Source organism: Camelus bactrianus, chromosome 26 (assembly GCF_048773025.1).
Source record: "Camelus bactrianus isolate YW-2024 breed Bactrian camel chromosome 26, ASM4877302v1, whole genome shotgun sequence".
Classification (NCBI taxonomy): Eukaryota; Metazoa; Chordata; class Mammalia; order Artiodactyla; family Camelidae; genus Camelus; species Camelus bactrianus.
Window position 1 is genome coordinate 30,124,401 of NC_133564.1, and position 110,085 is coordinate 30,234,485.

At 46.8% G+C, this 110,085-nt stretch overlaps 1 protein-coding gene and 1 long non-coding RNA gene across 10 annotated transcripts; one reads left to right on the top strand and one right to left on the bottom strand.

Moving 5' to 3' along the window:
* Nucleotides 1-14,641: 14,641 nt before the first annotated feature.
* Nucleotides 14,642-109,419, top strand: TACC1 (transforming acidic coiled-coil containing protein 1). 9 transcript variants are annotated; one of them, XM_010958089.3, is made up of 14 exons: nt 14,801-14,940; nt 57,443-57,629; nt 58,647-58,762; nt 79,234-80,311; nt 83,967-84,027; nt 84,971-85,178; nt 87,682-87,734; nt 94,590-94,715; nt 96,468-96,544; nt 97,906-97,949; nt 99,602-99,762; nt 100,562-100,668; nt 103,447-103,567; nt 104,637-109,419. In XM_010958089.3, the coding sequence occupies exons 2-14, from the start codon at nt 57,469-57,471 to the stop codon at nt 104,703-104,705; spliced, it is 2,382 nt and encodes a 793-aa protein (XP_010956391.2). In that variant the 5' UTR covers nt 14,801-14,940; nt 57,443-57,468; the 3' UTR covers nt 104,706-109,419. The 9 variants fall into 9 exon arrangements, with proteins under 9 accessions (XP_045374858.2, XP_010956391.2, XP_074209509.1 ...); XM_074353410.1 differs by lacking the exon at nt 14,801-14,940 and adding an exon at nt 33,371-33,565 and having other exon boundaries at nt 84,971-85,091; XM_074353407.1 differs by lacking the exon at nt 14,801-14,940 and adding an exon at nt 33,432-33,565.
* On the bottom strand, nt 24,055-33,319 carry LOC141575093 (uncharacterized). The gene is made up of 4 exons (XR_012502417.1): nt 33,187-33,319; nt 32,382-32,474; nt 26,620-26,734; nt 24,055-24,793 (listed from the first exon to the last, which is right to left on the bottom strand). It is a non-coding gene; the product is annotated as an uncharacterized LOC141575093 (long non-coding RNA).
* Nucleotides 109,420-110,085: the final 666 nt, after the last annotated feature.

Genomic DNA, 110,085 nt, shown 5'->3' on the forward strand with positions numbered 1-110,085 from the left:
AAACTGCGCTGCTTTCCCAGGCCTCCCACTTCTGACCTCCTCTCCACCCCACTGCTCTGCCTGGTTCAGACCCTTCCCACCTCAACCCTCCCCCTCCCATTGGCCTATATAATTCATCTCGGAGTCGCTACCTCTCCATGCCTCCGTGTTTTTCTAAAACATTTCATTTGAAAGCAATTTTTGTTCATCAGCACCTTTTAAATCATCTTTGATCTGGAGATTCTATGCATAGAAATCCAAAGTAAACAGAGATAAGTGAGAACAAAGATTGATAAACAAGAATATTCGGTGATTACCAGTTAAACGGACAAGAGTGGGAAGGTGGGTAATAAATGCATTACAGTGAGTCCACTACAAGGGAACATGGTGCAGCTATTAAAAACCATGCTTCAAAAGGATTTTTGATGATATGGACAAATGTTAATTCTATATTGTTAAACGAAAAACACAGGCTACAACCCAGAACTTACACCGTGACCCAGGTCTGCTGCTCGAAACATCCCAGCAACGTTCCTCTTTCAGTTCTGTTAAGCTCTTTCCTTCCCCAGGGCATTTGCACATGTCAAGAAAAACTGGGAAACACTCCGAGCTAGTTTACAAGTCTCTAAGTGGTAGATAACTGAGAATAATGCAAATGATTATTTTCCATGTGCCAGTGAGTTCTGTCCAGGGGAGGGACGACTAATTTTCTTGCAGTTTGGCATCTGTTTATATTTCATTTCAGTACACCTGATTGATAGGTGTGGTACTTTGAATTCTCCTTCAAACCAGTTGTAACATCTTACTGGTGCCCCCATTACTTTATGAGTTAAATGAAATCTTTGGCACAGGTTCATTTTATACTTCTGTAGAGTCATGATTTACCTTTAAAAAATATATACCGTTTAACCCACACCTGCCTGTTCCTCCCTCTCTTCACTGGTCTAAAACCCTGCTCACCCCAAGTCTCAGCTTAAATGTCACATCCTCAGAGATCAGGATTTATTTATTCTCTTACTTGTCTGTCCCTTCATAGCATTTGTTACAGTGTATAATTATATATTGTGTGTGCTTACGAATGTCTGGGAGTCAAATTACCCGTGATTTGCATTTTCTTTATTTTTTTAAATTTTACAAATTTTCTATAATGAATATGTTACACTTTTATATATTTCTTAATGTTATCTTTAATCACTACTTTCCAAAGGAAAAAAGAGAACCACAATCTGTCAGTTGCCTCCTGCATCTCCAGTGAAATCTCCCTCCTCCAACTACTCCAGCCCACCCAGATTGCCCCCTTTCCACAAACTCCCATTGCAATTATACTCTGTTCCACACAATTATACTTACTGGAGCATTCAGGAAGAGCATAATGAGCACCTAATGTGAGTGTGTGAGTGTGTGTATGTGTGTGACTGTGTGTGTGTGTGTGTGTTTGAGAGAGAGATGTGACCCCAAGAAGAGTAAGTTGTACTTCCTACTCTGAAAGAGTTTATAACCTAATGCGTGCTCTAGGACAGCTTAAATATTACCTAAGGAAGTGCCAAAGCTCTACACCAGGTTCAAGCTTGTGCTGACTGAGAGCCCAAACGATCACGTGGCCTTAGGTGATCTCAGCCCATTTGGGAGTTCCGTGAGTGGAACTAGGATGCAAAGTCTCAGAAGCCCAGACCGTGTTCTGGCTTCTTTAATATGACCCACAGTAGCAAACACGGCCCAGAGACACAGCAGAAGCTTTTGCTCACTGATTGCTTCATCCATGGTCCATGATGACTGGGTCAAGTCTTAGCATGTAGCTTATCTGGGAAATGGGAGTTTTACTGAGAGGCCCTCCCCACTCCGGCAGAGTCCATACCTGGGTTTATCATATCAGCATCCCAGTTATTGCAAAGTTAGATAATCGTGATTGCCCATCTCCTGCTGGGACTACTGAAAGAGATGGCAGAAGATCATGCAGAGGCTGATAAAACAAGGTCTGAGTCTGGGTGGGAGGTTTTGTGACCACCTCCTTGGGGTCTCTCCATAAGCAGTTGCAGGGGGTGGGGCGCACAGCAATGGCTGTTTCCAGCAAGTGGTCCTGTTCCAGCCGCCCAGGACCCAGACCGCCAGGGTGTTTCCCGGAAGGTGGGCCTTTGCTTAAGCAGAAGCTGGAGGCCAAGCACCTTCCCACTCGCTCCACTTCGGTCTAGTCACAAGGGTGTCAACTCTTGTACAACAACTTGCTTAAGACTTTAGTTCAGGAGCCCTGAGGTCAGACTTTGCCATCATCCTGTGGTTTTACATCCTGCATATGACAGGTCTTCTCTGGAGCCTCCTTGAAAATATCCCCACTGTCCACTTTGAACCTTCCATGAGGAAACACAACCCCAGCCACCTCGTGTTTGGATCTGCAGAGTAATCTGGGACAAGATACATGGATCAAAGGAATTCTGATTAGGGAGGAACTTATTTTGGAGTCACAGTCTATCCATTGCCTCCTCCAGGTAGCCTTAGAAACTTGCCTAAGAGTAGAGTTCATACCCTTCTAACCTCCAACCAGTTTGCTGCCTCCCACTTCCTTTTTTTAAAACTCCCTGTTGGCACAGTCTGACCTTCCTTGTGAAATGAGACACCAAGAGCCTGGTATCTCTCTGTCTCTCTTTATCCCTCTTGCTTTTGCGAGGCATCCCTTCCCTTGAAGACTGACAGCAAAGAGCTCACTCCATCATCCTCCAAATTCTGGGATGCTGTTTTCAGGGACGAGCCCCCGGGGGCTGGATGGAGCAGGGTCTAAACCTGTGTGGCAGTGTTTCCCGTTCTGCAGTGGCACCGTGGGGGTCAGGCACCGTGGGGGTCAGGCCCCGGGCATGAGAGATGTAGATGCTGGGGGCGTCTTGGCCGGGACGGGCCGCCAGGGTCCCAGGAAGCGGACTCCGCGGCCCAGTTGGAAACTCAGCGCCCACCTATCTCGAGATCGTTGTGCCTGGTGTCTTTCTGAATGTGAAATTCTAGCTGCCAGATGTGGGGCGGGAATGCCAGGGTGACTGGACTCTCCAGTCCCAGGGCGGCCTTTCATCCGAGTCCAGGGAAGGGTGAAAAAATCGTCATGTAAGTTCTGCAGCCTGGCCGTGATGATTTCCACACAGCCATGTGGGCCACATTGCTCTGCCTCTCCTGGAAGATCTTTGGCTCTCAGACCCCTGGCTGGCTCCCAGCAGGCCTCCCTGCAGCTCTGCTCCGGGGCCTGGCTGCCTCCGCCTGATTAATGCAGCCCAGCTTTCCCCAAAGATGCCTGGTGAGGGGGATGCAGGCGGGGCAGGATTTAAGTCTTTCTAACAGCCTAATTGACTGATCACTTTTATTTCTCCTTTGCTGTTGACTTCCTGTTTATCGTTCCTTCCCGCTTCTCCGAAGCCATTTGCAGCCACACGAGGTTTTAAGACGCTCTTCATTCAGGGAGAGCCAAGAGACAAAACTGCAGTCTGCCTACCGGAGAAAACAAAAGAAGCAAGGGCTCCGAGGAACGATTCCTCCTTTGCGGGGGTGGCTGCCTGCCGCTTTGCCCCGCGATGTGATGATTGCAGTCATTAAGCCCGTCTGGTTGGGGGGGGGGGGGGGGAGGCCAAGGGAGGAACCAAAAACAATAAAAGAGAGAAAAATGAGTCCCAGGGACTGAGAACTGTGCAGACAGAAGGGAAAAGAAAAGAGAAAAAAATCCCCTGCACTCTTTTTACAGTTCATAGCCAGGAGGATAAACACCACTTAATTTGCAAATGATTGCCATTTGGAGATGATTAAAACAAATGAAATGTCGCTGGAAGAAACTGCTTACACGGAAATCGCGAGAACGCGTGCTGAGAACGCGGGTGAATTTCTTCTCCGCTGTCTGTTCATAGCTCTGCTCCGGGACGTCTGTTCCTAGGGCAGCTTGGTGTTTGGTTGTTTACAGCAAGGAGGTGGCGGTTCAGACCTGAGTGATAGGCTGATTTCACCCCTCCCTTCCTCTAATCATTGGGCCCTGTCTGTAGACATTTTTGATGGTCACAACTGTGTGTGCGTGTGAAACAGAGACTGGGTTGTGAGCACAGCAGGTGTGTAGGGACCAGGGACACTGTTGAAAATCCTACAGTGCACTGAACAGCCCCTCCACAGCACAAAATGTACCAGCCCAAAATGTCAGTGGTGCTCTGATTGAGAAATAAGGTGTCCACCCAAAAGCAGAATGGAACAAAGATGCATCGGTTTTAAATTCTACTTGACGAAGTTGGGGTAAAGGCAAGGAGCCCATCTAGAAAGTTCCCGACTTTCTGGAAACACACAGAGCTAATAGGATTTATGGAACTGGTATTATTACAGTCCTGGCATGATCAGAATTGAGGGTCTCCTAAAATCCAGGTGGAGACATGAGCACCCGTCACTACCCCCTAGTGGACCCAATCGGTCAGCTGTCCATGTGTGAGCAGCCACCGCCCTCTAGGGGAAGAAATGCAGGCGGCTGCCTGCCCCCGAACCCCGCGTGCATGTCTTAAGGCAACAGGATGAACCTCGGAGGCCCCTTCTCCACTTCAGCGGTATATGGGAAACAACCCCAATTTTGTGGTTAAAAGGCTGCTTTCAAGTCCCAGCTCTGCCATTGCTCACAGTGACAAACCTCTTCACCTCTCTTAGCCCCCATCACTCCCTTTGTACTTGACGGGTTCTGGGCATCTCAGCGGAGCTTGGATGAGGACTGTGGAGGCGGGAAAGCATCATATAAATAGATGGAGGTGGGTCTGGTACATCTAGGATTACAAGGTTGGAGATGCTCAAGGTTAACACATCGTTACTGAGAGCCTGTCCCCTGCCACCCTCTCTTGTAAGGGCTGAAAATATAAGGTAGACATGACAAGCTCGTGGTTGAGGGAGAAAGATGATAAGGTGTCAGCCAGTCAGATAGAGTGTATGATCAGGAAGCGTTCACAGCTATGAAGAAGAGCGTCTAGGATGATGGGATAGAGTAAGACTGGGACGGGGAGGTGAGTACCACTTTAGTTAGTCCTGATGGTCAAGGGAGGTCTTTCCATGTCTGGGACATGGAAGGAAGTGAACTTGCAGATGGAACTACCTTTGGACCAAGGCACTAGACACCTGGGCCCTGCGTGAAGAGGAACCCGAGCATCCTCACTGCTGAACACTGGACTTCAGCGAAATGCTTCTCCACTCTGTCTCCCAATGCAAACTAACATGGAGAGGACTAGCATGGCAGAGGGAGGCGCCTGGGAAAGAGAAAGGATAATTAAGGAATTCGTATGTTAAACTCCTCAGATTGCATCACTGCATCAGATTATTGCATAAGGAATTGTTTCCCAGAGTTCCTAACTTTTTTTTTTTTTTTTTTGGTTCTTTGTGTTCTGGAGACGCCCATGGATTAGAGTATTTGCCACATTTGCACATGCTGTGTGAGGGACATTTTGCAACATTAAATAATTCATGCTTCTTTTAAAGTTGCATATATGTTTTAAAGTTGCATATATGTTGGTCTCGATGTAAGATGCTCGGAGCTTACCATTTCTTTACCTTGACAACCACATGGACATTCAACACTCATTGAGAATCATTTTTTAACAAGAATATTTATAATATATAACTTTAATTATATACGAATATAATATATAATATAATTATAAGTACATCTAATAATATAATTTGGATAGTTTCTTCCAAAGCTCTTCAGCTTTATTGAAATAATTCTAAGTTAAAATTTTCATACCTGCTAATTATACTATGCACCTACAAAATTTCGAATAATTTTGAATATTTGAGAAAAGTGACTCTTTGAAAGCATATGTGAAGACATCTTATTTTTTAATTTTTTTAATTTTGGGAGGGTAATTAAATTTATTTATTTATTTTTAATTTAGGTTTGTTTTTTTTTTTAATGGAGGTACTGGGGATTGAACCCAGGACTTCGTGCATGCTAAGCTAAGCACGTGCTCTACCACTGAGCTACACCCTGCTCCCCAGTTTTTTATTTTTATATTTACTTTTGGTTACATTTTTAATGATAATATACTCAAATTTTGTACATCTGAGGACAAAAAAGTTTTTCAAAATCTTTTGTGTCGTTCATCTCAATAGAACATGAGTTATTAAAAATGATTTTACTAGTGATTTTGCTTAAATGACAACAAAAAATGAATTTTTGTGAAATAAACATAGGTTATGAATAATGTATGTCTCTATTTTATTACTCACTCAGATGTCACCAGCCAACCAGGAGAACCCTCAAAAATGCACAATAATAATTAAATTCAGCCGTCTTTTGTCTTCTACTAACAGATGGTCATGAAAACCATACGCTGACACATATTTTTCAGTTTCGCCATTATGAAGACATTCGTCATGGTGGCAGGGTAGAACGTAGCTTATGTGACAGGTTTTCATGGTATGTGGGCCTCCATCTGTACCCTTGTCCTGGGCCCCTCTAATGCCAGGGGTGGGCCTGTGTGTGATGATCTGTGGGAAGGGGCAGTAACACCTTCAAAGGCCCTGAAACAGCAAAATGTTGGGTGTGTTGGAGGGGCAGGAAGGCCAGTGTGGCGGCGGCCGGGTGGGTGATGTGGGAGGGGTGGGCGAGGCCTCACGACATGGTGAGGAGCTTGGGTCTTCCCATCCTGGCTGTGGGAAGCCAGGGGAGGGTTTTAAACTGGAGAAGATGGTTCTGGGTGCTGTTTAGAGAGTGATGTCTGGGGGAACAAGAGTAGACGAAGGGGCCCCACTGGGAGTGTTGGCCGTGCAGGTGGTAAGAGTGGTCAGATCGGGGATGTATTTGAAGGAAGAAGTGAGAGGACTCGCTGGTGGATTGAGTGTTGGGGAGGTGGGGGGTGGGGAATGATTCCCAGGTCTTTGGTTTGAGAAACTGGTGTGTGGTGGAGGGAAGCCTAGAGAACCTTGTATTTGGAACAGAAGCCCTGCTTTTGTAGAAGCCCTTATGCTCCTGCAAACGGCTACGGGAGAAACTAGAAAGGTAGGGGAAATTTACCATCGTACCTTCTCACATTCCTGTCAACGCCTTGCAGCTCTCACTGCGGCTTGTTGCCCAGGTGCCAGCCTGTCCCATCAACTGTCCCTGCAAGGTTTTGATGGGGTAATTGAGCTATTATCCACTAAATTCTTTCTAGCCTCAAAATTCTATGATTTTTAAGGTGACGAGGTAGGACTCAGCAGTATTTGAATTCTGAAAGATTTCTCGCAGACAGAAGAGGAATCCATCCGTAAAGGTAGAAGTGTTTGCGTGGCAGACTTCCAACCAGCCCCCAGGCACACCGCCAGCATCCTTATCCAAGAATCCTTGTCTCTGTACACCAAGGGTACACATCCACATAGACGTGCAATTTTTACGGAGCAGATTTGGTTAGATGTCCTCATGTGTTTTATGAATCCACAGCTCTGTGCACTCAAAATAAGGGCACAGGATGTGAGGACAAGAAGGAGCTCTAGGGAGCAGCTGTTCTGATGCTCAGTTGCCCAGGGACATGAAGTGGAGGATAAGCTGCTGTGAGACGGTCATTGATATGATCACATAGCTGGCTGGGGGATTGAGCCCAGGCGCTGGGACTTCCAGCCCAGTGTGCTTCCCACATGGGGAGTCTCTGGGATGAAACAAGGGGTCGTACAAGGCAAGGACCTGACATCAGAATAGGTCTCAGAGCTCTCCTTGCAGTGACTGTAGACTTATGCCATTTTCTGCTCTGGAGAGCCTCATCAACCTCCCAGGAAGTCAGAGCTCTTTCATAAACACAGTAGCACCGATCTCCACTGCCCTTCATTCAACTGGCCAGTATTTGAGTGTCGAACCCAGCACTACTAAGGATACAAAGAATAGGGCTGCCCTAAAGGCGCTGCCAGCGTCTGTGTGCATTGGATGGGGTGGGGGTGTGGGGTCAGGGAGACACTGACATTGACGACTCCAATGCAGTGTGTTCGGTTCGGAGTCGAGATGGCAGTGGTCACAGGGTACCCTGGGATGGCCCAACACTGACTGCAAACAATGGTTGGTGTGGTGTCCGCAGCCATCGAGCCCTGGGCTGCACTGAGGTGTTAAACAGGAGCCAAAGGAAGAGTGCCCAAGGCTGTTTCAGGAAAAGGGAACAGTGTGTGCAAAGGCAAAGAAGGACAGCAGAATTTGTCAAGTATGAAAAATTGCCAGTACTTGATATCTGGAACATGGGTGGAGGGGAGGAGAGGTGAGGGATGGAGAAGTGGGCAGGGGCAGGGCCAGTGACGGTTACTCCCTGATACGGGTGCTGGAATCTGCAGCAGACGTGCAATGGGCCGCAGAGTGAGATTCCCAGACCTTCGGGCTAGTTATTCCAGAGTCAAGAAATGCCTTCTCGGATAGACTTTAGAGTTTGGGACTAACAGACACACATTACTATATATAAAATAGACAAACAACAAGCACCTACTGTATAGCACAGGGAACTCTATTCAATTTCTTGTAATGAGCTGTAATGGAAAAGTATCTGAAAAAAAATATGTTTGTATGTATAGGTATAACTGAATCGCTTTGCTGTACACCAGAAACTAACACTATAAATTGACTGCACTTCTGTAAAAAAAAAAAAAAAGAATTTAAAAAAAGGAGAAAAAAGCAGTTTGTACAAGAATCCAGAAAGAGAATGAGAGAAAGAAAGAAAGAAAGAAAGAAAGAAAGAAAGAAAGAAAGAAAGAAAGAAAGAAAGACAAGACAAGACAAGACAAGACAGAACTCCTTCTCCAAGGCGGAAGTTTAACCAGGTGAAATCTTCGGAGTGAACATAAGGGATAGTGTTAAAAGTTTAGAACTATCAAGCCACGAAAAGACATGGAGGACACTTAAATGCATATGACTAAGTGAAAAAAGCCAATATGAAAAGCCTGCAGACTGTATGATTCCAAGGATACGACTTTCTGGAAAAGGCAAAACTATGAAGACAATGAAAAGATCAGGGATTTCCAGGGATGAGTAACAGCACAGAGGACTTTCCAGTCAGCAGCGAAGATACTCTGTGTGGTACTATAAAGGCGGATGCATGTCATTAAATATTCTCCAAACCCATAAAGTGTACACAACCAAGAGTGACTCTTAATGTAGACTTTGGGTGATAATGACGTATCAATGTAGGTTCATCAGCTGTAACAAATGCACCAGCTCTGGTGGGGGATGTTGGTAATAGGGAAGTCTGTGCGTATATTGAGGTAGGGGGTATGTGGGAAATCTCTGTATGTTTCACTCAATTTTTCTGGGAACCTAAAACTACTCAAAAAAAAATAGTCTATTAAAATTTCTTTTTAAAAATGTTTAGGGACGGGTGGAAGAGACAGCCACAGAGCGGGCTGAGTTTCTCCCTCTTCTCTTCTGGGAACACCTGGTGCAGCCTGCTCTTCAGAATCTTACTTTGTCTCACCTGGTGACTCCCTCCCACCAGTCTGTCATGCGTGGAGCCCCAAGACTATCAGACTTTACCCCTGCGCATGGCACAGGCTCTGCCTGTTAATAACGCATAAGCCTACTAATCACAAAGTACCTGGCACGTAGTAGGTGCACATGAATGAATGATGTGAATGAGTCAATAGGGATTCTTTGCTTTGTTCCCCACACCGCCCCCCAACAACGCCATCGCCGCCCCTCCTCCAGGCGCCCCCCCCCCACGTGCCAGACCTCGAATCTGATTGGCTGGGGTTGGCAGAGACGAGCCCTAGGGGTTTGTGTACCAGATGCTTCAAACAAGTCACACCAACTTCTATCCCCACCACACCCTTGCGGTCAGTATTGCAAATCCACAATCTCTTACCCCAAAGCCAGTTGTGCTTCAGGGTTCTGAATTTTTTTTTTTCTTTCTTTTTTTTAGATTTTGGAAAGGTAATAATGCATAATATACTTTTGATGATAGCAAATCCCCAGTGGGTGGGGGCGGGGTGGGGGGAGCACCTTATAATCAAACACAAAAACCCATTCTGCCCTGAAATGTAAAAATATTCATGCTAAGTAGGAAAACAAAAACTCAGGTCAGTTTAGGTCAGGTCTTGCTGCGGAGTGAGTTACGAAACGCTTCTGGTTTTCAGCGTGTGGGAGTTTGGAAATGTGGACAGGAGCTGGTGGGCCTGTGCAAGCCTCACTTTTTGGAAGAGGCAACTGAGGTTCAGAGTCACGTTACTGGGGGGCGGGGTTGGGGGGAGTCTGGATTAGGACACGATTTCGCCCAACGTCAAAGCTCATGATCTTTCTACGGTGTATTTTGGGCTCCTTGGCTTGTCTGCTGCCCAGTGCAAGGAGTAAATCTCAAGTCATATGTGAGCCTCAGCTGACGGAGCAGTACTGAGAACAGGCTTGGAAAGTTTGGTGTTTTTTTTTTCTGGAACAGCAATGCCGCCATCTACTGTACACACTTGAGAACGACATCTGTCCCGCAGCAAGAAATGATGTTTATTGTCCTGGTGATGACCTCTGTACAGGGCAGCCGACTTGTCTCTCCCTCTGTAACGAAGTTGTATGCAAGACATATTTCAGGGATCAGAAAGTTGCTGCTAAATTACCTCTACATAATTCATTCTTGAAAACAAAACAACAGCAACAGTAATAATCATGAAACCTCTTTTACCCAATTGCCAGAGATTCTGGAGTAGCTCTCAGAACAGCTCTTCTAAAACATGACACCCTCTTTCTTCAAACTTTTCAGTGAATCCTATTCGTTACAGAAGCGACTCCATTGGCCTCCTTTCTTACCACCTGCCTCTCCAGCCGTTCCCCCCAACATACACTCCCTGCTCTCACCCGGTCTTTATCTCACCTGTATTTTCTATTACAGCACCTGAAACTGCCTTTTCTTTGCTTTGTTTCGTCTGCCAGACTCTTAGTTCTTGTGCCTTTCAGGCTACTTGGAATACAGTAGGAGTTTAATCATTTCTGAGAGATGAAAAATTAGAGTGAATTTATTTCATTGGCTTAAAATGTAATAGGGAAGAACAAATCTGACTCCATATTAGACCTGTTCCCTTGGCTCTAACCCTGTGCTCTGTTTCCTGGGCTTAGTCATGCTGGTTCTGCACCTTTTGTAAAATAATGTCGCCTACAGCCTGAAATATGTAAGAGAACCCACTCTCAAGGCTCTGACCTTTTAAGGGTATAACACCTTCCCATTCATATAGAGATAAAAAGTTGCAGAACACAGAGTCACATTTGTCCTGTTGGAGGTTTACAGGAACATCGTGACCTAACCTACGTGGACAGCTGCAAGAACAAAGGATTCCAACACCAAGAAGTCTGCACCAACCAACCACACCCCCTCCCTTTTTTAGTATAAAAGGAACCTGAATTCTGACTTGGGGAAGATGTTTCTCCAGGACATAAATCTGCCATCTTCTTGATCTGTGGTCTTTCCAAATAAAGTCATTATTCCTTGCCCCCAACACCTCGTCTGCCAATTTACTGGCCTGTCGTGTGGTGAGCAGAACGTATTTGGACTCGGTAACAAAAACACCCAAAAATGTGTTCATCAGTTAAATGCACATACAGTAATTGTCAGGCTTCTAAATCTCAGTGTAATTCTACTTTCAAAATCCTTACTTGACTATGAATTTGGGAAGAGGGTAGGATGAAGAGAGCTTGAGGATATTTGTTTCCCTAAAGAAGGAAAAGTATCAGAATCACACTATGCAGAATAATGTTCCTCTAAGACTGGATTCTTTCCTTGAATCTCCCATGTCATCTTTTCTTCTCTCAAAGTAAAACCTCAAAATGAGTTAGCCAAGGAAACAAGAACCCATACATAGAATACAACACTTTAGAAGTTGGGATAGGTCACAAAATAAACAGATAGAGTTATTACTTTTTCAGGTATGTGTATTGTTTTTGCAATAGCTTTATTGAGATGTAATTTACATACCATAAAGTCACCTATTTAAAGTGTACAATTCAGTGAGGTTTAGTATATTTACAAAGTTGTGCAATCATTGCCATAATCAATTTTAGAACATTTTTGTCATTCCCAAAGAAACCCTGTACTCTTTAACTATCAATCCCCCCAACCTCCCTGCTCCACCACAACCCCAGCTCTTCGCAAATACTAACTTCCTCTCTCTATGGATTTGCCCATTCTGGTCATTTCATATAAATGAAATTGTATGATTTGTGGTGTTCAGTGACTGGCATGATGTATTCAAGGCTCATCCACATTGTAGCATGTTTCGGAACATCTCTTCTTTTCATGGCTGAGTAATATTCTGTTGTATGACTTTATCATATTTTGTTTATCCACTCATCACTTGATGGACACGTGGTTTCTTTGACCAGTGGCTATAATGCCTAATGCTGCTACAAACATTTGTGTACAGGTTTTGGTGTGGGCATAGTTTTCAGTTCTCTTGGGTCTGTACTTAAGAATGGAAGTTGAATCAAATGATGCAGATATGTTTATTTCCACCCACTACGAGATTAGAAACAGCCCCAGGGCAGAGTTTGAGGCGTTCATCTCCTGACCCAGTACTGTGTACGTAGATGTTCAGCAAATGTTTGTTGACTGGAATGAATGAATGGGTGATATTTGCAATCCTAACACAGAACGTGGTAGGCAGTAGGGGGACTAGACAGGCAGCGTAAATAAAATGAATCTGGAAAAAAAGCAACCCATCTTGATCCCACCAAGTAAAACTGCAAAATACACTTCTCAGAAGCCCAGCCGCCCTTCTGTGAAGTGGGGGTAACAATACCTTGCAGAGTTGTGGTGTCAGATTGCTTTCTCTCTGAGGAGGCCTGGGACAGACCTGGGACACCCTTGAGGCATTAACCAATGCTATACATACAGCTCCTTAAATTCAGGATGGTCCCTCTCCCACACACCAATCCCATCTTTGGCCTTCTGTGAAATATTTAGATTTAACCTTGAAAGGACTGAGCTTTCGTCCCACTCTGTCTTTTGCGGCCTGATCATTACACCTGTGTCTACATTCATGCTACCAAAGCTGCTAGTTTAAAAAGTGAAAGGAGGTGACTGATCCAGTGGATTTTGCTCTCAAGATGAGAATTAGAAGTGCCATCTCCTCAATCTGTCCTGGAATCATCATTACTTCCCTGGGGCAAGGTGTGCCACCCAGCTACACACTCTCCAAGTCTGCAGAATTAGACTTTCTGCTTTGTTTATTATTTGGATGTCAAATAGACTCAATCTGTCAACCTCTGAAAAAGAATATATATATATATACTGAATCACTTTGCTGTACACCTGAAACATTGTAAATCAACTGTAATTTTTAAAAAGGAAAATAAAAAACAAATAAAAAAACAGAGTATGATTCTTGAGATTGAGGACAAAAACCAAGAGAGGGGGTTCTGTGTTTATTACACGGTTATGTTAAGTATGTTTAAACATAAGTAAGCATACAATTAAATATTTTTAATGATGGGATGAATTTTGTTGATTAGGATTATCTCCACAGTAAAGTGTGTTTGAAATGACAGAATCTCTAAATTTCAGAATGTAATTGCATGTCAATGACTTCCCAGTTCAGGTACCAAACTCAAGCTAGAAGAGAAAAATATCACCTAAGTCAGTTTGGCTTCACTAACTAGATAAAAATGATATGTAATCTGCACATCAACTCAACAATCTAAAAATTGTTAGTCTCAGCCTAGTATGTACACCATATAATTTTTGTAAATGAAAGACACTTCTAAAACAGATGAAACCTTCTATCCTCATGAACTGGCACAAAATTTTTTCTTATAATTTTGCTTGCACTATTAATTTGCTTATAACCCACCTTCTTTTAATAAATAGAGGAGAAGTTCTCATTTCCTGTTTGTGGACAAATCCCCCAATTAGCACTGTGAGAACCACGGTGTTTTATTGCAGGGGTCAACGAGGACCCCCAAAGGTTCCCAATTTATGGTGGCATTTGACAGTTCACAGACATGCCCCCCCTCCAGGCGATGGCCAACAACTGAATCTTAGGATGTCTGCTCACCTCATGCACCCCCACCCCAGCTCTTACCGCCTCATCCCTAGGGTGGGGGTGGGGCGCCGAGGAGGCAGAGTTTGCAGCTAGAACTGGACCCCATTTGGGAAGGAGACCAATTTCTGTGATTCCATCATAGAAAGACCTAGAACTAAAAGAGGGCCTTAAAGACAATCGTCACTCCTGCTTACAAAACAGCACAGACGCTCTACTGTGGGCGGAGGTGTGCGCACGTGGAGGGCGACCCCCCGCGGGACCCTGTGAACCCACAACCCCAGGACATTTTCACTGACATCTTCCGTCAGTGATTAGTGCTGTAATTTTTTTAACTAGAAGGGGAGGGGGGGAAAACAGTCAAGAGTGATGTGGGTGTGTATATTTCTTGGAATTCAGAGGTTCGGGGAACGCGGAAGTGGGGAACCCACCAAAAATATCCCTAGTACAGAAGTTGGCAAAACAAACAGCTCTTACTTTTTTTTTTAAAGCTGAAATGTGTAACAGGAGAAATTCTCTCACAAGGGGAAAGTGTTCCTAAGCCAAGTTCAGGCGGAGGAAAAATTTTCCAGCATGTCAGGAACGAAGCTGACGTTCCATTAAGTAACCAAAAAAAAAAGTTCTGGAGGAAAGAGGAAGGAAGAAAAGGCACCAAAATTAAGACGGCGCTTTCCATTCCAGACGGCGCAGCTGAGCGCGCTTGGGAAGTTGCCTGGGAAGGGAGGGAGCAGCCGACTTCTCCCCGGAGGTCCCGGCCCCAGCGGATGTTTCCTGTCCTGCCCCAGGACCTTCAAGCCGAAGCTTACAAAACATCCTTTCCCCTGGAACCGAGCGCTCGGTGCGGAGACCCTCCCCTCCCCGCCTCGGCGACCTCGGAGCCCGCCCTCCGCTTCCTCCCGCGCAGCCCCTCCCTCCCGGAGCCGCGGCGCCCGGCCCGGCGCGCGGAGAGGAAGGGTCCGCGGTAGCAGGTGGCGCCACCGGGAGAGAGGAGCCCCGGGGACCGCCGCCCGCGAGGTAGGAACCGGGGCTGCACGTCCTTGGGTCATCTGACATCTATTGAGCAAAGCGGGGCGGGGGAGGGGGGACCTTGACCTTCCAGCCTCGGGCTGCGGGCATTTTCTTGCTGATGGGTGTGCGTGGTGGGTGAGTGGGCTCCGAGAAGGTCACGCATTTCTTTTCCCTCTCTTTCCAAATGTAACTTTGGCTCTTGGGCGCCTGAAAGCACACGTTTTGTTGGCGTTCTGGTGTGGAAAGTGTTAGGGCTGAATTCTGGGGATTCCGAGATTTTTTTTTCTTTTTGGGGGGAAGGGGTGTGGGGAGGGAATCCGGAATGTCAAGGGGAATTCGTAAATACCTTCAGCACTGAAGGGATTCAGGAAGAAGGGAGCGCTATGGAAGCTTGAGGAAAAGGCATTTTCGCCTGGATGAGCTGGGGTCTAGTTATGTCCCCAGGACCTGGGTCGCGTGTCCTTCTGCCCCCCTCCCCCGGCAAAATGCTCCCTGCTTCCCTCTCTCCCGCCCGCCGTCCTGGGAACACACCCCTGGAGCTGCTCCTCCCGCGTGGGGCTGTGGCACGAGTCCCAGTGCTGTGCGCTTAAGGGCAGAGCCCAGATGCCTGGAGACTTGGATGTCTGTCCGTCTAGGGTAGAGCGAACCGGTCCACCCGGAAGGTTGCATGTGACCCTGGTCTCCGTTAGGGACATGCCCCAGCAGCTGGTTGCTGATAGTCTAGCCTTGGCAGCCTGTGCTGAGATTGGACTGACCCAGAGAACTCAGCATGGCTTCTGCACAAATGTTCAAAATTTTATGAAGCATTTCAAATGCCCTTTCTCTGAACTCCAATGGCCTTTACTTCTCTGCAGTGCACATTTTGCTCCTTATCAGCACACTGCCTTGCACTGTTCTCTGACAAGCGAAATAAACAGGAGAGTGAACTGGCCAGCCCAGTCAGGACCTATCAGTTGATCCCAAGACAAGACAGTAAGGAACTCTTTTTGAGCCCTGGCTGTGCCAGGCACCACTCTAAAGGAGGTGAATGTTAACATCCTCAGCCCGGTTTTGTGGTTGGGTGACTTTGGACGAGTTCTGTGTCCTCAGCCTCAGTTTTCTCATCTGTAAAATGAGACAGTAATGACTCCAACCTCACAGAGGTGTGGCAAGAGGTATGTTCATTTCAAAAGGTTATTTTATTAAAGCAGGTGAACAATACAGGCTGGTCTCCCTGTCCTCAGAGTGTGCAGTGTAGATGGGGGGGGGGGATCTCTTGCCACTGAAAAGCGGCTGGGTTCTGTAGGAGGTACCAAGAGTGCCTTGTTAGGATTTGTACCTTAATGAGGACATTGGATTTCACTTGCCAGCCAGTGCAAGCCCATAGGTGTCAGCTCACTAGGCTCTAAGCTCCCTAAGGGCAGGGTTCGTATTGTATACAGGTTCAGTGTGCGTGGATTCAGCCAACCTGAAGGAAGGAAGGAAGGAAGGAAGGAAGGAAGGAAGGAAGGAAGGAAGGAAGAAATTACAGAAAATTCCAAAAAGCAAAACTTGGGTTTGCACTGAAACTATTTACATAACATTTACATTGCATTTCCAACTGTTTACATGGCACTTACATTGAAGTACAGCTGATTTACAGTGTGTTTGGTTTTATAAGTCATCTAGAGATGACTTAAAGTATAAGGGAGGATGCAGTGCAGGATGTGCATAGGTTGTATGTAATTACTATGTCATTTTATATAAGGGACTTGAGCATCAGTGGACTGTGGTATCTGCAAGCATCCTGGAACCAAACCCCACCCCAGCCCCGGGGAAACCCAGGGATGACTATGTATTTTTTTCCCTTAAAAAAAAGTTTCTCAAACTGTGGTCTAAGGACCTCATCACTCTTGAGAAGGGATGCAGGGTCCCCTCTGGGGAAGAATTCAGCAGGGAGCCTGTGGGTGCCCAGGAGGCTCCTCTTCCCACTCCCAGCAAAGCAGCTCTATCTCTACCCGACTTACATGTTGGGGCAACCAGCTGAAAGATTTGAAAACAATTTGCAGAACTGCTCACCTGAAACAGGTGATGTTGTATGCAGGCAGAACAGAACTGCTCATGGAACGGCGTTGATTTACAGACTGATCTCCAGCTTGGCCCTGTCTAGGCTCTCACTTGGCCCTCCCCATCGCCTCCCACGTCATGACCATCTCCTGCCGCAGGAATCCCCCAGGAGTGGTCGGCACCGACCAGGCTCAGCAGATGAGTTCTGCCGTCTCAGGCAGCTGGTCCTCAGGTTCAGGGACAGACAAGGGCCAGGACCCCAGAGCGCTCATGTTCCAACCTGGCCTCTCTTTGAATCTTTTCTGACAGTCTTAAGTCACTGTGAGCTCGATTCTGCTCGCGGTGACAGGTTGCGTGACCAATGATCACAGTAGCTGTTACTGATCTGCCTTTATGATGACAGCTTACTTACTGAGCCAGGCAGTGTGCTGAGCACGTTACGCAGAGTAGCTCATGTCATCCCCACAAAAGCCCTATTCCCCGCTCTGCTGACGGGCAGTCCAAAGGTGGAGGTGTTACGTGACTTGACCAAGGGCATCCAGCCAGTTGGTGCTGAAGGTGGGATGGGAGCCCCATCCCCCAAGTCTGAGCCACGCTGCCTTGAATATTTTTGCAGCCCCACTGGACAGAGGTAAGAGGGATATTGTTCTGAGTGCATTTCTTTCATATTTTTGGCAAAGAATGTCCCCCGAGAATAGGCTGGGAGGACAGAGTGGCAGGGCCAGGACAGAACGTTCCGTGGAGGAAGTGTGCTGCTGTGAAAAAAGTATTCAGGGACTGGGGAGAAGGGTATATAGCTCAGTAGTCAGAGCACATGCTTAGCACTCACAAGGTCATGGGTTCGATCCCCGGTACTTCCATTAAAGTAACTAAATAAATAAGCCTAATTACCTCTCCCTCCAAAAAACAAAAACAAAAACCCACAAGCAAAATAAATAAAATGTCTTTTTTTAAAAAAGTAGTCAGGATTCCTGTCCAAGCTGTGCCTCAGGGAAACTTCACCCCTCCTGAGAGGTGGGGAGGTTTAGTGGGAAAGGACCAGCTCTGTTGCCAGACTCCCTGGGTTCAAATCCTAGCTTTGCCGCAAATTAGCTCAGTCATCTTAGTCAAATTATCAAGATAACGACATTTCGTGTAGAGGGTTGGTAATGACAGTACTTTATCGTAAAGATGGTATTATGATGGCTTAGTCCATCTAAAGCATGTAGAGCTGTGCCTGGCACATAGTAAGCACTCAATAAATATGTAATTATGTGTAAAAGGGTTGGGTTCACCTTAGGGAAGGTAGTTGGGGGGCAGGCTGGAAATAAGAAGTAACTGGTGTTTGAGACTGTAAAATGGGAGCCAACAATTTAACTGTGAGCTGGGGAGAGGAGGGCTGTGCCTGGACCCCAGCCAGGAAGGACCGCGGGTCCCTGAGAAGAGACAGCGTAGAACCTACGAGAAAGAGCTCAGGTGTTCTCTCCGAAGTTTAAAAAAAACAGAAACAACTAGTCTTTAAGATGGGCTTTGCCAAATTGGACCCAGTGATTCAATAAAGTATAACTTATTTATCTTTGCAGTTATGGAAATGAGTCCCACCTCTGACCTATTGTCATTTCGGAAAAAAAAAAACAACAAAATACCTTACTTGTAAATGCCACTGGCTGAACCGCTTGTATTTTTGGAAGGATGACTTGAAGATTTCAAGCTGAGATATAAAATTTAAGAGCTAAATATAGCTGATGAAAAAAACATGACTTACAAAAGAATTCTGTGGTTTTTTTCAAAGAACAGCTCTGTGAGCGCTGCCTAAGTCTAGGTTAAATTTGCAATGATTTTTAAAGTAGTGTGCACCAGTTTGCCAACCTTCACTGGAAGTAAAAGTTGGCAAGAAATAATTACTGTCTGACATTTACTGAGCACTTCTTATGAGTTAGGTGTTGTGCTCAGTGCTTCACATGTAATTTCTCACTTCTTTAACCCTCATGTCCATCTATCAGGTGAATACAGTTGAACCTTAAACTGCATGGGTCCACGTATACAAGGATTTTCAATAAATACTTGCAGTCCTATAGGATCTGGGGTTGGTTGAATGCACGGATGTGGAATCTCGGATACGGAGGGCTGGCTGTAAAGTTACACTTGGATTTTCGACTGTGGGGAGAGTTGTGGACCCTAACGCCCTCGTGTCATTCAAGGGTCAACCGTACTACTGTTATCCCTAGTTTACAAATAAGGATAACAAAGCTTAGAGAAGGAAATGATACGCACAGAACCACACGGCTGTGAAGTGATAGGGTGGGGATTCTGACTCAGGACTGTCTGGTTGGGTCTTGGTTCTTAAATCTTACATTTTGGGTGCAGCCTTTATGGAGACAGTATGGAGGTTCCTTAAACAACTAAAAATAGATTTATCATATGATCCAGCAATCCCACACCTGGGCATATATCTGGAAAAGACAAAAACTCTAATTTGAAAAGATATATGCGCCCCTAATGTCATAGCAGCACTATTTACAACAGCCAAGATGTGGAAGCTACCTAAATGTCCATGGACAGGTGATTGGATAAAGAAAATGTGGTATATATACACAATGGAATAGTACTCAGCCATAAAAAAGGATGAAATAATGCCATTTGCAGCAACATGGATGGACCTAGAGATTATCATACCAAGTGAAGTAAATGAGAAGGAGAAAGAAAAATACCATATGATACCACTTATATGTAGAAGCTAAAAAGAAGATACAATGAACTTATTTACAAAACTGAAACAGACTTATAGAAAACAAATTTATGGTTACAGGGGGAAAGGAGTAGGGAGGGATAAATTGGGAGTATGGGATTTGCAGATACTAACTACTATATATAAAATGGATAAATAACAGAATCCTAGTATATAGCACAGGGAAATATATTCAATATCTTGTAATAATCTATAATGAAATAGATTTGGAAAAATCTAATCCTCCCTGATTTAAGCCTTTTCTACGTGTTTGAGGAGGGCTGTATCTGGAAGGGGACGGAGGGAGCATTAACTCACAAGCCTCTTAGGCATTTGGAGAGGAGGGGGTCAGAAGATGCAAAGGTACCAGACAGGAGAGGCTCCTTGCAGCCGCACCGAGGTCAGCAGACTGTGTCTGGGGACCAGGCGTGGGGAAGCTCATGAAGCGAGTTGTACTTCACCCTTCTCCCTGTGCTCCCAGAGGCCCGCTGTCTCCAGGGATCTGTCCCTCCTTTTCTGCAGGGATCTCGGTTGCTCGCTGGCAAGACAAAGGGGGCCCCAGCTGCAGCCTCCCATGGAGCTGCTCTTAGCACTGAACCCCCTTCGTGTCCCTTATCTAAAATGAATTCCCTTAGTTGCTGTCCCTCCGGCCCTCCTTGGCCCGTGCTTGACTGTCAGCAAACCACTGGAAAGTGATGAACAGATGAGCACAGGTGCATCTCTAGTGGGAGACGGATTTCACTGTGGCAGCAAATAGGGAGCATTCTGGAGGCGGGAGGCTCCCCAGACACCCCCTACCCAGCCCCCCAGTTGTTACCTGCTCCATTCTGGAAAGACAAGCTCCTTTCTGAGGGTCTGGGGTTACTTGATGGAGGAGCTGTGCATGTGAATTCTCCAGACCTTTATAGCATTGACTCAACCCAGACAGCTCCCGGCAGCAGCATGAAGTGGGTGACGTCTTTCCTCGGTGCTCAGAGTTCTTTGTCTGTCTGTCTGTCTGTCTGTCTGTTCTTTTCTCTTGCCTAGCGTCCCCTTTTCCACCCACTTTCTCAGCGTCTCATATGCAGACTCCCCCTTCTTTCCCCATCGCTAGTAACGCCTTCAGGCCCTTCGTTCACTGAACAACCGTAAAGCACACATTATCCACATGTGTGCGTGTTTATAAGAATCAATTTTTTTCCTTTCTTTCTTTTTTTCTTTCTTTCTCTTTCTTTCTTTCTTCCTTTCTCTCTTCCTTCCTTCCTTTCTTTCTTTTCCTTCTCTCCTTCTTTCTTTCTCTGGAGACAAGATGACCATGGAATTTATGAATCCATGAGCAGTGTGGGGAAGGGTATAAGGATTTGGAATATAGGTCCTTCCTACACGATAAACCAGGACTCACGTGGGTCATTAGTGATTGTAGAGGCCTTAGCTTAGTGACCAGGGGCGGGGTCAGGGGAAGGAAGGAGATCTGTGGTATCTCCCAGGCCTCCCAAGACAGACAGGAAAGTACACACCCTCTGTGCTTTCAACCCTGGAGGGCTCCCTTAGCCTCACCCTCTGTTTACAAAAAGAGGTTCCCAAGAGACAGAAGCAGACGGGAGGATTTGGAAAAGCAGACCCAATACTGAACAAAATGTTCCAAGGCAACAGAGAAGGGCTTGGTGTATGTTCACTGGTCTACGCGGGGCTCTTCTGGACCCTTGGAACTTTCCATAGCTTAACTCGCTGGCTAATTATTACCAGCTGTGTGGTTGCTGACAGCCACCTCTGTGCCAGGCCTGCCAGCCGAGTTCCGGGCCAGCCTGAGGGCTGCACCAGCCGCCGTCGGGGGCTGAGGTCCCTGGAGTGTTCTTCAGGAACAAGCAGGGGGCCCCGGGCTGCCCACCTGCCTGCAGCTTGAGTGACTGGCCTTTCTGCTGCCTCCTGGCCTCTGGCTGCTTGTTGTCCAGAGCCCCGTCTGGTTTTTGGGGATGTCTGAGCCGTCTGCATACCCCGCATGAGTGCGGTCAGCTCCCCCCCTGGGTGGCTCAGTGGCCCACGTGTGCAGCCCCTCTGTGCACAGATGCCAAGGGCGTCTCCGGAAAAGAGAGGCTCGCACAGGCTTTAGTAAATACACAGCTGTCAGGGCTCCAGGCACGTAGCAGCCGTAGCCTGGTGAGGCATTTGATCTGCTTCTAAAACCATGAGCCTCAGGACTGAAATGGATCTTGGAGACTTTCCAGACTAAACTCTTCATGTTACAGGTGAGGAGACCGACTCCTAGCTAAAGAGCAATTTGGCCAAGGTCATGGAGCTTGGGTCCACAAAACCAGCCTGCTGCCTGGGTGGTCTGGGGGGTGGGGTTACAGTTTCAGGGGTGCTGGGTGTTTCCATTTGCCCCTAAAGCCCCTCCCCAGCCTTCTCCTCTCCCCTCTATGTCCCGGGGGCTGACCTGAATGGCACCCTTGCATTTGGCTTCAAGTTTAAGTTCAGCCAGTGGAGGCCACGGGCAGGAGATCAGAGGCGTGGATATTTATTCCCTTTGCTCCTTTCCTGCTCCATTGCCTGGGCTGGTTGTGTCCTCTGACTGAAGGCCACACTCCTGTCACACAGCCCTGTCCCTCTGGCCCCTTAGACCCTAACCCTAACCCTAACTCCAGGGCAGCAGCAGTGCCTGCCCCACCGGGTAGCCCTGGAAAATGGCACTCTCTCATCTCCAGACTCTACTCAGCCCTCTGTCAAGGGTCCCTTTATGAAACTCTCAAACTGGACAGTGTTACCTGCCAGGGTCCTGACAGATCCATGTGGCTTTGTTGACCAGATAAAGAAAAGTCTGTATGAAAAGAGGTGAAATTTAGCAGGAGGGTGTATTTGTTTCCCAAGGCTGCTGTTAAAAATGACCATGAACTTGGCCACTTAAAACAGCAGACACTTCTCTCACAGCTCTGGAGGTCAGAAAGCCAACATCAGTATCTCTGGGCAGAAATCCAGGTGTCCACCAGGCTCCCTCCAGCGCCTCTAAGGGAGGAAGGCTGGAGTTGAGAATCTCCCTTCCCCAGCAGGTTAGGCTCTGATTAACTATTTCCCCTGAGGCCTTGTTAAGAAGAACGGAATGCTGGCGGGTGTCAAATGGTTTCCTTCCGCAACCCCAGCCAGAAGCCCAAGGGGATTTTCCTCTGATATTTACTGCGGGAATCTGGTCGAGCCCCTGGAGGCAAATCTCACAGTGATGTAGGGGTCCCCCGTGACTGGGTCCCCCTGGAGTTTTAAACTCTCAGAGTTGTTGACACTGAGCCCTCAGCAATTCATCAATTACAGTCCCCCCCCCGGCACCAGTGGTTTCCACAGTGGTCCTCATCGTCAGTCTCTGCTCCCCTAAGGTGTGACTTCCTGCATTCACGTTTGATCGCTTCTTTACCTCCTGGCCCTGTAAGATGTTCTGGGCTCATCTTGTATATTTCCTGCCCCTAGTCTTGGAATCAGCCATTTCTTCAAGTAGCCCTGGTTCCTTTTATTGGAGAATGGGGTTGAGAACCAAGGTCTGGGTGCTAGTTATGCTTGTTGCCTCTGAGGTGCTGTTGTTTCCAGGCCTTCTCAACTTACAGAGCAAGAAGATACATGTGTGTATACTAACCTGCATATACACACACATTTAAACATATCTGTAGGTAACCATCTGAATCTATATTAAGCAGAACATGAATTCACATTGCTGTGTCCAACTCTAATCCACGACCTCATGGATCTTTCTAGACCTCCCCTTGCTTGTCTATAACTTCCCACGCCGACAACGAGAAATCTGGCTCCAGCCACCTTCCGTCCATTTACTTCATTGTTCAATTGCAACATGCACGGATAGCGGTTTTAGAACAGTTAACACGTACTCCCACGGGAAATGACAGCTTTATCAGCTAGAGAACAGTGCTGGTATACAATTTCTTTGGCCCACGGTCTTATAGATGCCACTCATTTCCAATGTTAGTTAGGTCAGCGTCTTTTCCCCCACAGTCCCTCCAGTGAAGTTCTTTCAGACAGTTGTGATCCAGTTAGACTGGTCACGGTCTGCATCCCATCCTGGCAGTCCCCGCTCTCCTCAATGATTTTTCCTTAATTTATACCCAGGAAGGTTCACTCTTTGTGCCGTAAAGTTCTATGGGTTTTGGCAAATGTGTAGTGTCCTGTCCCCAGCATTACAGTATCCTATACAATAGTTTTACACCCTAAAAAAATCCTCTGTGCTTCACGTATTCAGGCTGATTGAGAGTAACACTTGGGAAAGGAAAAAGAGGAAAAGCAAGATTGGGCAGGAGAGCCTTCAGACTGTAATGCAAGCCTCTGCTGGGCCAATGCGCAGCTCCCAAGCAAAGGTTAGAGGAGTCCTGTGCTCAGCCGTTGGCTGGGGGCTGCCGGGGAAGACTGATCTCAGCTCAGAAGCAGAGGCAGACTCTTGAGTCTTCAGAGGCACTAACAGCTGGAGGTTATCAGCCAGCCACATTCCTCGAAGCTGGGTTGCTAAATCCGTTCACTTCCTTTTTTTTTTTAATTGAAGTGTAGTCAATTTACAATGTGTTAATTTCTGGCATACAGCATAGTGATTCATTTATACATATATGTATATATATACATATATTCCTTTTCATGTTCTTTTTCATTATAGGGCCATTACAAGGTATTGAATATAGTTCCCTGTGCTATACAGTAGGACCTTGTTTACCTATTTTATATATAGTACTTCTACAAATCCTGAACTCCCAGTTTATCCCTCCCCACCCTCTTTCCATTAAATCCATTCTTGACAGGGATCTGAGTGTGGTAACTCTGTGTCCTCCGGAAATATCTTTGAAATTTCCAAGCAGAGGTTGGCTGACTGTTGGTGAGGAATCTTGAGCAGAGGGATCCCTGTATCAGGTGTGATTTGGAATCAGGTGACCCCAGTGGCCTCTTCCAGCTCTGGGGCCATGACAGTCCTTCAGCCTGCTCCAATGCAGACAGCCCAGGTATTCCGTTTCTCACATGCATTCCATCTCGCGCAAGCCCTTCTCCTCTTAAGCTGACCAGCTTACGCCCTGCTCTGCCCTAGAGGAAGGATCAGGGACCAAGGATAATTCACGGAGATGCCGAGGAGCCAGAGATGCTATGGTTCCCACTTCTGATGCGCACGCCTTTCTAGATCCCAGATGCACAAGAAAATGGTTACAGTATCAATAGCAATGTGGACCACAGACTGGGGCGTAGATAAAAAGCTTGTGAGTACAGGCAAGAAGGTCGAAAAATTCAAAGCTAAGACTGCACTAACCAAATCCGGTTTGGATTTGTCCCCTCCCCGGAACATGGAAAAAGCCAAACAGCACTCCCTACTGACCCTTAGAGCCCCGCACACTGAGCCAGGTACAACGTTCTTATTTCCTTCCATCCCCACTCCTAGGGGTGCTCCTGGGCTTTTATCTGCAGGTGCAGAGCCATTCCAGAGCAGTCCTGACCTTTCTCCGCAGGAAGGTGGAAAACTTCCAGACTTCCGGAAGGAAAAGTGGCTCTGATATTTTGTTCTACCTGGCCTTACTCTGCCTTTTGTTTAACCTGCTTAACTTTAAAAGCCTGTTTTATTTTTGTAACTTGGCAGCGCTGCCTGGCTCACAGATGTCCTAAGGCAAACAGGCAAGGTCTGTATATAACCTCTTAGGACAGTCTTAGCTCCCAAGCCAAAAGGACTTTTAATATTTACTTTGTCTCTCTTTAGAGATTTACTTTGAACGCTTGCTTCTGCTTTGAAGCATTTTCAGGCTTCAAAGACCCCGTTTGTTGTGCCCAGCCAGAGAACAGTAGCATTTTTTTCCTTATATTGACACTGCTATTTTTATACAATGAATCACGCATACCAATTTTAATTCCAAAGGCTCACAATTAAAGCGCTTCCTTGAACCCAGGACACTGGCCAGCCTTCTCACCTTCCTGTCCACCCTGTCACTTCTTGGTGGAACAACTAAAGCCAGAATCTGCTGGGTCAGAGAGTGGAAATAAAGTACTGGAGGATAAAATTTCCTGACCCTTCCATCCCCAGGATCAGACAATCGGGTTAGAATCCATATTTAAATACTCAATGGTTGCTCCAGGTCTCTACTCCAAAGTTACATGAGACCCACAAACGTACTAAGAGTTAATATTCTGAGAAGACATTTGCGGTTAGTGAGTCCAGGATGTTTGAATTATAGGCAGATTCTGTCTCTGAAAACAATGCCGGAACACAAAAAAATAGCCTGCTTAAAAAAAAATAAATCAATAAAAAGCACACAAAGCACATACTGTCCTTGAGCCATTCTGTAGGAATAGAGATGACAAGTAAATGAAATTTTAAAAAAAGCAAAAGAAGTGTTTTATTTTAATTATAGTATGGTCAGCTTACAATGTTGTGTCAATTTCTGGTGTACAGCATCGTGTCTCAGTCATATATGTACATACATATATTCCTTGTCATATTCTTTTTCATTATAGGTTACTGCAAGGTACTGAATATAGTTCCCTGTGCTATCCAGTTGAAACTTGTGGTTTATCGATTTTATATATAGTTGTTAGTATCTGCAAATTTCGAACTCCCAATTTATCCCTTCCCACCCCTTTTCCCCCCTAGTAACCATAAGTTTGTTTTCTATGTCTGTTGAGTCTGTTAGAAGTTTTTTTCTTAAGTGCTTTCATTCCTCTCCTGGAGAATACAGAGTGACATTGTGAACTTGGCCGCCGTTTCCACAGAAGGAGAGCAGGGTCACAGGTCTGAGGCACCAGCTCTCCTCTGGAAACTGCCAGCTCATTATAGGTGACAGTTGCATCACCTTGAATTAGGGGAACAAAGACTTTTTTGTCCCCCAGATTTCAGCTTTGCTAGCACAAAGTGTTAGAGAACGGTCACATACAGAGTGGCTGTTGGAATTCTGGAGGAATTTCTAAGAATTAGCCTCAGGCAAAGGGCATTTGGCTGGAAACTTGCTCTGAAAACTTACCTTGTAAGTAAGCATGTGACTTCCACCTGACTTAATTTTCCTCAGTCCCAAGGGTTCCAGGGCCAGGGAAAAGGTCCCAGTCTGGGTTGCTGGCGTGGTCACTCTTCAGAGTAAACTGGGAATAAAATCAAAGACAAATCACCAAAAGTAATGTCTCTCTTTGACACTGAGTATGACTGGGAGGATTTTAAAGTAAAATTTTTAAAAATTTCCTAATTCAAAAGACAGATATGGATCTTTGTATTTGAACTAAGTCTGAATGAAGGAGAAAAAGATAGAGGGGAGAACAAAGGACCGAGTAGGAGTGGGGAAATCAGAGTCCTGGTTCTAGCTTTGGCTCTGTCTCTTAACCTTGGGCAAATCTACAGCGTATCAGGGCCTTTGTTTACTTATTTTTTTTTTAATTTAAAAATTTTGTTTGGTTTACTTACATTAAAATTAGAAGGTGGAACTAGATGGCCTGTAAAAGCCTTTCCAGCTCTGTTCTAGCAATTCGTCTCTTAGTTGTTTTGGGGTGTTTTTTTTGGTTAAGTTTAAGCCAAAACAATGATGCAAAGTGGAATATGGGTATAGACTTGCAAGAGGGTCATCTCGAGGCTGGTAGCTGGCCTCAGGCGACTCTCACCTCATGCAGTTTGCGAAGATGAGCTGACATTAAGATGGGCGTCATGACAGGCGTTTGTATATATCTGTTGAATGAATGAGTGAATCAATCCATCAGTCAGTCAGGACAGCACTGAGACAGGAGAGGATGGAGACCTTGTTTATGTGGCACAGATTTGCTTTTCAGTGATGCCTGGGGAGAGGTTTTAGGGGCAGATTCAGCCGGAGCTGAACTTCCAAGGTGAGGGCTAATTTACACAGCACTCTTCGTCTGTGGAGCAGGACGGAGACGCTGCTGGCAGGATGCTGAGGACTGTGGTTCTTCCAGGTACAGGTGGCTTGACTATGAAGAAATGGGACTCTTTTTTCTCCCCAGTTTAATGACCAGAATATTGATTAGTATTTGCTTTGGCTGAGTCTTACAGAAGCCCAAAACAACAGTGGCTTAGCAACATGTAAGTAAATTTTTCTCTCACATAAAAGAAATCTGTAGGTAGGCGATTCATGGTAGGCGTGGAGGCTCCACGTGTCATGGATGAGGGTCTATCAAACTCAGATTTGAGTATGGCTGCGTGAACTCAGCGATCGCATCAGCATTCCAGTCAGCGGGGAAAAGAAAGAACCAAAAAAGGGCTCACCTCCTGTCTTCCTGTCTTAGTCTGTTCTGGCCCCTGTAGCAAAATACCACAGACTGGGCCGCTTGTAAACAACAGGAATTTATTCCTCGTCATTTTGGAGGCTGGACGTCTGAGATCAGGACACCAGCCTGGTTGTATTCCAGTGAGGCGCTCTTCCTGGTTCACTGCGGGTGCCTTCTAGCGGTGTCCTCACCCGCTGGAAGGGGCAACGGGTCTGTCTGGAGCCTCTTTTATAAGGACACTGATGGATTTAAGCATCTCCCAAAGGCTCCATCTCCTAATACCATCACCTTGAGGGGTTAAGATTTTAACCTGTGAAATTTGGGGGTGCAAAAACATTCGGACCATCGTACCTCCCTGTGCCCCACCCACCCATGATACTTCCTGGGAGTTGAACTTGACATTTCTGTTTTTCTCCCATCGCCCAAAACTTGGTCACATGGCCACACCTAAGCGCAATGGAGACTGGGAAACAGCTTTTATTCATAATACCTAAAAATCAGGGGTTTTTTTTTCTTTTACTAAGAGAGAAGGGGAGAACTGATGTTAGGGAATATTCGTCTTGAGGATTCTCAGACTTCCAGTTATGCAGTGATACTCCCATGGCTCCACTCCTTTGATCCCTTAAAATCATCTTCAGGGCCCAGAGCAAATTATTTTCAACATTCCAAGGGAATTTTCATCCTGTGGAGGCAAATCTGATTTCCAGAAGCAGGCCGGGGTCACTCAGGACAACCGTGATGGTGATAAAGCTGAGAATTGCCATTTCATAAGAATGAAATATGCACTTCTACTGCTGGATAGTATAGGCTGTCCTGGGTATTGTGACCATGCCTACAGAAAATGACTCTAAAACCTGGACGTAATACATAAAGCAATTATTTGAAAAGGAAACAGAAGTAGGTAGATTCTGGTGGGTAGGGTATAGCTCAGTGGTAGAGTGCGTGCTTAGTGTGTGTGAGGTCCTGGATTCAATCCCTAGTACCTCCATTAAAAAAAAAAAAAAAGAAGTAGTTAGATTCTGGTGTTGCAGGTCAGCTTGGAGAAGAGGAGATGAGGACTTATACAAGGGGCTTGAGTAGTAGAGAGACATACACGAGAAACTCCAGACTCTTTCTGTTCCGGGGAATGAGAAAAGTGAAGCCAGGAAACCATGAATGCTGAAAAAGTAGGGGAACCCAGGAAGGGAAGAGCCCAAGAGGGGATCCCCAAGCCAAATCTCTGATCAACCCCTGGACCACTTCTGCATAGAAAACACTGAAAGCTGCTCGGCTAGACAGAAGATCAGCACTCAGACTAGATCTGCACCCAAGAAACAGGGTTTGCATTTCAAGCCCAGTAAGAAAATTACACCCTGGAAAAAAGGAAAAACAGCTCTCATCAGAGGAAAATAATGGGACCTGAAATCTCCACAACTTAGTATTCACGATGTCCAGGATGCAGTCCAAAATTATCTAACGTATCAAGAACTGTAAAGACGAAACACATTCTTTAAAGTCAATCAGATCTAACCTGGAGATGAACGTTATGTTAGAATTTAAAAGGCAAGTGTTCTTAAGTGTTTCTATACTTTTAAAAGATTTCATAGCTATCCTCAGTGAAGTAAAAATAATAACAATGCGGGGGGAAGCGCTTATTTTCAATTAAGCAAAATCTCAGCGGAGGAAAGGGAGGTTTCAACAGAGAAATTGAAATCATAAAAAAGAACCAAATGGAAATCCCTTTTTCAGTTGATCTCTTTCTACTTGAAAGATTTAGAACATTTTGACCAAGGTGTGCCTTGGCATGGACTTTGTTATGTTTATTTTCTTGGTGTTTGTTTAGCACATTTCTGATTTTTACTACATTTGGGAATGTTTGGCTATCATTTCTTCACATATTTTTCTACTCCATTCTCTTCTCAGCTTCTGGATTTCCAATTGTATGTAAATTTGACGTTTGATTTCATCTGAAACGTCTCTGAGATTTTGTCCATTTTATTCCTGTGTTTTTCCTCTCTATTACTCATCCTGAATAATTTTGATTGATCCATCTTAAACTTTACTTATTCTTTCATTTGACATGTCCATTTGGCTATTAAGTGCATCTGGTGAATTTTTTTTTTCAGAAGTTGCACTTTTCAGCTCTAGAATACACATGAAGAAGTACATTATTCATGTACTAAATGGGCTATGAAAAGTTAAGGATGTATTTGGTAACTTAAAAGTCAACCGCTAAAAACAAAATGCTAACACTATAGTTAAAAAGCCATCAATAAAACTAGAATGGAATAATTGTTAAAAAAAAACCTCAAGTAATCAAAAAAGTAGGAAATGGGAAATGGAGAAACAAATGTCAGAAGAGAAAAAAAAAATAAAATGATCGACCCATTCCCAATCATAGAGATAATTACAATAAATGTTAATGACCTAAACATTTCAATTAAAAAAAGATCGGCAATTGTTTTTATATGGATTTTAAAAAGCCAAATATAACACCTCATTGAAGAAGATATACAGACGGCAAACAAATACGAAATGCTTATATGAAAAGATAACTCCACATCAGATGTCATTAAGAGACTGCAAATTAAAGCAACGTGATACCATTACACACCAGTAAGAATGGCAAAAATCCAGAACACTGATGACACCAAATGCTGGTGAGGATGAGGAGCAACAGGAAATTTCATTCATTGCTGGTGGGAGTGCAAAATGGTCCAGCCACTCTGAAAGATGGTTTGGTGGTTACTTACAAAACTAAACCTACTCTTAGAATAGGATGCAGCAATTGCATTTCTTACTATTCACCCAAATTAGCTGACAACTTATGTCAAAGCAAAACTCTGCCCACAATAATAATAGCAGCTTTATTCATGAAGTGCCAAAACTTGGAAGTAACCAAGATGTCCTTCAGTGGGTAACTGCATAAATAAACAGTGATACATCCAGACCAGGAATATTATTCAGGGTTTAAAAAAAAAGAGAGAGCTATCAAGCCACAAAAAGACACGGAGGAATCCTAAATGCATTTATTATTAAGTGAAAGAAGTCAATCCATAAAGGCTACATACCACTGGATTCTAACTATATGACATCTGGAAAAGGCAAAACTATGGAGACACTAAAAATATCAGGGGATTGGGGAGGGGAAGGATGAATAGGCAGAGCAGAGAGGGCTTTTAGGGCAGTGAAACTGTATGACACTACAGTGGTGGAGACTTGTTGTTATGTATTTGCCAAAATAAGTGGAATGAACACCACCAAGAGTGAATCCTGATGTAAACCAGATCTTGGCTCTGCTTCCAAGAGAAGTACAAACCATTACATGTTGGTGGGAAGAGAGGTGTTTGGGGCTCTCGGGTCTACGCGGGGCCCTCGTCAGTTTACTTCCCAAAGACAAGACTTCCTTTGACTGTCTTCCTCTGGGTCTGGAGCCCCAGCCACCTCTGTCTCTGTGCCAGCCAGGCTGGCAAAACCAGTGAACACAAGCATGTCTGCAGAGATGTTCTTTGGGCCCCTATAGTCCCCCTTTCGCATTCTTGTGCAGACTCCTTTTCCCCCTCATTGTCTCAGTTTCTCTGCACCACAACAGGACATGGGCTTCACTTTTCCCCTTTTCTCTTAAACCATTTTAGTAATGCCATCCCGTGCCTTTCTGCAAACGTAGTAATACAGCTCCTCCCATCAGCCCATCTTGTCTAGCCGGCAGAAAGAAATCTCTCCCATCCTCACCGTCCTCTCCCACCGCCTCTCCTCCCATTTTCCCCTTGGAATAACCCACTGGGAATAAAGCCCTTCCTCCCTAGGAGGGGCTGAGTGTTCCTCCGGAGGGGACACCAGCTCTGACAAGGTCATGTTTGCATTTTCAATGACACTTCCATCACAGTGTCCAAGTATTCCAGACTGACTGCAGGCAGAATTTGAACTTTTAAAAAATTACCTGCCAAGAGTCAACTTTGATTCAGCTATTTGAAATCCTTCCCACAAAACCTCAATACCCAGTCTCAATGCCCTTTTACTAATTAATGTTTATTTTCCTACCCCCAGGTAGTCTGCTTGTCTGCGTCTACGTAGGCTCAGACAGCGTCCTAAACCCCGGGGAACTCTCTGGATTTAGTAGAGTGAAGAGAAGGTATAAACAGGAAGCCAAAACTTGACATAAAAAAGAGAGATCTGTTGTAAACATGTCTCTATTAGGGGTTTCCCATCCTTTCTGGAAACAATAAAATGTAGCCACATCTTTTTTGTCCATAGCTTCCAGTCGAGGAGGAAGTTAATGTCCAACACGATTCTGTGTGCATAACCGCAGGCTAATATTTATATGTAAGCCAGGATACAGGCGCTGTGCCAGCACTAAAGCTTGGATACAGAGATAAGGAAGCGTTCTTGCCATTAAAGAACTCATATTCTAGAAGGCAGACAGACAAGTGAAGAGATCATCACAAAATGAGGTTGGTAAAGTGCTATGTTAGAGAAATTAACAAGTGCTGGGAGAGCAGCGGGAAGGAAGGAGATAACGTGTGTAAGATGATGCACTTACCAACAATGATGAGTTTCTACGATGTGTGTGCCAAGCAGTGTTGGGGGAACAGTGAAAACGAAATCAATCCCCTGTCTTCACGGAGTTTACATTCTAGTGCAGGAAACAGGCAATAAGAAAAAAAGATGTAAGATCAGGGAACAGGGTGGTGTTACACAAGGCAGTTTGAGTTGGGTCAGGAAGGATAAATAGATGTTAGCAGCAAAGGGCGTTCCACTCTGTCAACACACAAAACTAAACGCTGGGATGGCCAAGAGGTGGCTGGAGGAGAGGGAAGCAGGGGACGGGAACGGATGAGAAAGAGCATGAAATATTCTGAAAAGGGAGTTATGAGCTGCAGAAGTAGTAGATCGCAGGTGTCACGGGAGGGCCAGGGTGCATTTTTTTTCTCCTGAGTTTGGAAGAGAATTCATTCATCGGTTGTCAGAACCGGAAGGGACATTAAGAGGTAGACAGAGATCATGCTTCCTTATTTTACAGACGAAGAAAGCAAGACTCGGAGACGGAGAAGTAACTTGTCCCAAGTCACCCGGCTAGTCGAGGGCAGAACCAGGATTCCTCCAGTTTTCTGCACAGCTCGGCGCGGGCTTCTGTGCGGGAGAAGCGGCTGGGGGAGGCCCGCGGCTCGAAGGCAGCCCGGGTCGGGGATGCCGGCACACACCGCCCCCTCCCGGGGCTGCTCTGCAGGGCCTCCTTCCAGCCGCTCCCCTTACAGCCTCCCGCTGGGGCTCCCCGGGCGCTGGCGGCAGAGGCTTGAGGAGCAGGCAGGGAAAGCGACGACTCCCGGCCCCCCCGCCCACTCCACCTGTTGCCCTCGGCCGCCGAGGGGCTCAGCATCGCCCGGAGGAGAATGGGGGCCGGGGGTCGGGGGCTGCCGTGCGGGCCGAGCCCTGCGATTGGCGGAGAAGTCGCAGCGTCTCCGGCAACGCCCTTTCGCCGGCTCTCCCGGAGGCCGGGACCCTGAGGCCGGGCTCCCGGGCACCCCCGCCCACCCGCAGCCCCACCCTTCCTCCTCCGCCTGCCGCCTCCTCCTCCCGCTGGGGTCCGGGTCGGGCCGGCGAGCCGCGGAGCACGGGCGGGCGCAGCCGGGGCGCCGCGCTCCGAGCCATGGGAGGCGCCCACTCTCAGACCCCGAGGGGCCGGGAGCCGGCCGCGGAGAGGCCCCCGAGAGCTGGAGAGACCGCGTGAGTCCCAGAGCCCCCCCTCCCCGGCGCCCCCCACCCCCCACCCCGGGGCCACTGTTCGGGGTTTCGCGTGCCAGCACGGGACGGGAGCGCACGGCGTCCGTCCCACCGGGGCTGGGGAGGTGGGGCTCCCGCTCGCGCCCGCGGGGCGCAGGGGCGCAGGGGCGCGGGGGTGGGCCTGGTAGGACATCCCGCCCCGGGGACGCACAGCACCGACCCCACCGCGACAGAATCGCGCCGAGGCGAGGCTGAGGTCCCGCGCCTTGTTCACGTTGCGCGGTTGGGACAAGGGGACCCCGAGGTTTTCCGGACTCGTCCCGGCAGGAACACTTCACGTGTCCTAAAGGGCTCAGAAACACTCCCGAGACAGAGCTATTTGCAGGGGGGGAGTAGATACGAGAAAAGGACTGAGTCTCAGAGATAACTCCGCTCGTGTCGGCCTTCAGAGTCCAGGAACTTGATGCAGTGCGGGCTGTTCACAAGAACTCCCTCTCTTGTTGGCTCCGAGGGCTTCACAATGATCTCAGAGAAAGGGCCGTATTGTAGCAGCAGCAATTAGGCTTTTGTTCTGGGACAGCTACAGTTGGGGACACCAAGTACTGAAATGCAAGCTCCGAAGGGACGTTTGTAGAGAACGTGATTTAGAGCAAGTTGCACAGTTTGAAAGACGGCCTTGAATCTTACCACGGCGAGGACGCATTGATAAGTATTAATTTGAGAACCCACTCTTTAAGCGTTTGATTTAAAACGTTTGAAGTGTCTGTGTGTCTTGGAGGTGAGGTAATGTCAAGGAATCCATACTCTATTTCAATGCCGCCAATGCCAAGGTTATTTAGTTTGCGAAAGATACACTTGGCCGTCATATAGGCAGCCTGGGCCATGGGAAGGCTTTTTTTGATTATCTTTTATGATTATCTTTTCCAGACAAATTAAACTCCGGATATCCAACGTGTTAGTTGTTCCTCCTGATGTTTACATGTGATCACTAATCTAAATTTAGTTCCAGGGGAGGGTATCGCTCAGTAGTACAGCACATGCCTAGCAGGCATGAGGTCCTGGGTTCAATCCCCAGTACCTCCATTAAAATAAGTAGATAAACATAATTACCTACCCCTCAAGAAAAACAGAACTTATTTCTAGCATCTTAGCTGAGAATTATTGAGCGTGGGAAATGTGCCAAACACTGTTCTCAAAACTCTGTGTTGTTTAATCCCCAAGAACACTGAGTTAGTTTCTGTTATTGCCCTCATTTGATTGGTGAGGAAACTAAAGTACAGAGACGAGAAGTGACTTGTCCAAGGTCACACAGCTAGAAAGTGGAGGACCCAGGCTGTCTGACTCCAGAGATCCTGGTGCAGCTCCTCCCCACAGGAGAGTTGTGACCGTCTTAGGAAACAAACATCGCAGTTGGCAACAACACACTCCATGTTTTCTTTAATTCTTCCCGAATAAGGGGAAAATCAGAATTAACAATGCTTATACCTAATAAGAGAAAATGGCCAAAGTGGATTTAACTTTTTAAAAAGCAAACATAAGAGGCAGTTAGAAGACTGAGATGAAGTTAAGAGTTTTGGAGACAGGATAGCCCTGGGTTTAATTCTAGGCTCTGCTCCTTAACAGCTGGAGATCTTTTATCTGTTCCTTAACCTCTCTGTTTCCTTGTGTGTAAAGTGGGAATGAAGACAGTGTCCACTTCGTAGGCTTTTCTGAGGATAGGATCATGAATATATGAATACCAAGTTAGTTTTCTCTCTGAGCAGTAAGTTGTTTGAGCAAGGATGACAGTTGACTATTTAATCTTTGCGAGCATGTGGCTGGTTTTATGGTGTAGCTCCAAAGTAAATATTGGAATCATTCCCTGATAGGAAGCTGAAGAAATGAACTCAGAGCTTTCTGGGTAGGATGAGGAATTAATTCTCAGTTGTTAAATTATCCCATGCTTTGACAACAGACAGAGGATCTCTCTCGCCAGTGAGGGTCTACATGTGCCTTATATATTTAGCAAAGCTTGCCTAAAAATAATCAACATAAAATCCTATCCTTGGTCTAAACCTGGGAATACAGCCCAGGGATGCCCTTCCCTACTCAGGTGACTACATTAAGAAGCACATAAGGGGGGAGGGTATAGCTCAATGGTTAGAGTGTGTGCTTAGCATGCACGAGGTCCTGGGTTCAATCCCCAGTACTGCCATTAAAACAAATAAACAAACCTAATCACCTCTCCCCCCTTAAAAAAGAAAAGCACATAAGCCCATGGAGGTAGTGTTGGGATTTGGGGCTTCATCAGAGTGTGCAGGTTCTGCTTAATGAGTCAACGCTACAAGCCACGTGGCACAGAATAGGGGAAAATGCTAGAGGAGCTTCGATGCCTGTGATATATCTGAAAAGCAAAAAGCATGCTTTTTACCCAAGTCCTGTCTCCTTCAGATGTACAGTCACGAGGGTCTCCATGGTCATTTATCATTATTATTATTGAAGTACAGTCAATTACAATGTGGCAATTTCTTGTGTACAGCGCAGTGTCCCAATTATGCATATACATGCATTTATTTGTTTTCTTTTTTTTCATTGAAGGTTATTACAATATTACAAGATATTGAACATAGTTCCCTATGCTATACAGAAGAAACTTTTTTAAAAAATCTATTTTCATATATAGTGGCTAACATTTGTAAATCTCAAACTCCAAAATTTACCCCTTCCCACCCGCTCCATGGTCATTGTTAATGTCATGCAGCTTCAGATTTCCTGCCAGACACGTGGTTGCCTTGGATAACACTGACCTCGAGGAAGTTCTTCTGCTCAGGCCACTGCATTTTCAAAATCTATTGTTCCTTTAAAAAAAAACACATGAAGATCTCACCAGTAATGCATTAAGACTGGCATTTGTCTCTTGAGGGAGAAAGTATGTTTCAGAATGTTCACAATTTATATTTCGGAATAATTTAATCAACTGTGAGAACTGACCAGGTAAATCTGTCTCACAAACACTCTGTTTTGAAATATTAACATGTCTGGATGTGCATGGAGAGAAAGTTCTGATATTAAGAGAAAACTCATTATTAGGGAAAATTGTAGGTGTCTCCCTTCCCCAGAGCAAACAAATGAGCGGGTTTTAGTAAAAAACAAAATTAGGGAGATTTTCACTTCATTTATTCAGGGAGGCTGCCCAATATGGTGATAAGAGCAGAAGCTGCAGAGTCAGGCAGACCTGGGCTGGAATTCCAGCAACGTCGCTTGCCAGCTTGGTTTCAAGAAGCTTTGGAAAATAATCGTTTAACTCTTCAGTTTAACATGACAGTAATAATCATATCTACTTAATGACTTGGTGTATATTATTGGTCCAGAGCGTGGTACTTCAGGGCTTCCTATCTGAGTTATTATTAATGCATTCACTTGGGTATGTACTGAGAAACTGGATGCTGTGTTGGGTTCAGTGGATGCATATTTTTGAGTGAGGCAGGGTCTCTTCTAAAGGCAGGGTTGACTTGTGTGCTGATTCCGCAAGACCTCTGGGAGAAGCAAGACAAGGACTCTTTCGAGTTAACTTTTTCCTCAGTTCATTTCCATTTCCCAGAAAGATGCGCTATCCAGCGGGTAGACCTGTGTGTGGGGATGTTGTAGTTTGGGGAACTCTTTGAAAACATTGACCCCTGAGTGGATTATTTTCGGCAGTGTGGCCAAGGTGGGTTTTCTAAGAGCAGTATATAATTTCGGAGAGGTTTGGAGACTGACATAAAGCAGAACCTATTTCTCAATAGGGAATATGGCAAGTAACCAGTCCATCTAGTGTTTGGAAAGCGGGACTCAAAAGCAAGAAACTTTCTGAAACCCATTTCTTTCAAATTTATGATATTGTTCACCACCTCCTCACCACACAATTTTTATTGTCATTAAAATCATTTAAGTCCCCAGTTGCTATAGAAATTTTTTCAGACATCAGTGTCAAATGTTTTAGCGTACAGTTAAGAGAGAGTTTTAGAGAACGTTTGTGGGGAAAAAAAAAAACCAGAAAAACCAGCTATATGAAGTAAAGTTAAACGAAATATAATGTTTAAGTTGGAGGAGGGACTTGAGAGATATAGAAAGATATAATTAGTTGGACATGTTGGCTGCCTTCATCTCTGGCGATGCCAACCCAACAGGAAGTGGTTTGAATCGCAGGATAGTGGAATTATTTGTGTCTATATGTTGAGTTTAGATATCACAACTTCTAGACCGTGTGGGTAGTTGATAGGAAAAAGGATTGGTAGTAAAGAGAGTTAATACTTGAAGAAAAAGCCCTTTCTGCCAATCATTAAAAGGTAAGAGAGAGGGGAGGGTAGCTCAGTGGTAAAGTGTGTGCTTAGCATGCAAGAGGTCCTGGGTTCAATCCCCAGTCCCTCCATTAAAATAAATAAGTGAATAAATAAACCTAATTACCTCCCCCCAAAACAAAAAATAAATGAATAAATAAATAATTTTTTAAATGATAAGAGAGAGACTCTAGGTGGGGTTTCGAGTTTGGTTTTGCTCCACGATTTCTTCTTTTAGCTTTGGTGGCTGAATGCGCCCCAGCCTCACCTCCGCCCTACAGCTTCTCCCAGCTGGTGTGTGTTTTGGTGTTAAAAGTCAAGAAGAAAATGGGGGAGGGAGAGGGGCAGAGCTGCTGGTGTCCTGAGCTAGCGAAGTGGATTATTTGATGTTTGAGTTGGGTGGTAGCCAGAGTGGGCGGCAGGGTGCATGAATTTGTTAACCCAAGGTCAGGATATGTACTTGGTAGCGTCCAAGTACATCAGGGTGGCATCCCCAATGGCCGTGGAACCTAGAGGAACATCTGAGAAAGTTCACTCTGGCTGTTCTAGGGTGCTTTTCTTTGCAGGTTGTGTGTGTGTGTGTGTGTGTGTGTGTGTGTGTGTGTGTGTGGTAAAATACACGTAAGATAAAATTCACCATCTTAATCATTTTTAAGTGTACAGTTCATTGGCATTATGTCCATTCACAACGTTGTTCAACCATCATGATTATCCACATACTGTTCAACTTTTTGAGGACCCGGCAAACTGTTTTCCACAGGACTTCACCATTTTACATTCCCACCAGCAATGCATGAGGATTCCAGTTTCTCCACCTCCTTGCTCACATTATATTTTGTTTGTTGTTGTTTTGCTTTGGGGATTTTTTTTTTTTTTTTGGTTCATAGCTATCTTCACGGGTATTAAGTGGCATCTCGCTGGTTTTGATTTGCATTTCCCTAATGATTAGTGATGTTGATTGTCTTTTCATGTGTTTATTGGCCATCTGTATGTCTTCTTTGGGGAAATGTCTATTCAAATCTTTTGCCCAGTTTTGAATTAGGTTGTTTGTTTTGTTGTTGTCAAGTTATAGGCATTCTTTATATATTCTGGATATTAATCCCTCATCAGGTATGTGATTTGCAAACATTTTCTCCCATTCTGGAGGTGGCCTTTTTATTGTGTCAGTAATGCCCTTTGATGCAAAAAAGTTTTTAACTTTGATGAAGTCCAGCTTATCTATTTTTTTCTTCTGTTGCCTGTGCTTTTGTTGTTATATCCAAGAAGTCATTGCCAAATCCAATACCATGAAGATATTCCCCTACATCTTATTCTAAGAGTTTCATAGTTTTAGCTCCTAAGTTTAGGTCTTTGATCCCTTCGAAGGTGAACTTTGCATATGGTGTGAGGTAAGGGTTCCTTCAGTCTTTTGCATGTGGATCCAGTTTTCCCAGCACCATTTTTTTTTCAAGCATCCTTTCCCAATGAACGATGTTTGCATGCTTGTCGAAATCAATTGACAATATATGTGAGGGTTTATTTGGCAGCTCTGCTCTATCCTGTTGACATATATCTTTGCCTTTATGCCAGCACCACACTTGGATTACTGTAGCTTTGTAGTAGGTTTTGAAATCAAGAAGTTTTAATCCTTCAACTTTGTTCCTTTTCAAGATTGTTTTAGCTGTTTGGGGTTTCTTGAGGTTTGTTTTTGTTTTTGTAATTTAATCTCTCCATCTGTCTTTGTCTCTGTCTCTGTCTTTTTCTTCTTGGCTGGTGGCAGTCAGCAACCTTGCATGGGAGAATGCTGGACTGCCTTCAGGTGGGGGGTGTGCTATCCCAGAAATTCTCTTTCCCTGCCCTCCCTTCTACCTCGCCTCCAGCCAGACTTTTCACCTCAAGACACGAACCTGCTATGAGCCAGACACTCAGGCACTGAGTGTCCAAAGAGGATCCAGATGTGGTGGGGAGCCCAGTAGGGGAGGGCAGGAGTCACTGTATGGTCAGAGGTCCCAAGAGACAAGCATTAGGGAGCACCTGTTCCCAGAGGAGAAACTGATCCTTGAAGGTGTCTTCAGGGATGAGTGAGCAGCCGGGGGGAGAGCAGGCCAGGATCTGTCATGTCCGGGCAGTGGGGAGGAGTTGGGGGTCAGGTGGGGATGGTATGGATCTGGGGATTGGGAAGCAGCGAGTCTGGAGGGGTGGAGAAGGGCTGTGTGCCAAGGTCTTTGTGGCAGTGTGGGAGTTTGGACTTAATTCCAGGAGCCATAGATGGGGGCTTTCAGCTGACGGTTGGACAAGCCCTGGGGGGAGCTGGGGGGAAGTATTCTCCCCGAGGGGCTCAACGTCTTGGTGGGAGTCCCTGTGATTCTCCCCAGCACCTCATCCATCTCCGAGCCAGGCATCACATCCAGGATGCTAGATTTCCCTTTTTCAGCTTCTTTGTCCTCATTTTTTAAAATATTATTTATTTATTTATGTTTGTATTTGGGGGAGGAGGTAATTAGGTTTGTTTATTTATTTATTTATTTATTTATTTATTTATTTATTTATTTAATGGCGGCACTGGGGATTGAACCCAGGACCTTGGGCATGCTAAGCATGCGCTCTACCACTGAGCTACACCCTCCCCTCCTCTTCATTTTTGCATATTAGCAATTCAATAACATGTATAAACATTTTCTTCTTTTCACTTTTCTAGTTTTCCAAATTTTCTATCACAAATACTTTCCTTTGATAATCATAACATACATTTTTTTTTAAATCTGAAAATTTAGAAAACTCAGAAAACTACAAAGAAGATAAACCACTCATAATCTCATCACCCAAAGATGACTGTTAATATGTTGGTACATTTTATGACAGTCTCCCTTTTTTTGCAGTTAATATAATTTTCAAAAGTGGGGTTATATTACATATGTTTTACATCCTAATTTTTTCACTTAACATTAGAAACATTGTATCCTTATACTGAAATATTTTATTTCTTGCTTAATGGTACACTCTGCATGTACTATAATTAATTTAATTTTTTTCCAAATGGCTGGTATTCAGGGTGATTGCTATTTTGATTATATAAGTAACACAGTTAATAAATAAATTCTTTGTGCATCTCTGATTAATAACTCAAGATACCTAGACATTTAATTATAGGGTCAAAGAATGAACGTTCTAAAGGTTATACTTCCTTTTGTATTACTATATATTTCTATTATTAAATTATTCCCCCCAAAGTAGTACAAATTACCCCCCCGCCCCCGGAGTATAGCATCCTTTCCATTACTGACCACTGTCATTTTCAATCTTTGCCAGTTTGGTGAAAGAAAAAATATATATAATCTTGTTTTGATTTTTTAATTCTTATCAGTGAGAGTGAACTTTTTATGTTTATTAGCCATTTGTAATGTTTTAATTTATTTATTTCTCTTTGCCAATTTTGTATCAAGATACTACTTTTTCTATATTTATTTGTGAGAATTCTTTGTATGGTGAAGCCAGTTATCATTTATCAAGCACTTACTATGTGCTAGGAAAATGTTAGTCTCTCATGTGCATTAAGTGGTATGATGCTCAAAAGAACCCAGTGAGGTAGGCGCAGTTTTAAATTTCCATTTTACACATGAGGAAACAGGCAGAGATTCAATAACTTGTCCAGGATGTCACAGCTGGAGTGACAAAATTGAGATTTCTAGATGGCCTGAATTCAGAGACCTATGTGCCTGGCCCTTGTCTTATATAAATCTGTTCACCCTTGCCCACCATTTTTGTTTTGTATCTTCTGAAGGAGAGGTATTTTTTTTCATTAACTTTTTATTTGAGAACCGTTCCAGATTTACAGAAAATTTCAGCAGATATACCGAGAGGTCCCCATAGACGCCAGAAGCAGCTTCTCTTATTATTAATGTCTTATATGAATATGGCACTTTAGTTACAGTTAATGAAAATGAAACCATCATTGATATATTATTATTAACTAAAGTCCATACTTTATTTAGATTTCCTTAGTTTCTACCTGATATCCTTTTTATGCTCCAGAACATACTACATTTAGTTACTTTTTAATACAAATCAGCCTATCCTGTTCTCCTTTGAGGTTTCCTCTCTGTCTTTGTGCTTAGTAAGCTCTTCCCTGTCCCAGAATGAGATCACTGTTCTTCTTCTAGTTGTCGCATCACGTCCTTTTCTTTATAAGAAACCATTCATGGTGGGGAAGGTGGCTCAGTGGTAGAGTGCATGCCTAGCATACGTGAGATCTTAGGTTCAGTCCCCAGTACCTCCATTAAAATTAAAAAAAATTTTTTAATTAAAAAAGAAAAAAAGAAATCATTCACTCGATCTGAAGTTTGTAGACTGTCTAGAAAGAAAGCTCTAACATCTTATTTTTTTTTCAAAATAGCCAACCAGTTACTCCAGTACTAGTGTTAAATAGTAAATAATCCTTTCTCTTCCCACAGATTTGTAATACCATTTTTAAAAATTCAATATTATATCAAGATATTCAGTATCTTTCCTTCTGTTTAACCCTTGATGGTTTTTCTCTTTCCATTCTCACTCACTCAGCAAATATGAGTTGGCTGCCTTCTTACATTCAGGCACTGTGAATATTATTTTTTATTTATGTGGGAATTCACAGGGGCACAGGAAAGCATTTCTCAGTGTATAAAATCTGAACTTTAGCCTCCAGTATTGGGGGCAGGACATTTGCCAGAGAGTCAGACAAGGGAGGCGACCTTGGGAAAGGAGCTTGGCAAAAATAAGAACCTTCACCACTGAGATTTTCTTGTAGGTTTTACGCCGACCTAGGTCACCCTGCTGTCCACCTGAAGGTTTCACTTTAAGCAGTTTCACTTCCTGTGCAGAAACAGCGGTGCCTTCAGATTCTTGCAGGTCCTCGGTGTGCTTTGTCCGGCTTAGTTTTTCATGAACAGTCTAGACTTTATTCTTCACAGTAACGTGGTATAAAGTCCAGATTTATATAAGGAATGACGAATGGTGCACTGCTTCTCTCTACTCTTCCTTTATCTTCCACCTCATCTACCGGTGGGGACTTGGGAGCCTTGGAGAGTAAGTGAATCCCTCTTTGGACATTTCTTCAGTCTCAGTGTTCTTACTGCTAAGGGCACTGGATGTCTTTTTTGTTTTTTGTTTTTTGTTTTGGCCTGTACATGGTACAGTTTTACCTTACTCTTATGGTATGTCTGCTGTGAATGTTTTTAATAACAATTGTAAACGAAAGAAATGCTCTGTGGCTTACTTAAAGGCAGGGGTGTGACGTAGAAACTTGAGCATCGTATCTGTTTTCTGGAAGCAGGGTAGTTCTGTTTCTAATTAAACCCATACGTCTGTCTCACACCGCATGTCCCCATCACAGCCTGACAGTGTGGAAGGTGGCTGGTTTGGATGAGAGCTCCGAGGAATCTTCGGAAGATGCTTTTGCTGTAGAGCAACAACTCTGAAAACTTGCTTGGGTCACAGATCCCTTGATAACATAAAACTTTTCTAGACTTTTTCCAAGTGAAAAGTACACATATACACAGGACCTGAAAGTTAAGAGAAGGGTGGAGGGTATATCTCAGTGGTAGAGCAGCTGCTTGGCATGCATGAGGTCCTGGGTTCAGTCCCCAGTCCCTCCACTAAGGGGGAAAAGATTTAGGAGGGTCAAGAGATCCTGAGGCTGAGGCATTATCTTACTTTAATCCGCTCACAGACCCTATGATGTAGATGTAATCATCTCCATTTTACAGATGAATAAACTGAGGCCTGGGACAGTTGAGGAACCAACGCTGCAGAGTGAATGGTGGAGCAGGGATTCAGGCCAGCCTGGCTGAGAGGAAACAGTCACCCCATCATTTCCAGAGAGGGTTCTGCCACGGGGCAGCTTATTCACTAGTGGAGGCTTCAGTTTATCTGCTAGAAAATACGTTTTTATGGCTCTTTCCCTACTGATAACACAGTTCCAAGAACGTAAATGTTTGCAAAAACCTTGTCCAGCCCATTCGGTAGGCAAATAGCCACATACTGTATTGCATTTACTCAGAGCAGAGGGAAAGCCCCTCCCGGGTTTCTTTGCTGAATTATTTTTGTCTGTGAGCTGGGTGTTCCTAACAACTGCAAAATGTTATGTTTCCATAGCTACCTCAGAATTGTCCTTAAATAGGGGTTTGAGAAAACAAAACTAAGAAGGCTTGGGCAAGGCACAGCGGTGGGAAGACAACAGACTTCTACCTGCCACATGTCACCTTCCAAGCACTTCTCTGCGTCCAGTGGAGCCTCGTCTCTGTCCCTTTCCCATTTGCCCCCTCTGCCTTTTCAAACTTGCTTATCCGCTGGTTTCACCTGTGTGAAGCCATGGTTCCCATCCTGGCGTGATGACATTCGGGAACACAAGTCAAGTTCTGAATAACAGGGGCCACCTTTACAGTTGGTCCCCAAAGTGAAAGTTGGAAGGTTCTGTTGAAGACCAGATTGGAGCCAAGAGATACGGCCAAGTTTCAAGAGTAGCGGACGACAGCGGGGAGGAAGAGACCGAGGTCCGCCCTGCTTCTGGCCAGGTGGAAGGTGCTGTTCTCCAGTCTTCCCACCAGAGGGCGCCAGCCATCACCGGCCGAGTTTCTGGCCCTGTTGGCCCGAGGTGAACAGGACTTCAGGCCCCGCCTTTGCTGGGTGGGATAAAATGAGAAAGGCACCTGATACTAACTTACAGTACATGTAGGAGAGAAAAAAAAAGATTAGGGAACAAGGGAGAGTGAAACTGAGGTTTTTGATATTTCCAGTTTCTTCTGCTGGCCGGGCTTCTCGTCTCCCTGGTGTGTTGTTTCTCTTCACGCCTCCGAATGGCAGGGTTCAGGGCGTAATTTTTGTGGCTTCTGAGAAGCCTGGAGTCTTGCCTGTCCTTGGTGAGAGTTCCCTGGTGTTCACGGTGCAGTGTCAACACCCAGGGTTGGATGCAAAAGGGGTCCTTGTGACTTTTTGATTAATAGAAATACAAATCTTGAAGAGATTCTCTTCAAAAAATGTGCTGATTGACTGTGTGACAGAAGTTTCTGGTGCCTCCCCCCCACCAGGCTGCAGTGGAGTGAGCTTTCGCTCCCGAGGGGAAGGGGGAGCCCTGCCTCCCCGCCCCGCGGGCTCCGGTTCCCCTTCGGCGGCCCTGCTGTCCCAGCCCCTCGGGAATGTCCCTCAGAATCCCAGAGCCAACACCTCTAATCCGGGACTGGCTCTTCCAGCATCTCTTTTTCTCAGTTTTTGTTGCCTGAGGCCTACACTTTTCAATTTCCTTTATGTTTCTCATTCAGCAGTCTTTTCCCAGTTTACGGCCTCTATCTTTTAAGTAAAAATTTGTTTTATACCCCTGATAATTGTCTTGTCTGACTGATTCCTTACCCCTGTGTGAACGGCCAATGGGGCTGGGGAGGGTCTTGTGTTTGGGGCTGAAATGCCAGTGAGGGGGTGGGTGTGTGTGTCTGTGACTTTGTGTGGGAGGTGTGTGTATGTATATGTGTGTGTGTGTGACCGTGTGTGTGACTGTGGGAGGTGTGTGTATATATGTGTGTGTGTGACTGTGTAGGGGAGGTGCGTGTATGTGACTGTGCGTGTGTGACTGCGTGTGGGGTGTGTATGTGTGGGAGGTGTATGTGTGGGTGTGTGTGTGACTGTGACTGTGATTGTGGGGTGTGTGTGTGACTGTGTGTGGGAGGTGCGTGTATGTATATGTGGGGGGGGGGTGTCCGTGCATGCGTGTGAGCAGTTCTCCCAGGGCAGTGACCCTTGGGCACAGAGCCGGCAGGAGACTCAGGCTCCCGCTGAGCTGAAGCGTCCTCGGGGCTGTGGCGGGTCCGTGCACAGCCCCAGTGACCGGTCGCATCCCAGACTCCCCACCTGCCTTGCAAAGCAGAGAGGGGTTGATGCCATGGTGTTCATCAGCAGGCAGATCTCTCCCCGGGACTGGCCTTGCTTCTGCGTCACTGGCGGGGAGCGTGGCCCGGGGTCTCCTTTCTCCTTTGCATCAGTGTCGTCACCTCCCTCAGGCCCCCCGCCCCTGCCCTCTCCCCGCACATCTTCCTTCCCTCGGGTTGGAAAACCCTCTATGGAAGCTGAATCCTGTCTTCTCCTTTTTTGGTCATCCTGGAGCTTTCCTCCACTCCCGACACTGGATGTGTGAGACAAATCCGTCATGCGTCTGTTTTGTGTGCTTTGAGTTCAGACAGAACAAGTGGGTCCCTGGGCATGGGGTGCCCTCGCTGAGCCGCTCGGTAGATGCTCTTGAAGGAGTGAATTTAATTAAAGTGCGGATGCTGAAAACAAAACCATTATGAGTATCTGATTTAGGAAAAAAAAAACACCTCAGCGTCTAAAGGGAGAGAAAAAAAGGAAGCTTCCAGCACAGGGACGCGTCCGTCTCTCTGAGTTGGGGAATGTCTGGCCCGTTGGCCCCTGCTGGGGTTGGGAGGGAGCGTGAGTTCTGGGAACATCTGAGGCCACGTCTTCCCCGACAGCCGCACCCCGAGCCCCGCGATGAGGCTGAGGAATGTTGCCACACAGTCTGCACGTCTCCATCCCAGCCCCCGCCCGCCTGGGAAATGTGTCTGCCAGCTGTCCCTGCTGGAGGCTTGCAGAGTGTCAGAGATAAAGAGATGATTGAACCAGGAGGCTGGTGACTAATGGAAATGCCCATCCTGGTGGCCGACTCCCGCATGGAGTCCCAGCTCTGCGTGTCCTGCCCACGGCTGTCCTTGAACCGGGCTCAGCCGGTCCGCGGGGATGCCTGCAGGCCGGTCCTCCTGGGGAAAGTGTTTCGTGTCCCTCCATCCCTTGGGAATCCTACCAGAGGGCCCCAGGTTTGTTACAGGGAGTAGGAGGGGTCATGGTGGAAAAGCTGAGACCTTGTCAGGGGACATCCATCCTACGGGCTTGAGTCCTGTGTCCTTGGCTGGGTCCTGCTGGTGGGGGTGTGGGGGGTGGGGCTGAAAGGGGTTCTGAGTCAGGCCTGAGTCTCTCCCGCCCCTGCACCCAGAGCATCCAGACCACAGGCCCTGCCAGTGGAAGGGTCACGGGAGCTGTGGATTGTGGCTCCAGGAAGGGGAGTGATGCTGGGCGGACAAGGATGGGGAGTCCCTGGTGCAGCCGTGATGCGGCTGCTGTGGGTGGGGGAGTCTTGCTGAGGTAGGTCAGAATGTCTTCAACGAAAGGAAACAGTCAATGATGTTCAGTCCATAAACACCGTATTGAGGAGGAAATCTTGAACTTGCTACTGATTAAAAAGCTGGTCTCCGGTTTAGAGGTTAGAGGCATGCTTCCTGTGCAGAGAGTGAGGGGCTCGGGGGTGATGGACTCCCCAGGGATTCAGGGCGCTTGAGCCAGCAGCACGCCCGGACATCCCCCCGAGGGCCCAGGCCCAGCGTGTCTGATTCGCTGGGTCCAGGTAGGGAAATTGCATTTCTAATTCGCAGGGGATGCTGACATTGCTGGGCCGGGGGCCACAGATTTAAGGCAAAGGACCTAGAGGCTCCATCTACCAAAAAAAGAAAGCAAGAGGGGAAGAAGCTGGGAGGGGCGGGGTGCGGAAAGGAAGCAGTCAGCCAGGGTTTCAGTAAATCCGTTACAGGAGACCCAGACTTCATTAATAATCAAATGTGTTCAAATAAAACCAACAGTGGCGTAGCATTTCCACCCATTTGCCAAAGATTTGGAAGATCAACTGATTCAGTGTGGGTTCGGATTTGGGGAAAGGCTGTCTCCTACCCTGCTGTTTAAAACCGTAAATTAGTTGCAGCCCTTCTGGAGGGCAGTTTGGCTGTGTGTCTCCAAATATATAACGTGTTCTAGAGTTTTAACTCTAAGACAGAATCCTGGAGGCGTGAGAAGATGCGTTGTTCATCTGGGTTCCACTTAAAATGAGGAAAAATACACCTCCTAAATATTCCTCCATGGGGAGAAAATTATGTCATTTAGATAGGCACACAAAGGCTGCAGCCAAGAGGAGATCAGAATGCGGGCTCCACGGGGGTCTGGAAGGGTCTTGGCGGCTCGGTCTGGTTCCCTCTTCCTCCCCTGGATCAGGGCGTACGATGGAAACTGGAGAAGCTGGGAACAAGCCCTCACCTCTAGCAAAGGGCAATATGTATATTTAAATCTCATTTGTTTAAAAGTATCTGTCTGTCTATTTGTCCGTCTGTGTATCCATGCTCATAAGTACATACGTGTGTGTATGTAACAGGGTGATTTGGGAAGGTTCTGTCTACTCATTTAGTGGCCAAATGTTATGGAGCAGACAGAACAAGGCGGACAAGGTGCTTTGTGTCCCTGGGGCGTCCTTCTAGTTGGGAAAGATGGATACTAAGTGGAAAAAATAGAAGTAATTTGATTCCAGGTATAAAAAGTGCCTTGGAAAAAGGAGAGAGAGGTCGTAAGGCGTTAGACAGTCAGCCATCACCCCAGGCTGTTTTTCTTGCTGACAAATTTCATGCAGAGATAACGTGAACTTATTTGACCAATAAACCCAAGTAGGATAACGCTGTATGTCTAAGTTATTGTAGTGCTGGCATTTCTGAAGACATAGCTATTTGAATATCCAACCGCTAGCTTTTGTTTACTGAAGATTATCTCAGAATACATGAACTTGAAAAGCATTTGGGTTCGTTTCTATTATATGTCTGAGAGTTTCAGGAATCCTTTATACGTGTAAGTGCTCAGTTCTCTTCAAATCAATTAAATAGCGCTCTTTTACAAGTTAATTTTAGTAATACCATCCAAAGCTGGAAAATACCATACATTTTTCACGCAGATACATAGACACATACAGACAGATGCAAATACCTATAGCTTCTGTTTTAAAACTTAGCCGTGAATCAGGTAAATTATAAGAGGCTGGATCCAAATTCTGTGTCTCGTGGATGGCACAATTTAAGGTTGCCTGCTCGGATGGCTAAGGCTTTTTATTTGTAATGTGGTGAAGACACTGAAGCTTTCTCAACGCTTTTTCCTCTTCATGTGGCGCCAAATCTGCGATCTTTATTTTGTGTGTGACTTTGTTAATTACGCCGAAGTTTGGACAGTCATCATTCCGACGGAGCTTTGACAGATTCTGTTGCTTCTAGAGTGTTTTCTCCCCATGGTTTGATTTGTGATATTTAGCCGTCTCATCCATCTGGAGTTTATCTTACGCTCCAAGGTAAGGGTTTGATTTCATCTTTTCCCATTGCCAACCAATTACTCTTCAACCATTTATTATATAATCTTCCCTTCCCCACTGGCTTGTAACTTCTCTACCACCTAATAAATTTCTCCATCTTACAGGTACGTTTTCTGGGCTTTCTGTTCTGTTTCACAGAACACGAATATGCCTCTCTTTGCATAAATGTGTCTTAATATCTTGCAGAACTAATCCCTTTCTTGCCTCTTCTTTCCCCAAAGAACCTAAAGTATGCTTACCAGTTTAGTTACCCTCCCCACTTTCCAGATAAACTTTTGAAAAATGTTGACAAATCCTCAGAAAAATCCCATAAGAATTCTGGTGGTAATCGCATTAGACCTGTAAATTAATTGGGTAGGATCGCCATCTTTACAAAATTTAGTTTTACCAACTTGGAACATCATTCTGTGTTTGCTTTTATTCAGCTAATCACTTAGCTTACATTTATCCGTGAAGAAAATGAGCAAGGTTACTATCGGGCACTTTTACAAAAGTTCACACCCACAGAAAGGACAGCTTCCCCCTGTCCCGCCGGTACTGTAACAGGGAAGTAAAGACATACATTTTTCTTCAATTTTCACCCACATGCAGTTTCAGAAGCAAATTATGGCAGTGAAACTCTTCCTGTAGAAAGTAATAGGCTGGAAGTAATAGGCTGCATACCACGTGGTGGGGTTCTGAGTTCCCCATCTTTTTCTCCCAGGAAGGTTATGCATCAAAAACACAAGCTACCGTAACGAAGATCCCCACGTCCCCAGAGCAAGGTTTCCGTGGAGTGGGTGTCCCAGTTACTTTGGAAAACTTTTTGTGGTTTTATTCTCTCTTCTGAGCAGATCCTTCTCCCCACATCCTCCCAGCAGTGAATCTCTGCTGCCCTTTCCCAGTGGCCCCCCCCCCACGCACACAGTCTGCACCTTCTAACTTCCCAGGGACAATGTTTCGTAAATGAAAAGGGGGACACGTATTTATGGGGATAGCAGGTAGAACATTTGATATCAGGATGATCTCAGAAAGTCGGAGCCATCTGACCAATGTTCCTCTGGTCTAACAAATGGGGAGGTTTATTGGGGGAATATTTATTTTATTTTGAAGGGGAGGAAATGAAATGGCCACAGGAGAAGGAATATTATTCTATTTCAATGTCCGTAATTCCCCCGCCTTAGCTCCCACCCTTCCCTGTAACCCTGGTTAATGAAGTAAAGGAGATCTCTCAAAGTCAGGGTAACGTGCGTTATTAGAAACTTAAACTCGTAAATAATTTAGAAAGGGTTTCAGATGGTTTTCGTGTCTCAGGCTCTGTGTATAAAGCTCTCTGATTGGAGGGCCCACTCTTCCTGGTGCCTCATCTGCTAACAAGGAATGTAAGTTGCGCTGAAAAATAAACAAAATGTGCTACATCAGTCATTTTACAAGATGATATACCCGTTTAACAGGCTTTGTGATCTTAGTAATGTGGTTTAGTAGGAAAAACCAACCTGTATCTGCCGGAAGAGACGTTTCTAAGCTTAAAGGTGGTTCACTGCTCTGAGAGGATCTTCTGTGTTTATTGTCCCTTTGCTTGTTTTCAAGTTCAGATTTGTGGTAGTTGGTGGCAAGCATGAGGGACAACGTTGGGGTCATCTTCCTCACGTAGAATGGACCGACTGACTGAATTCTGTTTCTATCTTCTGTGTTCAACAACGGTTTCTCTAACACTCTTACATCCCAGGGGACAGCGCAAAAGTGAACTTGCTTATAAAGTCAGTAAACATGAAGTCATGGCATCTGCTGCGGATGAGGGAGAACCTTGTACACCTGGCTCTTCTGTGACACTGGTTTTGTGTCAACGTCAGAACATATGTGTATTTCTTTTCTGGCTTCTCCAAAAGCTGACCCCGTGTAACTCTGCTCTGGGGCGGTTCTGCTGGAAGGTCTGGTTGTGACCTAAGTTGAATAACATACCTTCTGGGGAAGTCAAACTTTGGTTTTATGATGCAGAACAAAATAGATGAGAGGGTGGATCTGATGAGGTGCCCCCAGAGCAAAGACCAAGGCAAGGATCTCTGAGCAGGCTCTAGGTGGGGAGCTTGGCCAAGTCTTTAACGAATGCAATCTGGATTCCTTCTAATTTTCCTGGAACTCTGAAAAAGTATTAACTATGGACATAAATCCAGCTTTTCTCTTTAAAAAAACAAAAACGAGAAAGGAGGTTCTCTGTACAATGTAAGTTTCAGTGTCAATGCACAATACAGATTCCCTGATCGGGGTGTGTGGGTAGTGGAGGGAAGATCTCAAATCTCCGGGTGATGACAACCCCCAGGTGAAGGACAACATTGGATCCTGTAAGGTTAAGACCATGATGTTAACTTATTTGCATATCATCAGTGCCGTTGTTGGCAATGGCAGTCTCTCACCGGGGGAGTGATGTGTACCGAGTTGTGACTCTGCAGCCCGCGCCCCGTAAGCAGGAAGCCAAGACTGCTGTGGCGGCCCCACATGGCGAGGACTGATGGAGCCACCAGCCCAGAGTGGCTGCGAGGGCATTTTTTTTTTTTTTATTCCAGTTTGATGCAGAACGAAGGAAGGAAACTGAAACTTAGAGACGAGGGTTCCAGATTCCGTTCTGGTGCCAGATAGCGGGGGCACCATTCCAGACAGGTGGTTGCTCTTTCTGCTTCAGTCCACTGTAGTCATCAGCAAACTGAGAAGACCTGTCGCACTCCCTGAGAGGATGGTTGGGCGATTGTGGGGTTGTTAGCAGATAGAGAGACCCCTAAATTAGGAGGCCCACCGAAGTGTGAGTCCTTATCTGCTGGCTGGCAAGAATGCACAGCTGAGGCAGAGGGATGAGTCAAAGCTGCCCTATTTCTCCAAAGAGGAAAAGGAAGGAAAGCCCTTGGCAGGAGAAGGAAAGAAAAGCAGGGAAAGGAAGCGCCTGAGTCGGGGGCTGTCAGCCTAGATGGCCGGTAGGGACAGCTCCTGCCCAGGTCGGGCCGCGTGGGCTTTATGGGAGGCTTCTGCCATCATGACGTCCTCCTTCCAGGTGTGATGGAGCCAATCAGCCCTTGTACAGGCTTTTTCCGGTTGTCATGGCAACCGTCAACCGTCATGGCTCTGGTGGGCGTGTCACTTAGCATGCTAATGCGTTACAATGAGTGTATAGTGAGGCTCGAGGTCCACTGGAAGTCAAATTCTCCACCATCTTGGGCTCCATTGGTTCTAACCAGCTCTTGAGTCTTCTCTGCAGCTGCCTCCTGAGACTTAGATGAGGGTAATTGGTTTCTGTTTGAGGGACAGGCAGGGGTAGGAGCCTGGGGGCAACAGTCTTGGTAACAAAAAGGAAAGTTGCTTTTAATCAGAATGCCTGCAATCTGGTGGACACAGCACTCCCCCCACCCCCCTAAAAAAAAGCTCCAAAGATTCTGTTCAGCCGTGAAAGTTTTAAAGGGAAATGAAGGCACAATCTCAGTTAATGGTTGAGATAGGTGGTCAGGGTTGCCACCCCCCAGTGCTGCAGGCTTGTCCTGATCAATAACTTGAGCTGCTCCTCTGTGACTCAGGGAGGCCTGGGCGACGTCAGCTTTTCTATAAACAAGAGGCAAGAGTTGTAGAGGGGAGTCCCACAGGGTCCTGCTCAGTGTTAGGGTCGGATGAAACTCGACTGATGTAAGGTACAGTTATCATTACATCTTAGAGTCCTTCTGCGCTTAAATATTCAAGAAGAAACAAGTTAAGGGTTGAGGGTGTTTAGCTTGGTGGGCGAGGAGAGAACGTTCAGTGATCAGGTTGACGGTGAAAGCACATGCCAGGAACGCCCTACCACGTCTTCAAAGCTCATCCAGGCGACAGGTGACTCTCAAAACGCAGGATGGGGAGGTTCTGATGAGGCACCTAAATCTAGCTGCCATTTGCTGTTTCAATTCACGTGGGCCAGTGCTTTTTCTCAGCCCTTCAGAGCTGCCCGGCCACTTTGGTTACATCATCAATCTGGCATTTAATCCTAATTGAATTAGGTGTATGTTCTGCTCATCAAATTCTTAAATTGTTAGAAAATACAGATAAGTTGATGGGTTTGCCTGCCTGCCCACCCTTTCTGCTTTCTCGGTGGTGACTTTATCTCTGATTCCCTTCATGCCATCCCGGTCCCAGCCTCCTTCCCAGCCTCTTCCTCTCCCTCAAGGTCGCCTCTCACACACAGGCCTTCTCTTTTCACCGGCTGTCGGAAATGCTTATCTTCTTTCTTTGCAGAAGCAGTTTCCTTTTCCTTCCATTGTAAAAGGTTCCGCATCGTGCGTGGACTGCTCACCACTCCGACACTTACTGAACAAGAGGAGTGGAAGATAAGGAGGCCAGTTCCAGGTTTCACCTCTTCCACCCCAGGCCACAGATTATTGCCGGAATGATCTTTCTAAATGGAAATGTAACTTACCTGCTCCAAAGCCCAGTGACTCCCCTCCATCCAGGCTCCTTGGGCCACGCAGGCGTACAAATGTCTTCTGTTTGCCCTGCACCATGTTGGCCTCTGCAAGGTTTAAAACAACTTAAATTAGTAAGAACAGGAAAGCTTGGAAGATGGCTTATAAAATCCAGGGTTTGTGGTGGGAGGGTATAGCTCAGTGGTAGAGCGCGTGCTTAGCGTGCACGAGGTCCTGGGTTCAATCCCCAGTACTTCCATTAAAGAAAAAAAATTCAGGGTTTGGGTGATGGTTAGATGGGCTCCAAAAACTGGGTCAGGTCACCCCTTAGCCACAGCAGTGTTTTCTGGATGACACAGCTACTACCCAGGCCTTGTCACTTCCCCCCACTACAAGGTCAAGTTCAACTTGAGTTAAGGTCTCCCCCATAACAGGTGTGCGGATCCTTCCCCAGCAATCAGGCCCCACCCTGCCTCTGCCCTCCCCTCCTGCTGCGTTCCCACGGGCATTCTCCCTGTAGCCAAGCCACTAAGTGGATAATTTCCTTGTGTGAGAGTTTGCTGACTCATATATTTTATTCTGTTTTTTTTTTGTTTGTTTGTTTGTTTTACCAAAGAGACCCATTTTGCAGACCTCTCTGGAGCATCCATTTAGCAGCAAGGTGTGTGGCTGGCCCTGCCACCACCGTGGAGTGTTTCAAGGAGTGTCATTTTAGATTTTCATGGTGTATTGATCCAAAGCCTCTGCGAAGGGCAAGAAGCACAGGAAGAAAGAGAACAGTTGGGCCCTTCCTCTGCTTACGGTCATTTCCAAAACCAAGACGTGCCATTTGGTCAGGAATTTGCAGACATTCTGCTCCGTGAGGCTAAGAGTGCAGCGGCAAAAAGATTTACCTTGGTTGTCAAACATCGCCCATTCTTTCCCAGAGTTACAGGGAAATTGGTATATCGCTTAGCCTCATTATTTGTACTTCTGGAGAAAAAAAATCAATTAAAGCTATTGAGTAATTACTTTACTGCTGTTCACATTAAGTTCGAAAGCTTGCAGAGGATGGATTTTCAGAAACCCAGGCCTTTGCTTCTCCATTTTCGAGAAATTGCTGTATACGCTGAGCTTTGTCTTGCCGGCGTCATCACTCGTATGCGTTCTGTTCTGTGCTGCTTCAAAATCCTGATTTCCCCAGGAAGAGTCAGGCTTAAGGAATCTATGTCACCCTAGCCAAGCTTCTCAGGTCTATTTGTAACCTACAATATTGCTTTTCTGCACATTTATTGAATACCCTGCTGAGGGTGTGGCCCTGTCCTGATCTCTGGGGAAACAAAAATAAACCAATAAATACAGTGTGGTTCCTGCTGGTTAGAAGCTTATGGTCCAGAAGTGGGACAGTCACATACGCAGATCTGCAATATATACTGTGCTCAGTGTAGGGTGACCTTACATCCTGGGACGTCCTGGTTTATGTCTGTGGTCCTGGTGTAACTATTAGCAGTGCCCCCCTTTCACAGCTATCTAAGGGCCACGGTAAAAGCCTCTATGAATGTTCTGGGTACAGAAATGGTGGAAAGCAGGGAGAAATCAGCCTGCTTTCCCAGAGCCGACACTCTGGCTGGGTGAGGAAGAAGTCTGGGCAGTCAAGGTCTAGAGACTGGAGGTGGAGGGGGCGGGGATGAGGTGTGCAAAACTCTGCAGGCAAGAGGGAGATTGTTCTGGAAGCAGCAATCCATTGGCTAAAGCTGGTCCTTGTTTCCCAAATTTCTCCTGTGAAAAAAATTCCCCAGGACACTTGGTAAAAAATGTAGATTTGCAGATCCTGCTGGCAGTTTGGATTTGTGTCTTGATCAAGAAGCACCCCCGTTGATTCCTGGACATAAACACGATTCAGAACCAGTTCTCTAGTGATCACAGCTAGGATTCCAAAAGGCCGGAATAGAGGGGAGAGGAACGGCAAGACTAGAGCACAAGTCACAGAGCAACCAGGCAAGGGCGACCCCAGCTGAGAAAACTCTCAGAGGTGGAACCAGCTGGGAGACATTTACAGTAGCTCTATGAAAAATGGGACTGCAGGGACTGTCAGACACAGCCAGGATGCAGAGGAATGAAAAGCTTGGAGGGCTATTCAGGAGGAAGAATGAACAGGATCTAGTATATAGCAATTACTGATTTACATGGGTCATAAGATTTCCAAGCAGCAAAACACTTGTGTCAGACCTAGGAACCTGGGGGGTCCTTATAAATAATCTGAAGGTTTATGTGATGAGCCATAAACCTAAAAATAATAACAGTTGGATAGTGTTTGGGTTCTTTCATGTAGACCTAAAACACACACACACACACACACACACACACACACACACAAAACAAAAACCGACTCCTGTTTATTTCACATCTCTGTAGTCCCCAGAAGTTGTGACAGTTGTGACAGTTGTGATGTGTTTATCTCTGGGAAGGGGCTGAGTGAATTCTAAAGCATCCAGATAACCCAACCCTTTAGTCTAGACTTCAAAAGACAAACCTCTGCCCTTCTGTTATGGGAAGAGTACCTGCCACGCCGTATCTTGCATTATTTTTGCTTTTGTTTTTATTATTGAATGTGTAAGACAGCCATGATTCATCAGCAGTATGCATGCCGACCCCTTCCAGGGGAGACGTCTCTTTGGCACCTTCAGCTTGACTGTTCCTAAATTCTGGGGCTGCTTTCTCTATGGGAACCTGCAGCCACCCCACAGATTGGCTGCAACTCTGGAAATTAACTCGGAACTCCTTATTCAGGCAAGATCATTAAGCCTGGATGTTTGAGGCAGTCCTTTCACTTGGTGCATTGCTGATTCTGAGCAGGGCAAGGCCAAAGTGGAATCCCTGAATGGAAAATGAAGAAAACTCGAAGAGACCTCTATTTCCCTCTGCCTTCAGCCATAGAGGGTGTTTATTTTGAAGGCTGCCGTCACCAGGCCTGTTGGCTGACTTCTGAAGCAGCAAACGAAGTCGGAAATCAAAGACTTAGAAGTTATGAAAAGAAAGAGTCAAAAAGAACGAGGAACCCATCAGGCTGTCATTTCGCAGGGTAATTTAGCGCCTGTTTTACCCAAGGCCGGGCCACGGCGCATCCACCTGTGCGGACTGGGGAGGGACAAAGCATCCACAGTTCCAGTCCTTGGCTTCTCTTGCAGCGTTGCTGAGGGATTTCCAAATCTTAGGAGTGATGGGGTTGAAGGTGAACCGGCTGAATTCTTCCAGGCGGTCACTACTAGGGAGGGGAAAACACCCACCACTGCGACCTCAAAGTTTTTTTACAAAAAGGGGTTAAACTTCTCTGCGACCCAGTATCACCCACGCCATTAAGTAGCGGTGGCAAGATAAAAAATAATAATAATAAAAAGGGAAGGAGGAACAGGCCAGCGTGCACGGAGCCGGAAAACAGACCGTCCCCGCTGCGGCCGCGGGCAGAGCTGTTAGAGGCGCCCGGGTCCTCGGCCAGCGGCCAGAGTCGCAGCCGGGAAGCCCCTTCCCGCAGTGCGGGCGCGACCAGCTTGGCGCCGCGGCGGGGGGATCCGGCCGGCAAGCCGCGCACTTCAAAGGCCCGCCGCCGCCGCCGCCCCCGCGGGCGCGCGCGAATAGTACGGTCCGAGGGGGCGGCTCCTGGGGTGCGGCTCCGCCGCAGCTGATGCGCGCCCGGCCGGCGGGGAGGCGGGAGCCGGGCCGCCGGGCAGCCGGACCCTGAGCCCCGGAGCCGCCAAGGCCGAGCCGCCGGGCGCCGCGGGCCCCAGCCCCAGGAAGGCCCCAGGAGAGGCATCTTCCCCCGCGGGAGTCGCCGGACGCGGGGGCGCCGCGGCCGCGCGTTCCGCAAGGAGGACGAGGAGGAAGCGGCGCAGCTTGCCGGCCGAGAGGAAGCGCTCCACCCGCGCCCCCGACGGCGCTCGTTTAACCACATCCGCGCCTCCGCTGGAAACGCGTCCAGGCGCCTGTCACCGGTTCCCTCCATTTTGAAAGGGAAAAAAGGCTCTCCCCCTTCCCCTCCTCCTAGGAGCCGGAGCCGGAGGAGCCGCGCTCATGGCGTTCAGCCCCTGGCAGATCCTGTCCCCCGTGCAGTGGGCGAAATGGACGTGGTCCGCGGTGCGCGGCGGGGGTGCCGGAGAGGACGAGGCCCGAGGGCCCGAGGGCGACCCCGAGGAGGAGGACTCGCAAGCCGAGACCAAATCCTTGAGTTTCAGGCAAGTACACGCGTTCCTGCCGAGATGCACACGCGCTGCCATCCATCCATCTGCGGCTCATTCTGTGTGCGTGTTTGTGGTCGCCACCCGCGTAACCGTGTTCATGGCAATGCTGCGTCCCTGCCTGTAGCCAGGTCCCCGCTGTGCATTCGAAAGTTCAGGATGTTCTGTCCTCCCGGGTGTCTTCTCCCCCAGCCCTTCTCCATTTCAGTATGAGCTTTCTGAACCTAACCCAGCATCTGCAGTCCCTCCGCATCCCCGTCTGCCTCGGTCACTTTCTCTAAGCTTGAACCTCCCAGCCCCCGCCCCAACACACACACACACACACACACACACACACACACACACACACACACACGAGTCAATCGTGGATCACACCCTGTGGAACTTGGGGCCCTCCCTTGTGGGGAAGAAGTCACTCCCAGGCCTTCCTGGGGCCCCACTGTGTCCCATATATGCACCCTTAGTAAAGAAGGTCGCGTGATGACAGGCCTCTGGCAGCTGGTGAGAAATGGTGGTCTCTACTGAGCTGTCTGTCACCCGTAAGATTGCGGAAGGCAGGTGACAGCATTCTCGGCCTCCTGCCGAGTGAATTCCAACCAGGTAGAGGCTTGCGGAAGAAAAAGGCATCCTGGCGAGAGAATTGGCTTAATTTTTTTAGGGTGAGGGGGCAATCTTAATTTTTAAACCTCCAGGAAAGGGCTCTTGGGAGAAAAGGAGTCTGTTGCAAAGTGCTTTAGGGGGATGTCACAGGGAAGGATGACCTCAAAAATAAAGGGTGCTGGAGAAAGACTCTGGAGGACGGAGATTTCAGGGAGACGGAGACCAGACAGAAGCCGGAGGAGGGCCCTGTTAGGAAAATCCACAGCAGCTCCCACCGGCCAGTCCACACCGAGGGCCCGTGGGTTGTAAAGTTAGGCCAAAATACTGGATGTTAGCCTTTGTGGATGTGGAGGCTCTAAAAGGTGTCAGAAATACCGTTGAAAGTGGTAATTCCCCATTTTTCCCCCTTGGCAGCTCGGATTCTGAAGGTAATTTTGAGACCCCTGAAGCTGAAACGCCCATCAGATCGCCGCTCAAGGACTCCTGTGATTCACAGCTGGGACTGGCAGGCCCTGGGGCCAAAACCCAAGGTAAAGACTTTCATTTTCTGCCTGTTTTGTTTAAAGTTTTGAAAATGTAAATGAGGGAAAGAAAAGTGTTCACTTAGGGCCATTTGAAAAGGTTGAGATTGTCTCCTTCCTGAGCAGGAGCTGTTTGAAAGCTGCTGGTTTATTTGAAATGATTTTTTTTTTTTTTTGTTAGTTTTTACAAAAAACAAGTGGGGTGGTCAGAGGCTTTCTTCCTGAAATAGGTTGTACGTTTGCAGAATGAGATTATCATTAATTGAACACTCCTGCTAGGCCCTTCCCCTCAGCCCCTGAAAAACAAAAAACGTGTGTGGTAACGCCAAGGTGGAGGAATGCTTAGATTTGCTTCACACGTTTCTCCAGAGTGTAGCTGGAGACAAGAATTAGAGGTAAGTGTTGCCTTTTTTAGATAAAGAGGAATCTTAAGAGGCTGTTGCAGAATTGTTTACCTCTTCCTCATCCCCCAGGGATGGTGGTAAGTCCCCGGGAAACCCCGGCCCCTCAGCCCAACCTTGAGCCTGCCCTTCACCTCCAGAAGCTGCTGCTCTTCCCCTTTGTTAGTAAAAACCATTTTTGTCACCCGGCCAGTTCTGAGTTAAGCGTCACCAGTGCTGATGGAGTTTATCTCTCCGTTCAGTTAATAGAACGCAGGGAAGCAGTCCCGTGCCCACCAGGCAAGCGCTGTGGAAGGAGATGGCGCTTTCAGAGGGGAAGCAAAATCCATATGTCAGCTTGTCTTCAGTGTTGAGGGGAAAGATAAAGCAGGGGAAGGAGGAACTGAGCGTATGTGGTGCGGGTAGGAGATGTGAAGGCAGATGAGGGGGAGCCTTCCTGATCAGGGGACTTGAGCAGAGCCGGGAAGGATGATGGGGGGCACGGCTGGGCAGGTTCCTGACCAGAGAGCTTTCTCAGCAGAGAGACTGGCACCTGCTAAAGTCTGAGACAGCGCCTGCCTGCGACAGGGGGAGGCCCTCTGGTGGCAGGGTGGCAGCATGTTTGGAGCCCCGGGAAGAGGCCAGGGTGGCTGCAGTGACTAGGCAAGGAGTAGTGGAAGCTGAAGTCATGCAGGTCCAGGGACGTCTGGACCTTAACATAGCGATGCTTTGATTTTCTTTCTGACTCAGAGAGGAAGTCACTGGAGGATGCGTTTGCTTCCTAGGGCTGCCCATAAAAAGTGCCACAGACTGCGTGGCTTAAGACAACGGAAATTTATTCTCTCACAGTTCTGGAAGCTAGAAGTCTGAAACCAAGGTGTTGGCAGGGCCTTGCTCCCCTCAAAGGTTCTGGGGAAGAATTCTTCCCTGTTTCTTCCTGGCTTCCGGCAGTTGCTAGCATTTCTTGGTGTTCTTGACTTGTGGCAGTGAGACTCCCATCTCTGCCTCCTTCATTAGATGGCCAGCTTCTCCCTGTGTGTCTCTGTGCCTTTCTTATAAAGACACCAGTCACTAGATTTAGGGACCTTCCTAATCCAGGTGGACCTCATCTTAACTACATCTACAAAGGTACTACGGTTGACCCTTGAACAACACATGTACGAACTGTGCTGGTCCACGCGTATGCTGGTGTGGAGGGTTTTTGACTGTGCTGGGGTGGGGGGCCCCTGCGTTGTTCGAGGGTCAGCTGTATTTCCCGATGCGGTCACATTCACAGATGCGGGGAGTTAGGTCTTCAGCGCATCTTTTGGAGGGAACACAGTTCAGCCCACGGCAGAGGGCTTTGCAGACAGGGCTCGTGTTTTGACTTCCTTTTTCAAAGGCTAACTGGCTGCTGTCTGGAGAAGGAACTGTAGGATGGATGTCTTTATTCTCCCAACAGTTATTGTGCTTTCTTGCTTAGTAACTTCCTCGTGGGGCTCTGGGCTTCATGACGGAGCTAGAATTACTGGGGCGATGACATCAGCTTTTCGTGAGCTGGTTTTGCTTCAAGGTGGTGAGCTCGATGCTGGGCTTCCCTGCTGAGGATTCGGGGGCAGAGTCCTCCTGGGAACAGGCACGATTCCTGCTGGAGGGCTGCCTTGTAGCAGTCTCAGTGACGTAAGAGGCCACTTCACAGCTTCCCTTTTCTTCTCTTGAGATTGGCAGATCAGAAGGGAGATTTGAAAGCCTGAAAGAACTGTTCTGTGACCAAATTTAAATAAAGCTTACAGGATACGTTAAGTAGCTGTTTGAAAGCCTCTTTGAATTGCTCAGCTTGGCCTCCCCCTCCCTCACTGCTCGGTCAGCTGGTAGCCTGATTCATCCTGACACATTCTTTGCTCATTGAATAGAGGCCTGTATGGCCCAGGCCCCCAGAGCCATACGGACCCAGGTGGTCCCTTCTGTGCCACTGACTCATTTTTACAAGTTTTGGTAACTTCTAGCTCATACTCCCTTCTTCACTCTCTCTAGCAGTTTTCCTTTTTGAGAATCATGGACCAGGAAAGTTCTGTGGAGTAGATCGTAATTGCAGACCATGTATATGGCCGGGGGTACAGACTAGGGAACAACCACTAAGTATTGTGAAATCTTTCAGTTTAAAGTCTTTAAATAAAGACCATCAGCCTGGTAGTATCCTGCCTTCTCAGACTTCTTCAACCCAACACCTAGTCCTGGTCCAGAGCCCTGTTGATGATGGCCTTTTCATATATACACAGAAAATGTTTTTGTTTGTTTATTTGTTTGTTTAAAAAAAAAAAAAAAGACAGACAGAGGTCTAATCAAGGAAGATATCAGTGGGCAAAAATTCCCAGAGTCTAATGTTGAAGTCTAATTTCTGGGCCTCAATGGTTCTCTTTCTCCCCAAACTGTTGATTATTTAGCTCCTGATAAAGTTAGTCTTTTATATTCCTGTGGTTCTAGAGAACGGTGGGACAGCAGGTAGATTGTATAAGACTGTGTCTTCTGTGGGGCTGATCTGTGAGTTGTTACCCAGTCAGGGGGTCAGAGTTAACACACGTAAAAGATCCTGGCTCCCTGGTGTGTCAGGGCCCTCAGATGTGTGGCCTTACATCTGTACCCAGGGCCTCCATCTAGTTCTTTGGACTCACGGAAACATCTTCATCTATTTTGGGTTACTTTTCTTTTTATTGGACGCTTTTCTTTTTTTTGGACGCTTTTTAGGGACTTAAAAGTATCTGAATGCTATACAGACATATCTCATTTTATTGTACTTCGCAGATACTACATTTTTTATGGATTGAAGGTTTGTGGCAACTCCTGCATTGTCAGATGATAGTTATCTTTTTTTTTTTTTTAGCAATAAAACGTATTTAAATAAAGATATATATATTGTTTTTAAGACAGTGCTATTGCAAACTTAATAAATTACAGAAAAATATAAAAATAACTTTTTTATGCACTGAGAAACCAAAAACAGTGCCAGTGACTCATTTTGCACATCATACTCACTTCATTGCAGTAGTCTGGGACCAAACCCACAGCATCTCCGAGGTACGCCTGTAATAACTCTAGAGTTGTATGCCATCCTAGGAATTAGACGTGGGCGAGGTTGTGGAGTTTTGTTTAAGCCACAGATAGAAGCCAGTTTCAGACTAACTGGCAAAATAAAACTATAGCCAGAGAGGTTTCTTGGATATACGAGAGTGGTGGCTATAGTGTTTGGGCCAGTAGTTCTGTGTTTGCTATCTGTCTGCCTTTCTCCGAAAGGGATGTTTAAGTTGCTGGTGTCACTGCTCTTTCTCTTTGCTGGGAGGTGTGTCACTGAGGAGACGTCGCCTACCTAGGAAAGAGGTACAATCTCAAGTTCATCCCTTTTTTTTTTTTTCTGCTGATGGACTGTGGTTTTGTCCAGTATTTTAGATTATAAAAGCTGCAGTGGATGTCTGCTAATTGAGGCCTCCCCCAGCATGCACACACCCCTTTATTTACAGATTGTTACCTTTCTTTGAGGGAGAGAATTTTAACTCAGGCTGAAGCTCTCCTGTGCCCTAGGAACAACTCCCCCGTTTGATGTGCTGATTAGATTGCCTAGATATTTCAAACACATACTCCAGAATAGCAGGGGAGAGATAAACAGGATCAATCCGTAGATATTTACTGCTGGATGCCTGGGGAGACTGCAGAGCTGTTGACACAGTTTGGGTTCGTCTAAATCAGGCATCAGCCAACTCATGGGCCAAACCTGGCCTGCTACAGCTTCTTACTGTTCTGCCCAAGAGCTAAGAACTGTCTCTACGTTTTTAAATGGTTGGGGAAAAAAATACTTTGTGATATGTGAAAGCGATGTGAAATTCAAACTTCAGGGCCCACAAATAAAGTTTTATTGGAAGGCAGCCACGCTCGCTCAGTTAAATGTTGTCTGTGGCCGCTTTTGCACTGAGGTTTCAGGGCTGAGGACTGGAACAGAGACCAAATGGCCGGCAGAAGCCTGAGGTAGTTACCCTTTGGCTCTTTATAGAAAAGTTTGCTGACTTAGATACACGCCTATGACAATTTTGATGAAATTGTGAAGTTTGAGTGATTTGGGGTGATGGCTTTTAAAAAGCTACAAGGCTACACCTGATTAATTAACAAATGAACCATGGGTGCTGGGAGCCATTCAGGTAAGGCTTCAGGGAGAGGCTGGTTTGGGCTGGCTGGCTGTCTCCCTCCCAGACAGATGTTTTGCTCTGTCGCTCTACCGCATTGTCAGTTAACTAAAAGATCTGATAAAAAAAGGAAATTAGGGAAGAATGAGGAAAATTTTGGAATCATTTGCTGGAAGTACAAAGATACAGACTTTTTCACTTTTGCCCATTAAGTGTTTTTAATGTAACTTTTGAGAATCTGTAATCTGATTGTTACTATGGGATATTGTTGGTGTACACTGTGTGGTTGACATGGTGTCTGTATTGGATTGTTGTAGACTCTGTGCATATAAGACCTAAAATGGAGATCTCATTAAAATATAAGTGTTAGATTTTTGATTCTAAAGCTTTGGGCTACACATACAAGCAAATACTACACAAACATTTTTCATGAGGTACTTACTGGAGAGTTCCAGTATGAACCATATCTATAAGCATGGTTCTCCTGAGAGATTTTAACATCCTTTCCCTGCCCCCTACCACAGGGATTGCATCATTAGAGTTTCCTAGAAACAGTGGGACTAAGAACCCTTACTGTTACCTAGTCTGATAATTCAGCCCATGTGGCTCCTTGGGTAACATCCCAGGCTGATGCTCTTATTTTTGATTTTAATTTTTTGGTGCGATTGTCTCTTTCACTTTTGATTTTATTTTTACTTTTATGATTCTATTTTTATAAAATGTCTAGGGCTTGAAAACCTCAGTAGCATGATACAAGTCCACTTCCGCCCTCCCCTCCTCCAACCATTGAATGTTTGTAGCCCTCAGCTTGGACAGTCCTACCAGTTAGTAAGTGGGGTCAGGCCGTGTTTCTGTGTTGCTTTACTTACACTAGTAAATGACCCGAGGAGGGAGCACCTCACTTCTATACGGCGCTCCACCCAAAGGGAGTGGACTCATGGGGGAAAAGTATAGTTTTCCCAGCAGAGATCTCAGAGGATGTAGAACCACAGTGTTTGAATAAAACACTAGGGGGCGGAGCAAAATCTGCCTTGCCAGAAGTGAAGATTTTAGTAACCGTCAAAGCAGTATCGTTCTTTGCAGATGAATAGTAAATTCAAGACCATCTTAAGTGTTGCAATGATTAAACTCATTTCAGACTTGCATTTCCCAGTCTGGGGCTTACCTGAGCGTCAAATAAAACAGTATCACTTACTTTGAGAGTTTCTGGCGGTGGAGGCATTTTCTCGGGGTGGGAGGTGTCGGGGGCAAGCCTTCTCAAATTATGTTGCTACCATTTAATGTTCCACCTAAAAACTGGATGTGATCTAAAGCCACTGAAACATTTAAAGGGCAGTCATGATATCTTTTTTGAGTGACCAGCACTGCCATTCACAGGAAGCCCCTGTGAATGGATATAAACCATTTTGTTACGGTCTCCTGAACTCAGATTAGAGATGGGAAGATCATGGCTTATCCACCCCAAACAGCCATCTCTGTGGGAACTTGATAACTGAGAGTTGCTGACTTGTCCGCTGTTAACACTGGGCCTAGCGAGGGACCATGCTGGTGAGTTCAAGATCTCACCCTCACCTTTGCGTAGACATGAACCTAATTTTGTGGGTTCAATGCAAACATGATTGGGTCCTCAGGGGTTAGATTGATGGTGGCCAAACTTGTAAGGGGATAATAACCAAATGGAGTACTTCATTAATTCACCAATGAGAAATGTAATTTGAGGGGGGGAATGTGTAGTTTGGTGGACCTGTTTGGCAGGCACAAACAATGTCTTAGCCAGTCCAGGCTAAGGCTCTTCCCTGTGTCTTTGCTGGAAATCATGACAACAAAGTCCTCATCGCCACCAAAAGATTTCCCACCACAAGATTCTCTCTGCAGGGAATGTATGGATCTCTCTCTTTACTGAATTCAGAGAAGACTTATCAAAAGGAATAAAAGTTCTTAAAATGATGCCAGGACAGAGTATGTGATGGGGGAAAACATCTTTAGTGTCTTGTTAAATGATACTAATTTTAAAAAGAAATCAGAGGCTACGTCTTCCACGTGTGTTAACTTGACATGTATAATGTATGAAGTATAAAGTGTATTTTATGAGTTTTGAGCATCAGAAACTTGCAGCACCATTTAGACATGGAGTCAGAATAGGGGAAATCGTCTCTGGGTCAGCAGTGCTTTTGGATTGAAAACATTTTGCTGCCTTAATGCTGAGCTTCAGCTCCTCAGTGAGGAGTAAAGATGGAATGGACACGTTCCATAATGTCTCCGGCTTCACGCTCCACCTGTGCATCGGGCGTGGGTGAGGACAGGCAGGTGCAGGGAGATGTGGGCAGCCTTCTGGGACTCAAGCACCTATTCTGGAGAAGAAAGAGTGCTTTCTGAGAGGGCGGTATTAGTTATCTCCTGCTGCATGACAGATGACCGCACAACTCACTAGCAGCTTAAAACAATAAACATTTGTTATCTCCCATAGTTTTCATAGGTCCAGAATTTGGGTGCAGCCTAGCTGGGTGGTCCGGCTTGGGGTTGCTGTGAGGGCGCAGTCACGACGTTGGCTGGGGCTCTGTAGTCATCTGAAGGCTTGACTGGGGCTGGAGGACCCCTCCTCAGGCAGCTCCCCCATGTCTGGCATCTTGATGCCGGCTGTTGGCGGGGGGCCTCAGCTCTTGACCGCACGGGTGGACCCCTCTCTCGGCGGGGTTGCTTGAGTGGTCTTCCAGCGTGGCAGCTACAGTGTCGCTGATGGCAGCCTCAGAAGTCGCACTGTTACTCCACAGTACCCTTTCGGTTCCACGGGTCCAAGGGCGTGAATACCAGGAGGTGGGACTCCTCCAGGACCATCTTGGAGGCTGGCTGCCACAAGCCCGTCACTCTCCTCCTTTGGGGCCTCTGCCCTGCCTCCCCCACCCCTTCCTTCTGCCCCTCTTCTTAGGGTGCGGGAGCAGAAGAGGGGGAAGAAATGATGTGCTTTCAGCCAGGGTCCCCATCCTGTTCTGGGGGCGTCTCGTTGCTCTGTCTGGAGGCTCCCCTCTTGCCCAGCGTTCCACTGCTTTCTCTTTATCCTGTGTCAGCTTCCTAGCCCTGTGTGGGCGGTTGCTGCTTTGTGAGAGAGGCAGTTGGTGTTTTGAATCGTGGAGTAATTATCCCCAGAGAGATGTGCTTTATGGTGGTGAGGCAGCCGAGAGTGAAGTCCTCCTTGTGGGTTCAGTTAGCCCGTTTCTCCTCGCCGTGCTGGGGATGGGGCAGAAGGCTCTGGAACCGTGGCTTCAGACAGCTCAGCAGCACTCCTGAGTGAGGAGAGAAGCCGGATTCACACTGTTGGCTCAGCTCCTGGGGAGGACTTGTGTCCTGGGGGGCAGATCCTCCTGACTAGTGGGCCCCACCCTCTTATCTCCGTGTAACCTTGGCCTTCAGAGGGCGGGGTTGGACTCTTTTTAAGCAAAACAGCACAGGGCGCTGGTTTGGAAATTTGAAGTACTTTCTTCATCCTTAGTACAAGCTTGTTCAGTTTAGAGCGACTTTCTGGAATATTCTCTACCTGCAGAGTCTTGTATGTTAGCATGAGCCTCTCAGAAGTTAGAAGTTTATTTCAGGAGGACAGCCTGGCACCTGGCCCCCCGTCTCTTACAAAAAGCAAGTAAATGACACCCAGCCCGACCCCCAGCTTCCGGGTAATGTTCTAGTTTGGCGGGTTTTTTGGAGGGTGGGGAGGAGGAGGTTTGGACAGTTAGTTTGTTGTCTGGGTTCAGGCAGGGTGTGTGGGGGGGTGTTTTTCTGCCTTAAGCAGTGACATCTTAACCTTCACGACATACCGAGACTGTCTTAACTCACCCGCTTGGAAGCCCCTGGTCACTCCCAGGCTCTGGGTGACCTGGGGCCCCAGAGTTGTCAGGGGAGTGGGATCGCTGCAGCCCACCCTTCGGGTCTACCCAGTGGGCCTGGAAAAGGCCTCCTTGTCCCGGTGTCCTGCCCCCAGGATACTGCAGTGTGTCCAGTTCTATGCCATTTTGAGGCCGAGGCCCTTGTCTGGGCAGCTGAGAATGTACAGATACAAAATATATTTCAACTTTGGGGGAATCAGAGGGACCCAGAACTCAGAGATGCGAAACTCAAAAAACAAAAAACAAAAACCCTTCACATTTTGGGCACTTGCCCTAAATGCTAAATATGCCTGATTAACAGCCCCCTCGGGTCAGACCACTTTAGTAGAAAGGGGTGGCGTAGTGCCAGTCACACTTGTTTCCCCCCAAAGCCCTTGGTTCACACACACAGGAGAGCAGAACAGGATGGGAGGGGGGACCGGGGCAGGGAGAGCAGGGTGGGAGGGGGGACCGGGGCAGGGAGAGCAGGGTGGGAGGGGGGACCATGGCAGACATTGCTAGGAGGAGGGGTCTTCAAAGGGGAAGGGGCAAAGGAAGAACAGGCGTTACCCGTCACCACTGTTGCGGAGAGCTGAAGGCTTGATCACTGCTGTGCTTTACATTTTCCATATGAAAGTCAGTCAGGTGAGAAGGGGGTCCTCTGTGTATCTGCCGCTTGCTCAGCAGTGACACTGAGCATCAGCTCTGTTTGGGGCACTCAGCTTCTGCTTTGGGGACACAAAGGGGACTGGGGGAAAGGCCCCTGCAGAGCTCAGAGTCCAGAGGGAGCTGACCACCTTGCTTCCCAGGCCTCCTGGCCTTCCCCAGACATCTTAGCAGCAAATAGATAGTTTTAGCCAGGGAATGTGAGGGAGTTCTGGGAGGAAGTCAAATGTTAAAAGTTAGAATTAAAAAAAAAAAAAGCAACATCCACCCCCCCACCAAAAAAACACCCAACACAGAAGCCTTTTGAAGGTGCCAGTTGTCATATCTCTAAGATGGTTCACATACTTGGCTGTGTCTGTTGTCAGAAAGAGAAGTGATGTCATTTTTTCACCTCTGTCTATAAATAGAATTTATCCGGCACGTTGCAGGCTTCCTTAAGAAAAATTTAAAATTCCATACTGCTGTGATGGTGAGACCTACCCACTCTCTCAAATATATGTTCCTACAAGGGACACATGTAAGAGACTGTTTAAAGCATTTCCGAAATGTAAGTCTGTGCTGTCGTGGAATGTTTTATAGGATTGTGGGACATGCTCCTGCTCTGTTACCCTGAGTCTCTTCATTCTCTCTTCTTTTTTTAATAGTTTTATTGAAATTGAATTCACATGCCATACAGTTCACCCATTTAAAGGGTGTGTAACTCGGTTTTTATTCTGTTGACCATAGATGTAAGGGTTGAACTTCTGATTCTGTTTCATTGATCCTTTCCTTATGCACACTGTCGTGATTACGGTAGCTTTGTAGTAAGTTTTGCAATCAGGAAGCAGCGATCCTAACTTTGTTCTTTTTTCCCCAAGGTTATTATAGCCATTCTAGGTCCCATTACATTTCCATATGAATTTTAATAACAGCTTGTTAATTTTGCAAAGAATCCAACTGGGATTTGATAAAGATTGTGTTCAATCTGTAGATAACTTTGGGGAGTATGATCATCTTAACAATGTTAAATCTTCCAATCCATGAATATGGAATGTCTTTCCATTTATTTAGATCTTCTTTAATTTTTTCAAACAGTGTTTTGTAGTTTTTAGAGTACAAGGCTTGCAATTCTTTTGTTAACTTTGTTTCTAACTATTTTTTTTGATACGACTATAAATTGAATTGTTTTCATGATTACATTTTTGGACTTTTCATTGAAAGTGTACAGACATCCAGTTGATGTTTGCATATTGATCTTGCATCCTGCAACCTTGCTGAATTCAGCAAGGTTGGGTTTTTGGGGGGCTTTTTGGTGAATTCCTTAGAACTTTCTATACACAAAATTGTATTCTCTACAAATAGAGTTTTACTTTTCCTCTTTGCAACCTGGATTTTTTTTTTTCTTTTGCCTAATTGGTCTGGCTAGAACTTCTAGTACTATTTTCATTAGAAGTGGTGAGAACTGACATTCTTGCCTTGTTCTTGATTTTAGGATAAAAGCAGTCTTTTACCACTAAGTGTGACATTAGCTGTGGATTTTTCATAGATGTCCTTTATCAAGTTGAGGAAGTTCCCTTTTATTTCTAGTTTGATGAGTGATTTTTTTTTTTTAGTCATGAAAGGATGTTGAATTTTATCAAATTCTTCTGCATATATTGAGATGATCATGTGGTTTATGCCTTTCATTGTATTGCTGTGGTATACTGTGCTAAATGATTTTCAGATGTTAAACCAACCTTGCATTCCTGAGATAAATCCTGCTTATTCATGGTGTATACTCCTTTTTATGTATTGGTGGATTTGATTTGCTAATATTTTGTTGAGGATTCTTACGTCTGTTTTCAATAAGAAATATGGTCTGCAGTTTGTGTGTGTGTGTGTGTGTATTTGGTGGTGTCTTTGTTTGCTTTTGACATCAGGGTAATATTGGCCTGATAGAATGAGTTGGCAAGTGTTTCCTCCTCCTATAGTTTTTGGAAGTTTGTGAGCAGTTGATATTAATTCTTCTTTAAGTAGTTGGTAGAATTCACCAGTCTTGTCTAGGTCTTTCTTCGTGTGAGGGAATGGGTGGTAGGAGTTTTTAATTTACTAACTCAATCTCTTATCTTATTTTAGATATATTCAGGTTTTCTGTTTCCTCTTGAGTCAGTTTCAGTTGTTTCTGTGTCTTTCTAGGAATTTGTCTAAGTTATCAAATTTGTTAACATACAGTTATCCATCATGTCATTTTCTTGTTTTTATTTTTTTATTTTTATTTATTTTAATGGAGGTACTGGGGATTGAACTCAGGACCTCGTGCAGGCTAAGCATACGCTCTGCCACTGAGCTATACCCTCCCCACCCCTTGTTTTCTTGTTTTCAAGTGGAATGAACAAACCCTGCTCTGCCTTTCTCACAGGGTTGATTGGAGGGTCAGGTGAGGTGATATGTAGGGAAGTGCTTTGGCCATCATGAACTGTGAAGTAGTTTATTTGTTCTGAATTCTTAGTTCTAGGCAGATGCACCCCGGTTACCACAGTCTAGTTTATGCAGTTGAATATTTGTACTGTGTTCCTCCGTGAGTGGCATTTCGGGGGAGAGACTGTCCCACTTGTTACCAAAGGAGCATGAGCCAAGATTGGGATGGAGAGGGGAATTAAAGTGACCTGGGGGCCTGTTTGCCTGTTTCTTGAGGGGTGACAGAACGTGGGTCCTACACTGTCAGGGTCAGAGGGCATCAGTGCCCCGTTAGGAAATCGGCATCTGACCACTCGGCTCCTGCCAGCTCCGGGGGCAGCTCTTACCTTCCTTCTCGGAGGAACAGCGCCGAGCCGGGTGCAGTCTCTCCTGTCCTTGCCTCTGCTGTACCCTGTACCCCAGATGCCTCCGTTCATTCTTACCTCCTCCCAGCGTGCTTCTAAGTCCACAGTAGAGGTCCCGTTAAAATACACCCTCACTGGCTTTCAAAAATATAGAATCAGTGCTTCCAGAAAGTTCTCTTGCTAAATGTGGAGGCAGATTGAAAGAGGAAGTAACTCATTTTGAAAGGGAAGAGAAGCCGGTGATGCGGGAAGACCAGAGCCCAGCAGTGGAAGCGTGCACTCTGTCAGAACACGCGAGCTTCGATCGTGTTGCAAAGGTGGTGGTTACTCCTTCATGACGAGTGCTTGGCTGTTCTCTGAAGGGGCTCTGCACGTGAAGGGGGCTCTCCTTTACTGAACTATAACCCCCCGTGCTTGATTTGTGGTCCCTTCACACCTAACACAGCGTGTGCTGCAGGTCATAGGGCCTGTGACTGGTTGGTTAGATGGTTATCTTAGAAATCATTCTGTGATTTGACTTCAGGGCTTCAGGTCCTGGTGAAGCTGAGGGCGTTAAACTAATTCGGGAGTGCTGACTGTGAACGTCCAGACTGGGTCTTCGTGTCAGCTTTCTTAGTCCTGTGGCTGACAGTCAGTAGTACGTTTGTAAAACGTCACGGTCACTGCTGCGCCCTCCGGGTTTGTGTTCTTTCTGCAGATCCTCCATGCAGTCCTGAATAGCAGAGACCCACCCTGTGGGCTTGAGTTCAGAAATCCAGGCCAGTGCCTTGGGAACCAGGGGTCCTGTTCTAATAGCTGACAGACCGAGCTTTGCCAGTTACGAGACATTACCACCTGCGGGGTTGTGTGAGGTTGTGGGGTCAGGTCCCCCCATGAGGACAGAATGGAGCAGGGAGGTGGGAGTAGTTGCGCCTGTTTGAGATGTGCAGCCCGGCTTGGTCACCTGGGTTCTGGACCGCAGTTGTGCGCACTCTGAAGCGTGGCACGAGTGGTTTGTCCCTAGAGCAGCCCTGTCCCTCTGCTTCCTCTGTGACTCTGTGGATGTAACACCGGAGGGAGGTGTGCTTGACTGTGTCAGACCAGAGCCTCCAGCCTCCACCCTGGAACCCTCCTTCCTGGGCTTGTGGTCCCACTTGGGTTTTCTCAGGGTCATCCTGGGAGTGAAAGGAAATCAGATGGATGAAGACAGCTCTCGAATTAATTGGGGGGCTGTGTGGCATGGGTGAGCCAAGACCTGTCTGTGCCCTAGACCACGTTCCATGCCGCCTCCTCCCTCCTGCTCCTTGACTCTCTCTGTTCCAAACTTTCTCAACCATGGTTTTGTCACCTGTAAGGTGGGGTGAGAGTTGTTTTGAGTGTGAAATAAAGTCATATATCTGGGCCTCCAAGCACAGTTACAACAGCAGTGCAATTATGGAGAAAGAATTCTCCAGGAGGGAGACACATCTCAAACAGCCCTTAACAGTAGTAAGGCCCGCCCTTCTGTCTGGGAAGAGAAGGAGAGGCAGGGCTGGGCGGGGCTGGAGCAGGAGTCCTGTGTTGAATTGGAGACAAAGACGGATGGGGTAGGAGGAGTCAGGTTTGGGGAAGGAGAAATTTTTATGCTTAATAAAAAGGATTCTGGGCCTCCGGATGGGAGAATTGGCTCAATATCACTCATTTGTTTATATGTCTGTAACATTCGGGGATGATTTAATGCTTATCCAAGGTTTGTTGCATGAGAATCGTTACGTGAGTCAACACTCCGTGGTTAAGCCATTCTGGAAGTGAGGCGAAGGCTCTGGTCCCAGAGTTTTCTAGAAATCGACTTGTCTGATAGCATATAGCCAGCGTCTTTCCATGCCAGTCACCACTTCAAAACATAATTTTTCATGTTGTTGGACCAATACATTGTTTTTGTTTTAGTCATTGAGCTGGAATCAGACAGCTACTGAGGGGAGGTTAAGCGGTCCTGTGGGGCAGCTTCCTCTCTGTTCTTTTTCTGGAGGATGTGGGGAGGGCACTGCCTAACATCTTGCAGAGCCTGGTTTTATGAGAATCTGCTTGGTGTGCCTCGTGAAGACCATCAGCCCTGGGCGTCGTGAATCGAGCCGCTGCTTCCGTCACACTGATGCAGGACCTGTGTTCTTACTGCCAGATGAGGCTGTATCCCTCTGCTGTCTGGGGCCAACCTGTAGCGTATCAGATACATGAACATGTGACTAAATAGCGCATGTACTTACGAGGCTTTTCCCTCGATACTGAGTATGTGGTGTCTTCAGACACCGATTCTCTGAGTGTTGACACGCCAGCTGGGTGTCCTGCGGTTCAGCCCTAGTCTGACGCTAGCTGCCTGGAGTTAGCATCAGACTCCAGAGGCTTAAGGGCTCTGCCCCACAAGGCTGTCCTTACTTGAGGTGCCAGGTGCGTCCCAGGTGGTCCCCAGGCTGCCCACACTTCTGCCCGACTTGGCTACAGATTTGGGGGTTCCCACGACCACTCCCTCAGCCTCTGTAATTCACCACAGTGACTCAAAGAACTCAGGAAAATACGTTTACTGGTTTATTGTAAAGGAGGCGAGTCGGGGACAGCCAGACAGAAGAGACGCGTGGGGCCGGGCGTGGGGCAGGCACGGGGCTTGCGCGTCCTCTCCAGGCCTGTCACCCCTCCAGCACCTCGACAGGTTCACCAACCCAGAAGCTTTCTGAATCTCACCCTTCAGGACTTTTTAGAACCCAGTCTCCAGCCTCTGCAAGTTCCCACCCTCTGAATCATGATTTTGGGCTTCCTGGTGACCAGCCCCATCTAGACACTAGGGGCCCCCACCCTGAGACACCTCATTACACTCAGGTGTGGTCAGAAAGGGCTCATTGTGGAAAAAACAGGACAATCTCATCACTCAGGAACTTCCAAGGGTCTCAGGAGCTCCGTGCCAGGAACCCCGGGCGAAGGCCGGCCTCGTTGTACCACAGTTGTCTGATGTGAAGATGCGTCCGTAAAGGTGTTCATCACAGCAGTGATTAGAAAGACAAGGAAATTTGGAAACCCTCAAAACTTATGTGATGAGTAGTGTGGCTTTAGTGTTCATGTCATTAGTTTAACAACCCAGTGTGTGTTTTGGGGGATGGGTGAAAGGTCACATCGGGGAGGAGCAGGGTAGAAGGCCAGGTGGGGATACCCGAGGAGATGGAGAGGGGTGAGGGCAGGTGCCCACGCGCGTGCGTGCTGCTGCCCTGGGGCTGCTGGTGAGGGAGAGACTGCTGTTTCCATCCACTTTTTTTTTTTTAAGTTGCTGTTCTGGGGACACCCAAAGACTTCTCCTGAGAAGGAAATGGCTCAGTAAATATGACGCAAGAGGTTTGTGATTTGGGTATTGCATGGCATCCCCTAGAAAACCACGCTGTCCAGTAAGGTCTGCACACTTGGGCCAGACTGTGGCTGCCTCCTGACCTTACGCTGCCCTCTGCCCCGCAAAACCCAAACCACCCTCTAGAGAAGGAACACACTCATCCAGGTCTGCTCCTCGGAGGTCCAGTTTCCCACGGGGTGATCTGTCCAGGCGTCCCCTCCTGCCACCCCGTGCCCTGTCAAGACCACCCCGCCAGCTTTCACTGGACGTTCAGTGCCCCTTAGGGCCCGGCCACCCACCCTCCACGCCCCTCTTCACATCAGCACGTGGGAAGCTAGTGACTGACTTCTGTTTAAATGGACTAATTTAAATTTGTGTTTCAGCAAGCATTCCCTCTCAGAGATTTAGTTCACACCTAAAGTTGCTTAAAATAGCACTTTGCAACATTCCTTTGGAATGTTCTCAGAGGTGACAAGCTTTACTCTTTGATGTTAAGCTGTTTTTCCCCCAAGTAGCTTGAGAGTTTTTAAACCTCAGGGTGGTTGGTGGTTTTGAGGGGGGATTGAAGTGTCACTATCAAGCAATCAGGAGCCCTTTTGAGGCCCCTGAAAGTGGGTCCCGAATACAGAGGCTTCTGCTCGGGGGATTCTAAGGCCAGGCTGTGAAGAAGGCTTTGGGTCTTCTCCCCTGGGGAAGGCGGCGGTGTAATTTTTCCATTGAGTCTCAGGGGGCTTCAGGGACCCTCTGAAAATTCACCTCAGAACCCTGCTTCCTGAACGACAGCGGAGATGTTCATTTTCACGTGTTGGTTCAGAGAGATTGTTTAAAGGCTGCCGCCTCAGAGTCCCAGCCCGTCTCTGAGACGTGGGTGACTGCTTAGATCTTGAGGTTAGGAGGCCAGCACGTGTGTCTGCGAGATACAGGAGGTCTGTCCAACTTTACAGCTCTGTCACTTTATTACGTACCCTGTATTTAGAAACCCGTACAGGGACCTCCCCCAGCTAAAGGAGAGGAAGTGGCGGGCAGATCTAAAAGGAGCTTTCAGAGAAGTTTTTGCCAAAAAAGTTACAATGTGAGGAGGGGAGAAAGTCAAGCATGCTTGAGAAAAACACCAAATCTGAACTGTTGGTGTACAGTGTTTCCCGAGCAGTTGCTGTTTTATCTCCTCTCAAACGAGATTACCCATGTGGAAGCAGCTCGTGGCGCGGGTTCTCAGTCTGTGTGAGCTGCATACATTTCTGAGTTTCAAAAATATTTGGTGATCGTGGCATTTCCCCTCTTGTAAGGCTTTCAAGGTTTCCCATCAGCTCGTATTTTAACCCGGCATATTTTCAAAATACCAGAGCGCCAACCAGAACGTCAAGCTGTTACCCCAGTCTCTAGAATTCTGGCATTCGGTGCCTTTTCTTTTAAAGTATTATAAAGTGGGAGGGAAAACCTCTTCTTACACGAGGGTCATCGATATCCTGAATCAGCATGGAAGAAACCTACTGATCAGAGCATCCAGGGGGCATCACACAGTGTCTCAGACTTGGGGGAGGCTGCTCGTTGGAAGGAAGGGTTTTGTTAACAGCAACAGACACGGCAGAAGTGGAAATGTTGGTCTATTTTTGGATTTCCTCTGTGTTTGCTTTGAATTCGTCTACTGATCTCATCTCTGTCTGTTCACGAAGCCGCCAGGCAGCGTTGTGCTTGTCAGAATCATCCAAGCTCAGCCAGGCTCTTTGCAGGGGGAGAGCCTGTCAGCGCCCAGGAGGAAGGTTTGAGGGGCTGCAGGACCCTTGTAGGGACAGGGGGCTGACTAGAGGGAGGTCAGTTACGTAACAGGGTTCTCAGAGGAAAACATAGGCCGACAGCCATGGTCAGAATGAGCCCGCAGACACGGTGGGTGTTTCTTTTCTTACCGAAAGTTACTAGTGGTGCGATGCCGGCAGCTTCGGTCCTGTTTTAGGGCGGCACTGGGTGTTGGGGTCAGCTGGCACTGGGACCTTGCTGATAGAGAATGTAAACGCAGTGAAATCTTACTCAAACGGACCATTGTGAGTTACATGAGAAGTTTGGTGTTTTTCTTGTTTCACATGTTCACAAACTCCCCAAACTGGTTTAAATCAGTGAGCAGCTGCCTCCCGCCCCTGCCTCTACCCCTGTGAGTGCTCTCTCCTGGTGACTGAAGATGCTGGCCTGCGGTGGGTGGGGTCTGCAGGGAGTGGCTGGAGGGCTGGGCATGGCTGTTCACCTGGCATCTGGCTAAGAAATGCCTGGGGGCGGGGGTCTTCTCCCCAGGCTGGGGACTGAATTCAGGGAAGGGGTGTTTGTTTTCCTTCCCCATTCCACGAAGACCCTTTCATCCTCAGAGCTGCAGGTGTTTCAGGTTGCTGGCACTGGGCAGGGCTAGAGCTTGGTCTCCCTGAGACCTGCTCCTCTGTCCCCAGCTGGTGCGAAGGGTGGGGATGGGGAAGAGGGGAGGGTCTAGAAGAGCTGGTGGATGTGGAGGAGGTGGAAAAGGCCCTGCCTTCTTCTAATGGAGGAGATTAGGGCGGGAACTGATAGCTGGGAGAGAGTGACAGGTGATTCTGTAAGTTTCCCCTTGGCCTCAGCGGGGCTTGGGATGATGGTGGAGGAATCAGGAGATGAAGACAAAAGATTCCAAGAAGTGGGAAGGCATGGGGCTACAAGAGGAGGACCACTGGGTTGGAGACACTGTCCTTTCCTTGTCTCAGCCTCACCCTTTCCCCTTAACCTGTCTCAGCCTGTGGGGAAGGAACACAGAGGAGTCCGTACTGGTGCCCGGGGCTCCCTTGCAGGACACCGATGGTAAATGTGTTGGAGTCAATGGCAAGGAGAGGAGAAAGGGAGAGAAATTATGTAACAAAAAAGAAATTTTTCTTTTGGATTGTCATCAGCTTCCAGCGTCCCACGCAAGGGTGAGCCATCCATGTCCCCACTGTCCAGATTAATAATTGTCCAGATTTTCCCAGACTTGCGTTCATCATCCCCTCACCTTTTTCTTTTGTTTTGTCGCTTGGGTATTTTTAAAACAAATTCCAGGTATCATGTCACAAATATTTCAGGATGCAGCTCTACAGTGGGCGCTTTCCGATACAACTATGATGTCATCATTAATAATAGTACTCTTTTAATTCACAAAGGTGGTTGAACTTCAAGTTTTATTTTTAAATTCAAGTAATCTTTTTTAGGTAAACTTTTAGAAAAGAAGATAATCGACTTATGTAAAAAAATTAGAATTGCTAGGGCTCAAAGATGAGAGTGTAGGGGGGAGATAACTTACAATTATGTTGTATCCAGTGACTATGAAAGAAATCGCACGTACATCACAGCTCTAGTTACTATCACAGCCCAGACCTCTCTGAGCTTACTCACTGCCTCCTCAGTGTGTCTACTTCAGGGTCCCAAAGAGCCCTGAGTGTCAAAGGTCGACCTCACAACCCCACTCCAATGGCCCCCAAGCTCTTTGGCTGGTGGCCCCGAATCTCACTAAGCAGTGACACCATCCTCTGGTTCCACAAGCTGAACACGTCCGTGTCATCTTTGATACCTCCTTTTACTTCAGTCCTACGTCCGGCCTGTCCCCAAGCCTCATCAAGTTCACCTCCTTTTCTCAGATACTGTGCACTTCCTGTGCATTAACACCAGTCTCGTAGAGGCCCCCAGGGTAGCACACCAGTGGTCCTGTTTGTCCCGTGTTGACCTCCTTCCAGCCCGTCTGCACATCGCAGCTGGAGTGAGCTGATGGGAACACAGATCTGGTTTTGTTCCACCCCTGCTTAAACGCTCTCTGTGGCTCAATGTGAAATAACTAGGGGGGAGGGTATAGCTCAGTGGTAGACTGCATGCCTAGCAAGCACGAGGTCCTGGGTTCAATCCCCAGTACCCCCATTAAATAAATAAATAGATAAAAACCTAATTACCTCCCCCTACCAAAAAATGTAAGTGATAACTATCTGTGCTGTGATCTAATCAAGATTTGATATATATATATATATTTTTTTTAAATACAACCGACTGACACTAGGGTGCCAGCAGGAGTGCCCAGGCCCCACCTGGCTTCTAACCCAGCCTGTTCGTGTAGATTTTTGCAGCCCCGGGTTTTTGATGCTGCGTTTTCACTATTGCTTGTCCTCCCTCCCCTCATGTTAAATCCCAGCTATCATGTGTTGAGACCTGTCTTGAAAATTGCAGTATTAATAATGGTTATATATCTCTTTAAAAACAAGACAGGCTGGTCATTGGTGACTGTCTGAAGCACGTGTGCAGAACAGTCTGTAAGCCACTGCCTAGTTCCATCCATAGGAGTCGTGCACAAAGATGTGTGAGTGCCTTAAAAAGCAACTGCAGTGATGCTCAGTTCTTTGATCCTGGATAAAGATTAGGAGGTAGGCGTGAGTTTCCCTTAAATCATGAGATAACGATGGTAATAACCAATTTATTCCATGTTTGCTGCCACTCTGCTATAATTTCAGATGTCTAAGTCAGGAAAGCATTATCTTAGTTTGTGCTTTAGAGAAATACCCTCATTTATACCTTCCTGTTCGCAGCGTTTCTCCTAACAAGACCCCAATTTAAAAGGATCTTGAATCCTCACACGATTTGAGAGAATTCCTGGCCCAGCTTAGAGAGAGATTTTGAAGAAGAAATAACGTTACTGTTTTATGATTTGTGTCTTAATAAAATAAAGGCTGTTTGTTCTTAAATCCATTTTTCTTGTATCTGCTTTTTCAAATTCGTCTTTAAGTCTGCAGAGAAGTTATTCTGAGCAGGCCACGATGAGCTTTTCATTTAATTTTAAAACAGTCCAGTTATTTAAATTCTATTCTGGGGAAGAGAGAATACTTATTTTTAACATCCAAAGATTAAAATGCTTCCGGCACAAAACTGGACCCTGAAGCTGTCAGGCAGGGGCTGGGAACGGTGTCAGTGCTGGAGCAGAGCCCTGCGCCTGAGCTGTCAGTGTCCAGAGCTGCTTCCAGACCAGTTGTTTTGAATCCACGAAACTTTAACATTGGATTAGTATGCTTTGCAGAAGGCCTTTTCCTAAACAGCTCTACTGGGTGTAATTACTATTTGTATACCTTGGGTAATAAATACACAGGCACCGTTTGGGGTGGAAAGAGTCACTTGAGAGTGTGGTCCAGCCGTCCCCTCTCAGGCCGCCGTGCCATCCTTGCCGGACCCTGGGGGTGCTTAGTACAAGCAGAGAGAGAATAGCTCGCTGTTGGTCTGCGTGGGCTCAGCTCACGGAGAATATTCACCAGTGCCCAAAAGATCACTTTTTAACAGACGGCTTTTGTGTTTTGTTCTAGACTCAGAAGAAGTGGATGAACAGCTGGTGGCAGAAGTGGTTGCACAGCGTTCATCTGAGGCTTGTTCTAGTCCCCCAGGAAATGAGGGGGCTCAGCAAGCTGCCACCTGTTCCTCAGCCAAGGGTTTCAAAGAACAGCCTGAACCTGACATTAGCAAAATCTCAGTGGTGAGGCCATTTTCCATAGAAACCAAGAATTCCACGGATACCCCAGCAGCACTTGGGACAAACGCAGGTTATGGCAGTGTCACCACGGACTTAGGCGAGGCCGGGCCCTCCGGGGCACCAGACGCCCTCCAGGACGAAGCCATGACCGAGGGCACCAGGGGGCTCCCGCTGGAGGCGCCCGCAGAAGCTGGCCCGAAGGCAGGGAGCCCCTGTCCGGAGCTGGTGCCCGGCAGGAGCAGGCTGAGGAAGCCCAAGCCCGTCCCCCTGAGGAAGAAGGCCATCGGCGGGGACTTCTTGGAGGGCCCACACCTCCCCGGGCCGTCCAGCCAGCTCGGTCCTGATGGAGCGGATGGGAACCACAGCCCTTCCTCACGCAGATGTCCCCCCAAGGTTAAGGAAACTCCCGGCCCTCCTGGGAATGACATCAACGACTCAGGGGTTGAGCTGCTGGAGGGGTCGCAGAGCTCCCCGCTGAAGCTGGAGTTTGATTTCTCAGAAGATGTGGCAAGTGAAGAGGCCAGGAAAGCCCTTCCCAGGAGACTGGGCAGGAAAGCGGGGAGCAGACTGACTCCCCAGGCCCAGAAAGATGGTGCCAGCGCGGCAGGAGGAGCAGAGCCGCCTCCTGGCCTGGCCGCAGACGGTGGTCCTCTCCCCCGAGCATCTTCCACGCTGGACCCCGGGCCCTGGGAGAGCCCCACGTCCAGTCCCCTTGGGGGCCACTCCGCCCTGCAGCACTCCCCCCTGCTCTCCTCTAAGGGCTCCTACCGCTTCGACCCAGATAACTTTGACGAATCCATGGATCCCTTTAAACCCACCATGACTCTCACGGGCAGTGACTTTTGCTCTCCCGCCGGTAGTCATGTTCATGAAATCTTAGATTCACCCAAGAAGGCCAAGTCGCGTTTAATAACGTGAGTGACAGCGGGTGTGGGTGCTGTGTTCCGTGTCCTCTCTGTGAGTTTGGTGGCCACAGCTTTTGGTTTTGGTGACCTGAAGCTCTCTTTGAAGGTGCCCCAGGCAGACTCAAAGCTAGTAGCTTCGTACTACAGTGATCACTTTTTTTACCTAAGTCTGGTGTGGAATCAGAAATACCAGGGTCTCCTTTTTGGATGTCTACCATGCTTCTGAGTCCTCAGCTTACTCAGCTGAGTTCTTCCCCCTATTTTATCCCCCGCCCCGAGTTCTTCCTGTTTTTAAACAAGGGGGGGAAAAAAGGGTACTTTTTTTCTGTTTAAAAAAAAAAGTTGTGAGACAGGCAGGTAGAGATTTGGTGGTTTTCAGAAATCCTATCTGAGCTGTCAGGATCATTTTATCTACAGAATTCAAGTGTCATTGCTAGCCACCGTCTTCAGATTGTCTATGGACGAAACAAAAGTTCCAAGCCTGCAGATTAACCTGTAACACGTGGGAAAGGGTCTTACAGAAGTCTTCTCACTTAAACAGAAAGCTGTGATTTTTTGTTGTTGGAAACAAACCTACCACTAAATGGTGATGAGAATTCTCATGTCTCCTTATAGAGCTTTTGGCTCTATGAGGAAGGAGGGGAGTTTCCAAAACGAATCATGACTGTTTTCAACGATTGCCTAAATCTGACTGACTTAGTCTGTTAGTCTTTTGCTGTATGAAGCCTCTGCCCACCGCCACCTCCCTTCCCCTGGGAAAACTGGGGCCACTTTTGCAAGATCCTTAGAATTCTCAGAGTGACGACCCTCCGGCTGTAGTCCCTTCAGTTTCAGTTTGTCACACAGTTGCCATGTCCTAAAACTTGAGTCACTGACGGTCTTGCTTTGTGGCCCCGTGACGTTTTACTAAACAATCAGCTATAAAGAAGGGCCAGTGACACGGAGGATGAACTGTGAAAAGCAAGGCTGAGAAGAAGCACCAGGTTTCTAGTTGTTACCACAGGTCAGTCTGGGAGATGATTTTCAGCATGACTGTGACTTAAAGGAAAACGCCAGGTGGCGTGGCGTGGTGGATCAACACCAGGGAAGGAGGTTGAAAGAGGCATGAGCAATGTGGGAGTCAGTTCTCTAGCACCCCCAGGATGCTCCCCAGAATTGTCAGGGGCGTGGACTGTCACTGGTGGTTCTCGCTCTGTTCTTTGATTGTGTATACAGATGAGCACTTAAATGGTTGCTGGGAAATATTGTCGATCAGGTGTTTTTAAAGTGCCCGTCAGTGGCTCAGGTTAGTTACCTGTGTCTAGACAGCGCCCCAGGCATGCGATGGCCAGGTCTTTGCCCGGGTGTTTCCTAACGTGGGGTCCCCTAATTATGGGCGGCCCCGCCTGGCGGGATTGGTAAGGAATCCCTGGGAGCCTCCCTTTCAGTTGCTTGTTGAAGGTGTGTGGCCAGCGCATTCATGTGACATGTGACCAGATCGGGGCCCAGGAGAAGGACATTCACCCTACGCCTTGTTTTCAGCAGCAAGAAGCGTCCTCTCTCAGTGCTGCCTCCCTCACCTGCTGCATTTTCCTCCGGTTCTCTTTTTGATGAATGAACTTCCTGGGCTAAAATACCTGATAGATTTTTTTAAAAAACTCTTATGCAACGAAAACTCTTGTCTCCTGGTTCTTTCTGCAGGAGAAGGGTACTCCACCGCTAGTGTAACTCTAGGGTTTTGTTTGGCAAATCTTTTCATCGTAGGAGAGATTGGAAATACACAGGTGGAAGTAGACTCCAGTGGGGAGTTAGAAGTTCTGGTCACCGGGTGCTTGTGTGACTTTTCTTAAAAGATGTGTAGAGTAGGCATTTCAGATCCTTCCTCTGTAAAATAGAGACATCAGCCTATGACTGGGATTTTGTGGACCAAATAAGATAAGTTATGGAAAATCATTGTAAGTGTCTTAGTGATAGGCACTTACCGGAGACATAAGCAGATACATTTTCAATTATATTCTCACTCCTTCATTGATTGCCTTTAATCAGGATGATTCGACATCTGAGTAAACATAGTCGGCAGTAACGTTGTTTTTTGACATTTACAAATACTTGAGAGTTTACTTTTCATCGATAAATTTGACTACGTGGCATTTCTGAGGGTTTCTCCCACTCTCTCCCTCCGGATAATCATTCACTCACTGGTGATAGCGTACATGGGTGTGAGATTTTAAATTTGTATCCCACCTCATAGAAAGAACTTTGCAGCCTTTACATCTGCCAGACTAGAGATGAATATTCCAGGCTTTACATGATTTTTTTTTTTCTCCATCTGTCTGTCTCTTTCCCGTCTCTAATTTTGTTGGTGCATCAGGACTACTGAGCAAGTGAAATTTCTCTGTTTTCTGTTGTAAGTACTCCTGCTGTTCCTGTTTCTCCCTGGGACCATTGGCAGTTCCTCCCCCGCCCTCCCCGGACCGTCTCTCCATAGCATGTTGGCTTTCCTTTCTGAGTTTGACCTTCTGGTGATTTTTTTTCTTTTTTCCTTTTTTTTTGCATTTCATTTGCCCCTCCATGAGTCAGCTTAGCCTTGCAGTCGATAACCTAACGGAGTGGAACTGGGCCCTCCCACCTTGGGTGCGAGAGCCTGCGTTCCTGGCTTGGCACGCCCCGTGTGGCGCTTTGATGCTGCGCGCTGGCTTGGTCCCACGATCATCCATCCCCACGGTGGTTTGAGGAACTTCTCTGCTATGGAGCGTCAGAAATAATCGACTCTTTTGATAGGGTCTTCTGCTGCCTTGGTGCAGGGGGATGCGTTTTACCGAGTCAGCTCAACTCAAGTTTGATGTCAGGGGTAGCGCTCAGGCATCGCGAGGGAAAACCAGGTGGTGGTTCACACTCTCGTGATGTGTATGCTGGTCTGTTCTTTGCCCCCCAGAGCGAGAAAAAATTGCTCTTTTTCTTTTCTTTTCTTTTTTCTTTTCTTTTCTTTTTTCTTTTCTTTTCTTTTCTTTTCTTTTCTTTTCTTTTCTTTTCTTTTCTTTTCTTTTCTTTTCTTTTCTTTTCTCTTTTTGATCAGAGTGGTGGTACTGGAAATTTTAAGTATGTTGAAACAGACCAGAATCTGAATCAGTCTTCGGATCACAAATTAGATGCTAGTTTAAACACAGCAGGCGGTTTGAGCTTCCCCAGTTCCGGCCGTGACATTCATTTTCCATCTTACTACTTAATAGGAACGGTAACAGTTTGCTCAGAAATTTTTATTTTTACACACTCTGTTGCCCACAGCCCTTCTCCGTGAGCACACAGGTCTGGAGCCGTCTCACCAGACTTCTGTGGCTGTTAGCATAATAAAGAATTTTCAAAGACCGTGGTCCAGCGTGGTAATTCTAACAATGACTGTCAGAGCCCAGTGAGCGCGGATCAGACGATGCAAATGTCTCCCTGAGCCTAGGCTGCTCTCGAAAGAGCCATTGGTGACATGTCATTAAAACCCGTAGGGGCCCGAGGGCTGGTGTTCAGCATCCCGAGACGCGAGTGTTCCCGTCTCTCACGCGTAGACGTGTGCCTCGTGCAGGGCTGTATGCTTGGCTTCTGTCTGCACACACCGCTGTCTGCTCCATCCCGCAGCACGGACGTGCTCAGCGTGATTCCAAACCGGCCTGGTGTTCTCTTTATCTCTCCCCAGGAGTGGCTGTAAGGTGAAGAAATACGACGCTCAGTCTCTGGCTTTGGACGGCTGTTCTCAGGTAAGTCTGTGCCTGTCCCCACAATGTCTCCTGGACCAACCTTCCCCACCGGGGCGGTGATTAAGGAAGATTTTCCAGTGGGGATCTGAGTAACTCAGCTTTAAGTAAACCAGCTTCCAGATCCTTAACTTCCAAAACTGGTTCAAGAAGGCCTCCGGAGACAAGGGAACCATTCCTTCAGTTACATGCATTTCTTTGGGGATAACTTTTTGATGGAACTAGGGAGGAAATACGAATTCAGAGAGGAAAGAGAATGACGTAAATTTCTGACATTAAAGGGCTTGTTCATGTTCGATTCTAGGTAGGTCATTAAGTGTCAAATCACTAGATTCACTGGGTTGAACTTACAAGCAAAGTCAGTATTTAGAATATAACAGAATTTTTTTCCTTTCTCTTTAATTTTGTGTCTATAAGAGGATGGATGTTTTGCAAACTTACTGTGATAATTTCACGGTGTATGTATATCAGACAATTATGCAGTACATCTTAAAAGTGTGCAGAGCTGTATGTCAATTTTATCAATAAAACTGGAAGGAAAAATAAATAGACAAGCAAGTCAAGAAATAATATACAGCAGGTAGTATGTTCTTGGACTATTTAAACTCATGCTGAAAGCTATTTAGATGTCACCTGGAAATGCACTGGGGTACATAAATTTTCCCCCAAAATGTAGGCACCATGTGCGCAAAATACATGAAAACTATTGCCTTTAACCACTTCAATGTCTTGCTTGTAAATTTAGGCTAGAAAAGCTCCATTTTTGAGTTCTCGGGTTTGGGGTACACAAGCCTGGTCCCAGGAAGTATGGCCTCTCGTGGCTGAGAGGTTTGTGTCCTGGTCCTCGGTCAGCTCACCGAACCCCCACGGGGGGTGGTCCTGAGACGTCACTCCCCCCACCGTGTGCCCCCCTACACGGTAGCATCCTATCTATCGCCTTCCCCAGGATGAAGGAGTGGTGACCTCCCAGCTTTCAGACATCTCCCACCGGGACGGCCACGCCACCGATGAGGAGAAGCTGGCGTCCACGACGTCGGGTCAGAAACCCGTGGGGCCCGAGGGGAAAGGTGAGCCAGAGGACGGCCCGGAGTACTTTGAATGTTCCAATGTTCCCGTGTCTGCCGTAAGTCGCACATTCGCATCCTCAGAAGCAGGTATGGAAGCAGATCTTCATCTTTCTTACTTACGTAAGCGTGGAAATGCCTGAGAGCCCAGGGCAGGAGATGCCTTAGGGAGGTCAGAGAACTGGGCCCCTCGGGGTAGGTTTAGGTTTAGGTGGCCGGTCTATGCTTTGCCTCTTGGTCTGGAGAAGAGACGCAAAAGTGTGTCCCGTGGAAGCTCCAGGGACAGACGGACAAGTGTGGCAGGACACACAGAGACACTGATGTGTCAGACTGCTTGAACTTTGTAGCAGTGACTTTAGTCTGGCTGCATCTTACAGTGCAGTGTCCCGTAACCACGTTGTGATCATTGGGCTCCTTGTTTCACATCTAGAAATAATAATAACCAGCAGGTGTGGTTACTCACCGCATGCAGGCACTGCTCCGAGTGCTTTACGTGTGTTCACTCGTTTCTCCTCACTGGGTAGTGTTCTCCCCGTTTTTCAGAGAGGAGAGGGAGACAGAGGTTAAGTGGCTTGGCCAAGGTCTCTTGTCTAGTAAGTGGTGGGACTAGGATTCTTTAGGATTCAAGTTCTTCACAGCAGTCTGGTTCCACAGTCTTCTGACCACAAGGCTAACTTGTAACAAGATGGTTTTCATTCCACTGGACTGTTACCAGTTTTTTTGCTCACGTACATGGTGGGTTGAAATGGACCAGTGCCCTACAAAATTCTTCTTCATGGTCTTTTTTTAACAGAGGTGCTGGGGATTGAAGCTCATGCAAGCACATACTGTACCACTGAGCTGAACACCCCCCAACCTCCCTCATGTTCTGGGCCAACCTGGGCTGAAATTTCTGGCTGTGTTCCTCTTTAGAACATTTCAGATCCAAGGCCCTTTTCCAGATCCCACATCGTATCTGTGTCCTTAACCTTGACTCGTGAAATGTTTAGCACCGTGTTCTGACTACATTAAAGGTCATTAAAGACTCAGGTCTTCAGCAGTGTAATTTAATGTGGGGCTTTTATACTTAGAATTCTAAAAATCATGATCTGTCATCAAACCAGGGAAGCAGGTGGAAATCTGGACTTTGTGAGAGTTCTGTTCCCAGCTCCCCGCCAACCCCAGGTCTGTTTCCCGTCTATAAAGTAAACGTGTCAGGCAGTGTTCCAGACTTCTTCCCTGGCCTCTTTCTGCTCTGACACTTTTTCCCCAAAGACCCCCGTTTGCCATTTCCTATTCTGTCTCTTTACCCCAGTTACGTAGGCTAGCCCTGAGTACTCTCGTACCTACACTTATTTCTTACACATAAAATACCTTTCTTTGCCGTCTCCTATGGAAATTCTGCCCATCCTTGCAGGTCTAGCTCAAAAGTGTCACGTGGCTCCCACAGAATTTCTTCTTATGTTGCCGTTCAGTGTATTAGTTACAGAAGGTACCTTTGATAAACTTTTTTTAGGTTAAGGACTATGAGTGATTCATCTTCAAATTTCCTCTGATGCAGGTGCACGGTCACGTTCGTTGAATAATATTCTTCCTCGCTAGGAGGAAATCCCTTTGGCAGAAATCTTTGGAGCTGGGGTTCTATGTACAGAACAGCTACTGTCAATGCTGTTCGTAACTGACCAGCCGTAACATGGGGAGGTGGTGGCGGGGGTCTGTGTCCTGGGAGAGTTACCTTCGAGCGAGGTCTCGATAGATACGGACAGAGATGTACCCCGGGGTGATCTCTCACAGGGGTGGGAAGGAACCTGTCTTGTAGGTAAAATGCCCAGTAACTCTCCATGAGTTCAGGGCAGGTGGGAACACCAGCTCGTCCTGAAAATTTTGGGCTGGATCCTGTTGGTATAGGGGAGCTGTTGAAAGTTTTTAAATGGAGTCGTGATGGTCATATTTGTGTTTTAAATAATGCACTATTGACAGGACACTAAAAGAGTAATTTGTTATTGCATGTACAGGATTGTAGGTTTAATGTTATGTGTGCTGTCCCATATTTAAAATTTTTCTTTGGTAAATACATGTGTCCTTTAATTAGAAAAAGCATTATGTTGTGTGTTTTTTTTTCAAATGTTGACTCTGGTGGTAGAGACCAGGAGACCAGTCTGAAGGGTGTGGGAAGGATAATGAATTTCGTTTCCAGGCACTGCCATCTAGAGCTTATTGTTTTGTCTGCTGTGTTAATTCGATTGAGGGTACCTTTCCCGGCTGGAATTTAGATTCACTCCAACTTGGTAACAGAATAGCTCTCAGTGTTATGGGTTAGGACAACTCCCTTGTAAAACTTCTCATGGACACAAGGGGGCAGCCTTGTCGCTCTTTCCACCTGAAGACCTGGTTCCCGTTATGGAGGACGGGCCACGAGCTCCTTTCTCCAGGGCGTTTTGGACCTTTGACAGCAGTCAGCAACATGCAGTGCGCACTCAGGACCCCTGAGATGCTGGTCTCGGGTTCACAGACATCCCTCTAGGCCTTCACTGGGGTTTCCCAGAGTCTCTCACTAGGAGGGGACAGCACCAACTTCTCGGGGTGACCGTAACCATGACTCTCTGTGTTTCAGGCATCGAGAAAGACACGTGCCAGAAGATGGAGAAGGAAGGACCTGCGGGGCCCGTGAGTTCCTCCACTTCGGGGGCAGGGCGGGCGGGGCGCAGGGTGTTTCAGCATTTGTTCCGAAGCCCGTGTTAATTCCCATAAATAAATCCTAGGCAGTGTTTGGTGACGGGAGTGAGATGCAAACAAAGCACAATTTCTTCAGGTCCTGAGACGTCCTGCAGTGTCATCACCAGCACTTGCCTGTGGCTGGACATCCTGAGATGTCCCCTAAGTGTGAAGTTCAACCAGCTTCTGAAGGCTTTTAGTACAAAAAAGAAGGGAAAACAAAATACCTAACTTTTTACATTGGTTACACAGTGAGATGATGACCCCTTGGAAATGCTGGGTCCACGAAACTGTATCAGTAAAATTTAATTTCACCTGTTTTTTACTCTTTAAATGCGGCCACTGGAAATGTTTTAATTACACATGGCTTACATTGCACTTCTTTTGAGAGGTGCTGGTGGGAGATACAGAAAGGAAGCCAACGTTACGTTGGTTGTGAACGTTACACTGGGATGTGTCCCTGGGGCTGTGGGCACCAGGGCTGACCGGCTCTGTGGCAGGTGTCAGGAAGGCTGGACTTGAGCTGATTGAAAACAGTTTTTTAAAACTTTTAGGCTTCCAAAAATAATATGAGGAATTCTTGTAAATGTTGCATGCATCCTCCCCAAATGTTAACATTTTCTATAATCACAGTGCAGTCATCAAAATCAGTTAACACTGATACAGTATTATTATCCAATCTGTAAACCATACTCAGGTCTTATCGGTTGCCCCAGGAATGCCCTTTTTCTGGTGCAGACCCCACACTGCACTCAGTTCCCGTGTTCTCAGGCCCCTTTAATCCGTGACAGCTCCTCAGTCTGTATCCTTCCGGACCTTGACACTTTCCAAGAGCGCCAGTCAGTTATTTTGTAGAATATCTTTCAGTTTGCATCCGTCCAGTGTTTTCTCACGATTCAATTCAGTTTATACATTCTTGGCACAGATAGATCAGAAGTGACCTCGTGGATATCAGTGTGTCCCATGATGGGTGGAATTAGCTTTGGTCATGTGGTTGAGGTGGTATCTTCTAGGTCCCTCCTTTTGAACTAAGTTTTAAAGGAAGAATGAGGGTTTCGGGGCAGATGAGATAACAGGGGGCTCCAGGCAGGAGGGTTGTTCCTCCAACGACACGGGGTAAGAAGGGGTGTGGACTTCATAAGGAGCTGTAAGGGTGGATACTCTCCTGTGACTGGAGAGTCCTGTGCTCATGGGAGGTGAGGGCCAGGCCATGGGGGCCCTGTAGACGTCATGTGTGGAGGGCTGGAATTCACAGCGGAGGCACCGGTCACTATCGCCCGGTTTCAGGCGGAGCATCGTGGTCGGCAGTCGTTCGGGGGAGGGGGCGGGGGCCGAGCCTTGGCAGGTGGAACCATCGCTGCTCGGTGGCTCAGCAGGATACACGGCGGCTGGGGTGGAGGTGGCAATCAGAGAAAGCCCCTGAAGGCCACTCAAGGCTTCTGCCCTGAACATCCAAGTGGTCAGTGTCAGCTGAGGACCAAGCCCACGGGGCCCCCGTTAATAAGTGGCACCACTGTCCATCTCATTGTCTACCCCTCACTCTGGGGTCGTCCTGGACTCCTCCTTTCCTTTACTCCCACGGGCAAGGTCTGTGGCTTCTCTGTCCAGAAACTGTAAGTTGTAAATCCATCTACTTCTGCTGAGCCCGTGGTACCACGACCACCACTGAATACGGTGGCAACGTCCTAAGGAGTTTCTCTGTTTCCAAGGCTAATCTCGCGTCTTTTTCCGTAAGCCAGGATCGTCCCTCTTGGCTTAAACCCCTTCGGTGGCTTCCCTTGTCTTTAGACGAAGCTCAGACCCTCCCTGTGGCCAACGCGACTTCTGCAGAGACCTGGCCGCTCTCCCCGCACCAAGCACCTGACTCTTGCCCTCTGAGCAGGGCTGCTCGGTTCTGCTGACCTGCCCCCTCGGGTCGCCTTCTGTCTGGCTGTCCTCACAGGACCACAGTGCTCGCTGCTGTCCCTTGGCACCTGCCGCAGTAAACTGCCGTCGCCGGAGTCAGTAAATCAGGAATACAGGGGGAGAGGGATGCGTGAAAGGTCGTTTGTAGACGTGGGACTCTGAGACGCCTGTAGGACCAGGTTCTAAGTTCACATCCCCGGAGGCAGCTTGGAGTCCAGAGCTTTGGCTCAAAAAAGGTCTGGGTTGACATAGGTAGACCTGAGGGCCCTGGGGACATGGGATAGCGGAAGCTGTAGGATCAGATGATGTTGTGATCAAAACAGTCTGCCTTGATCCACAGTAAAAATACATGTTGCGTCTTGACTAATAGACCACGTGCCACATCTCAACACAGGCATTTGTGTATTGATAAAACAGATTGCATGGAACGGGATCTACCTTTCTCCCTGTGAGTCCCTTTAATTTTTTTTTTTTCTGTTCTAGTTCATTTTTTTCATGCGCATTCCTTGTCCCAGTACCTGTTTTCGTGACTCACTGTTAGGCTGTGACCCACGGGGTTTCCCTGGAGGATGTGGAGGCAGAGGGAGGGGTGGGAGTCATGCACACAGAGATCGGGGACCCCGAGCATTAGCCTCTCATGGGGACCTCACACTGCAGTGGTGGTTATTTCTGGACAGAATCATCCTTTTGGGAGCCTGGTCACCTCATCCCAGCACAGCCCCCATGACCAATGGCACAGTCCCTTTGAGGGCTCCGAATGCCTCCCTTCTGCACGTGGTGAAGTGTCCCCTCATCTGGGGGGTGCCTGCAGTCCCCCCGCGAGAGGATGAGACTCCATCCTCCGCCCCACACACTGCCTGGTTGTGCACGGTGACCAGTTCCTTTTTGACGTGTTCTAAGTCCTCAGGGGGCACTTTCTAGTCTGTTCCGTGTGTAAAAGTGGCAAAGGGGTGGTTGAAGAAGGGCATGGCGAGTGGGCCAAGCATTGTTGGTCTGCGTGGCTGCAGATTCAGGAGGTTCCCCCAGATCTTGAAACACAGTTCAAGTTGCAGATTCCCCACTGATCCTCCTAAGGTTAGCCACACCCACCGCCTCTTCCGAGGAATTGTGAGGATGAAAGAGGCTGATAAGGGGAAAGGCTGAGCCGGGAAGCCTGGGCCAGTGTGAGGGTGACTGGGAAGCGGGGGAAGAGAGAGAAAAGGGGGAGATCTGTCTCGGGCGCCTGCAGCCCTAGAATGTACACTGGGTTGTGATCTTTGACCAGCAACCCAACCCCAGCTGAACTTGCGGGAATAAATAATTTCTACTCCCTTAGAATGTTGAATAAATGTTGCATAAAGAAATTGCAGTATTCAAAACACTGAATAAAGGAATCCGTTTAATCTAGCACTTACCTGTTTAAGCCTCCCGGGGGGTTGATTCGAAGTGCATTCCTGTTGTAGCCTCGTACCCAGTGGTGGGGGGCGGCCAGGGCGAAGTAACCAAGGCCTGGCCTGACGAGGGACACTCAGCGGGGGCCTTAAGTCTCATCTTGCTTTTCAGCCCGTGATCTGCAGCATTTTTCACTGAAGAGTCAATTTGTTTATTTATTTTTAAAGAATTCTTAAAGTTGTTAGAAGTTGAGTTCTCTTGGCTTTTCCAGCGTGTCTGTTTGAGGAAGGTGGTGGGGGTGGCGCTGCTCTAACAGGTTCAAGGACAGATGGGGTGAGCTTGGCAGATCAGGGATTCTGAGCGTCTCATCCGAGGAGGTGAGCAGAGAATTAATTACTTGGTAGCATCTGTGCTCACCATGAGCATGCAGCCAAGACTCCCCTGCGTCCCGCTGTCTGTAGACAAGTCTTGGTGGGTCCTCAGTGCTGAATGCTTTGTGGGTCGGGGAGAAGGACTGGGGGACATGAAACAGGACCCTTTTGGAAGGATGTGATTCATTCAGCATCTTTGTTAAGCACGTACCAGTTTGCCCAGCCCAGGAAGATCGCCAGGCCAGTTTTTTGTGATGGTAGATTTAGTGGGCTTTCTACGTTGTTTGATAAACTGTATTAAAGGACTGAGGAATGGAAAAAGCTAAATCCTAGAGGACTGGAAAAGGCGGCTGAAATTGGCCACGGCCATAAATTCCTCGTAAGAGCCATTGCATTTTGAGCTGTGCGTCTCGTGGGCGTGTGGCCAGGCAGAGCCCACCCGTCTGGCTGTGTTTGCCTCCGTGCAGGGTCTGATCTTCAACTGAGAACGCTGCCTCCTTCAGACACCTCGTTTGTTAGAGTGAAGTTGTTCAACAGGCAGGCAGACTGAATTCACTTGTCCCCCCACAAATGAATGAGATGCGGAACTCTAGACAAGACAGCATTTTCCTTACTAGGAAAACTTGGCTTATTTCCCAAGTAACATGAGGGTCACGGGAGGCACAGGGCCAGTTTCCCAGAGCTGACTTGACTTGGGGATTCCGATTTAGAATAAGAAAAACAAAAGGCTGATTTAAAATGTATTAATTTAGAATCAAAAGTCACAAGGTGAACCCAACATGTGGGCTTGGCCTAATGCGATACTGCCCTGTAGGCAAGTTATAGGGGAACAGGATTATGGGATGTGCTTTCTTGATAAGAAAAAGGTTAAAGTGATGACTGGGCATGTTGATTACAGCGTGATCTCATCATTTCTGGGTCAGGAAACCCGGGGCACCTTCACTAGGTGCCTCTGACTCGGGGTCAGTCACGGCCTGTGATCAAGGTGTAGACCAGGGCTGCGGTCACTCCAGGCTCCATTTGGGGCAGATCTGAGACAAGAAGGAAGGGGACAGGGCACAGCCACTCCAGGAATGACAGCAGTTAACACCAAAATGGTGGGAGATTTGACTCCCAATAGACTTTGAGCTTCTTTATAGGCTCATTGTAGTATAGTAGCATGATAAATGACATGCCCACAGGTGCCCCGATAGGCTGAAAGGCCAAAGAGTGGGCAGTGGGCAACTTCCTGGGAATCCCAGCCCCTCCCCCAGGGTAGTTGGAATGGTCCTCCCTCTTGCCGGTGTGTGAAGCTACCGAGCCCATAAAAACTAGCAACACTGCACCTCTTGGCCGCCACCCTAGCTCTCTCTTCTCATCTTCGTAGACGGCTCGCACTCTGGCTGTGGAGTGTGTGTCCACTTTTGCTTTAACCTGAGCATCACAACCCCCACACCTGGTGGCCTTTCTCTCACCTTCTGAAACAGCCTACACTCTATGTAGTATGTGTCTCTCTAAATAAATCGACCTTTACTCAGCTGTGGCTCGCTCTGTGGCATGAAGCCAAGGACTCACACCTGGCAGGGCACGTCCCGGGGGCTCAGCTGAGACCTGGGACACGGCCATCCCCTCACCCTACATTCGTTTCTCCTGTATCAGATTCGCCTCCAAGATCACTCCCGTGGCTGTTGGTGGAGGCGACTGTTCCCTACCACGTGCTTCCATACAGTGCCTCACAGCCAAGCGTCTTTCAACTAGTGACATCCCGTGACTGTATGTCTTCTGTTCTTTAGAATAGAGCCGCCAGATCCAGCCTCGCTCAAGGGCAGACACACGAGAGGACTGATACCAGGAGGTGGGGTGGTTGGAGCCTTTTGGGAGGCTGCCGACCACAAGCAGCTTCTGGCCCTAGTGATGGAAATCCTCTACGGTAGAGAGTGCTTCCGGGACCTGGGCTTCTGTCCGCGTGGTGTCCTCCCCCAGATGCAGCTGGATCGCGCACTGCCGGCTTGTGGCTTTTGCATTTCCCTTTTCTGTGCCCTAAGCCAGGGTTTTCCCTACTGGGCCCTGGGTTGAGGGCTGTGAAGCTCCGTGCAAAAATAACATGGTTTTGAGCATTTTCTAGAGAGTGGGTGAGTCCCTAACGACCCTGTGGGTCAACGTGGGTTGACCTTGGACTTCCTTTTCAAGCTTGATTCGAACAAGACACCAGAGAACCTAATTAATTATAGTCGATAACTAATTGATTGGTTATGCTGACGTGTAAAGTTAAGATTTTTTTTTTTTTAAAAAGAAAGAGAAGATTCCCTTTGGCTGGCATCTTGGATGTTATTAGATCAGCTTTTTCCCCATTTGTACAACAAAAAGTAACCCTCCAAAAATGCTTTTTGGGAAGAAAAATGGTACAAAGTCCATGTTCTTGTGAAAAACAAAATCCTAACCAAACGTGGCTCTCTGGAACCCGCATTTACAACAGAATCAAGGTGACACATCCCAGGCTGCTGAGAGGGAATTGAAAACGTTAGGAGGACCCAGGACTTGGAATGCAGCCCAGACCCTGACGTACTGTGTGCGCTTCGCAGCATGGCTGGGTGTCCGCACACCAGCCCTGCGGAGCCACCGAGGTTCCCAGTGACCCAGAATCGCCCCAGGGGTGGGGTCAGAGTGCACGTATAGCTGCCATTTCTGCCTGCTTAGGCCCGAAAATCATTTTAGAAACATTTCCATCCACAGTGGCTAAATAAGGATACACACAAAGCATCAATATGTTAAAAGGTTGACACTTTTTTTGAAAATGGGACGCATCATCCCAGATTCCCAGGTCCAGCAGACACGGACCGTGGGTGGTTTCTCCTTTATACCCGTGACGCTTTGATGACTGACCACAGCGATAATTACACTTTCTCATTTTTGCACAAAAAGAAAACTGCTCCAGGCCATCTGTCAAAGCAGAAGCTAAGACCCCTGTGATACTCATTAATAATGGCTTTTCCTTTAGATCTTACTGTAACTAGATTTTTTTTTTTAAAACCTTCTCCCTGCTGTTTTTTTTTTTTCTTCAAACGTGCTTTTAAAGAGTGTGATCAGTTTAGTCAAGAGGAAGTTACTGATGGATATTTGGGGTGAAAAAACTGAAGCCTGGACGTCTTACCTGTGACCTCTCCTCCCCCTCCCGCCGCAGGGACTGCTGGAGTCCCCAATGGAGAAGGTCCCGGTGTCGGTGGCCTGCGGAGGGGAGAGCCCCCTCGATGGCATCTGCCTCAGTGAATCAGACAAGACCGCCGTGCTCACCCTGATCAGAGAAGAGGTAAAGGCTTCCTTGTTCTGTCCACTTATCGCTCTGTTACTTTGTGAAGCCAGTGTGCTGATGGAGAGATTCCATCTCTGCTGGCTTGAGTTCTTTCTCCCTGGGCAGAAGGTCGTATTTCCTGCAGCTTGTAGCTCATATAAAGTGCTCTCTGTAAAAACTCCATGGTGATGCTGGAGTCCTGGCCTTCTGGTGTCCAGGGGGCAAAGCTTGGAAATACCCTTAAGATTAGCCTTGAAGTTTTCTCATTTGTTTGGGAGTGTTATTAAGTTTATTTATTAGTTTTTTGATGGAGGTAGTGGGGATTGAACCCAGGACCTCATGCATGCTAAGCATGCGCTCTACCACTGAGCTATACCCTCCCCACCAACCTTGAAGTTTTAAATATCAAACTTTGCCAACTTCACCCACATATATAACTAAACCAGCGACTTCATTCACAGAGGATATGTGCTCATGCCCTAAAGTTCCTTAAGTTCTGGCATTACAAGAATATAAAATTGTCTCCTGCCTTCATCCATCCTTTAATTAAACAGTTCAACTCTTGAATTCCTGTATCATGTCCATTGAGCATCCTCTGTTCAAACAGATCACAGCTAGGCCTTTCCTGGATGATGTAAAAGGCAGGAAAGCAGTTGTTAGGTGCTGCTAATCAGTTACCACCCTCCCTGTTACCTTTCTGCGCTGTCTTTTACGTGCTTTTGTGTGTGTCTTGATGACACCACCCTTTTTTTTTTAAGAAGGTAATCCCTTTGGTGTAGCAATTTTATTTTCATGTAATAGGATGAGAGTAGTTAAGTACCTCTGACCTAGGTCTTTCAAACCTGTAAACCACAGCAATAGGTTGGTAATTAGGGGTGTCCGCTAGTCCTATGTCAAAACGTGGGAGCTGTGGCAACGAGGCCCCCGCAAAACCTCGTAAATGAGAAAAGCAACTTCATCTTTCTCCTGAGAGTTAAAACTATGAGATGATCACCGGATTCATCAAAGCAAAGATGTGCCTGGTCCCCCTGAAGCAAACACGCTGGCTTCTAGCTCTTGAGATCCTGATTAACGGCACCAGAATAAAGGGTGTACCAATTAGGAAGAAGCACAGAAAAGTATAGTGCTTATCTAAGCTCTGTGCAGGGCAAACGGGGTTTGAGGCCATGAATTTAGAGTATTTTTTCCAGTTAGCACAGGTATCCCAGATGCAGGGACTGGGGTTCTGGTCTGAGGAGCAAAGATCTCGCTAGCAGTGAGATGGATGCTCCTGCCTGGAGGCACTGAACGCCTGAGCCCCATTCTGACTCAATCCAAAATCTCCGCAGAAAAACAGTACCTGGACACGCCGATGTCCACGGCTTGGATTTTCTGGCAGTTTCATCTCTCATCCTAATTAAACTGGCTCTTTGGCATCTAAATGGCTCTTGTTGGCATCCTGCCTCATCAGGGTTCTGGGCTGTCAGAGCTGAGAGCCAGACTCTGGACCCAGGTGACGTTTACAGAGGTTGTCATTATCACTTGGAGCTTTCCTGGGAGGTGTTCCGCTCCCCCTTGCTCTGGCGACCACATTCCAGCATCCTGTGCAGCCGAGAGCATTTCCCCCAGTGTTTGTGAGCCTTGTATACAGATGTGAGGTTTTATGTTCCTAATGTAGATTGAATGACTTGGGATGGACCTGGCAGTGTGTTGTCTTCCATCTCTAATCTTAACTTCAAACTGTAAGAGATTGGTTGGGTAAAACCGAGCTGTGTCCCCATTGTAACCTAGATCATCACTAAAGAGATTGAAGCAAATGAATGGAAGAAAAAATACGAAGAAACCCGACAGGAAGTCTTGGAGATGAGGTGAGATGGGAGGACTGGGTACCTTTGTGCATTGTTAGATTTGAGACGAAGCGACGACAGTGTTTGCTTACCACAGAACCAGCTGTTGAGAACTTGAGGGCTTTGCTGTTTGCACCTTCATTTGTGATTAATAATGTCATTTCCTGAGTGTTGCTGACCAGCTATTGTGTTCAAAAGCTGTAGCTTATTTTGGGTTGTTCAGAACATTACAAGTAAGCAGAACCCACATAATCCTTGTCTTTTGAAAAGACAAATTCGTGTAAAAAATAATCCACTTGAAGTACAGAGTAATAAGATTTATTGACATATTCAATTATGGAGACGTTGTATCATAATCCCTTTCTAAAATGAATTATACATGGCAGCTTCAAGTTTCATAACCACAAAGTAGATTATGAAAGCAAAACTGATGGACTTTAAGTTGAAATCTTTCTATTGTTGCTGCTCACTCCCTAGAGAGTTAGAAGCTGTGAAATAACTGAGGATGGCAGCAAAGGCAGGGAGTGGGGGCATAAATAACTTATAAACTGTGCAGTCGGCACTTGGATGATTAAGAAACATTTTAAATATGTCCACTCTAATTGGTGGCTCTTGTACTGTTTGGTTTTCTGTGCATTTACTGGGCATAAGTCCCTGTGCTGGCATGGAGGAGAGAAAAGCCCAGCCCCGACCTTGGGGACCTTACAGCAGCCATCGTCAGAACCTTGGATACAGGGCCAGTGTGATGGGAGCTGCTGTGAAGGGCAGGGGGCGTGGTCACTTCTTACGGGGGGGGGGGGGGTGTCATCCAGAGGCACACCCATCACTAGGCGGGGTCAAGAAAAGAGTTCACTTCGCTAAAAAAATAAAAACTAAACATTAACATGATGGGGTGATCTTTAAAGATCTTTGAATAGTGGAAGTACTTTTGGAATTAAGACAATAAAATGAAACCTGGAACTGAATCAGAGGGACAGACTGCCTGTAAGAGTGGACTGGGGCCAGGAAAACCTGAGCTCAGATCAGATCTCTTAGGAAGAGCCCCACGAATGTCATGAACTTATTTTGTAGAAGACTGACTGATCTTAAGCAGATTCAAGTACTGCCTTGAGGTCATTCACGTAGGTGCAAAGAAAGAGCCAAGGCAGGTGCTGCTAGAAATAGAACAAAAGCTGTGTTAAACATAAAATCTTAAGAAAAACCTTTTTGAATGTTAACAAATCTTTCCTTAAATGAAAAAATAGGGGAGCCCCAAAGCAAGTAACTAGGTTATGTAAATTTGTCCATAGATGTTAACGTGTTTACCTGTTGGGGTAGCATTTCTCCACCTTGCCTTGTCTGAAAATTCTCTCCTGATAAGATTTTGTGTTTGCTTCTTTAAGGAAAATCGTGGCCGAGTATGAGAAGACCATTGCCCAAATGATCGGTGAGATTTTCGTCTAGAGTGTGAGTCATAGGATCCAGAGGTGATCTTCAAGGCAGAATGCAGACTCAGCTTGTCCATTACCAAGACACAGCGGCTTCTCGTTATTTGCAGTAGTTGTGTTTTATGAAGTTGCCACAAACACTGAATTAGCCAAGTTGCTCCCCTGGGAAGCACAGGGTTCGATCCCCGTGAGCCTGTGGCCACAGCATTTTTGTCCACACATAACCTTGCCTTGTGTGTGTTTCTGTCTAAAAACCTCTTCTTTAATACATGTTGATTCATTAACATTGAGCCCCTGGCCCACAGTGCTTCAGCTCCCGCCCGAACGAGGCTCCTATAACACACGTGTCCTCCCCGTGACACACCTCACAGCCTTGTTGCTCTTGGACGTGGGACAGCACCTCAGCCCTAGGTTTGGGGGCCACTTCAGAGTCACCAGCATAGAGGGGAGAGGGTAGTAGCTCAGTGGTAGTGCGTGTGCTTAGCATGCACAAGGTCCTGGGTTCAATCCCCAGTCCCTCCATTAAATAAAGTGCTTAACAACAACAACAACAACAACAACAACAACAACAACAACCACCACCACCACCTATTCTGTCGATCAGATCTACAGACACATTGAAAATATCCTAAAAAATAAAAGTGAAATAGAGATATTTTTTTAAAAACACTTTTTTGAATCAATTCTTATTTTGTGGTTGGCTTTATTCCTTTGATAACTCTAAGTTTAAAAAGCTAAAACTCTAAACATTCTTAGAAACAATGAACAGTACATATATATAAATTTTAAAAATATGCAGTATAGTGTGTGTATGTATTTACATGCAATATATTGTATATGTGCACATTGTAAGAATTCTACCTAATGAAACAAAAAATGAAAAAAACATTAGGCAGTATGACAGAGAAAAAACAAATACCATATGATATCACTTACATGTGGAATCTAAAAAAATGACACAAATGAACTTATTTACAAAACAGAAAGACTGAAAACAAACTTATGCTTACCCAAGGGGAAAGACGGGGAGGGTTAAATCAGGAGTTTGGGACCAGCAGGTAGAAACTACTCTGTATGAATTAGACGAACAACAGGGTCCTACTGTGTAGCACAGGGAACTAGATTCAATAGCTTGTAATAACCTATAATGAAAAAGAATGCATATATGTGTGTATAACTGAATCACTATGCTGTACACCAGAAATTAACACAACATTGTAAATCAATTACACTTCAATTAAAAAAAATTAGGAAAAAAAATCTCTTGTAGCTACTCCTGTAAGGACAGAGTCCCTAAACAAAATCAAGTCTTTCTGCATCAGCTTAAGCACAGAGATGATGTCTTCTGCCATCTGAGTCACCCAGCACCAGGGTAGCTGGGTGGCTTCTGCCCTCGGTTCCTCTGGGTCTCTGCTCAAGTCGCTCCTCCAAGAGAGGCCGCTCAGGATGAAAAAGGCACCCCCACCCCTCTTGCCCTGCTGTGTTCTTCCCCCACCGCCTGCCACCATGTCCCCCAGCAGCATGGCCATCCTCGTGCAGGGTCACCTTTCTCACTGGGCCCCCCACCCAGGGTGCCATCCAGCGGCTCAGGAGGGCAGCTGTGAACTGTCTGTGGAGTGAACATGCCATTGCTTCTGACTGTGATTCACAGAAGACGAGCAGAGGACAAGCATGTCGTCTCAGAAGAGCTTCCAGCAGCTGACTATGGAGAAGGAGCAGGCCCTGGCCGACCTGAACTCTGTGGAAAGGTCGCTGTCCGACCTCTTCAGGAGATACGAGAACCTGAAAGGCGTCCTGGAAGGGTTCAAGAAGGTAGTGTCCTTGTCCTCCCGTCTCCTGGGCCGCGTGCCGTCTTGGTAATGGGTCTCCAAACCTAGGGGGGGTCCCTGCTGGCCTTGCGTCCTCTGTTCCTGTGAAGCCGGGGCTTTCCCCTCCTTCCTCCCTTCTGTGGTTTGCTCAGGCATCTGGACCCCCCAACCCCGGGTGGCGTGTTGGTCACGCCTCTCCTGGGTCAGGGCAGTAAGCCCCGGACACACCCAGAGTGTGAGAACCATGGGGCTCTCAGACATCAGGAGAACTTCAGAAATGTTCTTCTTGACTATTCATCACTTTAACATGACTAAAAGTAAAAGGGAGTCTGCCATAGCCCTGAGAAGCTCAGGCTGCATGTTCTAGAAGAAAGCAAGTGTAACATTTCAAACCTAGGTGTAAGTGGGCGTGTCCATTTAATGCAGTTGCACCATCAGTAAGACACGTTGGTAGCAGTGAACATTCTTTTTTTATTTTCTTCCCCATATTAAAGTAAAAATGAGACTGGCCAATTTCTCTAGAATGGGAATCAGATTGCCCTTCACTTTTGAATAACTACCCTCCTGAAGCAGGTGTATGAGTGTGATTTGGAAATTGATGCATGAAGATGTTATCTGCAGTTTCTTCAGCAAGAATAATCTGTGTCTGTTTCAGATGAGCACAGAGTGTTATTTGAAGGCGTCCGCATTTGTTAGGTTTTCTCATTTTTTGAAAAATGAGAACTCTGATGCTCAGTATGTTACTGGTAGAAGAAAAACGAAATGACCTGTGTCTTTCATCTTAAATTGTCCCCTGGGACCAGAACGAAGAAGCCTTGAAAAAGTGCGCTCAGGATTACTTAGCCAGAGTCAGACAAGAGGAGCAGCGGTACCAGGCCCTGAAAATCCACGCAGAAGAGAAACTAGACAAGTAAGAGCTTACGCACGAGAATTTCACTCTCCGTGTTGTCGTGGGGAGATGGGCCGAGGCAAGGGGGAAAATATCACTGTTTCTGCAACTCCAGATTGCATCTGTGTGTATGTGTGTGCGTGCTTTATTTAATTTTTTGAAGAGGTAGAATCTTCACATGGTTCAAACATTGAAAAAGAGGAAAAGATGCAGTCTTCCCCTCCCACCCCATTCCCTTCCACTGGGTTCCCTCCTCTTTCCTCACCCCAGGTCATCATCACTCTTTTATCCTTCCTGATGTACTTTTTCCCCTCCTCTCCCCCCACCCAGCTTTATTGAGCTGTAATTGATGTGTAAGTTTAAGGTGTACCACGTGTCAATTTGATACGTTTACATATACATTTATATATGCACCACCATCAAGTCAGCTAATGCCTCAGTCAAATCACAAAATTACCATTTTTTTAATGTGGTGAGAATCTCCTTTTTTTTAGAGATGGCATACCTCGCTTTTTTCATTTATCAGTATATTTTGGAAATCTTACCATGTCAACCCATAGCTTCCTTTTTTTTTTTTTTTTTTAAGTCCTGTGGTGTTCCGTTGTTGGAATGTATCATTTATGTAACCAGTCCCCTCCTGCTGGACATTTAGGTTATTCAGAATCTTCTGCTACAAACAGTGCTAGAATAAGAGATCTTGTATGATTGTCATTTGGCAGGCATGTGACATCTCTGTATGATACAAAAGGAACTGCTAAAGATATGAATGTGTAACTATGATAATATTGTCAGATTGCCCTCATTAGACTTGCGTTATTTTACAGTCCTGCACAATGTCTCAGAGCGGCTTGTCTCCCTACAGCTTTGCCAACATAGCAAATTTTTGGTTTTCAGCAAATCTAACCAGTGAAAAGATGGTATTCTGATTTAGTTGGTGCTTTGGTTTGGTTTTTTTTGTTGTTGTTTGGGTTTTTTTTTTTTTGGCCAGCAAGAGAGCATTTATTTCATTCAATGTGGTTTTTTTTTTCATTCAATGTAGTTTTGATTTGTGTTGATCTTATGAGTGAAATTGAACACATTTTAGTAGCCGTCTATACGTATTACTTTACATGAATGATTCTGTTCTTTGCTTGGTTTTCTATTCTCAGTTTATGTTTTTAAAATACAAGTATGTTTAGGATGCCAGCCCTTTGTGATATGAATTATGAATAATTCTTCCAGCTTGTCTTTTATCTTTTGGCTCTGCCTGTCATGTGCTTTGATATGCAGAAATTTCCTTTGTAGTGAAATTTCTCAGTGATTTCTTTTATAGCTGTAGGATTTCCTGTCATAGTAACGAAGATCTTCTCCACGCCGAATATAAAATATTCTCCTATGTTCTCCTTCATTTATAGGTTAATTTTTTTAATCCTTAAATCCAAAACACTTGAAAATTTATCCTGGGAAATAAAGGATGTATAAAGGATGCCTCCAACTTTATTTTTTAACTACAAAAATATATACTTGTTTTTTTGCCATCTTCCTATTTATAAAGGCTTTCTTTTAAATTTTCTTTTGTGGGAGTAATTAGGTTCATTTATTTACTTATGTTAATGGAGGTACTAGGGATTGAACTCAGGACCTTGTGCATGCTAGGCATGCACTCTACCACTGAGCTATACCCTGCCCCCTGTAAAGGCTTTTAAGTTCCCCCTTTCTCATTCCTACTCCCAGAGGGACTTTTATTGAAGGTTTATTTTGTCTCCCTCCAGTCTTCTCTGTGAACCTTTACAAACACCACCCAACATGGCCTTGGACTTTTTTTGTTTTTCTGTAATATTGGAGTCATATAATACAGGTTTCCATTTTCACTTAATTGTATGTCCTGGCCATTTTTTCCATCTCAGAGCACATCACCCCATCTAATTATTTTATTAGGTTGTAGACCATTCCATTCCTTTAGGGATGGGCATTAGACAGTTTCAGCTTTTCCACTGCGAACAGCGCTGCAGCGAACGTCTGTGGCCTCGCCATGGTGCCACGCGATGTGCTGCGGAGGGTAGGTCCCTGAGCCAGAGCTGCTGGGTCAGCAGTGTCTGAAGTTGAAGTTGTGACAGTCCCCACCGCGTGGCCCTCCACAAAGTCTGCGCCGCGTTCGTTCCCCCATCAGCACGTGAGCCTGTTTCCTCCCTTCTCGGCCAGCACGGGACAAGGTCATCCTTGCTGATTTTTGCCAGTCTGCTAAATGTTTAAAGTTTTTCACTTTAATTTTCCTGCCTCTAATTACTAAGTGAGTTTTTAGCAACCTTTCATCACTCAGTTGGCTATTTATCAACTGATGTCTATGGTTTAAAAATTTTCCTTTTGCATCTCATTAATGACAGCGCTCTGAGGTCTTTGTCTCATGGATGTCAGTGGTTAGTCTCCGGACTCATTAGCTGTGTTAATCCCACAGAAGTTCCCACTTGCTGTTGTACTGGGTCAAAAGAAAATCGAAGATTGTTGTAGAAACGGTCATGTGATCCCATTCTCTAGTGGCATGTGAATTTGGAAGGACACGAGGACACTGTGGCCTTTGAGATGAATTCTGCCATTGGTTTGCACCATGGAAATCTCCCTAGCAGTTGTGTGTCAATTGAATTTTTATAAATTAAAATGGAATTACCTAGGTCACCGATCCCTGTTTTACCTCTTAATCACGAAGTCAGTTCTCATAGGTCCGGATCTCGCAGATATCAGCAGTTAGCGCCCGACCCCTGGGCCGAGAATGATGACTAACCACGTGCTTTTTGCCCCTTCATCACGCAAACCCATAAACAGAGCCAACGAGGAGATTGCTCAGGTCCGGACAAAAGCAAAGGCCGAGAGCGCCGCCCTCCACGCGGGGCTCCGGAAAGAGCAGATGAAGGTGGAGTCTCTGGAAAGGGCCCTTCAGCAGAAGGTAAGGGGGCCGAGGTGTGAGGACCACAGGCACTCGTGGTTTTGCTCCCCTTGGTTAGCGTGGGTCTGGGTGAAGAGGCTGTCTCTTTGTTCAGACACTTGGGTCCAGCTCCCTTGGGAACTGACTCGGGTGGAGACAAGTGAGGCAAACCGTTGACCTCCCAGGTGCCCTGGTGGGACCCACCCACAGGCAGGGTGCACAGGGGAAGTGCAGTAACTGATGTGCTGCTGGCGACCAAACGCTTAGGCTCTGAGGCTACCTTTTTTTCTTTTCGTTTTAATGTAATACATGAAGCCATCTTTCCCCTTCATTACAGTTTTACCCTCCAGGGGACATATGGCAACGCCTGGAGGGAGGTGTGTTTGGGTGTCATGACGGGGAGATGCTGTGGGCGTCTAGTGGGTAGAAGCCAGAAATGCTGCTGAACGTCCTGCAGTGCACAGGACAGCCCCACAGCAAGGGCTGCCCTGCCCGAGTGGCCGTGGTGCTGTGGTCCAGAAACTGCTCGATAAGTAGGAGTCAGTGGTGATGACAGTCCCAATCTCTCACTACTTGGCAATTCCTAGGTTTCATTTTTGTATGCCTCTACTGTTCTTCTTACTGTGTCTACTTATGCACTCAGGCCCATGGCATCCATTCAGCTAGTGCAGGGATTTTCATCATGGCGGCCCTGGCGTGGTCCCCAGGATGCTCAGACTCCAGAATCCCAGGTCCCTGGAGATGCTGATGGATTAAGTGATCCCCAGATACTTGTGTTTTTAACAAACACCCCCAAGATAATTCCTATGATAGCAAGAAAATTTGAGAACTAAGAGGTTCAAGGACAAACTTCAGAGGGCCGGTGATTACCCTCACTCCTCACTCAATTTAAGCGTAACTTTGTGAACACATAACTACTTTCCAGGGAAGAGGTATACAGCCTTCCTTTCTTCAGAGGGTTTCTGAGGTAGGAAAGTTAAGAAGCACTGAGTCGGGATGCCCAGCGAGAGCACAGCCAATCTTGGGATGATTCCGCTGTCCTTCTTTGTCTCAGGGCACCAACTGCATCCTCTCATCATCTGTCTTTCAGAACCAAGAAATCGAAGAACTGACGAAAATCTGTGACGAGCTGATTGCAAAGCTGGGAAAGACGGACTGAGTTTCCCCGGTTAGCTCAGCAGATCTGCATTTGGCTGCTTCTCTCTCGTGACCACAATTACCTTGCCTTACCCAGGAATAATTTCCCCCTTGCAGAGAAAAAAAAAAAAAAACACATTACAAAAGCACACACCTACTGCTGCCTGTCCTGCTTTGCTGCCAGTGCAACGGCCCCAGAGGAAACGCCGAGAAAGGAGTGGGACCAAACCCCGTCGAGAGGCTTGTCCAGACAGGCTGCGGAGCCCGGGCTACAATTTCTCCATCTTTAGTTCGTTTTAAAGTCATCTTTACTTTCCCCCAGTGTGTTCCGTTTATGATTTTGTAGCTACTCTTTGGGGTCATCTCCTGCCCACCCCTTGTCTGATTTTTTAAAAATTTTACTTATTTCATCTTTTAAATGTTAAGTTTCAATAGTAGTGGTTTTATTCGAGGAGATAGTTTGAGCAGGTGAGCACCAGTTGTGTGCACGCTCACATACACACACACACACACACACACACACACACACACGTATTTATATGTGCTCCTGGCTTTTTTCTCCCTGAAGCATAGTCAGATAAGAACTTCTCTACAGAAGAGCATGTTTCCCTAAATGTAAAACGCTATTTTGAAACAGAAGCCTTGCTCAGAATGCCAACTTCAGAATTGGGGGGTTCGAGGTTGTTGAAGATGTGAAGCCCCCAGACTCCACGTCTGGCTTGACTCAGAACCTCGGACTCAGGTGTCATGTGGGGGAGACTTGGCTGCAGTGTTCTTGCCCCGCGTCTGGACGCCCCTTAGCCTGGATGCTGGGGGACCCCTTGGGGTTAGTCCTCAGACTGAGAGTGTCTCCTTTCTGTGTGGCTCCTCACAGCTGGGGTGGCCTAGAGCCACCAGTCTCCTCTGCATCCTTCCTTGCTACAAAATCAGCATTTACCGTGTATTCTCTTTCTGTTGGAAGTATGCGAAGAAAATCTACTTGTGAAAGGTTTTATTTAATGAACCCCATTCGCAATTGTAAGGTGAAGCCATGGTCGGGTTTTTTTTGCAAGTGTGATGCATTGTTCTTCAGATTTTTTTTTCCTAAAGACAAAAAAATTCCTCTCAAACTCAAAATAGCAGAACGTTTAACAAAATGGGTAGGAAGAATCATGTGAACCACTCCAAAAATCAGCGCATTTTGAATATTTTTAAACCAAGGCCAATTGGATACTGGAGAGGGGGAGTGCAGGGAGCAGACTGCCCCCCCTCCAAAAAAACCAACAACAAATTCCTCAAGCTGTTCCTGGACTCCATTCAGCGTGGCCGGCTATTCACCCCCAAGTAGAAGTTTCCTCTGTACCACCGTGAGTCCCCTCCCATCTGATAGGCAAAACCAAGTCCCGGCTGGGGTTTTGAAGCACTCTTTTGTCTTAATCTGAACAGCCTGAGCATCTTCATGGTGACATGCACTCTCCTCAGTTCATGTAAGTTTTCAGACTTTTCTTGTCAACCTGTTGCATGATCCACCTTCAGCAGTGACTTGTGCCTCGTGGAGAATGTGTGTAGACCTTTAAAGGGTGACCCTTCCTTTAGCCGTGTACTCTTTACGTGGGTGCAGTCTTTAGCCCCAGGGAGGTCAGTGATGTCTTTTAAAGCCAGAAGTCACATTTTACTGATACGCATTTATCGTAATTGGTGCTTGGGCTGTATTTTAAAGCCTATCATCTTAACATTTTGTACAAAAAAAGACAACAACAGAAACGATCTTCTGTGTTTGGAGAAGTGACTTGACAATCACTGGGGCTCCGAAAGCCGTCGCTGTGCTGCTGTTAGGGTCCTCAGAGGAACAGGTGTCTCCAGTTGGGGTGACCCACAGCCCCTCCCACTCCTCCGCGCCTCCAGAAACTAACCCTGCGTTTTGCAGAAAGAAGCGTCACTAACCCTTGTTGGCGGCTGTGTTGCGGTGACACATCCGTGTTTACTTGTTTCACGTTGATCTCTTTGACGCAGGAGAGGCTTTTAGTGGTCTCCGTTAGGAAGCCGCGGCCCTCTTTTCAGGCATCGCATGCCTAAAAGGAGAAGGTCGCTGTGTGTTAGGTAAGACAGAGGTGACGACAATCCTTCCCCAGCAGACTGGTGAGAAGAGACCCCTTAAAACCTAGACCTTCGTGAATGAAGTTGCCGCCCAAGGAAAACGCAAAGGCTCCTGTCAAGTAGTACTTGCCGCTGGCCTCTCAGCCGTGACTGTTGCAAGGAAACGGTCTTCCTTCCCACTTAATAGATGCATGTCCTCCAACAGGAGGAGCATGGTAGCTTTACAGCTGGCAAATCAAGAGAATACACTGGGTAGATGAAGTATGTTTGTTTATTTTTATTATTTTTTTAATAAGGGGGGAAAAGAGCTTTTAGTATTCCGGAGAGTAAAAATACAGCCCAGGGTTTTGCTTCAAAATATGGGCGGGCCCGATGCCCTGTGGGTTAGGAGTGACACAGCCTGGGACAAGCGTGGGGAGGACACGAGGGGGAGCCTGGCATGGACGGGGCTCAGGAACCCAGGAGTCCCGCTGAGGCTCTGGACCCACAGCTGGTTCTTAGCTTGTTGGCTTTGCTGAAGTGGAGGTAGATGGTCTTTATCTAAAAGTGTTGTAAGTGGAGGATCTCGTGTAAGACAGACTGAACTGTTTGTCACTCGGGTGGCTGGTCAGTCACAGACATCCCGAACTGTGCTTGCCTTAGAGAAGCTCCTAGAAGCCAGAGACACGCCCAAACCCTTTGTCTGTAAAACCGGTCTGGAAACGCTGAGGAGTCTGTTTGCTCACGTGGCTGCTGGCATCTTCAGACCCATCCAAATTAGGAAGTGCAGAAGGCACACGTTGCTGGAAATTTCCAAGGGTCTGGCAGCCTTCCGGGACGATGCGGAGTCCGAGGGAAGACGTTTGGAGGCCAGCTCAAGCTGAACCCTCTTTCCAGCCAGTTACCCTTCCTAACATCCCACACTTTCTGCAACCCTCACACAGACACTCAGCTGTCTTTCAGACAGCCCTGAATTCGTGCGGACGAATTGCAGTCCGGGAGAGTAAACGGTCCCAAGTGTTCCTGGGCTGACTCAGGGCAGCCAGAGTGAAGCAGTCATCCTAATGGAAGGGAGCAGAGGACCCGAGGGCTGTAAAGCTCCAAGTGCAGTTGCCAGAGCTGGTGTGGTTTGTCTGTGTGCTCGAGCTGGGAACGATTCGGTGCCTGCTGTTTCAGTAGACTAAAAGCTCCCAAGCTCCCTCTCCTCCTTTTGGTTTTTCGCTGCAGTTGGTAGGTGTTTCATGCACTGTCCACGACTTCTTTGTAGTTTGGTGACGACCAGGCAAGCTTGCTTTTGGCCTTGGGTGGTATCTTACACAAATGATTTCTTTAAAGTAATTGAACCTCTTGTTGGGAAGAGAGAAAACTAGGTGTTGAAGGATGAAGTGAGTCCGGCAAAGCATTTTTAAAGTAAAGCCGTATATATCCTGAAGACTTTGAAAGATAGCAGATTATTATTACTTGCTTATTAAAAGAATAAATATTGTCTGGGAATCCCAGAATTGTCAAGCCAAAGGTCTATAAAGTCACTTCCTTCAAAGATTTCAACGAGTATTTTAAGGAGACTTCTGTCCGGAAAAGGTTTGACTGGCCTCCAGATTCCAGTGATTTTAAGAAAGCAACTCATCACACAAACCTTGAGTCTCCCATGCAGTAAAGAGAGAGGAATGGATATAATAGACGCTTCTAAGGATCTCCTCTGGATGGCAGCGTTTCCAGTGGAGACTCCCTCCCCAGTGCTCAGAGCTAGCATTCTGGAGACTAAAGATTGCACTTTCTGTTGTTTTTCGTCCAAATGCAATCCCATTTCTGTGCCTCTTAGCATGCAGTTAGATTTGGACAAATAAGATTCCTAAGGAATGACTTTATTAACTATAATATGGTTACAGCTATTACATATACACACACACACACACAGGTTATAGTTTTACTCCGGAGACGGTGCATGCGACGCTGGCCTGTGGCAGTCTGTCTGCTGCTTTAACTCAGTTGGAGGAGGCCCGGCCTGGTGCTGAGGTGTGGCTTTGAACCATCCCTGTAGTGATTCTTCACTCCCGAAGGTTAAAGACGCCACGTTCTCCCCCTTCTGCCTTTCAGTGGTATCTGAAAAATGCCCCCAAAGGCATTTCCCAGTCACATTGTTAACCAGTCAACTGTGTGAGTAGTTTTCTAGTGGTCATATAAAATGTGAGCTCCGGAACCAGCCCGCCGTCCAGACACAGGGCAGTCTGCAGGTGAGACAGGCTGCCTCAGCCTGGGCCCTTCTCACCCAGTGGGACAGGACGCGGGCATTTCTTTTACATCTCAGAGGTCACAGCAAACTTCTCCTTGTCGCTCTCAGCAAGTGTGTGTTCTCCAGTAGATTCCCCACGTAGTACTCATGTGCCAACGAGTAAATGTTAATGACTTGCACATCTGCTTCCCCTGTGTCCCCACGGGTGCCACGAAGTGTGTAAGGAGCCTCGTCCAGAGGAACGTAACGCTGCACTGACTACTGCTCCCGGGATTGTGTCGCGTGGAATGAGCCTCTACATAAGTTTTATATGCACAAGTAATTGCCCTTTTATATGTCAGGTAAATATTTGTAAAAGTTATACTCACACAAATGAAATTATTATAATGATTACTAATATATTTTTTCCATGTTTCATTGCCTGAATAAAGACTGTTTACCACTGTTAGATGTGGCCGTGTGGATGATTCCCCTCCTCGCCCCCACCGCCCGCATTGTATCATTTTATCCCTGAACATGAAAATTTACGACAGCCTCGCTTTCACAGGCTCCATGATTCAGTCTAAAAAAAGAAAAGATGACATTTTGGCTACACTCATTCTGTGGGATTTCATGCCTTTGGTTGGGTGTGTAATTAAAAAAAACAAAACAAACTTTGGAATTCGGACCTTACCATATAAATTTCCATGCCTTTGCATCTGTGCAAACACAGTATTTAATTGGGTGCTTTTCGGTTTTGCTTACAGACTGCTTGTCTGCTCTGGTATATTTCAAGTCGTAAGAACCTAAGTCAGTCTACCACCCCCACCCCCAGCTTTCCAACTCTGAAGGACACAGGATCCGCCAGACTGTGTAAACATTGCAGCAAAGCCCGCAGAAAAGAGTTGACGTTTTATGTTTCTTCTAGGTTAATAACAGGAAAAATTTTCTCAGTACCAAGCAAGCCAGCTCTCCACTTAAAGGGGTAAGAGACTGGGCAGGAAATGTCGTGAGTTTTATTACAGGAAACGATCAATTAAGAGGCCAGTTAAGGCTCCATCCATGTGGCTTAGTGGGGGATCCACTACGGAAAATCAGAGCAGGGTTGCTTTCTCTTTCCCGCATCGTAAGACAC

Coding starts and splice junctions, on each gene's coding strand:
- TACC1 (XM_010958089.3), top strand. CDS start 57,469: ATGGCGTTCAGCCCCTGGCAGATCCTGTCCCCCGTGCAGTGGGCGAAA. Junction 84,028..84,970: donor CTTTGGACGGCTGTTCTCAG/GTAAGTCTGTGC, acceptor CGCCTTCCCCAG/GATGAAGGAGTGGTGACCTC. Junction 87,735..94,589: donor AGGAAGGACCTGCGGGGCCC/GTGAGTTCCTCC, acceptor CTCCCGCCGCAG/GGACTGCTGGAGTCCCCAAT.